This window comes from Anser brachyrhynchus (genome assembly GCF_964034855.1).
Source record: "Anser brachyrhynchus genome assembly, chromosome: 22".
Lineage (NCBI taxonomy): Eukaryota > Metazoa > Chordata > Aves > Anseriformes > Anatidae > Anser > Anser brachyrhynchus.
This window is the reverse complement of record NC_137715.1, coordinates 1,668,356-1,807,285: the sequence shown is the minus strand read 5'-3', so window position 1 is coordinate 1,807,285 and position 138,930 is coordinate 1,668,356. Positions and strand designations below refer to the sequence as shown.

Sequence of the window (138,930 nt, the reverse complement as noted above, 5' to 3'; positions counted from 1 at the left end):
TGCCCCCCGTGCTGGGTCCGTACACCACCGTGGGTCTGCCCCCAAGATCCTGAGCGAACCCACAGTCATAGTAATTGGGACGCAAGGAGTCCCCGGTTTTGTATTTGGAGAAGAGTGAGTTGACAAAATAAGAGCTCATCTTAATTTAAATAATAATATTTGTTCGGAGGAGGAAAAAAAAAAAAAAAAAAAAAAGAAGTAGCCAACCAAACCTGACCACGGAATCTATCAGCAAAAAAAGAAAGCGCTAAGATGCTAAGCAACGACAGTTTGTGTTTTCCAGGAATATAAAAGGAGGATATAATCAAAACTCTAAGCCTGCATGATATTGAATTCTTTCCTCCCCCCCACCCCTAAAAAAAAAAAAAAAAATCGCCACTTAAAGAGTTCTCGCTTTACATTTCCAAGAAGAGATGCCAGTTCATAAACAGTTTTCAGTGATTTACTTCAGCGCAAATGAGTTGTTTCATATTTTGCAGTGTCTTTTCATGATCATTTGCATCTATTACCAAAACCTCATCCTATTGGCTTCTCCTTACTCCACACGGACTCTGCACTGCATGATTGTGAAAGGAAGAGTGTGAGAGAATAAAGAAGGAAAAGCAAGCGAGGGGGGGAGAGAGAGAGAGAGAGGGAGCAAGAGAGAGGGAGAGGGAGCGAGAGAGAGAGGGAGAAGGAGGTGGGGTGAATATACGGATTAAATATGTTTAACTACCTACATTAATGAGATATCTCTCGCCTCACAACAAATCACATACCTAGACCACCCAAAAGATTGATTTTTTGGGGAGTGCTGGAAAATTAAAGAGGAGCGCTCTCAGTCGTTAATTTCAAAATTTTAACGAGGCAGTTTTAGCCTTTTTAAATGTCAGGGTCGCTTTGGAAAACTGTAAAAGAACACGATTTAATTGCTACCAGTTTTAAAAGGTCCTATAAATGTAATTGGTATTTTAATACAAGTTATCAAATCATACAGCTTCTTACCCTAAACATATTTTAAAACAAACGAGGTAGTCATATTTAACATTTTAATGATCAATTTCCTTATTATTGATAAAGGTTTAACTATCACATGAAGGGAATTGCATTTGTAATAGCCCCAAAAAAGGCTGTAAACTGTTTAACAAACTATAAAATGCCATAAAGCCGGGGATGTTGTTGTTGTTTATACCGCACTACATAAAAGCTGTTAGGATTTTACGAGTTCTTTCCTCTACTGCTATAAAACAGAGGTTTCGATTGGACCCGTCCGCATTACAGCGAGATGTTGAGGTGTCAATATTGAATTAAAACGATTATAGTTTTTCATATATAACATTGACTTTTTGAATCTCTCTTCTAGCCCCCTCCCAGCCTCCTCCCCGGTGCCCAGCTCACACAGAGGACTTGTTCAAGATGTGTTTGGGGATGATTACAAACTAAAAGTATTGTTTCGCTTATCACATCCAGAACAGAACCTTTATGGTCAGTAAGTGATGGCTGCTTCCCTACCTCACCCCGTTCTCAATAACTTTTTTTTTTCATGATACTTATGAAAACTAGGGAGAAAAGGGGGATGGGATAAGTGAGATGAAAGAGAGGCTTTCTATTTTATTGACATTTGTTAAGAACGAAGTAAACTTACCCCTAAGATGCCAACGCTGCGATTTTCCACAATCTAAACACACAGGGGGTAGATTTTGAAATTCATTTATCGCAGTCAGCAAATATTACAGAGACGTATTTCAGCTAATAACGACACCAAACCCTCCCAACTTAAATGCTGTCCCAGCGTGCCTAACACCCACGACGCCTCTCCAATCCCCTCGCATTGCCATCTCTATTTTCCAATCCTTCAACCTTCAGTAGGAGTTAAAGACACTGTTCTAAACATTTCTTTTTATTTTCCATTTTCCCCAGGTAGATTTCTGCTGAAATCCGTTGCATCCGTCTGCGCAGTATTGACACAGAAAGGTGAATAAAGCACGTTTTTACTCCTGCCTGCCTTAAGCTGAAGGACAATTTTCAACTGTCCACAACATGAAAAAGAGTAAAAGTCCTTGCTTTGTTGGGCTTTGGTAAAAAGCACTTGCATTGGCAGGGGGAATAGGCAAGGAATTAAGGTAGACAAAAAGACAGGGAGAGAGAAAGAAAGAAAGAAAACAAAGATAATAACGGAATAAAACTTTAAAACCACCCTTAGAGAAATAATTTAAGTAAATACGTTTCGTTTATTTTGTGTAGGGATAATTTCAGCCGAGTCTAAGAGCCTTTTCAAGTAATTATTGTGGTTGAAGTACTTGCAGTGGTATAATTAAGGCTTTTCCCCCCTAAAAGACAAGTTAACATTTTATTTTTCTCAACACTTTTATTGTCGATTGAGCAGATTTTGGTTTCATCATTGAACATAAAAACCTAGAAATGGTGCACATAAGTAAACAGAACTAAACAGCGTGGTGTGTGGATGCTCGATGCTAGAATTTTCAAGAAAGCAAAACAATGAATTGACTAAAGGATTTTTAGAAAATAATTTATGTTCTTCTATGGGTGTTTACAGGCGTACTCACATCCACTGAAGTTTATAAAATAAAAAATAACAGCCGTTCCCATTCATATATGGAGCCTGAGAAGGCTTGAGGGAAGTTGCTCTTGGAAGTTCACATTTTATCAAGTGCAGTAGAATTTTATGGTCATGAAGTGATGGTAACTCATCAATGCACTAGAAATCAATAGCTGATCTTAAATCTTTCATATACTGTACTCAGATTCCCGAGGAAAGGAAAATGTTTCTATTATAAGAAAAAACAAGTGCGCATGTATGTGCATGTGGGGGTGTGTGTGTGAAAGAAGATAATTTATAAATACCCAGTGGAGGAAAGATTTATTGAGAATTGACAAGAAAGAAAGAAAGAAAGAAAGAAAGAAAGAAAGAAAGAAAGAAAGAAAGAAAGAGAGAGAAAGAGAGAGGGAGGGAGGGAGGGAGGAAGGAACTCCAAACCTTCTGTTAGGTAAACCTTAACTTTTCACTACTCTGCATTTTAATGAATGCACAAGGGTAGTATTTCTCTTATATTTTTTTTTTCATCTGTATCTGTTTACATTTGTATTTCATTTTACAGGGTTTAAATAGAGTCTTGAGATGTTTAAACTTTGACTCTTTAAACATCATGTCAAATCGCTTGGGCAATGATTCCTATTCTGTTGTGTGCATAGTCTTAATTTGTTACATTCTTCACCAGAATGCTGCATATCGGGAAATGGGCATATTTTCTTGTGTATCTTCGGAGGAGATTGTATTCAGAAAATGCATTGTTATAATAATTTGAATGAAAATGTTGAGATATTTGCCATCTTTTCTTTCTGTGCTAGTTGTAGCTGAATATAAGGATTGCAACGTCTGAATAATTATTGTCTTGCAATTATGAAGAAAAAAACGTTCCCAGAAGAAGTGAACTAATAGAGTTAAAATTTTACATTTTTTGCTGGTACAGCATCCTTGGAGCATTTATACGCATAACAAAACGTGGTAAGTTCACAGCAATTTAGATTAATTTACTATATAGTAGCATTTTGAAGCCTATTAATGAAGACAAGAAACAGCGGCAGTTCTACCAAAAGGAGGAGGAAGTATATAAAAAAGCTCAAAATCTAAAAAGCATATCCCATTTTTAGGTGATGGCTAAGAAAGCTAAAACATATAAAATAAAATAAAGAGCCGAGAAAGCGCAAACCATCCTAACGGCCAAGTTAAATAGCCAAGGAGAAATATCCTGATTTTGTATGTGCCTCTTTCTCCCCGAAATCTTTGAGCCACTCTCTTTTCCAGCGCTGCAAACGTAAATCTTTGGTTTGAGATAATAAAGCTGTCCCCCCACCTCCATCCAAACTCGCAGAAAACAAAATGATGATTTTTTCCTCCCTTTTAAGAACATTTACAATAGATGCGTGTCCCAACTCTCACTGCATCCCAGCACAGAGCCACGAGATTAACACCCCCCCTTTTCTTTAAACCTCACATAATTTACCCTCGAGGAGAAAAAAAAATAGATGTAACCTATAAAATCGGAAAAATAGCTATAATTAACCCTATATTTTATGCCTCGGGATTATTCATGCCCGCAGCGAACAGCCCGGCCTCTGCCGCTAATCCAATCAAGGTGTTCCGCGGAGCCCCGCGGCGGCGCGCGGGAGCCGCGCGTCTCTCGTGGAGCAATGGCGCCACCGCGCGGCCCTTGGCGGCACCGCAGCCCCGCGGCGCTTCCCCCTCCAGGCCCGCGGAGAGGGGCCCGCGAGGGCCCGGGGCACCGCGACCGCGAAGGGCGGTGAGGAGCGAAAAGAGCGAGAAGGAGGAGAGCTGACTTCTTCCTCTGCACCGCTCAGCTCTGAAAGCGCTCTCTGCGATGCGAAAGCCCCACCATCCAGTCACTCTACTAGCAATAAAAGAGACAAAATGGGGTTGCTTTTGAAAACCTCTATTGTTTCAAATTCCGAGACTAAACAATTGGTCATTCTGCTCTGGAGGGGGAAGGCCGGAGCTGTAAACCGATAAAGAGCTTCCCAAGCCCAGACGTCTCGCCAGAACTTAGTGTGAGTGTGGGGGTGCATCTGTGTGGTGGTGGTGTTATTGTGTGCACGGCTCAGCATTCTGGCAGCCTGGAATTGCTTTAAAGGAAAAAATAATAATAATAAAAAAATTGAACAACTACAACAAAGGGTATAATCCAGAGTGCTGGATTTTCACAGAAACTGCAAGAGAAGAATAAATTAGCAAAAGTCCCTCCCTACCTTTTATTCCCTCCCCCCCCCTTCTTATTTTTTAACCTACCCCCTCCAATAGGGAAAATAAAAAGGAGTGAACTTTGTATGTGACTGAAGCAGAAAGAAGAGCTTTTACACGTTGGGTTTCCCCACATTCCCAAGTCGTTGTAGTAATTTAGGAGTTCCTGAAAGTTTTCTTGCACTGTTTGCTTTACAGCCGTTTAGTTCCTTAACCTTCAGAAATTTATACCCTATAAAGTTTTATAGCGGTCATATTCTTTTATTGCAGCACACTGCACTGAATTTTCCTTTTTTTATGACAAGTTACTTCCCTTTCTCTCTCTTCCCTCAATAAGCTCTAAGTATCTTTTTTCTTCTTTTGTTTTCTTTTCAGAGCTTCCTCAAAGAAAGGATTTTTTAAAGAAGTGAAATATTGCCCTTTAGAGCGCCCATTATGTTAAAAGTTAGTGGAAAAAAGATTCTTGGTTATGTTTCTCAATACCTGCTTCCTGTAGGATTGAGCAGGTCTCAGTTTTTGTTTGTATATTTGTTGATGTAATAGGTTTTGTTTGTTTGTTTGTCTGTCGTTGTTGTTTTTAATATATAGATGGAAACACTTTCCAGGCGTTTGTATTTATTCTCAAGCAATAAAGTATCAAAAGAATTTAGAGACGAAATTACAGTAACCGCTAATTGAGTCCTTGAAAAAAGGAACCGCGTGTCAAATCCGAGGTGATGCCAAGCAGGGAAGGCAGGGTGGGGTTTCTCACTGTTTGTTTTGGTTTTCTAATTTTCCTTTAGCAAAGTTTTCATAGGGAAGTAGAAGTATAAACCAGAGAGAAAGTAAAATAAAGCCTACCCACTGTGCACTTCTACTTCTGGTCCCCTAAGGCTGGTGCAAGAATGCAAAAATTAAAACCTGAAAAAAGAACAAACAAACAAGCAAGCAACGGTGAATGCAATCAGAGATTAACGATCTCTGACTTAAAGAAAAAAATTAAAAAGATTTAGAAACGCATCAAATCTGCAAAAGACCGAGTAAGCACTTGCTACACTGGAAAGGAATTATTTCCATTTGTCTCTGGACATACTTTTAACCTAAGCAAAAATTGATTCTTATAATACATTTAACGAGACACTAAAGAACGCAGAAAAACACAATGAAAATATTTATGAAATTTTAGACGAAGCAGTATAACACAATGACATATAGGTACTGTTGTTCTAAAATCGATTTTTATTCTGGAGCATTAAACATCTGTAGAAAATACATCCAGGCTGATGCTACAGAAGACAGTTTTTTCCAACATTTTAAAAGTAAGTATATTTCCTAATAAAACGAACTAACATTTTAAATTCTATTTTAAAAGAACCTTATGTTGTTGTTTTAAAAATATCTGCTCTTTACCACAACTCTAAAGAAAGTGAAAAACGTTTCTAAATTCTAGTGTCCGATGGGTTGCAAACATCAATTAAGTCATGGGTACACTTCTCAAAAATATAGTAATGTGTATTTAGTGAACTGCATGCTCAGTTCCAAATGTGAGGAATATATCAACCTAGCAAGAAGCAGATTAAAAAGTTCATTCACCCTTGAGAAGAATCAAATAAAACTGAAATAATTACGTAGTTAAACACACATAATCATCTTCTTCAACATAGTATCTTTTATTTTTTTAGTATATATATATAAATTTGGATTTAAAGAAATGATCCTGCCGTCAGAACTTTTTTTTTTTTCCAGCTCAGAATATCTGCAGCAGCTTTTTTCTTAATTTAGTTTTGAGGAAGGAGAATAGATATTTTGACACAGGGTGAAGTTTAGTTAAATTTATCTTTCTCTGGCAACGTAATAGTTAAATTTTGAAGCCCCCTAAGTTTTGAAGCCCCAAAGGAGCTACTAAATGATGGAAAGCTTCAAATGGGAAAGTTTAGGCATTAAAACAAACTTTCTGAGGAATGGTCTTACACACTGGTTTCTGGTGGAGTGAAAGATTTTTTTTCCCTTTCATAAGGAATTGAATTGGTGTAAATTTCGGTGCACCGAGGTGCAGCTACTTGTTTCTTATCTCTGGATCATGGAAAGAAGAAACAAACAAACAAAATAAAACAGGAACACTTGGGAAAAAAAAAAAAAAACACGGAAAAAACGCAGATCTTCCTATCACTTCCTCCCAGGGCAATCTCTGCTCACATCAGATAAAAGTGGTCTCAAAAACTAATGCTAAGGATACCCAAGTTAGTAGCTTATGAAATCAGATTTGCACTGATTCGTTCACATATACAACAGAAATAGATGTGTCTTCTCTTCCCCACCCATCCACCCAATTAAAACAAGCTACCTTGCACTTGCATTGTTCCTAGAAAGCCTCCTGGCAGCTAAATATACAAATTTGCACACGAAGAAAAAAAAAAAAGAGGTTTATTTCGGTATTTTCCATCAACTAACAACTGAAGAACTCTTTGTATACTTAAAAGCCACAATAGAAACAGAAAACGAGCTTCAACATTCACAGAAACACAACCACAAACACATTTTACAATAGCCACCATGTAATCAACTCGTACTAACCCACCCGCCACCCACTCCCTCCCCCCTTCCCAAAACAAAGTTAAGTCTTACAGAGATAAAGGAAAACCAGTCCCGCACGGGCGGTTCAGAGAAACCTCCAGCGGATCTGTCAGATGAGAAACCAGCTCCGTCCGGCATGACATGAGACCTCGTTTGTAAACAATTAGGGTCTATATTTGTTACACTGGATGCTCTTCGGGAAAAGGGTGGCTGAGCGCCGAGCCGCGGAGCCGCCGCAGCCCCCGGTGCCACCCGCGGGCCGGGGCTCCCTCCCCGGGGAGGCGGCGGCCCCGGGGCCGGCCAGGCGCAGGGCCCCGAAGTGAACGGGGTCGCAGTGGGAAAACATGCCGTGAGCTCGCTTCACCACGGAGCAGGCGAAAAAAACACAACACCGGAGTATTAAAAGCATCTCGGCAAACAGGAGGGGGAAGAAATACACACACTCTATGGTTGGCACTTTATCTCTGCAACAGCCTACTGCTTTAGGAAAAGTCAATTCACAATAAATTATAAATATGCTAGCACTAAGAACACAACCTTTCCCTCTCTTACAGCTCTACTAAGGTAGTTTTTTAACTAGAAAATCCCATTCTTCCTGTCCTCTAAAAGTTAGGAATAAGTTGGCAGGGGTTCTTCCGCCCCCTTTTCTCCTAAATAATTTACAATGCGGCTCTGAGAGTGCCCCCCACACGCACTCTCGTCTCCTTCCCCGTCTTTCTCCTCTTCCAAGTGACTCAATATAAAGCTACCAGATGAGGATGTTTGCCTGTAAAGATCCTACTAAACTTCCAGGTCAAAGTCACATATCTGCCATGGCAAGACTGAAATAAAAATCCCGCATAATAACGCCAACCGAAAAAACAAAACAAAACAAAACAAAAAAAAAACAAAAAAAAAGAAAGAAAATGAAAAAGAAATAAAGAAACCCAGCGCAGCTGGGAGTTGGGCTGTCACTGACCGACTTGCCCAGTATAAAGTTGACGAATTGAAAATGATTTGTTGGGTGCAATTAAACGCAAGTCTTACGAATGTGTCTGTCTTGCAGTAGTTTAATTAAATCGTCTGGTTCCTTGGCCACCTCAACGTTTGTGTGCCTGTGTGTTTGTGTGCCTGGGTGCACCGGGGTGCTGTGAGTATTATAGAGAATCTTTGTCCTTACGTGGATAAAGAAACACAGCGTGGTTTGGTGGGAGCTTGGACCAGATCTGTTTGTGGCCAGTTTTGTTTGCCGTCTTGCCTTCCATGGAGAAAATGCAAGCAGAGAAAGCTGCTGCTCAGACAGGAGCCTGTATCTATGTAACGCTGTAGGGAGAAGAAAAAAAAATGATAATAGAGAAAGACAACAAGAAAATAGAAACAAAACCTAGCATGTGTCTCCAAAGAGGAGCTGCAGTTTTTGCTAAGTTGCCTCATACGTGACAACACTAGGAAGATAAAAATAATAAGCAACATCTCGCATGCAACGATGGAGATGGGAAATGGGAAGGTTTTGCCGCTGTTTGGGTTATTTATATGTTAGCACTACAGTTCGGGTGCGCGGCCGCAGAGGCTGGGGAAGGAGGGAGGGGTGCTGCTTTTCTGGTTTTCACTCTTTGCCCTGTTCCTTGTTCATTTTCTTCATTTTCATCCTTCGGTTCTGAAACCAGATTTTGACTTGTCTCTCACTCAGGTTGAGGAGTCTGGCCACTTCATGTCTACGGTCCCTCGTCAGGTACATATTGAATAAAAACTCCTTCTCTAGTTCCAGGGTCTGGTATTTCGTGTAAGGGCATCGCTTTTTTCTGGAGGAACGGGCGTGAAGCCAGCTGGCAGCTGGGTTGGCTGAAAGAAAAGCAGCAAGATCAATACGATGCAGCTTGAGTGTTTCTCAGAAGGTTTTAATCATGCCATCAAATATTAAGATTATACATACGGATATGCACGCCCGAGTGAAAAATGCTCGCTGAGATATGAGCTGGCAGCAGAGGCCCTATGATAATAGTACAGCATCATCAGGGCGAACAAACCCGCGCAGATGTGGGGGGTGCCCCGGTCCCGAAAAGCTGCCGCGCCTGTCCCCTGCGCCTCCGCGGGTGGGGGTCTGGGCTGCAGGCAAGGAGCAGCAGCGAGTTAGACTTCCCCGCGTGTCTGTGTGCACATACATGTCTGCGCACACATGCTCACTTGCACACACGTGCTTGCGCACACGTATGTTTGGGTGCGCACGTGTCTTCTGTACCCAGTAGCAGAGCTCCCGTCGACTTTTCTCCAGGTCTATCCGCACCAGAAAACACCCACATGTATGCACTTACAGATTTGCATAATGCCTATCTGCGCGTTCCATATGCTGTACTCAGAGAAACCAATGCAAAAATTATATATAGAATTCAGATGTGTTTTCCCACGTGTCTCCAGATGCACTCCTACAGACACAGCGTGCAGGCAAATAATATTGAGACGATGCCTGAAAAAAAAACTTTCATAAATTCTGCCTGTTTTGCTGTGTGGCAAGAAATGGTCTCGATACCATAAAAATCCTTTGAGGGCTGGCCGGACTCTCCTGCTGGAGATCTGGACAGTGTTATGCAGAGACACGGACATTTGCAGGGCTGCTTCGAAGGGGAGAAATGCAGCCAAAAATAAATAACAGACTGCCCGTCACTCTCGCGTATGGGAGAAGTTACGTGGGAATCCTTTGCAAAAAGCACATTTCAGGAATAAGCCTAATCAAGCCGGGGTGGGGTGGGGTGGGGTGCGGGGTGGTAGGGGGGGGACGGGACACAACATTTTAGAAATGAGTCCCACAGACAGTACTTGGGGAAGGTGCTATGGGAAGGTTGCACACAAAGGTGAAGTCCTTTTGGAATAAACAATAGAGCATTTAGTAATCACATGCAAATTTTAGAGGACCGCTGGGTAACTGAATACTGGAAAAGCAAAATGAAGGTTTATAGACAGACCACGTATTTCTATTTTATTTCCTTTACGTTCTCTGAAATTATGACTGAAGCCATAAACCTTTACACCAATTAAATGGACCATTATAAATATATACATACACACACACGCGCACCATCAGAACATTTCCTCTTTGTAAAATTAAATATATTGAATATTTTTTTAAAATAATCCGGTTAATCTTCCACTGTAAGTACTGCCTCTTACAAATTTGCACGGCTATTTCCTTAATGTAATTGACTTAATCTAATATGCAGAATTAAATATTAAAGAGGAAGAAAGCTGTTAATAATTGATACTGTTAATCCTGCTACCCATCCTTTAATGGCAATGGAGGGCTGTGCTTCATAACAGATATTTATTTGGTTTGATTTTATTTTTTTGGTTATATCTTGGATCGTTAAAATATATGATATTTTAAATGCGAGTATTGTTTTATCTACCTACTGTATACACGTGCCTAAACTGGCAAGAGAATGAGTAGAAGTTCTGGCACATGCCTTCTTTAAAATCTGGCAAATAAATTAACAGATCCCGGTGCCATATACAGTGTAGAGATTCATTATTGTGAAATACTTTCAAAAATTGAAATAGTCAGGGAAATTGGTGGGAGTACTTTCTGCAAAACAGCTCCGTCTTCCCGCCCTGGCAGGCTCTCAACATTACCCCAAATTAAACTATTATTTAAAACAAAATATGCATCGTAACCACATGCCATAGAAACCACACAGCATCCTCTTAGAGTGGGTCCCTGCACTTACTTATAACATAATAACATTTTCTTGGACAAGATTTTTATATATTCAATTTCAGGGACATTGAGCACAGAACCTGGATATTTAATTCTTTCAAATCATTCACCTCACGGTCGCAGTTTGTTCTGGATCTCTGCCCAATACAATAGAACAGGACTTTCTTTTTCGCGCGCGTGTAAGTGTGTGTGCGTGCGCGTGCATGGTGCAAGTTAAATGATAGGAAAAAAATGTCACCATAACATCCTGGACACGGAGGAAAGGAAATCACGAGGCTCGAGAATATACTGTATTTTTAATTCTATGGTTGCAATGGCAATCTCTGTTGCTCTTGCATGTTGGTGGGAAAAAAAAATAAGTTAATTCAGGAGGAAAAAGAATGACTGTGACAGTATGTCCTGCATGCACTCTGCAGAGTTATACCCTCTGCGGGGGCTGTTTCTCTGCCATTTCCAGCCGGGAAGTTTATACAACTTCGGCTTTCATTGCAAAATATTTACCGTGGCGGTGAAGCCAAGTTTCTCTCTCTCTCACCTCCAACACAAGCTTTCGCTCACTTTTACCTTTCAGATGGAAACTAGGTACTAACCGAAACTGCATGAGGTGAAGATACTGATTCTTTTTTACTTAAATGCCTTTGCATAATTTTAATAATAATAATAATAACAACAACAATAATAATAATAGCATTAATTATAGTAGTATTAAGTACTTTCAAGGAGAAAGCTTTTCTTTTCTGTATTTTAGATAAAAAAAAACACTAATCAGGTCACTGAAAAAACGTATGCAGAATTTTAACTGTTCCCCTATCTGGCTACCTTACAAATAAAGAACTAATTAATCTGGAGGCACCCCCCCCCCTTTTTTTTTAACTATGAGGGTGCATGGCTGTGAAATATTCATACCCTGAACCGTAACACTTAATAAACAATTAAATATAAACAAGCAACCCCCCCAAAGAAAACAACAACCAAACAACAACAACAAAACACACACTGAAACCCACCGCCACCACCACCACCAAACACGAAACAATATGAGGAGGGGAGCCTTTCCCTGAATCTGCCGAGGTAAATCAGAGCAACGGGCACGGAAAAGACCTCGCTGCTGTTTACTTCCCTCACGTGAACTTTTCCTCCGTAATTTTCTCTCTTTCCCCCCTTGTTCTCCCCCGATCGCCACCCTCCACTCCCCTTTCCTTATCTTTCCCCCCGACATTTATTTTCTCCCCCTTTTTTTCCCCTCCACACGCAGACCCCGCACGAATTTGCTCCCGCTTACAAAAGTGATCTCTGCAGCCGGAGTCAGCGCTCTGTAGGAAAGAGGATGATTTGATCCAGCTTTTGTCCGCTCTGGACTCTGTTTTGCTCAGAGACGATGCTCATTTTTATTTTGATTTTTATTTATCTGCAGAGACAATGCCACCCCTCTCCCCTCCCCACCTCTCCCCTTATGTTGGCATCAGCAATCTGAGAGTTTTCTTTAAGCCCTGATTTTAAACTTTATGCAGCATTGTCCCATTTTATTGCACCTCCTCCAGCTTTTATACTGTTTACTTCCTCACTTTTATAACTTACTTTGATCTGTTCTGTCTTTGTCTTCGCTTCCTTCACAAACTTTATTGTCCTCGAAGCTGGGCCTTTGATTGGAAACGATCCCTTCCCTTCCAGCAGAAGTTTCTAAATTGTACTCCTGTGTTCCCTGTTTATGGACATCCCCGGGACGGCCCAGCAGCGGCTCTGCCTTAACAGATCCCTGCCCGGGGAGGTTCTCTGCTCTGGGCACTGGATCCAGCCAGCTCCGTAGATACCTGCTATCAGATGGGACGCTTTGATGTTGAATATATGGATGGTAGACGGCAGGAAGGGTACCAGAAGAATGTGGATTCAAAGGAGTCCAGGAGGCGCTGAAAACTGGAGGTTTTGGCTGAAAACTACAAGAGGGGAATTCTAGATGTTCATTATGCCCAGCTTGCCTGGAACTTGTATATTGCCCAGATGAAAATTTGGCTGAAGGCGAGTCTTCACTTTCATGACTTATAATAGAGTCGACATAATAATTGCTAAGAGTCCCAGAAATGGACATTCTCAGACATCATACAAAGCACGGTTCAATGAAGGGAAAAAAATATATAGGACAGATCTAGATTTGTACTCTACCCCCTTCTCGAACTTCCTAGCCAACAAAGTACAGTTGGGCTGCTGTGTTGTGAGCTCCCAGCAAAATGATTGGTCAAACTTTTTTCGTGTGCCTGATAAAGCGTCAGTCTCAGCGTAAATCAATCGAAGCCAAGGGGGCTGCGCTGCGCTGTCATCCGCCCTTGCATTCCATATCAAGGATGGATTGTTTTATGTTTATGCAATGCTGCAAAACGTCAGTAGTTTAGAAAAGCCACGAAACAGGCAGCGCTGGGGCTAATAGCTAAAATCCCTTCATAGATTTGCTCCTGAAACATTGTGTGGGGGTCCGGGAGGGGGGAAGGATTTTTTTTTTTTACTATTATTTTTTTTTAAAGAAAGATGCTGATGTACTCACTTTGCCTTTAATAACCATCATGGGGGAATAGAGATAAACGCTATTCTTTGCCACTCGTCTCCAGAGTATGACAGCAAAAAGCCAGAGACTACATACAGACCACCACACACCCGGTGATTTCGTACACATGCATGTATGTATGTGTCCATTACAGGCATATATACATAAATACTGATATATACGCATTTTTTGAAAAGAAAAAAACAGATGTAAGTAGTAAGAGTAGTGGGGACGATGTTATAACTAATTAACCCTCTGGCATTGGAAAATGGATTATTAACATGGTCAAATAATGTGGTTTAATATGAAATTTATAATGTCACTGGTACGCACATGACATTACTACTTTGACCATCAAGCTGAGGAGACACAACCTCCTGTATACCTCCAAAGCTTGTCTTAGACTGAATGCTTTTATATATATATACTATCTAAAAAATATCTCCATATATGAGTACATGTTCACGTATTTTGCGGCATAATATCAGTATTGCTTTGCTTGGATTAAAATAGTTTACTATGTTGCTGAAACCGTAAGCCTTCATTTAACTTTACAAGGCTAGTAAAATACAGCGTGCCACTGACACTGCTTTGTTACAGAATGCCTTAAAATTGTGATGGTTAAATAGTTTAATAAAACTTACATTAGCTTTCTTTGATTTTTATAGTCTTGAATTTATTGCCTGTGGAAAAGAAAGCGGGTAAAAAGGAATCCCTCGCATTTTCAGTCACGGTACACCCGCCCCCCCCCTCCCCTTTCACACCTCACATAGCTGCATGTATGTGCCTTGTGTGTGCGTGTCAACCCCCCACCCCGGCCTCGTGCATTTTCCGAGTGTTTTCAAAAATACTTTTTCTTTTCCTTCCTTCGTTCCTTCCTTCGTTCCTTCCTTCGTTCCTTCCTTCGTTCCTTCCTTCGTTCCTTCCTTCGTTCCTTCGTTCGTTCCTTCCTTCCTTCCTTCCTTTCCTCCTTTCTGCCTGCCTTTCTGCCTTCCTGCCTTCCTGCCTTCTCTCTTTCTTTTTCTTTCTTTCTTTCCTTCTTTCCTTCTTTTTCTTTCTTTCTTTCTTTCTTTCTTTCTTTCTTTCTTTCTTTCTTTCTTTCTTTCTTTCTTTCTCTTTCTTTCTTTCTTTCTTTCTCTCTCTCTCTCTCGCTTTCTTTCTCTCTTTCTCCTTCCTTCCTTCCTTCCTTCCTTCCTTCCTTCCTTCCTTCCTTCCTTCCTTCCTTCCTTCCTTCCTTCCTTCCTTCCTTCCTTCCTTCCTTCCTTCCTTCCTTCCTTCCTTCCTTCCTTCCTTCCTTCCTTCCTTCCTTCCCTTTCTTTCTCTCTCTCTCTCTCTCTCTCTCTCTCTCTCTCTTTTTTTTTTTTTTTGGCCGGCACCGACGTAAGTGATTGACAGGGGACTATAGTGCAGTGCGGCTCCGATCCTGTCTGATGCAGGGTAACAGGGTCAGTTTTACGAAGTTATTATGACAAATGCATTTATTGCAAGATGATCTGATGGCGTCGTAAATGTTGGTTAAGGAAAAGGTGCACTGTATGATCAGGGCAAAAGTGTTTCTCTGGACTTCAGCTGTAACAGTCTGGATCAATTCGTTTCCTTTAATCTATTACCCCTCCGTCCTTCTTCTTCTCACCCCAAAACAGAAGGATATTTAATGTGAAGGGCAAAGAGATTTCTAGCAATGATAAATCATCGCGAGTCGTTCCTGAAGTATATAGGGATGTAAGTCTGTATTAGCAGGCTAATAATAACATTGGGATGTGTTAATAGCCACCTGAAACCAAGGATAAAATTTATTACGCAGCTCTCTCTCTATGATATTGTGTGTGCATGTGCGTACATGACTCCCGATGTCCGCATCTATACAAAACGTATGTATGAAATTGCTATCAGAGGTGTTTTACTGATACAGGAAGATCATAGAGACGCTTGAATACCGACACCCAAACTGTTAGATTTTCGTTTATTCCTATAAGCGGTGCTTTTCCATGAGTATGTGCCCTGCAGCGTGATGGAAGGACACATTTCCCCATGTTCAGAACCAGAGATCCTCTAACAGAGGCGCTATTAAGAAGCTGTTCATTTTAATTAAAATAATAAAAATAAAAATCAAGGGGATCAGGATGATGGGCAAGAAGAGCCGGAGCCTAATGCCGGAGGTCAGATTTATTTTTAATTTTTGCACCAATCAAAGTAGGAAGAGCACCCCAGCCAGAGCAAAATTCTCTCTGTTCTTGAGAAAAAGATCCAGTCTCCAGTCTCCAGTCTCCAGCCAAGGTGAGGTTTGAGGACTGGTTGGGGAGCCCTTTCCAGCCCCTGGTCTAAGATCTTGCAAAGACCTCCGTGAGTAAATGTGACCAGGTGAGTACTCCCCACTGGCTTGCAAACTTTCTTCTCCTTTTCGCGGGAGTAAATCCAAAGTAACTCCACTTCATACCCTTTGCGTTTAAACTAGTAAAAGCAGAGGAATTCTTGCCAGTGAACAGAGTGGGGCAGGACCGCTGCTTTTCTTCAGTGTTCATCTCAGAAAAGACGGTTGTGTAGAGCGACGGGTGGAATTCCTGCTTTTTCCAACTTTTCTGTCGTATTTGTTCTTCTCTTTAACTTCTTTATGACTTAGGGAGTTTTTAAATTTCAAGGTCGCGTGTTATCAGACACGAAATGCGAGCTGATTGCCCATGTTGTCATATTTCTCGGCTCTATTGCTTTTCAGTGTTTGTTAATTTGTTTGTTTTTAATCAACACATTTTACAACAGATTCGGAGGGATTCTGAAAATGTTATGAGAGCTTGGAAAAGGAAAAGGCTGATTTAAGTGTGTTGTGGAGATTAAACTCTCTTGGCTCATGGAAAAGTGTTTATACAACTGATGGATAAACAGCCGTGTTGTTATCAGTGTGTTGAATAAGTTTAGACAAAAATATTGAACGTTAATTGAAGCAAAACACCTGTTCTCTGTCTGCTAGATAGATTGGCTATGTCTTACCTGTAATAAATATATTCTTGTAAAAAATCCTGGTGCGCCTCCTATAAATAATGATGAACTGTGTCAGCATGTGAGTATATAATTTTCTGTAGTATATAAATTCAAACCGAAAAGACTCTTATGAGTATGGCTGTGAGGCAGAAACTAAGGGCTTTCAGATCCCTAGTGGATGGAAACCTCACAAGAAGATCTGCAAAATCCATTTGCTTTTGGTCCTCTGGAGGTTTCCGTTTGTTCAGTAGTTTATTTTTTATGCATATCCCCATAGCTCATCTCTTTGCAGCCTTTTCTGAATGGGGCTTAAGGCAAGCTACCATTTTATTCCAGATCTGCCCGCTTACAGAGACCAAGTCGTGTGGTGCTGTCTGTTTCGGTGGTGTTACGTAGACATTTATACTTTAAAGCCCGAAATAGAGCCCATCAGAAATTGCATGAAAAGCTCTTTTGTTTGCAAAAAAACTTAGAGAAGGAAGAGCCAAAGAGAAAGTGACCTCCGAGCAGAATCTAAAAGTCAGCTGCAGGGATGAATCTTTGAGCAAGAGGATACAGGATATGAGTTTTGCTCGTTTTGCATCGTAGCTGACTTAATTTTAGATATGCGATTGTTGAGAGTTAGTAAAGGGAAGTGGGACTGGAAATAGTTACTAAAAAAGTCTGAAGTGGAAACTTTTTCCTGCTTTCAGAATAAGCACCAAGTGTATTTGGCTGTGAGGAGAAATTTGAAGTATTGTCAGCTTGCAATGGAAAGCCAAAGGCTTCTGAACTCAGATGCTGCTTATAAATAATCTTTATTGTTTGTAGAGAGAAGGAATAATTTCCAAATAGTGCTTCCCTTTGAAATACACAGCTGCAAAAATTCTTCCTTAACAAACAGCTCTTTGGCTTGCCATTTCTACGCTGAAAACTACCAAATATAAAATACATTCAAAATATGCAGATTTTAAGTCTGTTCAGCTGCCATTATTTACTGATGTATAAGTTTTGGCATAATAAATATATATATATATATATAAGATAATTTATTTCTTGCCTGAAATATATTTAGGCACTTTTTAAAGACTGTTGTTCTCATTAATGAGAACTGGCACCTTCTTCCAGATATTTTTGCCTCTTTATCACTGATATGAAGAAGGAGGAGGAGACTGGGGGCTGCAGAGCTTTCTCCTGCACTGAAGACAGGACAGAACTAGGGGGGTTCTATTAGAATCTTAAGACTCAGAGGCCAACGTGTCATCAGTGTGTAACGTGCGTTACTTTCGGCAGTGCTTTCACTATGCTTTTCAGTTTAGTTTTTGAAGTCGATAAGGATAAGCTAGAGAGGATAAAAGCTGAGCGTGAACTTCATGGCTATAGAGAGTCTGGAGACCAGATTCAGAGGTTACCCAGCTTTCAAAGGGATGAGCGTTTATTTTAGGCCATAAAAACATTCAGTAATAATAATATTAATAATAATAACAACAACAACCTTTTAAAGCCAGGAAACATAAATAAAAACTCAGCATAAAGCAAATAATTTATGTATGATACTTTTACATGGGTCTAAGAGAAATAAACTTTAGTCACATACCCTTCCAAACTCACGAGAGTGCAACAAAAAATCTCTCTTGAAGAGTAAAACCTCTGGAAAAAAAAAAAAAAAAGTGAAATAAGTTTCTGTAGCCTAAAAGCAGAAAGATCTACCTTTGCCATTTCCTGTGCAGGCTCTCAGTTTGAATGCTGCCGTCTGTTAAAAATCCGTAAAGGGAGCGTGTGTGTGCGGGGGGGGGGGGGGGGGGCGTCGAGAGGGGGGGAGGAATTCCTTGTCTGAAGAGAAGCAAAAACAAGTTACACATGTTGGAAATTTTCCAAGAACCAAAAGTACACTCTGGCTAAAACACCATTTCAAATGAGGTTTGTAATCTCAGCAGTTAATAAAGCATTTAGATCCCCTGTAAAGCAAAAGCGTATGTGCATTTGAAACGGCATTTGAAAGGGGAAGGTGGAGGAAAGTTAAAATAAAGTTTGATTGTTGTTCGGGAACCCACTTTCTGGCTACTAGACTAACTCCCCCCCGCCTCCCTCATTGAAATAATATTCAACCCCCATAAAATAGCTGGACGCCTGCCTCGCTCCTGCTGCCGCAGGTTTTACACCCCGGGAGCTGCTGGTGCAACTGCTGCTCATTCCCCTTCCCTGAGACCGGGATCTACTTTGGGGTCACCACGATATAACTGGAGCCCCCCGAAAAATCTTCCAAACCGCATTCATCTGGAAGGAAGGGAAGTAACAGCCCATCGGGGTGAGATATCTGCCGCTCCTACCCCAGGCGGGGGAGGAGGGTGTGAAAGTAGAAGTACAGGTACAAGAACTAAGTACTCATGGAAGAGTTCCAGTAAAATCCGTACCTTGAGCCTCAGGAAAATAAAAGGTGGAGCTTCTTATAGATAGGCTCTTTTCACTACAGTTTTGCCCCTAATTAAAACTCATCCTGAGTCGGGTAATATCAGACAGACTGGACCTTGGCAGGAGAGCAACTTGGGGGAAATTTGTTACATTAACCACAGTTGCTCGTTGTCTCTTAGAGCAGAAGTGCGTACCATGTCTCAAAAGAGACAATTAATACGCGGAGGATTTTTTAGCTATCCCCACACAGCTCCTTCTCCAGGTAAGGTCGTTCTTATCTTTCTAATTCGGAAAAGAGAAACAAACCGCTCCAGAGGTAGCCGTGCCTGTGGGACAAGCGGGACCAGCCTATCTCACCCTCCTCTCCCTAGTCCTTTCCCAAAGCCTGGGGAAATGAGTCCCAGTTCCCGATTTCAGGCAGTAATACAGACCCCCCTGGGCCTGATTCTGGTCTGTCCCAGCTCTGTGTCCCCATTCTCCTCCCTGGCCCTTGCTTCCTGTATTTACGTGGGTAGGAGGGAGATCAAAATCAGAAGCCCAGACATTTACAAGGCAGGTTAGTGGTTGCCTGTGGGGACATTATTACCGAATAGTTTATGATTAACTTTCCCAGATTGTCCTTTTCCGTTTAAGGGCTTTGAGTCAGGGCACAAGTAGCACGTTGTTTCCAAGGAAGGAGTCACAGGGCTGGTGAATTAGGTAGAAAACTCCGAGCTATTTTACGCTGTTTGACTTTCCCTCTCCTCCCCTTGGAGTGGCTGTTTGTTTAATAGGAGAGATAGGCAATATGCGCGCTACAATCACCAGCTTCGGGAATAAGCACACACCGGACTACAACCTATACAATTTTTTGTTTGTTTGTTTTCGTTGTGTTTTAACACTCCGAATGGGAAAAAAAAAAAAAAAAGAGAGAAAAAAAAATTCCCAAGTAATCCATCGGCCACGGAATGTAGCAGCAGATGGTGGTTTAGATCCTGGATACCGTTTCAGAGTTTAATTCTTCAAACCTCGAAGGGACATGCAGTCGCAAGCTTATTTAGCCGTGGCCTAGACCATGCTAAACTTGTTTTTATGGATATTTTAAACACCAATGCAGGGAAAATTGCTTCCACGAGCTGAGTGGTAACACACACACCACTCTACGAGCTTCCAGTTTGTAGAAAGTAGATGGGTCCAAAAGGAATGGGTAGACTTCAACCACACAAGCTGACACATAAAGCTCTCTGCGCTCCCTCTTTCTCACATTCACACTGATTTTGTTTGTTTGCTCGTTCGTTTGGAATAAAATACAATAAAATTAGCGTATTCCCACATACAACACTTTGAAATACGGGAGAAGGATGTGGAAAAAGTGTCTGTGGACATTTCTGATACCATCTGAACCCTTTCATTAAGTGAACTTCGCAGGCGTGCTTCTAGCTTAAGTCTAAAGATGGTGCATTTGGGGCCCGGAGATGAGCTTTCAGAGCGCTGAGCGCTCAGCTGTGTGCAGCTGACACGCGCCTGTGCACGGGTGCACGCCTACAGACTGCGCCTTTATACACTTAGTCTCTGAAGACGTAGGCATGTTTCCTACGAGATGCAGGAGCTCCTCAGAGACCAAATAGGACAATGAATTCGATATCCAACAAGTATGGCTAAGTCGGGTGTTTTTACCTCAATAGGAGAAGCCATAGAGACCTGCTCGCTGTCCTGATACCTATAGCATTGCCAGTGAAATGACAAATGTGAAGCCCTGCGGAGATGTGCAGCGGGGCCTTTAATAAACTTATCTTGTCAACTGGGACAATTAAACTCATCAACTGGTCACAGTTCTTCGGCGTTCCCTAATCCCACATTTTACCCTTTACACAGTGGTGTAGATCACAGCTACTAAAATAAGAAGCACTAAAATTACTTTACAACTCTGTGTATATTTTACGTATTTTGTATGTATATGTTTTATTCGACGGCCACACGTCATTGCACAGAGAGGCTTGATAACACAAGACTGCTTGCTTCTGAGGAGAGGGATTTGGGCCTCTGAGCGGCGCCGCAGCCTAGTTAGACCTTTAGTAAGCTCTTTATTATTTGGGCCATGACTGCGCTGTCCCGCAAAAGGTCCCCGAAACGGGGATTCAAACAAAGAAACTAGCACCCCTGCCCGGCGGTGCCCGGTGCTGGGGCCCGGCAGCGGCGTGGTCTGCACCAGGGGCGGGGGGCGGCGGCTCCGCGCCCGGGGCCGCTGCGCTCCGGTCCGGGACGGGGGGATAAGGCCGGCCCCCGCCCTGCACGGCTGCCCTCAGCAAACACACCGAGGAGGATAACTGGAGTAAATCAGGTAGTTCGATGTTCTTGTGTTTAAAACTAAAAGCCCAACAACATGAAACTACCTAATTCACAGAGCAGTTCTAGTTCATTCTTGGGTCAAAGGCTAAAATTACCAAGAAAGGCGCCTGGGCGGCCATTTTGTTTGACATCATCTGCAATCTGAACTTTTATAATAGAAAACAGTTGCTAGGAAACAAAAGCAACAAAAGGATCTTTTCAAAGACGAAATAAAACCCCTACGATTTCACGAAATAACTATTCAAATGATTTCCTATGTACAGTGTCTACAGCAGATCCCTCCTGCAGGACTTTACAAATAGTTTACAAATAGACCAGAGGAAACAGTAAAATGCTATTGACTTTGAGAAACAAGCGATTATCGAGGCTATAAAAAAAGACTAAAAATTCCCAAAGTTCTTCCCCCACCTCCTTTGGAAATCTACTTTAGAGGATCCTTTCCGATTTCAAGCTGATTCATCAAGACTTCATATTAAAACACTATTATGATAATATTATTATTTTTTAATCTAAAATCATTAACGTTTGGAAAACTTTCCACAGGGAAGAAAATGAAGTCAAAGCCGTGAGTTCCGGAATAATAATAATAATAATAATAATAATAATAATAATAATAATAATAATAATAATAATAATGCTATTAATTCATATTCTCATCCCATGAATGCATGTATAAGGTGATTCATTTAAAGAAAAAAGAAGCCAAGGACATATAAATCAAGTAAAATGAGAAAAAGCGTCATTGAGACTATTTTATAGGTGCAAATAACAACTCCGAGAAACTTAATTTGTTCTTTCCTCCCTCCGACGTGCACCATGTGCTGGAAGAACAAGTTATAGAGTAATGACTTGGTGGTGATAGAAAGAAGAATTAAAGCCAAGGAGAGGAGATAGAAGGCGTGCAGGCCCCGAGGGCCTTGCTGAGCTCCGAGCAACCTCCGCGGTGGAATTTTGGCAGAAATAACAAAAGTTTTCGTTCGGCAAAAATGGAACAAACATCCCCAGATTATCAGGTTAGGTCCCTTCGTGTCACAAACACATACACACACACTTATTTAAATATATAAAATAAAGTCAAAGTCTTACCTTGTAAAATCGTGTTTTGTCCTCAAGTGAATTAAATAACTAAATGGAAGACAATAAGACAGCCGTCCCGAAAGTGCATGTTTAGTGAAGTTTAAAAGTTCATTGAAGAAGCAAATTCACCGAGTTCAAGAGATACACGCAGGAGCCAGAAACTTGTCTATAACTTAACTTCATTTCATTTGAAAAGCCTTTAAAAGACTGGATAGGACGGTATATAAATCTATTGTACCGGAAATACAATAAAACTTAGCCATGTTGTTGAACTTCAAACAGTTTACACCACATCGGGCGGGGAGCAGAAAGACAGGGCAGAATGAGAAAACAAACAAACAAGCCCACAAAGAACAACCACCCCCAGGAAAAACAAACAAACAAACAAACATTTAAAAGATAATAGAAAGGGGAAAAAAAGTCTTCTGGGCGAGAATGTTGTGCAGCTTGGGTTTTTACTTTTATGTTGTTAGGTTAGAGGTCTCTAAATGCTCGAGGGGAGAAAAGATCGTCTGATTCCGTGTCTTCGTAAAGGGTACAGCTTGAAATGAATATAGATTTTTCTGTTACTTCACAAATCATCGTTTTTCTCTTTCTCACCATTCTGGTACACAAATATACACAGGTTCAAGTTTTAATCAAACTTGTGGAGGGAATGCATTTTAAGTTTACTCTTAAAGTTCAGTTATATTTACCTATTAATTTAGGAACCTATAGTACTACGTTCCTGTGGTCTGTAGATATGATGTTTCCAGGGACGTATACGTACAGTCTAGTATACTTACATGTATCACATCTACAATATGTTTACAATTTGTTGAATATTTTCTATTTCCTGCAAAGATGATTTAAAAACCTCACTAGGACACATTGCTGCACTTTTTATGCCAATAGAATCTGTAAACCAAAAGTTGTAGTCACACTTGAACTCGTACTACTAAAAGCTCTACTAAAAGCTCTTTCTTTCAGACAAATCAAGCAGGAGGAATGTATATATATAACAGAGCTTTCACTGTTGCAACTTGAAAAGGAAATGAAGCCCTCCCCCAGCTGCAAATGGAAAACATAAATAAGGAAAGCCACTCAAGTTAAACATGAAAAACAAAACTGCATGTGCCATTTAATTTCACGATTATGTTTAAAATAAATAACAATTGGTTTAAAAAAATGGAAGGAAGAAAAAGGAAAAAAAAGTAGGTGATGTATTAGCTTTAATTCTTTGGCTGGAATAATATTTTAAGGTAATGAGATCTTTTTTCCCCTTCTGGACGATGCTAAAGTTTAAAAGACATTTTAAATTTAGACGTCAGCGGCAAGTTAGAGCTCTTAGACAGTAAATGGATGTCTTAGCTATAAGATAACTTCTGCTTGTCAGGGGAATAAGTGCTAAAATAATTAATAGGCTGGAATAGGGGGATTTCAAGTGTTTGCATGAGCATATATCAGTAAATATATATATGTGTACGTATCCATTACACACACATACACCGTTACATGATAGAAAAATCTATTAAAGATTATCTAAGTGAAATGGCACTGAATCTCAAGATATCATTAAGGGATTCTTTGTGACTTACTTAGGTGCTCACAAAGCAGTATTTTTATTAAAATGAGGTTATAGTAGCTGTTTTTCACAGTTTCTATTCATCAGCATTAGCCTTTGGGGGTAGTTGGTGTCTGCTCCTTAGGAATCATACAGATATTCCCAAGAAGAGCACGTTACAAACGGGAGGAGCTTGTCGCAGTTACAGGAAAAAGATTAAAAAATTGGCCTTAATCCCTCCTTCTGTCCTCCCTCTCCACCTCACTGGACTGCATGTGAATGGGAAACAGCTCGGTGTGGGCTCTTTCTCTCTTTCTTCTAGCTATCCATTGGACCAAAAGATACAAAGCAATGCGAGGAAAACTGCACTGTGATATTTCTTAACTACCCATTGAAAAAAAAAAAAAAGAGAGAGAGAGAGAGAGAGAGATAATGCTTGAATCATTATAACTCCAGTAAAAAGCATAAACCATAAGCAATAAATAATAATTATTAAAAAGTTATCTCCCGTCCGCTGACTGAGGCTGTATTTAACCACTTGTCCACGGCAGAAACTGGCCGGGACTGGCGGCCACCCTCGCTGGGAGTTTCGCCGCTCCTGGCGGCAGCGGAGCCGGCGCCTCGGTGGCCTCGGGGCGGCGCTCGCTGGCCGGGATCAGCCCGAGAGCCGCGCTGCCCCCGGCCCCGCCGCCCTCCGCGCCAGCCAGCTGCCAGCTAGAGGTGCAGCCTTTGTTTCCTCTGACAAATAGAACACAAACGTTTTCACTTTATTTCTTCTTTCTTTCTTTACTTCCTTCCCTCCCTCCCTCCCTTTCTCTCTCTCTCTGCGAAAGAAAGGAAAAGCAAAGAGGTAAAGAGAGAAAAGATTTTTTGGGATAAAAATTAGTCATTCTGCCTTAAGGAAGGCTGCATTAAAGTCGTTTCTCTGAAGCCCACTCCCCGCGGCATGTTCCCAGGTGGGGGCAGAAGCCACCTGGGAGCCAGGTTTACGCCGGTAATTCCGGGGCGGGGTGGGAGTGCGCGGGGCATCCAGGGTGCCACGGCCTCTAGCCAAGGTGACCGGCAGGGAGCCAACGGCGAGGAGCTGGTACGAGGAGTGCAGCGATCCTCCCCCCACCACCCTGCGGCGGCCCCGTGATGTCGAGGGGACAGAAGTCCTGGGTCCTGCTCCGAAGTGAGGTGCGAGACTGAGCCGTGGGCCGCCTAAAACACGGCCAAAAACTGCACCAGAGCAGCTCTGTTTGTGCGGTTCTCCTCGCCGGGGTACGCGGGCTCAGCAATCTGCTCCGATGGGGAGAAGTCAAGTCCCGAGGGCGGCACCTCCCCGGATGCTTGCTGCGGAAAACTTTCCCTCCGGGCAAGGGAGACGCGAGGTGGGGTGAAGTGGGAGCCCCTCGGCCCGACCGCCGGCCCTCCCCGTCGGGACTGGGCTGGAGGTTTTGCTTTTTCGTTCTGTTTTTTCCCCTCCCGATATCGGTGTGAGTGGCCGTCCAGGCTCTTCCTGAGATCAAGGAGAGACGGAGACCCTGATTTTATAGACTAAACCCTCAATCAGACGGAGTCATTAGTCCAGGAAAACAACAACAACAACAAAAACAAGGACTGGCTCAGGCGTGCCCCTGCAGTGCCCCGGGAGCGCCTTCCCCTCTGTCTCTCGGCACCCACTTCCTGTGGAATTAAGGAAAGCAAACTATGCAAAGTCCCGGAAATAAAAGCAGAATCCGGGCAAGATAATGTCCCCTTCACTGCTGGAAAACTCCAATTAATAGGAACAAAAAGATAGAGTGAGCTCGGTCACACCTATCTCAATAACTTTCTTTTCAGGGCGAACTGGAATTGTAGGCTGTGTAGAGAAGCAAAACGATAACACATCTCATCAGCGAGCAAAGACGTGAGCATTTTCCCCAAATTCTCGAACTTAATTTAGGGTGTCTGGAGATGCCGAAGCTGCCTTTGCAGGTTCACGGTTGAACTCGGCCCCATTCCAGGTGTTCTGCCCCCGCCGCGGATTCACAGCCCGGCCCGGCTGCAGGGTCCCGGACCCAAAACGGCATCGTTACCCTGGGACGGGGAACGGCAGGGGTGCTTCACTTTAAAAAAATAATAATTTTATTAGTGTCCACAGATACGGCAAACCTTCTAAGTTAATCAAATGAGACCTTAATTCACAATAGAAGCTATGGGCGGAGTGGTTAAGGGCAGAACCCTAATAAGTAATCTAGCAGCAGGTACAAGAGTCAGAAACTTTACGCTGGCTGTCAACACATAAAATATTTTGAACAAGCCTAGAGTCAGATACGAAACCTATCGGTAAAGCGAATTTAATTTTCTGACATCAAACCTCTCGCTTTACCAAGTTCTTATTGGTCCAACAATTCATGCGATAATTTATTTAAAAAAATATTCCCATTTTTTAATTGCTATATGTCGGGGTATTTAGAATTATGTTTAATTATGCTTATTTATGTTTTAAAAATTAAAGAGCAATCTTGATAAAAAATATCTAGAAAGGAACAACAGAAATATATCCAGCACTGGGTGCTCCCTTCAATAAAATACTGCACTTCTTCCTATTCTATCCATTTGTTATGAAATGTAATTAAGCCCGGTTACCTTCAATTATTTACGTAAGCCCTCTGTCCCGGAGACTTAAAGAGATTTCTTCTCTGGTTTCCAACATTGTTATTAGAAATCCGTAAAGCAGGGAAGGGACAGAAAATTAAATTTAAAGGTACCTCATTGCGGCACAACTGCTTTCCTACCTCTACATCGCTGCGGACGGACACAAGTTTATGCACACGGAGAGAAATACATGGCAGCATAAAAGGCTGAGTCCTCCTCAGCAAGTGGACTTGGCAATCTTGTCGAAACGAACTTTAAATTTCAAGTCTAGCAAGCAGCCTTCCCTCCCATCCAAACGCTAGGCTCTAAGAATCATCAGAGGAAAAAAAAAAAAAAAGTGGAAGGAGAAAGGACAACGGTGAAAATAGAAGAGTCATGCGAAGAAGCTGTGGGTTGCATTACTGTTATTATATTTTAACTAGGTAGGCACTAGGCGAGGCAACCACTAATTTGGGGGATTTATTCCAGAAGATTTTCCCAGCCTTGCACCAAGTGCGATTTCTCTGCGGTGTGCTTGGAGCTGCGACGCGGTTGCCTTTCATTTACAATCCGTTCCCCGAGTCGATGGCGCAGGTTAGTGGTTTTAGCCATATACATAAACAAATAAATTGTGCTGCTGATGAAGAGTCGGAACCGTGACAAATAATAGTCAAAACTCCCAACAGAGATACAGACGCGTGGAGAAGGGGGATTACAAACAAAGCAGTTTTGCGTCTGATCTTTGTTTTAAAAGAGAGCCTGAACTTTTAGAAGACGGAGAATTGATTTATCATTAAAAACAAAGAAAAGGGAAAATAAGCAAACGGGCTGCTCGCCCGTCCAGAGAGCCGTGTAACAGTTTTCTATCCGGACTTCTGTAGTTGATGAGGAGGATAAAGTATTCTCGGGAATCTACGTGTGGGAAAGTGTAAAAAGACCAACACGTTACGAAAAACACATCCCTCCCCAGTCTCCCGGAGAGGTCGAATCCAGCAATGACTTACCTGTTCAATTATTTTACTCTGTGCCTTCTCTTTTTACTTTTTTTTTTTTAAAGTGTCCCCCCCGCCTCCCCGGAAAAAACAAAACAAAACAAAAACATATACGGGGAATGAATAAATAAAGGCAGCCCCTCTCCTTCGCAGAGGCATCCTTCCACCACTTGTTACAACCTAGCAAACCTTCCCCAGCTCCTGCTATTTTTAAAAATTTTTTATTTTTTTTCAGTTCTTTCCTAGAGACTCCTTCTGGTTGAACGTGAGTCTGGGTTGTGAGCGAGGGTGCTGTAAATTAATTTTTAACTAAAAGGCCATTGTGTTAACGAAGGTAAAAAAAAGCACTCTCCCTCCCCCTGTTTAGCAGTCTAGACGAAACCATTCTAGTCTGACGGCAAACTGCCGGCTTTGCCTGTTCATCGTTAATTCCTGATTGTTTGCCTTCGTCCGCTATAAAACCTAGGGAGGGGAGTTTAATTTTTATTTATTAGTTCTACCCACCTTGGATTTCTTGTGATGTTTTAGCATCTTTAGACCTGTCTAAAGATGGAGCTTCCTGCCGCAAAAGGACATCTTCTTTTTTACTTTCCCCCGGTCCACAATCAGGGTCCAGCACAACGGGCACCTCAAAATCCCCACTTGCAGCGTGCGACCCAGCGGGTGCGAAGCCACCTTCCCAAAGACAGCCGCCTGCAGCTGGGGAACGTGCTCAAGCGGCTCCTGGGAACCTGCGGGCTCGGTGGGGAAAGCACGGTGCGGGGAACCACAGTCCCGGCTGATTTGCACCCCAAGGAAGGTGCAAGGGGAGGAACACACGCACACGCACACACACACGAACACGCACACACAAACACACACACACACGCGCACACACCCCTCTTTGCAATGAGGAGCCTTGAGCGGAGGGTAGAATGCAGAGGAGGAAGACGCAGCTGCCAGCACGGCTAGGGGAGCGGGCTCTGGCTTTGCAAAAAGGTATTTTAGGATAAAGTGGAGGGAAGAAGGGGGCAAGTCTCTGGCGATTGACTTATCTGTTAAAAAATGCGTGTGCAAGAGGCTTCCGGAGGGCTCACCAATCCGAGGCGGACGAGACTGCTAAGACCATCCCCTGGTGTCAATTTTAATGGGAAACTTCACTGGTTTGCAGGGGGTGGATATGTATTTTTTAATTTGAGGACATGCGGCCGCAGCTAACGCCGACTTTCCTTTCGCTCCTCCCCACTCACTCGATTCCGACGCAGCTTGCTGACACCTCTATTTCCAGCCTCCCCATTTTTGGGGTGGCGGCTATTCTGAGAAAGGTCTTGCGGAGATGAAGCGGAAGCCTGTGGTTGTGCCAAAGCACAAAAACCTATCCTGAAAAACAGAGAGGAGAAAAAGTCCTTTTGCGAAAGTTGACCCCCAGCTGAGTGCACTCAACGCGGCGTTTGCAAGCCGGCCTCGAAGCTTTTGCCGTAGAGGAGGGCTCAGCTCGGTCCCCACAGGCTCAAAGGACAAATCCTCACCTCCCTGCAGTGTACTGTGCTTGCAGGCTGCACACATCTACGTGCGGTGGAGGAGGGAGAGGGGAATATTGAATATTAAATATTAAATGCAAAAAGACCGTAGCACTCTCAGGGAAGGAAAGATCACCTAGCCTCCGGGCTGGGGCTTCTCCCTCCCTTCTTGTGGCACGGGGCACCCGAAGGCCGGGAGACGCCGGGAAGGGTCCCCCCGCCCCACCTCACCCTTCCCAAACCGCGCCGCTCGCGGAAAAATCGCGGCCCGCGGCTCTGCACGGACACAGGGTGGGGGGGTGGGGGGAACAGCCCTCGCCCCTGTTCTCCCGCCTGTGCCCTACATGCTACGACTTAGCCTTTTTTTTTTTTTTTTTTTTTTTCCTCGCCCCTTTCGGCAGGAATTCAGGGTCTTGGTGGGTGTCTGGATGAGGACCCTAAGCCTTCCTAGCCGGGGCTGGGGGACTCCGTCCAATTTTGGGGTTTGCTTTAGGGCTTGTCCAACACACAGGGGAAACCCAGATTGCCTTGGAGGGCCGTGCCCCGTCTGCTCCCTCTCTCTTCAGTAAGGATTTATACACGGGATTAAATGCCTGGCCACACAAGGCAATTTAACAATCACAGTGAATTAATTTTGACTCTGTCTTTAAGAAAAATGATGCTTTGTGGCACAATCCTCTGCAGAGCTGTAATTGCAAAGAAAAAAATCCTAACCACAACAGCAGGTTTCCGATGGTTGAAGGCACCGTTTCCAAAACGACGCGGACTGGGAGCATGAAGAAAAGGGAAAAAATGGTTCCTCGTTAGAATCTATTTATCCAATTCCTTCACTTGCAACACACCTTCTCTTCTGGAATTAAGCCTGCGGGGACAGGGTGTTGGTGGAAACCTATTAAAGCTCATGCTGGGAGGAGATACTTTACAGTCACATTTGGTTCTGAATTAACAACATGATCTCAAAAATAAAACTATGCTGATTCTAGTAGCTAGTAATGGGCAATTCTTTCAAAAAGAGTTATGGAAGGGGAGGGATTTTACAGATTTTGGAAATTACAAATATAAACCAAAACCTCATATAGGAAAAAAAAGCTCCGAAAACCAAAACCAACCTCTGCTTTAAAACAACCAAAACGAAGGGCATTTTGGAAACACTTGGAGCCCCAGAAGGATATCTGACCCTTTTTCAGTGGTCTCCAACACTAGTGCTCCCCTCCAGCAGTCAGGACTGACCTGGAGCAGTGTGCAGGACTCAGCTCCCCAGAGTTATCTGAGCTGCAGCTGTGAGCTATGGAGTTGTGGTGTTTTTCCCCATTTCAGCATCTTTCTACCTCCCATCTCCTCTTCCAAACAGTTTTGCACTTGTGCTCTCAATGGGCCTTTGCACTGCACAGGGAATGTAGCCAAAAGTCCTTCACAAAAATGAAAAAAAAATAAAAATCAGACCTCCTCCAGGGTCTGATTCTGCACTGTGGTCCCTTGGGGATGCCCTTTTCCATTCACACTCTACCCTCTCCTTTCCCCAGGGATCAAAGTCCAGAACTGCTTTGCACATTGACTGTACAGTCCAAAGTGTCAGCCAGTGGTGCTTTCAGCCATCTGGGAGACAAAAGAAGAGTGGCCAAGAGAACTGACCACTACAATCCCCACCTTACTGCCAGGCTCTCTGCAGCCTTGACCCTACTCCCCACACTTGCTCACTTGTCCTCAATGTCCCTCCATAACTGTGAGTCACTGGGGAATTGGGGAGGGGAAAAAAAAAAAAAGGAGAAATGGGCACAGAACCTTTAAAGGAAATGTCAGTGGTTGAGGTTTCAGGGTGTCTCAGCTAGAAGAAATGATTTTCCTTTTCTTTTTTTTTAAAACAAAAATTGGTAGTTTGTCAGAAATGAGTGACAGAAAAGGATACTATAGGCTGCAGGGGACACCACTACCATACCCTCCCCTTGCTGATGGCTTTCCAGGCCTTAGGATTTAGGAAATGTATTTTGCTTTAGTTTTTTTGTGCTTAAATCCTGCAGCAAAGAGTGTGTAGGGCTTTGGAGCACCTGCTGCCAAGGGCAGAGGAAACACAGGGAATTTTGCCACATCATGTAATCACATAGTAAACAACCCCAAACTACTACCTCTCGATGTTTGCTGCCAGCAGGTACTAATGTGCTTTGCCACTGGCACTGGAGACGACCAACCCTGGGATGAGCACCTCTGGTCCTGTCCAGCCAGACCCCGAGAAGTGCGGGGCTCCTCTGCATTCCCCGCCACAGCCCTTTTGCCCACAGTCCAAAAAATAAACCTTTCTTGTAAAAGTCTTTTTACAGTGCCTGAGCCTGAACACTACCAGGTAACAACTTTTTACAACCTGACTCCCAGGACACAGTTTCATTTCATTCCTTAACTTAACCCGTGTTCCCCCTCTCTCCAGGTTACATTTCCCAGCAAGAGATCCCTCCAGATTTAGCATGAATTTAAGCAGTCAAACCTTGCAATGAGAGCTGGTTCACGACTTGACCTTAAAACACAGGATTTTCAAACTGTTTGGAGCTGAATTCTGATTCCAGTCAGAGGCATTGTTGGCTTCTGAAACATCCATGGGATGTCCATGTTGGGGAGAGCCTTTCCACCTCTGGCAGCTCCAGTCTCTGCAGGAAGGCAATGGGGCTTCTTTGTCCTGATCATTTCCCATCCCTGGGACATGGAAAGGGCTGCTCAGCTCCCCTGTAGGCCATCATCCACACAGAAAAATCCCAGCCCAACACCAGCCTGAAGTAGCTGCAGAAACTCCATAGATATATCGGTTTGCTGTTCCTGCTGCTTTTCTTTCTAATTAATCACATATTTTGGAGTTCAAAGAGGGAGGTTGGTGGAGAAAGAAGGAGGTGAAATAATGGGAAATAACTGGAAATCCAGGCAAAGAAAAAGCACAAGAGCAAATCCATGACTTAACTTCCCTTGGAAGGGGATGGATGTAAGCACTCCTCTCCCTCTTGCTCCCCTGGCCTCTCAGGTTTATGGTTCTCCTTTGTGCAGTTTCAGTGTCTCACATCTTTGAAAAAATAGCCTCCTCTTCTCCAGTCTCTCTGAAGGTTTGGAACCCAAATAGGGCCAAAAAAATTACTTCTCCATCTCCATGATTGTCCCTGGTGATTGGGCTGGTCTTGCCCCTTAATTTGCCAGTTTTCTTTAGAAGAATAATTTATTTATTTATTTATTTATTTTTTAAAAAAAGGCCCCAAAATCACATGGTAAGTCACAAGAACAAAGTGAGGCCGTGGATCCCAGTAAAAGATCCCAGTGTCTTTTCCCTCTGACAGAGCAAAGGCAAGTTGTAGCACCATTCTGAAACTATTTAGCTCACATCCATGGGTGATGTGGACCTTTTAAGGTCTCTTCTCCCTACCCCACCCCCAGAGTCACTACCCCTCATAAATTTGGAGAGAGAGAGATCCTCCTGTTGACTAGAGAGTTGTTATTCTTGGGATTAGAGATGTCTGACCTTGAAGGTCACAGGTCACGGTCCTTGAATAAGGAGCAGGAGTGCAAGGTTGGGATTGAAATTTGAGGTGCGTCTGCTGGAGATCACAGGGAAAAGTCTTCCAAACAAAGAAGAATGCCTCAGTCAGGGTGAGAAAGGACAAATTCCCCAAGAATTATGACCTCCTTCTGGATGGTTGCATACCTGCAGACTGCCCAAAGGATGCACAATGGCTGAAACAGGGGATAAAGGAGAGGAGAAAGGAGGGGAAAGATTGCTGGAGCTTGAAGACCCACATTATTTATTATTATTTATATTCTGGGCAGTCCCAGAGGCCCTGATGTTGGCAGTTTTATGGAGATAGGTGCTGTGGGAAGCAAGAGAAGGAACATCCCCTCATCATGGCAGCCTGGAGGTGGAAGGTTAGGAGCAAGGAGTCTGCACATCTTTGCAGGAAGGGAAGAAAGGAAGAGATCCCGCCAAGGTCAAGGAAGTAACAGAGGGGTACTGAAGAAGACGACATCTCTAATCTGTGCCTAACACAACTATGAAAGCTTCCCTCTGTGAGATCCTGCAGAGCTCTGGGGAGTCAATCACAGCTGCATGCCTCATTTTCTCCACAGAAATAACAATAAGAGAAGCAAAGAGCACTTCCAGACTTATTTCAGGGTACCAGTTGATTACAGAAACCTATTTTCTCTAGTGGAATTCATATCCAAATGAAGAAAGCAACATATTTGCTAGTTCAGAGCCATCTGGCTTGTGCCCATGGATGCTGCAGACAGGAGCCTGTGCTTGTCGACTCCTCGGTACCTGTGCACAGGCAGTGCCTCTGCTCTCTTCAGGGGATGAGGGGACATGGGCAGTGTGAGCAGCATCATGGCACAGTCCTGCTGAATGTCTCTACATCCCACCAAAACCAGACTGCACTGCAGGTGCCATGCACCACCATAAACATGTCCCTTTGGCTGTTAAACATGGTGTTCATGTCCACATACAAATACACAGAGGTGAAATCCATTGACGCTGAGAGGAAGTAAGAATGCAGGAAAGTGTTTGAAGGTCCAGGACCTTCAACATCACCTCAGCCCACTGTACTGAAGCCCCAAATTTGAACAGACTCAGCTCCAGATCCTTGTCTGGTGTCACTATAGTCTAGAAGACCTTGCGGTCTAAATTGGCCTAGCTGTATTCCATTATTTTTTAAAGAGAGCAAATGTCTCTGTGTCATTCATGCAAACCACACACGGAAAGCTCTTCAGTAAAACTACACAGGCCAGGTCCTGCTGTGATGCTTAAGCTCATAGAGCCTTTCCCCTTTCCGGCCCAGGGGTAGGGAAGGGAGGCAGGGAGGGCGGGGGTCGGGGCCGGGAGCAGAGCCCCCGCCCCCGGGAACGGCCCCGAGCGACGCTAGGGGGAGCCACGGGCTCAATTAATTAGCTGGCGCGAATTAGCTGAGGAGGAGAAAAACATTGGACCTAGGAGAGAAAGTGAGAATTGGGTTACTTGTGTTTTTAGGGAAGGGGGGGTTCAATCTGCATTTATGCCAAGTTACATCAAAAAGTGTAGCAGCAAGACACCACTAGAGCGAAATGCAGCAAGGTAACGGCTCTGTGCATTTGTGATTCGAGGTAATTTGGGCTCTAATTGATTTAAACGGCTGTCAGTCCCATTCTGTCTTCAGTCTAGATATGTATTCTTCACTTTGTAGCAGTTGAGAGAAAACAGAAGGGATCAATCTGTCTCCAAAAAGCCTTTCTTTTTTTTTTTTTTTTTAATGCGGGTATAGATTTTTCAAGTGCCTCTGTAGGAAGGGGAAATGTAAGGAATAAATGTGAAAGAGTGAAACATCTCCTGTCTTTGTGAGCCACGAGCTTATGAACAGGGAGGCCAGAGCAGAGCTGCTCCAGGGAGGTTCCCAGGCCTGATCCAGTCCCCAGGCCCCACTCAGGCCACCATGGCATGGTGAATGGGAACTGTGTGTAGGATGAGATCTGGCTGGAGTTTTAGCAAAATTGAACCAAAAGGGAGCTCAGCAGAAACCAGGTCATAAAAGCTGCTGTTGGGATTATTTATTATCATTTTAATCTTATTAGCATCCCATCCAGTGGCTCTTTGGAGAATAAAACACTGATGTTATGTATTTATCTTGACAGAAGCCAACCAACCTTAATAAAAATGAAGCACTCAGTAAAGAAAAAAAAAAGCAGGGGGGGGGAAGAGGGGGATCAAGCCTTCTGAAGTTTTATATTGACTTTTTAATTAACTAATATTGTTGGAGGGGAGGGGGACGATTAGGAAGTAGCAGAGATTCTGTAAAAGGTTTCCTTTATCTGATGTCCTGAGTATAAACAATATTGCTGTTAATTTAAAACCAAGTCTGCCTATCTTTATGACTTCACTGCACTCACATTAGCTCTATCTTTATACAGTGTCATGGTTGCAAATAGATTGGGTTGAAAACTTCCCCTATTTCCACTTTAAAGTGACTTCTAATCTTTCCCTTTAGTGGTGTTCATTCAACTTCACAAGTGTTAGAATCACCATTAGGCAGAGAAATGGACCTTCTCGCCTGCTTATCTAAATAGCAACATTACAAAAAACAAACAAACAGCACCACCACCACTACCACCACCACCACCCCCAATCCCCATTTCCTATTAGGCCAACTCTGGGACTCTAGAGGGCAGATGAAATAGATGTAGGCTTCCTTTTTATGAGTCTTAAATGCATAAAGGATGTATGCTTTGCATTTCTGTCTCACCGCCTGGTGAAAGCCTCCAAGCACCTTGGAAACTTCCTGGCTCACATGATGCAAGAGGAGTGGCAGTAGATGCTGAAAATGGGGACAGAGAAAGACCTGGGAACACAACCACAGAGACAAAAGAGTCCACACAACCCAGACTGACAGCCAGGGCATGGTGGCATGCCACTGGGATGGATTTTCACAGTGCTATAGATTCCAGTTAGAAAAACACTGAGGACAAGTGGACAAAAAAGTACTGGGAAGCGCCATGTGCTTTGTGGTAGGCCATGGTCATGTCCATATGTCTGTCTGGCATTCCACAGGTGGGTGAAGGGGGTGAGCCAAGGTCACAATATTACCTGTCATTAGTGGGAAAGTGGCTGGCCATTACCTAGAAACAGGTCTTACAAAAGCTGTGCAACCCAGCAGCATTGATGCTGCTAGGTAGAACAAGATTTGTCACGTGCTGGCTGAGAGAGTTGTTGAGCCTCACATCCTGCTTCCAGCAGAGCTTGGGAGTAGACAAGTAGGGAAAAAGAAGTATGCATGGAGTGCAGCTTTGCAGCTTTGTCCCAGCCTCTGACAATCAACAGGGTAAGAAACTTTTTAACTTGGTGTCTCTGCCTGGACTGTTGTGGTTGAAAGCCAAAGGTAGATATGTCCTTCAACTGGATCCCTTTTTGACTCTTGTTTACACATTTGGCTTCTGCAGCTTCCTGTAGCAGTGAGTTCCTCAGTGTATGTGAGTTCCACAGTATGTGAGAAACAACTTGTCCATCCCCGGAAACAGTGAAAAAATATTCCCCCGAACTCTTCCTTTTGCCTTCCAGGCTGGGACAGATCTCTATCATCCTCTGTCTTGGCTATCCCTCTATCCTTGGCAGCTTAGTCCCCAATGGATGGTGTGGTTACCCACATTTTTTGTGGCATTAATCTTACTTTACAGGACAGCTTGCCCTGGCAGAAGCAAATTGTCCCGGAGGTCTGGCGGGTGCATGGGTTACAGCCTAAAGGGAAGGATTCCAAGGTCGTGGTATTCGACTTCCTCCTATCATCCAGGAGGGGGCAATCCCTGGCTAGAACTGAAATGAAAAACACCAGTTAAAAAGAGATACTTCAGAGCATTTTTCCTCTTTCGCTGCTCCTTCCAAGGAAAAGCTCAAATTACTGTGATGGAGGAAGGCTGTAAAATGGAAACACAGATGGGGGATCTTACAGGGATTGTGAGTTTCAGTAGCCCATGTTTCTTTACGTAGTGGTATTCATTATTACAAACTGGCTCTAATTTAAAGGAAAAAGCAGAGTTAACAATAAAGCGTGTTTTCTTTCAAATCAGTCAAAACTTTGTGCTGAATGATCCAATCATGAGCATAATTCACCGTTTATTTTCATTAGGCTTGTGGTTAATTAATCTTCTTTGATTTTCTACCTTTTTAAAGACTCAGACAGAAGATGCAGGTATATCTTTGGTGAAACAAGCAGATTTTTATAGACTTTCTCTCAACCTCCACCAAATATTTTATTTCTGCCACAGATACAGTTTTATTTATGCAATACACGCTCACACTAGCAAATACATTCTTGTTCTGCCCTGTGGAGACAGGCTGGTGAGCAACACACTGGCAATATTTATTCCAAGGTATATTCTATAACATTGTGTGAAATAGATCAAATAACTCAGCCTCTTCTCTGCCTCTGTTTCCTCATCTGCAAAATAAGGATCACAAAACTGGAAAATTTTGCAAAATTCCATATGCAGAATCTATGAATTAAAAAAAAAAAAAGTTCATATCTCCTCCTCCCTAAGACAACAGTGAAGATCCAAGCTGATATTTGAAATGTGCTTTATTATGAGTGCCACAGGTGTTACGTATATTTCAGTGAAACTACTTTTGAGAATGATTATAATTTTGCACTCGAATGTGTCTAGGACCTAGCAGAAGGGGAAGATGGGGAGGGGAAAGGGTTTCAAGATGCTTCTGAGTAAAAAAAGCACCCATTTGAGGAGAGCTGCTAAACACTTCAGTGACTTCCCAACTGCTTCCTGGGGGAAGGTGTGGAAAACCTAATGTATGAGCATTGGAACAAAAGTAGGCATCCCACTGGGCCACTTCATCCTGGTGAGGGTGTGTGGTCATGAACGGAATGGGTGCTCAGAGAAAGAATATCTGAAATATCTGGAAAAGAAATGAACAAAGCCTATTAAAAAAGTCCTTTGTCCATTCTGTCTCTTGCTAACTGTTAACTACATAAAGAAAGCAGAAATGAAGGGGAAAAAAATCAACACAAACCACTGAAGTCTGGGAGAACTGGAATGTGGAGCTTTTTGGCACAAGCTGAGCAGGAGAAGTTTCCAGAAGAAACAACATGAGTGAGAGGATTATTGCAAAAGGCCAGAGTGTCAAGTCTGTGCTGTGAGTTAAAAGGAGCCCATAAAATCCACTCATGAGAAGTGAAGCCAGAACAAGGTCTGGAGTTAACTCCTTAAAGTCTACAAAACAGTTGATAACCATCAGGAGTGACTTCCTTTCTGTGAGGTGCAGAGTCTGGGCAAAGTCCCCTCTTAGCCATCACCCAGAAAGCTATAAAGAAGAAAAAGGCAGATCAAGCAGCTTGATGAGTGTTTTATGCAATACAATAAATTGTTTTTCCAGATCAGCTTTTTAATTTAAACTTCCATTTCATAGCCATTTTTAATGATTCTTTCAAAAATAAAGAATCGTAACAATATAATCCAGTTATATTGTAACAATACAATCCATACACATCTCATTTTGCCATCATTGTTAACAAAAATTATTGCACTCCAGTAGCTGTGTGAAGCCAGACCCTACCATGGACTGTCAAAGTGATAACAAAGTAGGAAAAAATAAATTCCAATAGCTTTATAACTTTTTTTTTTCCATCCAAACACTTTCCAAACACTGAGCAGTGAATGCCTGTTACACATCAATTTCTCCTCCTCTCTATAAATTTAATGAGTCCTTAAAGATATTTGAAGACTCACTAGTCTAAAGAAGTAAAGTAGAAAGAGAAATTTCAGACCATTGTCTAAATAACATATGAAAGTGGCTGCAAGACTAGTGTGTGTCATGTTCGTCACTTTCATGGTGGACAGGACATGAAATAATGGTTTAGATCACAACCAAGAAGATTTATATTACATGTTTTCAAAGATTTTTTATTTGCAAGTAACAGAAAGCATGGATTTGGAGTCTAAAGGCAACGTGAGATCTCTGGCAGTGGGAGGATACATGTCATGGTAATAACAAGGTAAAATTGTAGGAGACCATGTAGAAGGCTGAGAGTGGAAATAAGACCTTAGGCAGAGTGTACAAGTCTCATTCTCACAGTTCTCACCTTCTTCTTTCCTTGCAGAGTGCCTTTTCTTTGCAGAGTGCCTCTGATCGTGCAGACCAGGAGCAGCTGATGAGTATGCTACAGACCAGCCCTGGCCTGTCCCCACTTCCCCTTCTGTTTCTGTCCTTTGGACATCCCTGTTTGGATCACTGGTGTTACTAGACATTTTGGGAGCAAGAAGAAATAATATGGCAAATTTTTGAAAAGATTTTGGGTGCTGCCCTTGAATGGCAGGTGCTCAGCACCTTCTGAAAATCAATTTACTTAATGCTGATACCTAAACCAGAAAGAAATAGTAATTTAAATTAATTTTACTGTTACTTTTGTCTCATAACAACAGAAATGACTGGTGTTTAACACACACAAGAATAAATATCATGTCTCCATCTCATAGGGCAGAGCTTAAAGGGGCAATCAAACTGAGATGCATTGGAAAGGCAGAAACAAGCGTAACACAGAAGCAAAGGCAAACTAATGAAAGTCAGAATGAATTTATGAGGCACCTTAATGAAACACGTGGTTATGTTGAAGATGAATCCATGGCATTTACTCTTTTAAGTCTGCATGTAGTATGGAACTCACATGATTTGAAAGGTAATAAATTTCATGGCAAATGGATATGATTATATTTGCACAGAGAAAGCCTTTGCCCAAAGCAAGTGGGTGTGGTTAGTGAAAGATTCAATTAGGCTATTTAATGCTAGTTGCACAACTGTTTTGTTCAAAGACTTGTACTATGTTCTGTCAAAGGTTACACCCCTGAAATGGTAACAAAAATGAATTAAAGTTGAGCAGCTTTGCTCTGCCCAGCAGATGGGTCTTGTTCTTTTGAAGAGCGATATCACAGAGAAAATTATAAGCAAATCAAGTCCAATTTCATATGCATTGTGACAGAACATATATAATGAATGTTACTTTTTACTTAATCACCCAGAAAATGCTCAGACAATACACAGTCTCAAAACTTGACATGGAACCACTGAGCAGTGTCAGAAGTTATTAGCATTTATTAGCTGTCCTGCAGGAACACCTGTGCCTAGATGCAGCTCAGAAACCCCACCTCACTGTTAGGCAAACACAAAGCAATACTCCACCCTGGTGTCAACAGGAATTTACAGTCTTGGCATCCCAGGCAGCCTTCCCAAGCAAGCTGTGCAGCTCAGCTGCTGTCCAGGGCAGTGCTTGAACCCAGGGCCTGCAGCACCGTGGAGAGCTCCACACCCTATGGGGCAGCCCTGCCTCCGCCGGCCTGGAGGATCGCTCATCCTGGTGGGAGACGACTGGGAGTTAGGTAGATGTCTCAAAGCCTCGTTCTGTTTGGACATGGCCAGCCACAGATTTTCTGTGACAGCACAGATGGGTCTGGATATGCACAGCTCCACCTACACCATCAAGGTTCTTTTCCAATCCAATGCTCTTATCAAAGGAAGGAAGGGAGTCCACAGTGACGGTCTGACCCTCCTTTCCATGGCAGGCGATGAACAGTAATGATGGATATGATCAGATGTATTGGCTGTGAGTCCTCATCAGTCCACAACTGGGAAGGGTCCTCCATGCTCTGTGTGCAGCCAGCTTTGCTATTCACTTTCCTGAAGCAACATGGGCATTAAATAACTCCAGTTATTTGGGTTGGTGCTTTGCTTTTGTTTCCTGCATTTATTAATTAGTAGTAGTGCATGAGGTCACTATGCAACAAGACAGGAGCACCACCACGTAAATTAAGAAAGTAAAATAACACAAACAGCTTGGGTTACAGAAGTAAAATGTAAAAAATAAAGCAACAATATAAACTGAACTCGCTTGCCTTAAGTGATGTTTTGATGTACTGAAAGAATGACTTTTAATTCTTCTTGCAGGGTTGGGAAAGTCTAGAAAATAAGTGGTTAAAAAAAAAAAAAAAAAGTAACACAATGCTGCTGCATTTGTGCTTCCTAGAAGCTGATCAGATTCGTCTGCAAATAGACAGAATGAGGGAGCTGTTGCTTGGAGAGACCATGCGTTAGGGGCACAAGCAGCTCTGCTTCCTTGTGTTGTGCCTAGAATATAGTTTCTTGCAACCAAGATATGAATGATTGCAAGTGTCTTTGCGAGCCAAACACATGCACAAGGAAAATTACAAAATAAACTATGGTTTTACTTGGGGAAGAAATGACCTTCTTTGTTTTATTTTGTTTTCCACAGATATAATGCCAGCTTTCTCCAAAATGGGAATTGAGGATGATGCAAAGTGGCAACATAAGATATTACAGCATAATTTCAGATCTGCTTCACATTTCACTTACCATCCTCACTTTTCCATGTGAAACTTGGGGCTGCAGGACCTTTCTTACTATGAGTTACACCTTCCTATTGTTTTTTAACTGCGTGCGCCCCATTACCTTTACTTCAGTCAGACAGCTGGCAAAGGAAAGCCTTACACACATGGAATCAGTATGGATAATTTAATTCACACTGTGGGAAGTGTAACTGCAAATAGAGACAAGTAATTATCTGTAGCCTAAAAACTCTGTATCTAAGAAGAGTTTGATTTCTGATTCTGGAAGGAAAAGAGTGATTATGTGGGAATTAGTGCAACGTTTTCTACAGAGTGAGTACGATTATTTTCATGGAAATATTTTCAAGGCTGAAACATAGGAGTGTTTTGTGAAATTGTTACCCCTGTGAGAAGGACACATCTCTGAGCTTCCTTTGAAATGCCTCCTTATTATTTGTTATGTGTGCACGTAAAAAACAAAAAGAAAAAAAAAGAAAAGTACCCAACGAAAATTAAAATGAAAAGAACAGAAATTGAGAGGAGTGGCTTTTGTTTGTTTGTTTGTTTGTTTGTTTGTTTGTTTTTATAGAGGATTTGCAACCGTGCACAAGAAGCAACCAGCAATGTGACGAAGCCACGCCGCTGCTTCCCGCTTCAGCCTACAGACAATTTTGGGATACAGATTTGAAGGGTGTGTGAACAAAATGGCAGGATGGCAGGTGGGGCTTTAAGTTGTGTTTTTCTGGGACGGGGGTTATGCATTACACAGTTGCCGTTTTCAGAAATAAAATTTAAACTGGCTCAATTTGCGAGTTTCGCTTTTATAATAAATCAGGGATTTTGCTGAAACTTTTTTTTTTGCCTTTATTCCTTTATTTTTTTGGAAAAGAAAATGAAATCGTGTGATTTCTGTGCTTCTAAACGTCCACCGGGCTGTTTAGGAGGTGGGAGAAGACACCGTCTCCCAGCCCCGTGTGCTGAGTGACCTCCCCCCAGCGCGCCGAGAGATCCAAGACAAACGCTCGTATTTACGGCCGTGACTTTTATCGGCTCCAGAGAGGGAAACTACCGGGAGAAAAACGACGGGCTGGGGAAGACCTCGAGCTCCGTCTCGTTTATCGCCGTCTGCCGTCCGTGCTGCTGGAGGAAAAGCCAGAAAGAAAACCGGGCAGCCCGGTCCGGAGGACCCCAGCCCACCAGCCGGCACAGATTACACATTGCGCCTGCACCCAAACCTTTCCCGTTCATTCCTGGCCGGCTGCTGCCCTCAACCGCTTCTCCGAGGCTTTTTCAGGTCTTTTTGCCGGGGCCGCCGCTGCCCCCTCGCCCGCCAGCCCTGGCTCGGCCGTCGGACAAGGCACAGGCCGGGGACCGCACCCACGGTGCTCGGGCACGAGCCATATTTCCTTTATTAATCGGTCATATTCGGCACCCCCCCCCTCTTCCTCCCCCTCTTCCTCCCCCGGCCAAAGCCCCCCCGGCTTCGCCTTTCCGCGCTCTCCGGCCGCGGCGGTGGCGGCGGGGGAGCTGCTTGCGATCCTTTGGAAACCGAAATACCGGGCAGATTTACTGCAAAACGCTGCGGCGGCCTCTCCGGAAGGGGCTTGAATCTGGGAATGTCGCTTAGCCAGAGGTTTTCGCCAAAAAACGGTGCTCTTGTTCAGGCGGCGATAAATTTCCCCTGTGGCACGCAGCAAATTGAGCCGCGGCGGGGGGGAGGAGGGGGTCCGGGTTCGCGATGGGAAGGGCTCGCTTCTGCCGCCGGTTGTTTCTCGGCAGCTTTGTCCCTGCGGGTGGGACCCCGGCTCCCCCTGGAGCACACACACACACCCCGGCAGAAGGGTTGCCCCGGTGCTGTCAAGCCCCCACTTCTGTCAGTCCCTGCACACACGGGCTCTCTGACGGGGAAAGGATCCTGATTTATACCCAGAGCATTACTGGATTGAATTACGCTTCCTGAGAGCACCACCGGCCTGGGAGGAGGCACCAGACTTTGGAGTGGGTTTGGGTGAACTCGGCCCAGCTCTACCCCTCCCCTTGGGGCTCTGCCGTGCCCGAGGCCCTTCTGCTCTCAATGGGCGATGAAGGGCTTGATGGTGAAGCGAGCAGCAAGTGTGAGAAGTGTCCCAGAGCGGTAGAGACTTATAGGAGTGTGAGGGGAGAGAACAGAGAACTGGTGTCCACAAATTCTTGAGAGAATTTTGATATCCACTTATTCTCCCACCTGCATCTGACATTGTAGCAAAGGAAAAAAAAAAAAAAAAAAGAAAAGAGAGAGAGAGAGAAATGCCTCCTGTCCACACAGCATCTTTTCAGACTTTTTTATGAACTCTGCTGTCAGACAAGCTGGAGGACCCCACAGGTTTGCCAGAGTTCGCTGTGTTTCTGGCCTGCTGCTGGCAGCCAAGATAGACACTGGGCAGATTTGGGAGGTTCTCTTTGCAACTTAGACTATAAATGATATTGGCCCTTATATAGCTGAGTTCCATGGAGATCTCTGAGTATTTTACAATGGCTGTAAGAACTGGGAATAAATTTAGAGATCATGGTAAAGCCCAAAGTACAACTCAAATCTCTCAAGTACCCAGGATAGTACCCCAACCACTGGCCTCTTGGGTCTTCAGAAATACATTAATTCTTTTCAAGCAAAAGCTGTAAACCAAATGCAAACCAAATCTTGGGATACATCTTTTAAGAACACTCAGCCTTAGGGTTTGAATTCACGCTGAGAACAAAGACAGACTACATTTATTTTTGTCTTTGAGGAATCTCAGATCCTTTTCTTCTAAAACTTGGGTGGGGAAGGGGAAAGAACAAGCTTGATTTTGGGAAATATTTTGAAAAAAAAATTCACTTCAAGTCCAAAAACTCCAACTATTACATTAAGGAGATTTCTTAGCTCACCTACTTTACCTCTCTGTGAAGTTTAAAGATACATAACATAGAGGAAGGTGCTGGCAGTGGTGGGTTGTGACCAAATACCAAAAAAGAAACAGTGTGTTTCCATTTCTGCTCTGTACATCTCACATTGTTTCATGCTTTTGTGTAACCCTAGGTTTAGTGGAATGTGTCTGAATGACGGTTGAGCACAGATGTAGGAAAAGACTGCCAAAAGCACTCCAAGAAAGGACATGGGATTGGCAATGAATAGAGCCGCATTAGCAGGAATGGAGCCTATGAGCCCTGGAATCTCACTGCAGATTTCACATCCTTTACGGACTGATGATGATGGGGAGCTTGGGAGAAAGACAGGAAATGGGGTGGCTGGTGTCCCAACATCAGCATCTCAGACATAAGCTCATCATTAGATTTGGCAACAAAAGCAGAGCAAGTGAGAAAACAGAAGTGAAAAATCTGAGGATAGCTCAATGGTTTGAGTTAAAAAATACCATCTCCACAGATTTACAATGACGGGGGCTTTGCTCAGTGCATGGACAACACCATGCGGATGGGCTAGGACTACTGTGAGTCCCAGATGCCAGTTGTTCAAAATGCAGCCAAGTTCAGACTGAAGGGGTAAAGCAGAATAAACTTAAGTGTAAGGTAAAGTGCTCTTACACTTCACAGTGAGCTATCCAGACTTAGGGACTAATAGGGCATGAAGAATGATTTATTAATCCTGATTTGCCATTTCCACTTGGAAGCAGGACTGTGCATTCCTGTAGGAACGAGCTTTGTCCTTTTTTCATTTGTACTGAACTGAGTCATTGTAGAGGGTAAGCTTATTTGGTAATGAGAACAAAGTGATAAGACTGAGATCAGAATCTTTTTGATTGCCATCAAAAACAAGTACTAATTTCCCTGAGGTTCCTCTGAAAGTCCCCACAAAGATTCCCACCCTGGGGGACTCATCAACACCCTCATCACCTGGTAATGGAGCAGAGGGCAGCAGTGTTCTTGGATCCAGCCATGCCCAGTCCATCTGGACAGGCAAGTGTCTAGGTCTGTTCTCAGGTGCCATGGCCAGGCTTACGCTTCCCCCTAGAAGTGCAATAGGCTGTTTGTGAGAGCAGGATGCACATAAATGACCCTAGCCTTGGATCACCTGGACAGACTGCAGACAGAGCCGTAAGGTATCATAAAGACTAAGGTGTGTGATTTTTATGTAAACATTTGTTTAGATGCCAGTTCTGTGGTCTGTTCAAGAGACTCTGTACCTGTGGCATGTTTGCTGCTGTGTACAAACTTTCATGTTTCTTTGAAAACCCTTTTAAGTTACAAGTTATTCAGGATTAAGGAGAAAGGGTTTCATGAAAACTGGAACAGAAAAACAGGAGGCCTTACCAGAGATGGTAACATACTTTAACCAAGGATTGCCATAAAATCACTACTGACCTTCCTTTGCTTGCAAAAACCTTATGTCTGAGGAGCTGCAACACCACAGTGTTTGCTTCCCTGTTTACACAAAAGCACTTTCTCTTTTAACTGTCATTCCTCCTCTCATGGAGAGGAAGGGACCAGGGCTGGGCAAGCATGCTGCTGTGAAATATTGGAGGCTGGAAATTTACTTCCTTGGGTTTTGGAAAAATATGCTGAAGCTATGTCAGTGCTAAATTCTGATGCTTGACTTCTTGGAGTGGGAAATAAGAACAAAATAATTGTTCAGAGCTTTATAATTAAGAATCAGATCTTTTTCAGGAAAATATTTTGAAATCTGGGATAAGCTGACAAAGAAAAGAAAAATGTCAGTATTTGAAACGTTTAAGAAATATGGAGATGTTAAGTACCGTTTTAAAATTGACTATTATAAAATCTAAGCGTAGATGGATGGATGTTGCAAGCAGGGTGATCCTTCAAATGACAGGAAACTCACCCTAACCTGCCATGTAATTCAAGAGAAGAATTTTAACAAGAAGCACCTGCCTGTCTCTTCTAACTCAGCACTGGCCTTTATGGCTTAACACACATTGTTAAATTTAATCAAGCACATCAGTTTACATATTGTTTCTAATGATTAAATTCCCTGTCACTGTGTTTTTTTTGTTTTGTTTTGTTTTGTTTTGGTTTTACATATAGGTGAAGGTACTGGTGGTGCATTGAATTCCAAAAAAATATCCATAAGCCAAAAACGTTCAGGCTGTTTGCATGCTGTGTTCTCAATCAGTAACTTGTATACTCTCAGCAAAAGCATCCAAGATTTCACACAGATGCTTTAGGAATACTGTAGACCTGAAAACATGGGCCAGTAAATGCGTTTGACCCAACAGCTGATCTGCACTTTGTGTTTGCTTGACACCAGTAGAAGCAATAGCCCAGCAAATGGTCCCAGTGGCTAGCCCTGCTCAACTGCCTGTTCCACTGGAGCCAGTACACTGTGGATTGCAACCTGTTTGCTGTGAAACCCTTCAGGTTCAGAGGGGGGGAAGTTAGTGTTGGAGGGAGGAGGGGCAGGAAGGACAGTTACTGCTTGGAAACCCCCAGCAGAAAAAGATCTTGTACCACACAGCATGTCTGAGGGCGCTGGACTTGCTGCTAGTGTACTGTACAGACTGGCTCACAGGCAGTAGGTTCCAGCATGTTCTAAATACATCAGACTCCTTGACCTTCATGGAGTTCATCCTGTCTTATGTTCCTTTGTTCCATGTTTCTGAACATCCCAAAACCATGATCAAATTCCTCATCTTATACCAAGACAAATTTTCTTGGTGAATAAAAATACGAAGTTATGAAATTCCACCTCTTTCTCAACTGTCTGGCTCTGTCTCATCTTCACAGGTCTGTGGGGATTGTTTCTGGGTGCACATATGGAAAAACACATGGGCATATGCTACTTTGGCTACTGCAGGTCACTAATCTCTTGTCCATCTGAAAGACATTGCCTTAACAGGCCACAGCTTGCACAGGACAGATGGAGAGAAGAGAGACAGAAATTAATTGTAGGAGAAAACCTCTGTTGCCTGAAAGAAGCACCTCTGTTTGCACTGAAAGAAGCGCCAACTCCATCCTCAGTGGAGCTGCAGCGTTATTAGGTCAGTGTTTCAGCAATGTAAACCAAGAGATGTTGTGGACTGACAAATAGGAGAAGCTATCATAATTTTCATGCTGCAAAAAGGCTCTACTTCTTTGCTTGAAAATGTGCATGAAATGATGTTCCCAGTCTCCTCTGCACTAAACCTGGAGAGGTTGCTTTGAACTTAAACCGATGCAGGAGACTGCAGAATTTTGCTGGTGAACTTCTGCAAAATAGCTGTTTTTTTCACATCAACATAAGCCTGGAGATTAAAGAGAGAGCTGGAGGGACATGTTGCACCAAGGCCACATGACAGAAGGAAAGGTTCACCCTTGACCTCATCAAGGCCAAATGAGTTTTACCTCTCACAACTCCTGGCTTTTTAGTGCATATTTAGACCTTCTAACTTGGACAAAGGCTGGGCTGCTCAGAAATTTCATCCCAAACTGAGGTGCAATCTAGACTGACTGGAAATGGTAGGTGAGTAATAGTGACTCAGTCATGCAGTGTCTGCAGATCTCTGTCATGCCCTGTTCTGGTTGCACATATTGCTCTCAAAATGTCCCCCATTTTAAAGAACTTCCATTGCTGAAAGCTGTTGCTTCCAGAGCTCATCACTGAATGAGCCCCAGTGCTTTCAAACCTTTCTCAGTACAGGAAGAATGGTATTTAGCATAATTTAACGACGTTTCACTTCTCATCTCTCCTGTTTCATGTAATAAAGTGCTGAAAAACAAAATGTGTTGTTTTTTGTTTTGTCTTTGGCATTATTACTCTTTCTCTATTTTTTTCTTAGGAAAATATGCAATGCTTTTGTTTCTGATGAACTTCATAAAAAGTGGGTTCTGGGCTTAGTGTGCAGATGTGAGTGTTTATGCAGGTACCTGAACCAGAGACTGCTGAAGTCAAAGGAAATTTAAAGCACTTCACTAATTGTTGGGGGTTGGGCAGGATGAAGGCATATAGCTATTTTAGTGGATTAAAGACAACTTTTTTCAGTAGCAAATTTCTTCCAGGTAGCCTTTTCCTACTGGAATTTTCCAAGCCAGAAATGCTTTTCTCCTCTCTTTTGCCTGCCAACAGCACTTCAGGTAAGCAATGACTGTCCTAGCAGCCTTGGTTATTTGCAGCCACATCTACCATGACAATTGCAGCTGCATGGGTGCTAGAGGACAATGCTAGAAGCCCCATGTCCCACAAGGTGCTTGAAAGCTGCCTAGTCTTAAGCATGATTAATCTCCTGCATTTCATTTACCTGATGATAATGTAACAGATCCTTTCATTTGGTTGCTTTTGTTGCTTTATGAAACTGAATATAAGCACAACCGGGATTTTCTTTCCCTTCTCCGTGCAAAACAACAACAAAATCTGTAGTGTCATACTAACTGATGCACTGATTTCTACAGATTTTTCTTCATTAGTTATTACCCTTCTTGTGGCTGTTAAGAAAGGTTTTCGTTCTTGCTAATAAAAATAAAAGCAAATGGGCATTCTCATAACAATTAATAAATAATAATAAATAATAATAATCATCACAATAATAAAATCTCTGCTAGCCTTGGAACTTAAAGATTAAAATCAACCAAACGAAAACCTACATATAATGGACAAAGCTGTTGAGCTGCAAATTGTTCAAAGGGACGGGAGACACGTGCAAGGTGAGCGCAGACACAACTAGGGCTCTACTCTTTCTGTGTAAAATTCTGCTTCAAAAGTGATTTTTTCCAGCCTCGGGGCCGCAGCCGCTCCCGGCGAGCTGGGATCCCACGTTCCCGTGAGATCGGAGAAAACGTTTGCGGTGCGAAAAGAATAAATCGGGCTTCTTGCCCTCGGCTCTCCGCCGGGCTCGGGTTTCTCCTCCCGCCCTGCAGGACGACCGAGAGCAGCAGAATCGCCTCTTTCTTGCGCTGCGGTCCCGCCTGCACCCAAACCGGCGGCGCTCCGGTGAAGGCGGGGGTGCAGCCTGAGCGCGGAGCGGCCGCAGGCGCGGAGCCGCCTTCCCGAGCGCGGTGCTTCCCTCGCGCTCTTCCGCGGACATGCGGCGAAATGCAAAGGGGCAGCGGAGACAAGGTTTCCTGCTTGTTCATCTCTCGCCCTTTACAGCAAAAAATGTGTTTGGCCATCATGCTGCGGAGCTGGCAGAAATAAAGAAAAGATTGTGCTTCAAAGGAGTCAAAAAGAGCCCCCTTTTCTCCTCTTTTTTATTGCAACAGAAAATCGTACATGGATCTATAATGCATATATTTCACAGTCCTGAAGTGTACATTAACATTCAGCACACGGCTCTCTTCGGTGGGAATGAAATGGTTTTGAGTGCTATTTAACAAAAAACAATTCAAAAACCATGACTATATTGAATTTCAGCTTGAAAAATCGAAATATTTCTCACTTGGAAGCCGGCTTCTGTACATTAGAGCAAGAACTCTAACGAGAAGAGAGGTTCAGTAGCTGTTTAGGAAATATTTTATCGCAGTGGCTCTTTCACAGTGGCGTGAGACTAATCATTGGTGAGTTTGCTTGCAGACAATAAACCTGTTTCATCTTATTTTCTTTTATATAAGGCAATTGTCATCTAACAGAGAAGGATAAAGCTGATTCCGGTATAAATTTAATAATATTTTGCTTTTGTACAGAGTGTAACGATATAATTTATCTAAAAGACATTTCCTGACACTGCTTTGTAATAAAGAGTTTTATCTTATTTTTATTGGGTGTAACTACAATGAAAAATTTCCTGTTTTGTGTACAGGTGTAAAACTGCATGATGGTGTACAGCGGCACACTCACTAGGAAGTCACATCGTCTTCGTGTTTGAAAAACAGTATAAAATAGGAAAGAGAGACAAGAGAGATGGGGGAAGAAAGAGAGACTCAGAAATCCCGGAGATTCCTTTTATATTGTATTTTATTTTTGGACTCAGATTAGGAAAGAAAAGGAGTCAGGATATAAAAAATGCACCTTTGATTCTGTCATGAGGTTTAGATAGGATTCTGTTATGAGCTGCATAAAGGAGAAGCAGGGAAATGCACAGAGCAGTCTGAGGTCCTTGTTAATGACATCTCATCAAGATGCTTGTAAGACCCAAGAATGTTTACAACGTGGGCTCAAGTTCAATGACAAAATCCTTTGAAGGGGAAAAAAAAAAAGGCCAGACACTTTGTGCAATGGGAATGAACTTGAACAAAAGAAAGGAGTCAAAGGCTGGGGGAAAGAGGAGGAGGCATGAAGGAAGGACTTGGAAGATGTTTCCCCACTATTTCTATCTTTTGCTTGTTCATGGGTGTATCTGTGTTACATTTTAATTTGACTGAAAAAAAAAAAAAAAAAGAAAAAGAAAAAGAGGGAAGGAGAAAGGGAAGGGGAAGCAGAAGGATGCCATACTCGCAGACCCTGCAGAACCGGGCCCGGCACACCTCACCTGCTGAGAAGCACCTTGGGGCGGGCGGCCGGTGGGTGAGGGCGCTTCTCCAACAACCGTGTTTTAAAAGCAGCGCTCTTACTAAAACCATACCTGAGGCCCCCGCCCACCCTGGACCTCCTAGGGCTGCTCTGCCCCGGTTTTGGGGTTGCTCTGCCCCAGGTTTTCTGATTTTCAAGTTCAATGGCAAAGGGAGGGGGCCGGGAGCCTTCACCTGGCCCCGGCAGCGGCTCCTTCCCGGAGTTTTACGAGAATGTCAGGACTTTCTTGCCTTTTGCTGAGGCCGCCGCGTAAAGGTTTTACAGCTCTCCCCGAGACTTCCCTCCTCCCCTTCCCATCTGCATTTTCCGCCTCGGATTCGGGGCCGGAGCGGAGGACGGGGATGGGGGGGGAGTCACGTCTCCCACTCTCAGCCCAGTTCTCCAGGAGGAGGGGGAGGCAGCAATCCTAACGGGGCTGGAGGTGTCTGGGGTCCACCCACCACGTTTCCAGACGTTCCAGTGCACGTTTTGGGACATCAGTGAAAGACCCCAGCTGTAAAAAAGAATGGGAAAAAGAAACATGTCTGTAAAATGATTAACCCTTAACTTGCAATAGAGGGGCACTTTAAGAGGATAAGCCATTTCCAAACCCTGGAGTAGACCTGGTTTCTTTTGAAGTCACTCGCAGGTACAGGCCGTTGGAGATCACAGACGGATTTCTTTTTTGTTTTATCGTATTATTTGTTTTTCTTTGGGGAATATCCGAGGGACTTCTTATCGGCTAAAGCCGCTTCTGTACGGCCCCTACAGAGGCATGGAAATCAGGGCTAGAGATTCATTACCGGTCATACAGGCTTAAAGAAAAAGATACTTTTGAGATTCTCGTCGACCGGCACGTTCAGGAAAGCAGAACAAACCCTTCGAGACGCTTTCCAGAGTGGCGGGAACGGAGGGTGCAGCCGCGAGTCGGTGAACCTCCGACCCTCCTTCCCAGCCAGAAACTGGAAAACAAAATTAAAAAAAAAAAAAGAAAAAAAAAATGCCCCAACTGGTTCAAAACAGAGCAATTCGGAGCAGAATCTGGATGGGGAAGAGCGAAGTGTAGTCGGTCCCCGCACGACAGCGCCTGCGCCCCTGTCCGAAGCCCGAGGAGCGTTACAGCCGAGCGCGGAAGCCTTCGTGTCTCCGCGGCGTTCCCCGCACGTTTCCGCGCCCGTTTTGCTCCCGTTTTGCTCCTTTTTCACCTTTGTTTTGCGGGGCCGGGGCCGGGGCCGGGCTGCCCCGCGCGCCATTGGCTCCCCCGCCTCGCTCCCCGTGACGTCACGGCGGAGGGGCGCCCGCCCGTGTCCGCCCCCCCCCCCCAGCGGGGCTCGGGGCGAAAACACCGCGGGGGGACGCGCAAAGACGGGGAGAGCGCGGCCGGCCCCAGCCCGCTCCCTGCCGGGCACCTGGCGGGAGCCTGCGCCTGCCCCTGCCCGCAATAGTTAATACACGTGTCATTGGAAACGGGCGAAATCGCTGCCTAAAATAGCCATTAATTAGGGCACGCTGCGGCTCAATGCTCCGAATCTGTGAAAGAAAAGGCAGGAAAAATTAAAAAAATAAAAATAAACGCGGGTCGTGGTAACGGTGTTTTGAAGTTTATTCATCCTTTCAGAGGCTGTTTTGGGGTTTACAAGCAGACTTAAACACAACGCTGCTGCGGGGACTCTCCAAGGCAACACTCTGCTGCCTTTAAACACCGAGATATTGAACGGATTCTGTACGTGGTTTGCAATCGTGCACCGAGCCCTTCCCCGAAGCCGTAACATACAAGTGCAGAGAAGAGAGCATGTTTGAGTACTTCCACCCTATTTATGCTGTTGTAAACGATCACAAAGTTTCTTAATATTAAACAATATTATTCAGTAATATACGAAGGTTATCTCAGACATGCTATGAAACGTATAGCTATAATTCTGCATTATTAAGAGAAGGAAAATGTGGATACAAATATACGTATATATGCACAAACGAAACCGTCTATGAAATTATACGAATTGCATTTACCTGTATCAAAATATATTCACGAACATACATGTAAGTGTATGTATATATGTGCGTATACAAACACGTATATATATTCATATCCACACAGCTGGTTACTATATTGCATGTATATACGTGCATACGTTTGGGTATCTGGGTATATATAAACACACGAACACCGATATCATATACGATAAAAGGTAAAATAATGCATAATCCTATATATGTGCATACCTATATGTATATTTTATATATAACAGCACAAAACGTATTACGTGCCTTCATAAATGTATGTCTATGTGTACATGTTGTACACATGTACTGTGCATTCACGCAAAACCGCACGTTTATACCAATAAAAAAAAAATCACGTGTGTTTCTATGTAACACACCTGGAGTATACACACACATTTTGATACTTCTGCCTGCAATTAAGGAAATTTTATTTTTACGCTCTAAGTACAGCTTTTCTTCTCTAAAGACCAAATTCCTTGTGAAACCCCCCACCCCTCCGCCTCGGTCAGCCCGCTCCTGCACGGAGGCGAGACAGAAGTTGCGTGTTTGGGGTTAATTAAAGCAATTATTATTTTTTTTTTAACGCTCTGAGGATGCAGTTCAAACAAAAGCGGTGGGAGACGGAGAGCACGATGTCTAGAGCGACGTTGTAAGACGAGAGGGCCCTCTGCGTGCAGACCGGGCAGGAACGTTGCATCTTCTTAAGCTGCCCTCGTTGGAGGCTGGGTTTAACTCCTCGGGAACAGAGCCGAGCGGTGCCCCGCGCCCCGAGCTGCACCGGGCGGCGGGGGTGGTGCGGCCCGCCCCGGGCGCCGCTCGCTCTCGCCGCTGAAGGAGCCGGAGTCCCCTTGCAGACTGGGACTCTTCGGGGCTGCGGTGCGGGGTGGCCGTGTCCTCACGGAGTGCTGCTGCTTTTGATTTTGGCGACGACTTTCTTCTCTTTCACCCGCCTGTTCTGGAACCAGATGGTAATCTGTCTCTCTGTGAGGTTGGTGGCAGCGGAGATCTTCCTCCTTTTGTCACGGGTGATGAATTTGCTGCTGGCGTACTCCTTCTCCAGCTCCTTCAGCTGCCCCTTGCTGTAGGGGACCCTCTTCTTGCGTCCCCGGCGGAAGGAGCACCCGTCGGAGGGTAGCTGCGTGGTGGCGTCTGGGCGCAGGGAGAGACGGGTCTGAGTGATGCCAGGGCCCGGGGGGTTGGTGGGCGGGCATCCCCACCCCTTCACCCCCGCACCCCTCTCCCGCCGGCTTTTCCTCACAGCAGCAGCACCTTTTCCCTGCCTCCCCATTTCTTCCCTCGAGCCTTCCTGTCTCCTGACAATTTCTTTCCTAATGGAAGTCAGCTTTTTTCTTCGCTAAATGTATTCATATCTGACTGTTTTTTGGGGGAGGGGGAAGGGGACACGACTCCACGTAACAGCAACCGACGTGAGAGAGCTGATTCGACGTGCACTGGTTCAATGCGTACTCGCTCCGCGGGTTCAGCGCGTAACGCGGGGCCGGTGAACGGCCGAGCAGGGCCGGGGCAAGTTCACTCCCGCCGCCGTGGCATGGGCAGCGGACGTGGGGCATGGGCACGGCCCCCCTGTTCTCAGGACCACGTACACCCAGCCTTTAAACCAGCTCCGTCCCGTTGCTTGCGGACTGCGGCTGGCCCCCAACTACCCGGATCGTTCCTGAACCTGGGATGTGTCACCGATTGCCTCCGTTCTGAGAGGGCGATGAGTTGCAAAGAGCAGTGTTAATCTAAATTGCTGGTTTCGGAGCCTGCGTACCGACTACGGTGAAATGGCTCACGAACAAGCTTTCCTGGAGCTGCAGTAGCAGCTCCCCAGGAGGTTATTGGAAGCTGTGATCCCAACTACCCGCACGCACGGCGAGCACCCCACACCTCCCCTCTCCCAGCCCCTCCGCAGCTCCAGCCCAGGGACTTTACCTGCAAAGGCGGATTTCAGGAGGTACCCGGCCTGGCCCTGCTCTTTGGGGCAGCACATCTGGCCGCTCCAGCTGCCGCCCAGAGCCCACGGCTGGTGGTAACCGTCCACGGGCAGCAGCGTCTCATGCCGTGCCTCCCCGGGGCCGCCCAGCCCCGGCACCACCGACACGTCCAGGTACCCGGCGACGGGCTGGTAGGGGGCCCCGTAGCTGGGGTAGAAGGCGAACTCCGCGGGGCGGCTCTGGAAGTCCTCGCTGCTCGCGGGGGGGTCCAGGTACTTCTCGGGGGTGAAGGGGCCCTGGGCCGGGCCACTTTTGAGGGCGCTGCGGGCGACGCGGCAGGAGTAGTAGCCGCTGCCGAAGTATCCGTAGGGCAGCGGGGCGGAGGCGGCGGGGCCCGGCGGGGCGGCGGGGCCCGGCGGGGCGGCCAGGCACGGCTTGGCCGGCTCCTCCGCCGGGTAGCTGGGGTTCATCCCGGGGGGAGGCGAAGGGCCGCCGAGAGCCGGGGCGGGGAGCAGGCCCCTGCCTTGGCCGCCTGCGAAGCCCCCGGCTGCCAGGAGCCCCTCGAGGCCCGAGGGGGCGCGGGGCTCCGGAGGCTGCATGCGGGGCGGCGCGGGGGATGGGGCATGGGGAGAAGCTGCTCGACAGCACCCGGGCGCTGTCCGAGGGGGGTCCCCGGATCTTTTTAAAAGGCTGTGAGCTGCCGAGAGCTGCCTTTCCCCGCCGGGCTGTCCTGACGCAATGGCCAGGGCCTGCCTCATTGGCTGCTGCTCGGGGGGAAAAGGACGGAGAAGGAAGGAAAAAAAAAAAAAACAAAAAAACCACCTCCCCCAACCCCTCCAGTCCTAATAAACCCTGGCTGCAGAAATAGCGAAAATACTTTTATTGCAATAGAAGGAGGAGGGAGGACCCCCCCCCCAAGCACGTGACAGGTGGGTACACAGGAGGTGCCTCTTGCATCATGTCCCCCCCCCAAAAAAAAGTAGAGGGACGAATTAAGTGTGTGTGGGGGGGGAGAGGGAGGATCGAAAACAGTGAGAGGCACTGCCGTGGGACAAGGCTTCCCCTCTGCCCCTGCCTTGCTCTCCACTCATGCTCAGGGATTGTGTCCCATCATCACAAATATCACATATGCACCCCAATCTTCCCCCCCCCCCCAAAAAAAAAAGAGGAAAAAAAAAAGAGGAAAGAAAAATAACTGCAAAGAGTGGAAAAAAAACCCAAACCTCCTTGCACACAGCTATTGCCTCTTTGCACAGTGCTGGCGTGGAACTGGGCCTGGTCTGCAGGTCAGTATGGATCCCAGCTAAGTAGCTCAAAGGGAAAGAGTTTTGAAAAGAGGGTGGAGAAATAATACAGAGACCCCTTTGGGCCCCAGAGTAACAGGCAGGTGGAGAGACAGGCAGAAGAGGTAAAGACAGATGGATGTAGAGGTAGGGGATTACATCAGCATGGAAAAGTTTGGAGTAAATACGGTGAGGCCTGTGCATAAGTGCTTATTAATAAATCTTTTGGGTACATGCATTTTTCATCACCTGTACACACAGTACAAACACACACAGCCTCATTTCTCCCTCCTGTTTCTGTTTTTCTCCCAAAGGCCTTTGTCTGGTGGAAACTTTCACCACAGTTACTCAAATAACAGTTGAGTTCATGCCATGTTTCTGCATCGTTTCCTTCTTGCAAAGAGATCAACTCAAGAAATCGAGATTTTCTCCTTGCTTATTAACAAATTATAGAAAAACTGCTCCTTCTGTCATGTCTTTAGGCCACCAAATCATGATCCTTCTTCCCGAAGGAGCTGCATCAGCCTTTCACACGCAGAGACAGAAAAAAGTCAGGAAATAGGGATTGTGATGCTGGGCCAGGCATATGGGAGCGTTACCTTGCCCGAAATGCCTCCCCGGGGGGACCCCCCCCAGGCTTGTGGGAGGTAAATCCCGCGCCGTGTCCGTTTCGGAGCCACTTGGCAGTGCCCAAATGGACACGATGGAAAAACACCGGCTTGACAAAGCCCCTGGCTTGTGTCTTGTGGCTTCCTACCTGTGTATGTGTCTGGGGAGGCTGGGTGAGGGGCGTTCAGCCTGCCGGGGCCGGGCTGCGGCCCCGGGGGCAGCACCCGCCGAGCCGAGGGGTAGGACTGGCTCGATCACCTCCAACCCGACGCGGAAAAGCCCCGTTCGCTGCGGCAGGCTGCCTCCCCCTCCCATACCGCTCCTTTCAGCTCTGGAGATCTGCGAGGGGGGTTGTCCCGGTCTGTTTCGTCGAGATCCGCTCCCGCACCGCTTCCTTGCCCGCCGCGTTTCGCAGGAAAACAGCTGAACCACAGCGCAAAGCTGAGCCCCCAGTCTCGGCTCCTCGTTCGGCCCTTCTTTCTCTCTTTTGTTAAAAATCTCGGAGTCTTGCTGAATCCGATGATTTTCTTTTCCAGAAGAAAAAAAGAATCGGAGGAAAGAAAAGAAAAAAAAAAGTCCTGTCTTTTTAGCCTTCACCTTTCCTATTTCAGAGCTTCTTCCCTTTCTGTAGTTTAACGACTGCACTCCTTCTTTGACGCTCTTTTTATGCTCTGCTCCTGCCCTCTCCCCGTTTGCTTTGAGCCAGCGCTCACAACTCGGGCGCTGGGACAAGGCGGCCGCGACGGTCGGCCAAGTGTTTGTCGACGGGGCCGCAGCTCCCCCGCGTCTCGCGGTGCTCCTTCGCAGAAAGGTCGGGTTTAATCCGGAGGTCAAGGCCAAGTTGAAAGTTAAGGGCCTGTTTACTTCGGGGGCTTCTCTGCGGCGGGAGCTGCGGCCGCCGTCGGGGCTGCTCCGTGGGTCCCGGCGGCTGCGAGGAACGGACCCGCGGCGGCTTTGCGGGGAGGAACCTCCGAGGTGGCCCGGACTGAGCCTGAAGGGGGATCCGCGGACAAAGCGACTGGCTGCAGATTTTCCTGCTAGTTTGTCATTTTATTTATCTTTATTTATTGTTTATTCAAAGCGCGGAAGGAAAAGGAGTGGGATCCACCAGCAGAAGCACCCAGGCAGCCCAACGCGCACAGACACCCTCATTAACAGAGGGAAAGGAAACGCTGATTTTCGGAAATGTGATTTCACTCCGCTTCACGGAAACCCTCGAGCAGGCTGGTGCGCGGCGGTTCGCGGCCGGCGGACCCCGCCGCGCTGCTCCGGCAGCAGCAGCCTCGCCTCTGCCTTCCGCGGGTGCAGCGACCGCAGGAGCAGCGTCGGAGAGGACTTTGCCTTTCCACCTGGCTCCCCGAGAATTTGCACTTGGGCTAATTTATTTATCGGCATTACCTATTTTCGAATTTTTGTCATACCGCGTGCTTCTGAGATCTCGATTCCCTTCAGCTATTCTTCTTTATAACATGTTGCAAAAATTTTGAGGCCGCTTTGCCGTGGAAATAGTTTAGTGCGGCTTCCAAACTGATAATAACCTTTCTGTCCTTCGACGATTTTACGCTGAAAATTCAGTGTGATATTTTATGTCACAATAAAGCAAGAGGAACGTTATTATTTTAAAAGAAAAGAGTGATTTCTTTTACCAGTTCCTCTCTTCTCGTGACAATCGTGCTTAAAATTATTAAAAACGCTTATTAGTTTGCAACTATTCTGCTATTTTATTCTCGATAGGATCCATTTAATATTTATGTCATCTGGAATCCGAAAAGCTTTGAAATAACTCTTAACTGGCTGTAAATTTTTTAAGCAATTGAATTTGAAGTCGTTGTTACAAAATACGAGGGAAAAAAATCAAAACCAACCCTAACCCCCAAGCAGTTTGAAAGGGAAAAATTGGAACTACTTAAAGACTTAACGTTTGGAAATAATCAATTGTTGGAAAATTGAATTCTGGGTCTGGAAGGGAGCCCAGCTCTTTGGTTTCTGATTTTGGCAATATTTCTGGGAAGAAAAATCAAATAAAGGCAAACATTTTGATCTTTTTTTTTTTTTTTTTTTTTTTTTCCCTTCACCGCCGGCCACTCCTTTCCCACCCCACAGGCATCCCCGGAAGCCCAGTGGTGGTAGGTGCGAATAGTTCTCTCCCTGGTGACTGGAGGGCCAGAATCTGCACTTTATAGCACATTTCTCTTGGGTCCTTTGAACAAATCAGCTGGCATGGGAACAGAGAGCATGGCCTGACTCCTCTTTGCTTCTTTTATCCCTGTATATTGTTGCCACTCCACGCTGAAGCCCTGGCCGAGCCCCCAGTGCCACAATCACTGCAGCACATTTTTGCACACACACCCTTTTTGGGGTGAAATGTGAGGTGACTTCAAACTCGTGGCGTTTTGTTTAATCCGGTTCTCCCCATCCCTGAACCCTCCAGGTCTCTTCTCCCCTCCCCAGCCTTGACTGGTGGCTTCTTCCATGCCTCTTATTTTCCCTTTGAGGAACCCGGAAGGCTGAGTGCTGATGTGCACCACTTGTGTCTTGCTCTTGGACTGTCAAACCTGAAATCTCCAGTTTGGGTCCATACTTCCCTTTTGCCAAAATGTGAAAATGAAACCCTGGGCTGTTCCCTGAAAACTGCAGCTGTCAGTGCCCCAAACCCTGACGTTCCCTCAGAAAATGCCCCCCTTCCAACTTCTCCCTGTCCATCTCCTGCATCCTGTCCTGCAGCCCTGGCCTCTCCCACACCAAGCTCCTCAGGCTGGGAGGCTGAAACCTCAGAGGGGGCCAACTCTGTACTCCTCCTTCCACCATGAGGGGAAGAAGCATAGATGGAGTCCACAATGACTTTTCCTGCAGGGTGGAAGCCCGAGGAAAGTGGAGGGGATGTGTCCTGGGTGCAGCTTATGAGGCAAATGCTCCTGCCCTGGAGCAGAGATACAAAATATAAATGTGCATCTGCTGCTGCAAATAGAGATGTCTGCACATCCTCAACCTGGAAACAGCCTCATAAACATTCCCGCATGTCCCTGTTTGTGTCAGCTCTATGTACAATCCAGCTCTTCAAGTGCACTTCCTTTAAATATGGCAAGATGTGCATCTCTGCAAACCCCTTCCACATACCCCTATATGTGTGTACATGTACGTGCATCATGCACTGTGGCTGTGCATCCTGTTGAGTGTCCCACCCAGATGGAGCAACCCTTTAGCCTGAGCATGTGTCCCTGCTTGGCATCGAGCCCAGCAATGTGCACCCACCACTGCATGCGCCACAGCCCTGCTCACGTAGGGCCTTGCCCCAGGGACTAACTTGGTGTTCCCCAAGTCCCTGCTCAGCTAAAGCAATCTATTTCAGCTGTTGTGGGATAAAAGGGGAATTATTTTGTGCATGGTGTTTAAGCCTTGCTTCTGATGTTCAATTCATTAGGAACTGTCATATTCCTTTGCACTGGTCTCTGCTCTCTACTGCTGATGGGAGCCTGCAGCAGGGTGTGGGTTCTGCAGGCAGCCTGCAAAGGGGCACAGCTTGATGACATGCATAGAAGGGCTCACAATAAGGCAAATTTTGGGTAGAATCAGGAGTAGGTTGAGACTTGTTCTAAAAAATGTGCCTGAGACTGGGATCCCCCTGAGGAAGGTGAACCTAGGTGGTTATCCAGACAGGTCAGGAGCAGCTCTCCCACACCAGGCATGCTGCTGCCAGGGCAGCCTGGAGGCGGGAACCAGAGTAATCCCCTTCCCTATAGGCAAGTTTGTTCACATGCTGAGGAAGGCTGTGGGGCAGCAGTAGGGCTCTGACTGCAGAGATCTGTCCAAACTTACGGCAGCTGTTGAAGCTCTTTATGCCTCTGATTCCCAGGTGGGACCATGCCTCCTCTCTAGCCAGGCTCCACTGCAATTGATCACTTTCAATTCTAACTTCTCTGATAATTCAGAGATTTCTTCCTAGGACAGAAAGCTAGACATGGGACCTTTGTGTTTTGGACCAAGCCACCAACATGGTCATCTCCACCAATGGGTAAGCTCTAACTCATGTGCCAGGTGTGATTCATGTCCTACATTCAGGAAAGTCTTACTGAGTTCAGTAGGATGACCATAAATCAAGCAAGATGGGTGATGGCTGCTTCAGCCCCAGGCTGGATACAGAGGTGCACAGACAAGCAGGATGGTGACTGAGGTCCTCAGACCCTGCAGTGCCCATAGCAATGGGTATTATGCTTCCTGCTATTCATGGCAAAACTATCCAGGCCTGTGGGACTATGGGCTTCAGAGCAGACAAAATACTGAGGATCTGAACCAGTGTACCTCCTCAGGGCAGTCACACTGGAAATGCCACATGGAGATGTCCAGGGCACAACATTGCTGGCTGTGCAGTACGGGTTGTGGCACTTCACAGTCAGTGGAAATCTGGGATAATATTTTTTGTTTTGGCTGAACTGTGTATGCTTTTTACCTGCACTGCTAGGAGAGATTTGTATATATCCAAAAAGTGGCCAGGTGATTGACTCAGGTTTACTCTGCCTTCCTGAGTTAGGTGGCAGATCGATAGTGCCTAAGGAGAGTTACCTATAAGCACAGGGGTGGGTTCATTGTCCCCTGGCTAGAGCAGAAACCATAACAAGTTTTTTGGGAGACATTTGTGATTAGTATACATTATTATAGCCACAGGGAAACGGGTTCTTGCATTGCCCTCACCGCTGCCACTGCCACTGCCAGGCCAGATCTGGGGAGGTCTCTCCTGCCTTCCCTACCCACCCTGAGAACTCTAGGGGTGGAGATTCAGACACATGCATTGCGGCATAGGGTGATTCCCAACGAGAACAGATGACTGCAGCATGGAAAGACACCAGCCATCATGACTGGACTGGCTCCACTGCATCCTGGGCTGCAGCTTTGCGGGCAACACGGAGCGATGTCCCCAGTCCCAGTGGCTTTTACTGTAATTTTTACTTATTCAGCAGTTTAAGGATTGAGAGCAGGGTCTCCTCCCCTGTCTCCACCTCAGCTCTTGAGTTTAGTTCGATATCATGTGTGAAGTGGGAGTAGCGATAGGGAAGGACCAAGACTACAACGTGAGACGCGCATCGCTGCATACACTTTGAGGCCAGGCTGGGTCTGCAGAGCTCCCCTTCCCCATGCTGCTCTGATGTCCCTCGCCTCTCCCGCCCACCTTGCTGGGGGAGGCGGAGAGCCCCGCGGTTAAACCAGACGGGGCGGGCGGCGAAGCCTCCCCGCCCGAGTAAGCCAGGCGGCGGCCGCGCTTCACCCCGGGGTCCCCTTCCCACCCTCTCGCCCGCTCGCCCCTCGTGTCTCTCAGCTCTCCGCAGGGTCCCCGGCCCGACCCCGGCCCCCAGCGTGGCCCTGAGCACCGACCCTGCCCCGGCTCTGCCCGCGGGACGCCCGGGTGCCGGAGGGAGCGGGGAGGTTTCAGAGGCCGCCCTCGGCCCCCGCTCCGCCCCCGCCCTCACCGGCTGGGCGGCCCGGCCCGGCCGCTGCCTCCAGCGGGGAGCAGGCGGGGAGCAGGCGGGAGGAGCGGCCGGGGGAAGAGCCAAAGCCGCCTCCTGCCCCGGGCTGTGGCCGCGGCTCCGGGGGTCCGGGACCTAGCGAGCTTCAGCCCTAAATGAAAGCCGAAATCCAAAGCCAGCTCCTGGCATTTTCAGCGACGAGTTCACTCGGACGAGGCTTCAGATGCTGCCGCTTAAACGCCGTGACACGTCCCGGCTGCTAGGACTATTCAGCTGATGTCCGATTAGTTTGGTATGGAGAATCAGTGCGCTGCTGTGAGTCAATTAAGCACCCAAATGATACTTGCCAGAATGGCGGAAAATATAACGCCAAGTATCAACCGATGTGTTAGTGAATTATTTCTTTACAACTAGTGCCAGGCTACGTTAAGTTCCATGCTTGAATACAATGGAGGGATTATTGGTTTACAAGCCGTACAGGGTCGGATGCTTTATATTACGCATTGCAGAAACGCAATTCTATCCTTTTCCGAAGGGCAAAACGCAAGGAGATCTCATTACCTGATACCGATGTTTGAAATCACTTTTCTTCCCGTCTTTTCTATCTTGGGAGAGGTGACGGGGGCTCCTGTCCCTAGTCCTGCTAGCTGTTGGCACGAGCAGAGATTTCTCAGGCAACTCTGGCCGTTTGAACTCAGTTCTAAGCCCCACAGGTTTCAGCGCACAACGAGGGAAGCTGGATCAGAAGCTCAGGTCAGAACGGCAGAAGAAGCAGTTCCTGTCCATTAAGATAATAGTTGCTTTAGGATTGCAGACATCACTCTGGGAAGTTTACCGCAGTGGCAGTCAATTAAAAAAAATAAATAATAAAATTAGTTGACTCTTCCTATCTACGTGTCTTACTCAGCTAAAGAAATCCGATCACTGAATTAGTCAATGGTGGTACAGGAACACACATCTCTATTGCCGCAGAGCAGGATAAAGGTTTTAATAATCACTGCTCTTAACGTCCTCCTGATAAATAAGGACGGTGGCAGAACAGCAAGGACGTTACACAGTTCAGACCTCGCGTCAACATAAGCATCAATGCCGGAGACTTTTTAACTCGTTTTTCCAAAAAGCAAGGAAATTCTTTGCATTTTTCTTTCGCTGTTTCCCTGCAGAATCACATCTATGCGAGTTCTGTGGCAAACTGGCCGGAACAAGTGTTACCACGGCCAACTCTCCACAGATTTTATTTTTCCAGACCCAGAGTTGACTGAGTGATAGGACACCGGACTGTCTCACGCCGCGTCCCTGAGACCCCGTGAGCCCGTTCCCCACCCGGATTCCTCTTCCCGCACTTGCTGCTTTATCCCCTTGGTTGGGACACAGAGCACTGAGCGTCCCACGGGGGCAGAGACCACTGCATTCCTCTCTGACCAATGGAGATATAACAATTAAGACTCTCCAGTTAAAATAAAGACCCAATATCCCTTAACGAGCTTTCCTGGGAGGTTTGTGCAACTTAATAAACATTAACATCAAATATTAAATTAGTATGAAGTGTTAATATTGACACAGTAATGGCAGTATTGATAAATACTAAAATATTAATGCATTTTATGTATTATTATTATCATTGCTAACAAGACATCACCTAGAAGATATTTTTATTTAATACCTGTATCTCATACGTGTACACCCGAAGTGGGTGTAAAGGTGTCGCGAGGGCAGCACAGCCCTGCGTGGCCCCAAAGTGCTGTGTGCGGCGGGGTGCGCGGCTGCGGCGAGGTGCCTTTGCCGACTTCAGAAAGAAAGCAAATTATTAGATTCACAAATATGTATCTTCTCTATCAGTTAACAGAGCGGATAGGAAAGGTTTCTTTCTGTCTCTTCCCTTAGTTTATTCCTGCTTGCCAAACCGGAAAGAAAACCACCACAACCACCACCACCAACAAAAACACCAAAGCACCAACAACAAAAACACCCCAAACCAACAAAATCAAATCAAATAAAAACAAACCAAAACAAAAAACAATAAAGTATCGAGATAACACTGCAAAGCAGAGAAATCATTCTAAAATCGGTTAAGAAATGTTTTTACTTTTTTTTTTCACTTGCTCCCTGTGTTGCCCGAATTACACTAATTCCCCCCGAATGAGAGAGAAGGCTTCCCTTCCTTTCTCCCTCTCTGTAATATTTTAGCGCTACCTGGGTTTTTTTTTTTGTTTGTTTGTTTTCTTTTTCAGTTGTCTGGGGAAAAATGATGTTTTTTCTTCTCTCATTTTGGTGCCACCAACTTTGAGGCTCCCCTGAGCACCTGGCAGCCCCCGCTGCACTTCGAAGGGGGCACCTCCCCGCCCCGGAGTCCTCTCTCGAAGGGGGAAGGTATCCTCAAAGGCAGGGAAGGCAGCACACATTTAACTGCCGCTAATAACTAACTCCTCTCTCGTGGGCTGTTAAAGGGATCGAGTTCCCTTCTGCGAAGGTAAATGCTTTGTTTTGTGTTAATTATTTGGGTTATTAAAAATAAGAAGAAATTGAAGATGCCCCTTTATTCTGAGCGGAGCGGGGGAGAACTACCGTCGGACGGGGAAATTGCCTTCTCGCTATTTTCTCGCTGCCCGAGGAAGCCAGAGAAACAGATTTGTCACCGGCAGCTAACAACCCTTTTCCACCCAGAAAAGTCAGGTCGTGGCTTTCTACCACGCGGAGATCACCGATCGAGCAGGACCTGGGCGCCAGGGGAAAAAGGGGAGGATTTGGGTGACTTTGGGGTGGATTTGGAATCTGGCCGTCTCCAGGACGACATCACAGTCCTGGCGAGGAGCAGGGCAGGGTGTCCAAACCCATCCCTCGCCTCCGACTTGGGAGGGAGCCCAGGAGAGCTCCAGTCTTCCCCCGGGCAGCCCTTTCCCTGCTTCCCCCGGGGGCTCCGGGGTTCGGGAGGTTCCCACAAGGTGCCAAAGTAGCCATTCACTTAAGGAGAGGATGGTTTGTGAACTACTCAGATGGGAGCACCTCCACATCTAACTTGTGTTTTATTTTGGTTTCATTTTCTTTCCTTTTTCTTCTTCCCAGTAATTTTACCATGTAGAAAACTATGGGGGTCCGGGTCCTTGAGATCCCGGGAGGTGAAGAAAGGGGATACCCTTCGGCCTGGTAGGAAGAACTCAAAACTTTCCCCATTGAACCATTCATGTCCTCAAGAAACCTTAATGGAAATGGAATAACGCATTTTTCAGCAACCTTTCCCAACCCGATTTATATCCGTTCACATTTTAATTTCGAGGTAGTCTCTACAGCTTCTTGTCCTTCAGCAAGGAAAATCAATTTTATTTCCTATTTATCAAACAGTCAAGATGTAAAAATTGAAGCAGGTTAAAGCACAATAAACATTAAAAAGTTAAAACATATGCATGCACGATATTAAAAAAGTTTTACACAAACTGGACATTTTTTCTACTGTTTATATCTGTCTGAACCAAAGGTACTTTTCCTTGTTTCCACTGACCAATACATTTCTCTTACCCAGAAGCATATCTCAGTGTCTTTGTGCTAGGTGCTTATGTGCTGTCTGGAGTTGTCTACACAGTGTGATTCTTGCTCAAAAATTCCTCATTTTCAGAATTCTGATTTTTTAGCTTGCATGATATTCTTAAAAGACTGGACATTGAAAAACCCAGAGCACAGATTTTCAAAGAAGCTGTAGTTTTAATATGCTCAGCTCTGAACATGCAGTCATGCATACCCAAGCTGCCATCCACCTCCCTTCAGTGATATCCCGCAGCCTCCCTGGGGAACATGTCTTGGACCATTTCGGTGGTCTCCAGCTATGTTCTTCGTTCTCATGTTAGTCCAGTCCTTGCTGCTGATAAATGCAATCAGGGAATAACTTTGATTTATGAAGCATAGCATGGGGGGAAGAAAAAAATATAAAAAAAAGATTCACAAAGCCAGAGTTATTCACTGCCACAATAGAAAGTTCTTCAAAAAAATGTTTAATTCATTCCCTTTGTCAAATTTCCTTCCAACGTTGCCCAGAACAGTTTCTTTATAGCAGAAGTAGACGATGAGCATACAGTTGAGAACACGCAGTAGGAGACTGTACCTCGCTAGTCATTTTCTTCCCATTTCCAAGATAGCATAGACTTTTCAATACCTGTGCCTAAATCATTTTATATTTGCCAGATGGAGAGGCAGATCTGAGTTTTCTCCTTGTGTAGCGTGTACACCACATCAGAGTACTCTTCTGACAGCTGGCAATTAATGTTGCCTTCCCACTGTCATTACGTACAACTTCTCCTGCTGACTAGTCACGTACTACAAAATATCAGGCAGAGCGGGATCATTTTATGAATGCCAGGACCAATAAATGCTGCTTTTTGGTACTCAGTGGTTGTTAGCAATGTTACCACCCGTACGACTTAATGAAATAATATATTTCTGTATCCAGGCCCCAACTATTAAAAACGGTGTGATATTGCCATCAGTGGCTTCACAGTTCATTCACTATTAAACTTGTCAGAAACACTATAGATTGTTGCACAAGAAAATAGATTAAGATGTAAATACTGTTTCCTCATGACTGGTTTACTGTAATAATTTCTTCTCTTGAGTTCACATATTTTTACTAAAAGTAGAAAAAATATAAAATACTGAAATATAAAAAATATATAATTTACTTAAAATTATATAAGTATACTTAAATATACTTAAAACATATAAAATACTTCTTCCTCATACCATAATATTGGTATCCAGACAAAGGGTTTTTATCTGTATTACCTCACCTTGGCCCCTACACTTCTTGGGTATAATATCCCAGGGATTTTAGACCTTGGCTGACACAATGCCTTTTCTGGCTATGCTGCAGGGAAGGAAATCTAGAACAGTTTCATCAGAAAAGAGTCAGAGCACTCCACAAGCTACATCCCTCCCTGTCTCTGCTAGAATATAAATCTTCAGTTATACGTTGTAATGAAACAAGCCATCCCATATGCGCTGGAACTAATTAAACCTGAATCACATGTTCCCAGCACGGGAGATGTGCCTTGAGAACAGCACAGCTCATTCATGAACACAAGCGGAGACTAGCACCTTCTTACACAGGCTAGTAGCTGGAATTACACGCCCCTGAAAAATGCTGAGCAAATGTTTTGGCTCCTGGCCTGTGTTAAGCCTCTCTTATTCTGCTTTTGTTCCTAATTATACTTGTTCTAAAGCTGGTCTGGGTTTGTCTTCTGGTGATACACATACTTCCTTTTGTTAGGTGGGCGTATCCCACCCTAAACCTGCAGTAGGTTATCCATATTGCTTGTGCTGGACTGCAGCAACTTACAGTTTGGGGTCTGGCACCAGGCAGGGCAAGTCCCATGTTGATAGGACTGTATGAAAGTTGTATTAACTGATTAGCCTCTAGTAGGATGGAGGAGGACTGACCTGCAGCAGCTTAGCCTTGGCAGACCAGATGTCTAAGAAGATCTCTGAACTCAACCTGAATGGACAAAAATACCTTTAATGCACCAGTTCTTTCTGGGAAGCAGGAAAAATGGATGCTGAGGCTTGTTATGCCACTAGCTTTTGAACTGAGGCCACCAGAGGACAAATATTATCCACGCTAGCAGAAAAGCAATATGAATAGAAACTGATGCAATTTTCACATGCAGATAATCACTTTAATCTCATTTTGCATGATTGTATTATTGTAAAGGGATTATACAGTATTGAAACTACAGCTATCCTCTAGCCTACATCATTTCTCAGAAGCCTTTAGTTGACAGAATTGCTGTATATAATAGTTATAGCTTATGATCATTTTACTTTGCCCATATGTTATTGATAGAACTCATCAGCCAGATGATGTTCTAAAAGCATACTGATAAACTGAAAACTGCATGCATACAAAATGTGACAGTGAAAAATAATAAACCTGTTACAGTGAGTGATCATAACAAAGCAATAGTTACATACAGTGAGACATGAAAGCCTTCAAGAAAGAGAAATTTACTGGGATTGTTTCCAGAATGTACAATTGAAAGTGGGCAGAGCAACAGAAGCTTAGTTTATCTCAGCAAGAAGTCAATAAATACCAGAGAAATCAAGGAGATGCTATTTGATATTTTTATACATTAGGATATCCTAGCTATACAACTCATTTACATCTCAGTTCCTGAGGACAAGTGGCACCAAAGGAGGGGTGAGAACCTCTCTGTGCTTTATAATCGATGAAGCTGCCAGCCTATTCTTGTGAGAGTATTCCTTCAGCAATACCCTTTTCCCTATCTTTCCTGCAACTCCTCTTTGCTATCTCCCATTTCACAGGAATTAAAATAAAAAATATCAGCTTCCTTCTTTTGCAAATTTGATATTTAAGTGTGAAGCACGCAAAAGACAGCACCATCCTGCTTCACCCCCTCTCCTTCCCCCCTGTGAATGAGTAGCAGCAAAGTTGCTCATGTACAAGTGCAGATATTGTAAAATACTACTTCACAGCCAAACGAAGTGAAGGCAACTGAACCTGTACTTGCCCTTAGCTGAAGGGCAGTGTCAAAACTTCATTTTCTTTTTGATTAATCATCAGATTAAGTAATTTAAAGGGAAGGAAAGTGATTCTGCTGAGTGACACTAATTTCAGTCTGATCCATTTTACAGTGTTGTAAAAACAATTATGTGCCTGGCACCCTCCAGAACATTGAACACTGTTCAATAACCATCAGATCTACTGAGATGAAACTGATACAGCTTGTTAGAGCATAAACTTATTGAAAATGTGCTTTGCAGCCAGATCAAGTGGACAGTAGCTTATTTTTGTAATATGAGCTTGGCTGGTTTTCCACAGAGTGAAAAGGTGCAGTTGCCAGTCTCTTTTGATCAGATATTTAAAGGATTATAATTCTCATTTAGGCATTTAATTGAAGCAATCTCACTTTTCAGAAATATTCACAACCCGGAGGACTATTTCTAAGGGGCTTTCAGAGGACTAAGCTTTCGTAACAGCTTGGACAGATTTTTAAGCATTTAGCAGTTATGTAGAAATGAGAAATGGCCATTTCCCATTTAAACTCTTGAATAACAAGTACGTTTCCAATGCACCTGCTCTCAAGGATATGCCATTCTGTCCTAACTCATTGGTCTGCGTCCTGCATGGCACACTGAAGGTCTTTCAGAAATCCAGTTCTTCTGATAGTAACTGCTTTGATTTGCAGTTTCCTGACTACATTTACAAATCTGGCCATTTTAATACCTAACTGATACCACTGTTGAAGCAAAAAGGAAAGAATTAGTTCTGTACCCCTTTTCTTTTTTCACAGTGGCACAAGACAATGAAGAACCATACAGCTTGCAAACAGCCTTTTGTAGACACAGAACCTCTTATATTTGAAATAGATGACTTAGAAAAATAACTGTGTGGAGCTCATTTTTCCAGAATTAAAAGGCAAGAGCTGACTGAGGGACTGAATGTATCCTACAACACCATGGAGGTTCATTATCAACTCTGAATTGGTCAGAACAAGGCTGTAGAAATGAATGTTATGGGATCTCTCATTGCCTAAGAGTCAGAAAGAGCTAAAACCACTAAGGGGTATCTTTGCTATCTGATCCAAGCCTGTGCTGTTAATAGCTGAAGCAGGAACCAAAACCAGGTTATTATCTACTCCATATTGGAGAGGATAAGAGACTTGGTTCTGTTCCTCACTCAGTGGATTACAGAAAAAGTTAGAGGTCCAACAACACAGATGAGCACCTCTGCCAACTTGCATCAAAATCAGTGCCTCAGTTTCCCTACCCACAATACTGTCATAGCCATATTCTCCCAACCTATTGGTGATACTTTGTATAGACAGTGTTTCTAATATGCCCTACTTTATTTCTGCATGGACATTTGGTTCCAGAACTGAAGGATACGAGGAAGAGATACTAATTGCCTTGATCGCTGCTCCTCAAGCCTGTTTTACATAGCTGTTGTTCAGAATGCCTTTAGTTATTATGTTGAATTAGTGCTCCTCCCTTCTCCTTTACACTTAAACTTTCTTCCAGTGTTTAGAAGGTTTCTGGAAAAAAACAAAATTTATCCTTCCACCTTTTCTGTAGGCAGATCTCCTTTCAACTGAAAAATCCCTCTATCTTCTACTACATGGGCACAAGACAGTGGATCATTGCACCAAGAACCCAGCTACTACAAAAATGCTGGGAGGCAACTCATGATCACTTTCCAGGCTTATACAACCACATACCTCTCTTCCCACAGTGAACTGATTAAATATGTACAAAGTATGTGGTAGTTTCCAATACATTGTACTCTATTTTTATATTGGAAGTAGACCAGTCTTGGGATGGGTAGCCTAATTTCTAATAAAACTTCTATTAAAATATATTAAAAGATTAATATTTTATAGGCATCTTGCGTTAGAATGGTCCTCCTTGAAACGCAGACTCACCTGTCTCACAAAGCCAAATATCTTGCATAGGCTAAATTCATTCTTGATGAAATGGAGAGTATCCACTCAGTCTATGTTACAAAGTTGGCTACTATTAAAAAATTAAAAAAGTGAGGATGAGACACTGATTACCTTTTAATTTTGTTTCATGTTAGAATTCTGCAAGGCAGAGCTAATGCTGAGGTTCTAATTCCTTCCCCAGTCAGCTGCTCGTTCCCCACATTCCCTCAATGACTACCCACTGCAAATAAAAACAATTGAACAGGGAACAACTTAACAGTGTCTGTAGCTACATCTAAAGGAGATCTGCAAAGTGCTATTGTTAAAAATTACAACCAAAAAAATAAAAAGCCCAGGTCATTTTTTCAGTATTTTTATAACATCATTCCACAGATGAATTTTGTAGCATGAGTACTGAACACCAAACTGATATAATTAACAGAGCAGGAAGCTCTGGACACAGGGATTAAGATCAGGTAGAATGAGACACTGGGTTATATTTGTTCAGTTGCTAGTAGAAGAAACACGAAGCCATAGCCTTAAGTCTTTCTTTTATTAGGGCAGATGTTGTTAAGTACTTTGGACAAGGACGGTGCTTCCTCATCTGCTAAAAAGTGTGCATAAAATAAAATAATTAATGATAAAACCGATTTGCTTGTTCTTGACCGACCACAAATATTTGCAACTTACAAGTGAGACAGAATGACAGATCTATGCATAACTTCAACAGACCTGTGTGTTATCTAATAAGCATTACTTACATTTCCTATCTTTAAGCCCCAGCGGCAGCCATTCCATTACTCATCCACTCACCTTACCGCAGTTTTCTGGATAACCAGAGGATCTGTAGTGAGTATTAATACGAATAATCAACATTTTTGTTAATACATAGTAAATGAATGTATATTTACTGAAATTGAGCTTGAAAAAGAAATTACCCTATCAAATGAAGCAATTTGTGAGATATATGAGGTCTTTTTGCCTCTAATCAGATGAAAACTAGGCCAAGGAAGGGCATACTTATAAGTAGTTGAGTGCTCTCTTAACAGAGTTAAGTGCAAAATGAACAACTCCCAATGGAACAATATAAACAAGCCCTTCCAAACCCCCATACTTACAGGATGACAGTTGTTCTTCATTTTGGCCTCTATCCTTTACTCTTTGTGAGACTGAGAAGTGAAACCCTAATATACCACATTACTGTATTTGGTTTTATATTCTTTAGTCTTATGAAGAATAATAGACGTGCGTATTCTTTTTATACATATCTTGCCTTGTAAATAGATTTATTTATTTTTTAATATCTTCACCACAGACTGAAGCTTTAAACAACCTAACTCAAATTCTGGAAACAGTAAAGCCAGGACCAGCCATGCACATGCGTGATCATTTGTCAGTGAAATAAATTAAAGATAGCTCAGCTATCACCACACAATGGGGTTCCTAAATTAGGTTGCTCCTCCATGCTATAAACCTCCATGCAGAGAAGTACTTCTTTATCATTTTAGTGGTACTTGCTTATCATCTTGAATTGCCTATGTACTATTGCTCATAAAGACATTGGAGTTTGAGAATGACTACTCCATTTTACTACTGTAAGACTGCAGAACAGATACATGCTTTGGAAGTGGACTAAAATCATTTGATGAAAGTCAAAAAATCCATCCCTGCTGGCTTGTGACACTTCTCCCATGGATTCTATTAAACCTGTGCTTTGCGCTACTGAATAACTTGCATATGAACACAATCCATTCCTGGTTTCAACTTACTGTAATACACAAAGCTGAATTTTAGACAGACATAATTTGCTTGATGAGCTATTCAGTTGCCGGTGATTTAAGGACAGCAAACTCTCAGAGAAGAGCATGGAAGATTGCTGGATGCAATACATTTCATCCATCCTGTTTTAACTTCCCTAGTTTGCTTAAGTTCAGATGCTACATTATATTTGTCCTGTACTGCCTCCAATGACATGATGGTCAAAAAAAAACCCATCAGAAGTTAGCACCTTCTTTGTCAAGGTTTTCCCTTCTAACTATAGCTTCTACCAAGTCAATGCATCATTTCTGAGACAGTTATCGTATGCTGAATATTGCTGATTAATCATCTCATGCGCAAATCAAAGTGGTTCCCCCTTAGCAGTGTTCAATCCTTCATTCCTAAACAATTTTTACGTTAAAATTAGGAATCGTTTGCTCTTTTGACAGTTTGCCTTAGCATCTGTAAATAGTCTTCTAAGGATACAATACTGAACCAGAGGAAGAAAAATCACCTGCTAACTCACATTGCTCCTACAGTCTGAAGTCAAACCTAGCAAGAGATCAGGACCACTGAAATGTACCAGTCTTCACTGAATGCACTTCACTCCTGGATGGCTAGTGCCTATTATTTGCAGAATACTTCTGGAAGGTGATAGTTCTTGGCCAGATAGATATTACCACATAGTTTCTCCTTCTCCTCTTTTTTTTGTCTTCAAATTTATTTGTGGCTTCCACTGTTTGTAACTTAGCGCACACAATACCATTTTTTGCATCAAATAACTAGTATGCTGCTGTCACAAGCCATTTAGCATTTTCATAAGGAGATTAATGTTTTAGAGGACCAGGAAAAACAAAACAAAACACAACAAAACAAAACACTGTGAATATAGTCCTCTGAGTGTTTTTCACTTGCTAATCTGACTTCCTCATGTGCCTGTCTCAAACAGCATATAAATTAAATTCATATGTAGTTTGAAGTTTACCTAGAACACGGTAGGTATATTGTATTAGAAAGTTAGATATTTTATAGGTGACAGTTGCATGGAGCCATGTTGGGGGATGTACTATGCTTGTCTGTCCCCGTGTCTATGGGTCTGAGGTAACAGGAAAACTGTAGTTTTTCTGTTGGTTTCACCAAGGACTTTTGAACAAGTCACTTGAGCTGAAAAAGATGCCTTCTTATCCAGCATGTTCTTTACATTCCTCAAATCAACAACAAAAAAAAGCAGTGAAACCATCTGTTTTTGTTTGTTTGTTTTTTTGTTTGTTTTATATATGGCAAAGAGGGAACTAACAAGTGACACACTCAGTTTGAAATTATGGCCTGAGATTGAACGTAGAGTTGATGTCAATCTAGTATTTGCTAGGTGTAGAAGAGGAGGAACTGGTATTAACTTACTGTCCTCTGAGAACCACAGGCTACACCCTCCATTAGCAGGTAAATCCCACATTGGGTAATGGCTAACTCTGAAATACTTCTGTATGCAAAGAACTTGAGTGAAGCTGTCCACAACGGTGAGGACTCCTGCAGGCAAGAAATGTTCTATGCATGTGTCCTGGAGCACAATTCAAGCTGTTTTCACACTGATTCAGTGTAGTCTATCCCCCCCTGCCGGTCACCCATGAGCCATTCTTCTCTGGGAACTCTGCAGGAGATCCTACAGAGGATAACCAGAACAATTCGAAACTGGTGTTAAAACAGAGACTAATGACAGCAACCAACAGGCTGAAAAAGAGACCAGTTAATACATGAACATATTTCAGCAGCAAGTAGACACTTTTATCAGGGTTCTTACCTCAAGCAATTAGGGCTTGAATTTTTGAATCAAGATAACATCAAACCTCTGTATTTCAAATAGACCACTACCCCAATGTAATTAGGGAGGCAGATGCGATAGTTGTGTTTCATAATAGAATGTGCTGATCTCAATGTTTTAACAGTAGTATCTGCTAATATCTGGCCACATTTGGTAGGTATCACAGCCACGTTTCTGCATAGAGTTATTAAAAGTGGACAGTTTCCTAGAAATGGTGAAACACTGGAAACTTTGCTAACACAAATACAGCTGAACTGGTGTATTTCTACCCCAATATTGCAATAGATCAATCTGTATACAGCTTCTTTATACCACTAAAACCGCATTCATGCCTTGAAACTTCAATTGCACAAACTATTACTGAGTTACAGCAATCTCTTTTCCTAGTGCAGAAAAGACTTTTGGGAAGCACTGAGTTGGACTCAATGATTTTTTTGGGCCCTTCCAACTTGGGATATTCTAAGACTATAATTCTAAGGCAAATGGAAAGAAGAAACCTATACTCCTGGATTGTCTTACAACTGTTAAGCCTCACAAAATCACAGCACTGCAGCTGAGAAGCTAGTACTGTTAAGAGTTTTGCTGCTATGAACAGATAACATTTAAATTTTACTAGCAAAGGATGAGATGTTAAGCAGAACTAGACAGATGCAAGGGATCTCACTACTTAGAAAGAAGGAAACAGAAGGAACATTTCAAGAGAAATGTGTGCAACAGGAAAAATATGATGTCTAGGTAAACTAATGTAAAACTGCCTATCACAGCAAACAATGATAATAAATACACCGAAGATGTGAAGATGTAGAGCTGTTGCTGCACAATGATCTAGAATTACAAGCAAAGTTTGGAGCAATATCTCATTAGACAAATCCATATAGCTAGGTAAGCATTTAGTCTCAAGAGAAAAACTGAAACAAATCCAGTGTTGCTGTCAAGCCTGAGTCCTAACTCCCCTTTGCAAAGTTTTCCTCCCTGCTTTCGGTGTCCAATTCTGTAACTCTTCTGAGTTTCTTCACTTGATTAATTCAACAGCAAAAAATATGCTGCATTGGGGAAACACAAAGAAATACTCTGAAGACCTAAATCAAGCATATGAATATGTGCCAGAAAAAGTAAATAATACCCTCTCTGAGAGTAGCTTAGAAACGTTTTCTCCTTTTTACTTCTTACCACCAGTGTCGTCTTCTTTAGCAGAATTAACACTGTTCTTGTTAATGGAATAATTTGTCAGATGCGAGCAAACATTATCTGTAAATGAATGAACAAGATACAGGGTTAGAAAGGTATTAGCCTCCTCCCTTCTTCTCTACATGATCCTGATCACACTAGGTAATATACAAAGCATCTTAATTAAGCACAGAAGATTTAATGGCACTGAGTATGATCAGCTCTATACTGATCCCATTACTCTAAAGAACACAATAAATGAGGCTCAACAGCTTCAATTTCACTACACTGCAATCTCATCAGCATTCCAATTCCATAACTTCTAAGAAATCAGCGGTTTCAATTGAAGATAACCCTCTTCCTCAGTCAGGTCCCGTTCTAAAATTACTTACTAGTAGAGTTAATTCTGTGTTAGAATGATCCAGAACTACATACCAGAACCTTTTCCAGCCATCAACTAAACCATGACTTCTTTTTATAAAGAAGAAAAAGAAAATATCTTATCATGTAGGCAATTTTTTTTTCCTTCCAGAGTTTAATTTCTTATTACTACCTTTTTTTCCCCACAATAATATTTCATAAAAAAAAGTACCAAAATTATGCAAAAGGTCAATTAGATATGTATTTATAGAAGTATTAATAGGCCTAAAACTTGTATTCAGCATGGATCTGGATAATATAACACATGCTGTATTCTACTAGAGAATCTGCTCAAATATTTCATGCATAATTTTATTTATGGTACTCAGATGCTACAAAGCCAAGTTACTAGCATTTATAAAGTGCTTGGATATTCTCAAGAGAATGATATTTTGGAGTCAAACCATTATGGTTTCTCTGTATTTCTGGTTGCAATGTATTGAACTGTCATTAACTTCTGCTAATAGGCTTGTTTACTTATGAAGCTATTATGCAAAGGGTCAGAGAATGCTGAAACAGCAAAATGTGTAAGGTATTATAGGCAAATTATAGGCAAACATCCTCAGAGTTTCACAGGACGTCACCAGCACGTAAATCTTCAGATCAAACTTATATCTACCAATCATAAAAGTCTGGGAAGGAGAACATGAAACCAATATGCTTCTAAACTTGCTTGAAACACATGAACAACACTGGTAACTCATTAAGCACTGGAACAGAGGTTATAAGCCTAGTTAAATGTCTCCACTGAACTCTTTCCTATTTCAGATATGCTTCCAGCATGGTCTAGCCCTGCTAATACAGAGCTAGGAAAGATATTGTAAATGTCTATTACTGGGGCTTATGCCCCTAACGCTGACCAGACTAGAGCTTGGGTCTGCACCACAGCAAGTGTTCTCACCTGATTTAAAGCCTTAGCTATTCTTCATGCAACTCACTATGTGTTTGAAATTCACTTCAAGCATGAATGTTTGAAGGAATGAAACACTAACAACATAAAAGGAGCCTATGGGTCAGTCTAGCCAATCTCCTGCTCAAGAGGATCTGATTTCCTACTTTATTTTTCAACAAGCCAGAGGCTCCACTTGCCCTCCCTTCTATTGCTTTTTTCAGATTTCCATAGAGTTTCATTCTTTCCTTGATACACTCCCTAAAAAACAGCAATAAAGTCAATGCAAAGTCAAGCAAATTTAGCCCTTAAAATAAAGTGCGTCTAAATGTGAACAATAAACCAGAGTAAATTAAGGTTCTTCCTCTAAAATTATTAGAAGTCCAAACAACTAGAGGCTTCCTGAGGTTTGCATATTAGACTTCATTAGGAACATGACTTAAAGTATCAATTAAAAACACTTTGGTGAGAGAATGCTAGGAACTGCACAACAGGGCTTAACCAGACTCATGAAAAATGAGTATTGCTTAAGTGCTCATTCACTCATGAGGGATAAACTTTTCCCTGTCCAATTTGTCTATCCTGAATAGCCTGAATTCTTGTCAAGGTGATTCCATCTCAAAATATTAGAGGCCATTTCTGAACAAGAGTTTACGCAGTAACATGTAAAGTAGACATTTTTCTTTTGACAGTGATGAATTCTTTTGACAGTGATGAATCTGAAGAAAATGACCAGTGAATGCTATTGATGGCTGACTGACCACATCAAAGCAAGGCTAAACTGGATATTAAAACAGTAGCTCAGTGACAGAACAGCAATCTTGAAACATGGAATGGAGCGGTTACCCTTGAGATGTAGACCTGGCAGATCCTATCCTGCCCAGGTTTTGTCCTTCTCAGTTTTGGTGATGAAGATGCTTCTCCAGTGACAGCCAAAGTCCAGTTTGCAGATATAAGTCTGTGTTTCCTTGCTATGCTATTGGCCTGCAAATTGTCGTAACTATGAGGAGGGAAACAGAATAGACTCTTTAAAAGTTATGAAATAATTGCATTAAAGCTGCTTTCTAAGGTAGACTTTCTAGACCTAGTTTTTCAATCTTTTGCAACTTACTGTAACAGCAAAATAGGACTGTAAGGCACTTATAATGGTGAAGAATCAGGACAACCTTCCCTCCGCTCTCCACACTTAGAAAAGTTTTAAGTGACAATTGGTTATTTTTCCGTATTTATTTCCCAGTAGTTTAACATAAACAGAACTATGTGCTCTCCTCTAGCACAGAATATTAATCTTTGTCTAGTTCAGGAAAGGTTTCTACTGTTATGCTGGAAGTTCACAGAATCATAGAATAGCTTGGGTTGGAAGGGACCTTAAAGACCATCTAGTTCCAATCCTCCTGCCATGAACAGGGATGCCACCCACTAGATCAGGTTGCCCAGGGCCCCATCCAGCCTAGTCTTGAACAATTCCAGGGATGGGGAATCCACAACTTCTCTGGGCAACCTGTTCCAGTGCCTCACCACCCTCCGAGTGATGAATTCCCTCCTAACATCTAATCTAAATCACCCCTCTTTTAGTTTAAAACCATTCCCCCTTGTCCTATCGTCTGCCTTATCAAAAAGTTGCTCTCCATCTTTTTATAAGTAGTATATATACTTTCTATATACTACTACTTTCTATATATACTTTCTATATACTACTTTATAAGTAGTATACAACTTTCCTTTTAAGTATTGAAAAAGCTGCAATGAGGTCACGGCAGAGGCTTCTCTTTTTCAGGATGAACATCCCCAGCTCTCTCACCCTTTCTTCATAGGACTCCTATGAAGTTTCTTCATAGGAGCTCTAAGAAGTTTATTAAGATAGCACTTAATAAAATGCAAATAAGAAATTAAATCAGACAGGAAAAAATAACTGTGCCAAGAAAGTCAGGCTTTAGAATTTACTCTGCAGAAAGACACCAGCTTTACCACCCTGCTCTTGTTCCTAGCCAGGAACTCTTTTCTACAGATCTCACTGCTTCCATGAAAGCAGCTAATTTTCTGGGTAAAGAAACAAGGAAAAACCAAACCAAACCAACCAACCAAACAAAAATAAAACAACAAACAACAATAAAAACACAAAACCCACCTGTATCTTGATCGTGGTTTTTTTTTTTCACAGTCAGAAAGGGACCATCATACATATAAAAAACACACTATCCAGCTCGCGTTCATAAAGACTTGATTAGACTTGATTTTTCATTTCCATTAACCAATCTGTTGAGATGGTATAGCCTGTCCAGTATGCTGTCCACTCCTCATTATCTGTTGCTCCCCAAAAGCCATACCATCTAGCAGCTCCATGCACTACATCACAAAGCAGAAGCAGTTTCAAGAGAATGAATATTTGCAATTTCAGACTTTGTCTTCTGAGGGAGATGTATCATCACCTTTCAGTTAGACCTCGGCAATAAATCAAGGTGGATTGCTTCTGTTTGTTGTGGATGTATTATTTACTAACTGCCTGTTTTAGATGTCAATCTGAGCAATTAGTCATAAATGACTACCAAGACAATTTCTTGCTGTTTCAGAAGCTTCATAGTAGCCAGCAATAACTGCTAGAACAAACAGTTCCATTGATATTCCTGGTGAGTGGTGAAAAACAAAGATTCCTGGAATATGAGCCTGAATAATGCTTTATTTGAATTGGGAACGGAGCCATTTGTAGTGCTTCTTCATGTTCTGCACGCAAGGCATGAGTCCAGAAAGTGCTGGCATGAACTCACAGGCGTATTAAGTTTTGACTTCTTGCCTAGCTTCAGTCATTATGAGAGAAATATGTATAATGCTCACAAGCTACTCCTTTAAAAAGATTAAACATTAGGGACAGCGAACACTTGCAAAGACCAAGTGTTAGAACAACAGAGGACACTCTGGGGGCAATAAAGAAATATTTGGCTAATGACTGGTTGTGTATGGCTGCAGCGAACTGCATCAGGAGGGGAATTTTGAGACACTGCCAAACTCCGCAAAGCCAGACACGGAAGCTTTTGACATGCAACATTCCACACGGCATTTTAAAACCATGCCGCGACCCCCGCACAAACGTCGGCTCGCTTCTCCTTCAGGAATCGGCCGCACCGCGACTGCTGCGGCCTCAGCTCGAGGCGGCAGGCGCGCCCCCCGACACCGCCCCTCGGGACCGGCGCCCAGCCCGGCAGCCCCGAGAGCCCACCGGGCTCGTCCATGGGGCCCTGCCCCGCCCCCCGCGCCCAGCCGCGTAGCTGCGGTGCGCGGGGATCGGTCCAGCGCCAACGGGACGCCCCGACCGGCAGCGTACTGCCAGGAGCGCCCTTACGAGGGCCGCTGCTCCCCGAATCCACCGCCATCAGGCTCGGAGGCGCCGAGAGGTGCTGGCACCTGTCGTGGCCCGCAGGCGGCCGGGCCGGGCCGGGCCGGGCCGTGCGGGTGCCCGCGGGGCCTCCTGCGGCCCCACCCGGCCCGCCTCGGCAGACGGCCTCACTTGGCGGGGCGGAGCCGGAACCCGCCCTATCCCTCACCCTAACGCCTTCTGATTGGGCAAATCGACGAGCATACCCCCTTCGCCCCGCCCCTTTATTAACATATTGCCGCTCCATTGGGCCGAGCGACCGGGAATGTCTGTGATTGGATACACGTAGCAATGGAGAAGAAAACGAAACGACGCGCTGGCGTCACTGGCATGCGCTAGGGCTGCCCATGCGCATTCCGGCGCCCCCAACTCCCACCCTCGAACGAACGGCCCGGTAACTGACCCCCTTCTTTTGAACGGCCACAGCCAATCACAGCTGCGACGACGGGGCGTATTTGCATATTCATGAGGCGCCGGGGCGCGAAGGGGCGTCTGGGAGGGGCGGTCGGTTGCCGCCCGAGGGCGGTGGGGGGGCGGGGCGGGGCGGTTGGGCGGGTGGTTGCGGCGCCTCAGGGCCGGGCGCGGGCAGGGTTTCTGAGGCGGCCCCGCTCCAACCGCTGCTGCGGGCAGGCCGCGTGGGGAGGGCTGCACCTCTGGTCCGCTTTGTGACCGCTGGGGGGAGGCCGGAGGAGAGGAGTGAGGGGAAGCGAGTGTCTTGCGAGGCCCAGGCCAGCTCCGTGTAACGGGAGGGTATCAGAGCCCTTGGCAGAACTAAAACGTTGGTGCTCGAGTAGCAGCGGGCGTGCTGCCCTGCCGCGAGGGCAGGGTGCTCCTGTCCGTGAGGCAGCGGTGCTTCCAGAGAGCAGCCGCGCGTCTGCCCGCCGGGACGGCACCTCAGGACGCGGTTCTAAACAAGTTGGCAGGCTGATCCGCGCCAGCTCTGTCAGCGCTACCCTAGGTCTGCGTAAGTGGCAGCGCAGACTTGGGTTACGTATTTAAACAGGCGCAAAAGTCATCCGAAATAAGCAATATTGAAACAAAATTGCCAGCTTTGGGAAGGCGAAATTAGATGCTGAAGTCTGTTGGTGCTGCTGACACGACGGGTAGCACCGTCTACATCCAGAATTTGCAGTTGTTATTGTTAATTCTGTTGCCGTGGAAACAGACGGAGAGTGCTAAAAATGGAGCAGGTTGTTCTAAGCTAATTGTTAGACACAAAAAAACTTGGATTCCGTTTTTTTTCTTTTTTCTTTTTTTCAGATACTGATTCCTTTAAACTAACCTTCTCCATTTCCATGGCAGCCAGCAGCAGATTTACTAGAATTCATTTTAAATTTTACAATCCTGGTATATGTCATAAGGTTAAGAGTTTTCCAACATCTTCTATCGAGTTAAAGATCCAGTGAGCTCCTTAGATTTATTTGAGCAATCTGTAGCATACCCAATAAGATACATCCAGGTGATATATTGGTATATAGCTTCTGCATTAAAGCAGTGTGTTTTTCTCTTCTGCTGCTTATAAACACAAATGTGAGAGCCTTTATTGCTAGAGAAATTTTCATTCAGGATCTCACAGTGATGCATCAGATCTATATTCTGTCTCCTACTGGGCCACATGTTTTAGGATAAAATGCAAGAATCTCATGTTTAGGCGTTGTCTTAGACAAGTGCACTGAGAAATATAATTTAATATATCTTTCAAAGTTAATGTATTTTCCAAAATATATGCTAGCAGTATAACCCTGAGTATTCTTATTAAAATTATTCTTTTAGGAACAGAGGGGTGTTCTAGTAGGTAGCTTGCAAGAAAGTTTGAGTGTCACCATTTTGACTGGTTCATTAAAAAACAAACAAAAACAAGCACCCACAATACAGGTAATTAAAATTATTTTATAATAACAGAGAAGGAACTTCTTGAAGGTGTGAAAACCACGGAGCTGCCTCAAAGAAGATGCTGATATTCTCTGGATGATTTAGTGAAGAGCCCTTCATCCAAACCTTTCCAACATTTTGTATCATATCTATCCTACCAATCACACTCTTTAAGGAAGGATTGTCAAATTTAATGATTTCATTAAGACAAACATGGATTCATATATACTGCTACAACCATGTAATACCTTTAGGGATTAAAAATCCATATCGCTCTCTCAGCTGTACTGTCTAACATGCAGTACCTGCCCTCAAAAATATGTTAATAACTGTTAATAAAAATGGAATTAACTACACTATGATGCTTACAGAAATGCAACTTACTATTACAGAAGCAGTTTTAGTGTAAAAAAAAAATGTTCAGAATCTTCAGACACCATCTTTTTGTCTTTTTCTTTGTCACTATTTGTTTCTGGTTGCATTTAGATGCCATAATCATGACCAAGGCCCCACAGGAATACACACTATAAAAGCACATGCAATATTCTAGTCTCATCCTGTTACTGGGGAAGGGATGCAGGCAGGGTATGAGACATACAGATATAAGTGCCCCGGGGCTTGAGTTATCAACTCACTCTCAAAGCAGCTGCTCCCACTGGCAAATCTCTTATGGCTCAGCAGAGGAGAAGTACAGGCTGATGAACCCCACCAGGTTTTTCAGACTGGGAAAACCATTGGGAAGGGTTAAAAACTCCCTGGGGTCTGAGGGACATCAATCCCTTTTGACAGGCATCCATTTTTTTCTCCATCCTGGCTCACTTCTTGTGCTGTGCAGCCTTTCTCAAAATGAATGTTAAATCTAGTGAGGGAGAGGGGGATTATGCCACAAATTTTCTGTGAGACTGGCCAAATTCCTTCATGTCTACGTAGCTGTTTCCCCATCTATTACACAGAGTCAATATTTAATTGTGTTATATATATATATATGTATATAAGACCTACTTCTTCATTGCTTGGGTGGTTCATAGAGTCATAGAGTCATAGTAATGTGAAAGGAGCTATATTTTATAGTAATTAATTTAGCATCTGTGTTGTTGATGGCTTTACTGTATTTTAGGCTCTCAGTGCCAGACTAGTAATTATATAAGACTGTAAGCCTTGGGTACTCTGAAGCTAGTGGAAGCTTTGTCATCAATTTCATTTTTTTATTTCTGTTACGTGGTAAGCCAAGGTGCAAACCTACATTTAAGCATAAAGTGACCTTGCTTACAAATTTTAGTAAGTTCTGGAGCCTGAGAGGAGAGAGTCCACATGATCTCTTAAACAGGGCACCATGCAGTCCCATCTACTTTTCAAGTGGGATGGGCACCAAGTACTCTTGATCCAAGCCAATCATATTATATCCCATGATATCATATAGTCAGCAGAGAATGGATGAGTGAGCTCAAGCTCCTTCCTAGAAAACTTTAGTGTTATATGCAGCAGGGTGCTACGATCTCTGCACACAGCTAAGCTATATTTCAGGGTAGATGAAATATGGGTCAAGGGACATTGTATTAACCCAGTTTCTGGCCAGGTGCAGTGAATCACAGAAACATTGCTGTTTGGATCAGGATGCAGTGTTAAATTTTCCCTGAAGGCAGTTTGGTCTGGCTAGGAAGGTTAAAAGTTTCATCTTGAGAAGAGTTCTCTTTTACTAACAGCAAGAGATTGTCCACACAGTATCACTGCAGTAGCCCTACTGCTTAAATTGTGATGAAAAAATAATAAAGCCCTCTATTTGCTGAGATTTACTACTTCACACACCAACAGAGCAAAATGTAAACTGCAACACAACCATCTTTATTCCACAAGCATCTCTGGTTCTGTTATTTCCCTTCTCAAGTCCCCCTGGATGAATAGCCCTTCCCCCTCACAATGCTGAATAGGCCAGGTGACTCCAAAACCGGCCACCCAGCAGATGCTTCCGCAGTACCAACTGTTCTGAATCCCCCATCCCATCTCCAGCTTTTTTTTTTTTCCCTCCTTCCCCTGTGTCCTACCAATCTAGGCTGCCTGGCACATGCTGCAAGCTGCAGTCCCACTGGAGCGATATTGTGATGGAAATGAGGGAGGGGATCCAGGCAGAACTGCACAGATTTACAGCACTCTAAGGGTTTCCATTAAAAACCTTGACAACTTGTTATTTATGAGTAGACGAACAGCTCTTCTAATACCCAGGGCCTAGACCCCGTTCACTTCAATAATGCTGGTTTGGAATAAATGAGCCAGAGGATGGAAACCAGTTCTGTTAGTATAATGGAGGTGGCTAATAGCTGTTTAGAGAAAACAACTGATGTAATTCTGGGACCCAGCCCTTTCACCAACAAAACTATAAAGGTTCGATTCTTCAGTGCGTTTCACATAGTGATTTAATTCAGTACAAAGAGGGTCATAAACAGTAGTGTTCTGATTTCATGCCATTATATACCCACTTTGCACTGTCTATTTGTGCTAGTGCAGTGGAGAAAAAGGGACTCGTTGTACAAGCAAGTATGTCTCAGTTTGGATCTCCACAGCAAAACAAAGATAAATAAATTTCTCCTTACAAAACAATATAAGCAAAAAAAGAGCTCTGCATAAGTATAATATCTTCATTTTTCATCCTCACAGGGACACGTGAGCATTTCCTTTGCCAGATTTTTCTGAGTTGCCCTGTCTAAACCAGTATGGCAGTCTACCGGTGTCATTTTTAAACCATGTTTTTTTAACCATGATTACGTCCTTTATTCTCTTCCCTTTTCCGTCGTTGACTTGACAAATACAGAAGCAGTGCCACGTACTAAGCAGTACAGGCCCGATCCCTGAAATAAGGACTTTGATGATCAAAACACTTTAAATCCTAGGACGTGCATTATGCTGCTGTAAAGAATTACCCATCTCTTCTGCTGAGTCTTAAAATCAGACAAGTTGGTTAACAAGTGCAACCACTCAATTGCTGGCTTGGACACTGCTTTCCTTTTTCTCTATTGTTCACCTGTGTCTTGTCTATTTACATTCATTTTGTTGGGAATCTTTTTATTTCCTTTCTGTTTTCTCTGCTTTACGTGACAGCCTCAATAAGGTGAAGTGAAGCACCAGCAGTGCTCCCAGACTGTGTTCTTGCAGCACTGCCAGATGGACTGTGCTCCGTGCTTCCTGTGTTCTCCCGCACCCTGAATCTCAGCACTGTGATTTCAGGGGAGAAGGATAATGCTGAAGGGCCAACTTGTTCTGCAGGAAGAGGGGGGGAAGACATGGACAAATGAAGAGGAAACAGGAGGAGAAAGGGCAGAGGTAAGAGGCTGCTAAAGAGAGAAAGTGGCTGTAAGATTGTGAATATCACTTTGTGAAAGGAACAGAGACAGCAGCCAGTTATCTTAGCAGCCTTTCAGATACTCTGTCAAGGCTGAAAGACTTTGAGACTCTGGAATCTGTAACTGTCTCCCTTGTGGCCAGTCTATTTTTTCTGCAGTGAAAATAACTTCCCAGGCAAACAATGGCCTTTCCTATGGAAAGAACTGACATCAGTTAGTATGTGATACCCTCTGTGGCCATAGTTGGGATCCACAGCATGCCTTTGCAGCTTGAAGATGTTATCATCTGGTTTGTATTTTACACACAAAAATACCTATCAAGTGAAAAATGATTTTACATGGAGAGAGATATTCAAAATGTACTCTATGTGAGTGGGAGAGAGAAAGCCCAAGGGAAGAACCAACTTCTTGTAAAACATAGCCAAAAGATCTGACAAAAAGCAAGGGAGAACCAAGCAAAGCAAGATGAACATCTGAGTGGGTTTGCCTAGCTGGGGGAACAGAACACACTATGCTGCGCTGGGGCAGTGACTGCTCACAGAAACCAAACCTAAGCTGGACCAAACTGATAAGCCCTGTAAAGGTATAAGGAAGTAGTAGAATTTATGTCCTCAGGCATTTGGTCCACAAAGTATAGCTCCTTCCTTCTAGATACATTTATAATAAATGCCCATTCAGATTCTGTGTGAGTTTGGGTATAAATTATGCCAAACCCCTACTGTCCCTTTTGAAAATTTATTTCAATGTCCTTATGCGCGATTTATATCAACGTAAATTGGAACTCATCCAAAGTATAACTATATCTAATTATCAGCCATTTGAGCTACTTCTGTATTAAACTATCAAACTGAGGTAGGATTGAAGCCTCTTATGATTCCAAATGCTAAATACAGCCATATCATAAATAAAACTGTAAAATACAAGCAAAATGAAGATTTACTTAGAAAATATATAATGTAATTTGTGCTTATGGGTAAATTGGTTCCTGGCTGCCCAGAATAGGGAAGGTATGACCTGCATCAGGCTGAAGTATATGTCTTTGGAGTCTGAATCTGCATTATTATTACAGAAAACAAATGACATACCTTAAAACACTTTAAAAATTCAGCATCCTCAGGAGATTTATTGCAGTCTGACCCCCTCTGCTGGCGACATGCTTGCTGTCAGTGTACCATAACCTGCACTTCAAAACAGGCTCTGTGATTTGTAGAGATGATAGGTGCTGGCAAGCAGAAAATGATAGGTACCAGCATAAAAGGGATGGAGACTTGGCAGTTCAGGGGCACTGACACTTGGCACTGATAGTTCAAGGACACAGACAGCATTGTGACATAACTCTAACCCCAAATGATTGGGTTTGGCTTTAGGATTTGAGCCAGTTCCAGCAGAAGTGTAGAAAGGCAATAGGTCTGGTAACTGGTATTAGGGTGAACTATCAGGGTTTTAATGAAGACTGCTTTTGTGACTCTCCACATTTGATTTGATTCTGTCAAGATGTAAAGCAGTAAAAGACAAATGTAATTCGAAATGAGGACACAGAGAAAAAAGTTGGAGGGGGGATTTTCTTGAAAAACAATGGGACATTTCCTGAGGAAACAGGTGTTCAGTTAAAAATTGGCCTTATTATGACATAATATTTGTCAAAATTGGGAAAAATGTCAGGAATGTTGATATATACTATAGCAACCAACAATGTCAAAATATACACAATACCAAGTATATGCACAATATTAAAAAAAAATTTTAGTGTCCAGAGTGAGCGTTTTTTCAGCTTTTTCTTTTACTCTAGGGAAAAAATAAATGTTGATACACTGGATGTCCCTATGACATAGCAGAAATTCAGCCAGCTCTAGGCTTTTAGATCAGCAGTACTTGGAACTGATATGAACAAACAGATCCCATACAGCTCATTCTACTTTCCGGGTTTGTTCATGTTACCTCATACTTCTTTGGCTTTCTTGATATATTCCCATGCTGTGAGGAACCAGTGAGGATCAGCCATTTAAATATGTCTTGTTAAACAGAAGCAGACCCACTAACCACAGAGATGCTATGTTACATGCTAAAAAATATTCAGAGGTGTGCTTGAGTACTTTGTTCAAGAGAAGCTTCACAAAGTAATTGAAGACACCATCAATTTCCCCAATTTATTTAAGAAAAATAGACAGTCATCTTTTTCAATGATTTTCTCAGTACAGTTTTTATTTTTAACAACTCCTATTATGTTACAATTTTTTTTAAAAAAATGCTTTCCAGTATAGTACATCTTAAAGACAGAAATACTCTATTTAAACCTAGGTTGATTAAAAAAATATGTATAAACAAAACAGTAAAACATTTTGAAGTCTTTCTTACTCTTAATAGTCTTAAAACTCTATGTAAACTTCTTAGGATTTTCTATTGCTTCAGATATTCAGCAGAAAATCCAGTCTAATACAGCTGGATAATAAAATTTCACCCATTTATGTTTGCACAGACTAAATAACTGTTAATCATAACTTGAAAATCCCAAAGCAGAAATAAAAATAGTAACTGGATAATCTATTCACAAAGTACTGTAATATTCCAAGGCACTTAGCAGTTTTGAATCAATGTTTTGGTTTCAGAATAAGCTCTTCTTTTTAAATCAATAAGGTTTAGAAACATAAAAGAGAAATAATCCAGATTCATCACTTCCTTTAAATGAGGATGCCCAGTTTCAAGACTAAGAGGCCATTTATCCTCACCACTGTTAAGAAAACTCAGCTACTGCTTTCCTATGGGCTCCATGCCATGCTGACCTTTCCTGTTTCAGAAATTTCAGGGTTCCTTCGTTATGAGATGGAGGCATGACAGTGTCAGAGCGATTGCACAAGCACAGTTTAAGTATATCACCACTTTAAGTCTGGTCATACAGAGAAAAGGGAAAACAGTGCATGCACCTTGTTCTACAAGCTATATTGCCTACTTTGCTGTAAGAAGAGCCCTAGACCTTTAGATCTAGAAACAGGTATTTAGTCTCTTTATAAATATATTTCACTTGTTTTATGACTGATGACAAAGTAAAATGTATTTTCATTTAGACTTTTTATTAGCAATTAAATCAGCATTCCAGAAGCTGAGCTGGACTGAAGGTGTGATCCTAAAAGACTCCACAATGTTTCTCGTCTTTGGTTAGCGATCACAGTGCTATACTGAAGAATAAAATTGTTATAATAGAGATATATCAGCCAAGTACAGAAAACTGTTACATTACATCTATTATTTGGCCCTACCTAGATGAACAGCTACATAGACAATCCTGTTATAAAGAACTGGTACCATATTCAACTACTTTACTTATGATAGGATTTGTGACTCATTTAAAAAGCACATATATTTGATCCAAGATGGAGGACTTAAGTTGATGACAATTCAATTTCAGGATATGGATATCTGACCCAATTATGCACATATTGCATGGAACAGAAAGCTCAGAATCACAGCACTAGTAGCATATGCAGTTTTGTCAGGTTGATCTTATTAGTATGAATCAAGTCTATAGAATACTTTTGCTCTATTCTATCCTGTGGCCTCTGCCACCTGTTCTACAGAACAGATAGGAATTCAGAATTATTCCAGGCCATGACAAAAAATATGGTCATCAAACACCTGCCGATTGGACTTTTCAAAGGTCTCATTGCAGAATGGGCACTCCAGAAGATGGCTCTGCACATGGGCCTCATAGTCACTTGCTTCAATATCTTCAGGAAATATGTCATCACACATGGGGCATTTCCTTATAGAATCCTGAAGTACAAAGGAAGTGCAAATAAAGACAGTTTAAGATTTGTATTCACATTCAAAGAGAAGAAAAAGAAAAGTTTATTAGTCAGACATTATCAGCTTTGGACAAGTCTTTCTGACTTGCAATACCCTCAAGTTTTCAAATGTCTCCAGGCTTCTGTAAATAGTACTTACAAGTCAAACTTCTACAAGGTATTCTAACTTTTCATCCTAAATAGCACATGTCCATGTCTACAATATGAAATAAGTCATTTAGCAGCTGAATGCTTCTCATTCTGACACCAGATGCTGCCAAAAATTGTTCCTTAAACATTAAGGTGAACAGAGCTTCCTTTCTCTTCCCTAACACCACCAACTGTTATTACAACAACTTAATCCTACAGGTTAAGCATACATGATTCCATTTTGTTGTCCACTTTATTACCAGGACTAAAATGGTACATAGACAATAGGCTACAGAGCTGAATTTGTAGCTCCTCATTTCAAATTGTTAATTTCTGTCTGTAAACCACTAATTCATGTCCATTCACATCCACTTTACTTACTGTTCTGGCAGCTCTTGACTCCAGGTTTGCTTCTGCAGCTGGAAAAGAAAGAAGTTCATTTAGCCACTACAAATGATTAACAGTGTAATGTGCTGATAAATAGTAATTCTTGAAACATGAGTATGTGGCCCTGGATCTAGACCTCTATACTTAGGACTATGAAAACTGGACATAAGCCACAGAACTAGCTGCCTCACAGATGAATAAACTATCTAACAGTTGTTTCTCTTCACAGAAGATGAACAGACAGCTGATCATTTAAATCAACTCTTAACACCCGGCAGCATTTTGCCAAGTCACCTGCACACATGCAAAACTATACAGAGGTACTGCTAAGAATTTATTTTCCACAGCAACCAATTCAAGAGGGAGTACAATTTGTTGAGAATTTTACTGCCACGGATTTGTGGTTTCAGACAGACTGCCAAGTACTCTTACCATAATATGGATTACCAAACACAAGGCATCCTGCTTCAGGAGCTGGAACTTGGGCCTGAGCTTGTGAAACAGCAGAGAAAGAAGAAACATCTCTAGCCTGAGAGAGATGCCTCAGATGGGTATCATTCTCTTCCCTCAGTTTCTGCAAAGGGACAGAAGGACAGAATGAATTTCCAGAACCTCAGAAGACCATTTCAGAGAGAAGTTATACTTTGCACTAACATAGATCCTCTTAGACCAGAATCAAAATTGCTCTTCCTTTAGATAGCTCAGTCTTAGTCCTGCTTGACAAAATGGGAAAGTGAGGTAAGGAAGTGCAAGGATCTATTCTGTGACCTGCTCAGAAAGGCAAACAGGATGACCACAATAGAATAATACACTTTAAAAGACAGAAGACTGAAGTCATGCAGATAATGGCAGAGTAAGGAACAACACCATAGAGTCATTTTCTAGACTGGATGAAAAAGCTATATTCATTTAAATGAGAAAGTCCATTCACTTCAGTGAAATAACAGGAGTTTTTGAAAATCCCCACACTATTATGGGTGAACTGGTCTTGTCTGCGGTGGGGCAAAAAGGTGGAAGTTTTCTTTCCTCTTAGGCTGTACAGAGGTAGCAGCAACAACATACTGTGAGAGTGAGCACATGGTCGCTCCTATGTGCACGCAGACAGCACGGCAGCCTTGTTTTAGGCGATGGTCCACGTACAGACACAGTTAGTGATCAGTGTGGTAGAAGGGCTAATGGAACTGGACATTAGACTTAAGATATTTGTGTCATATTCAATGCAGGAGAAAGGTGAGGGAGCTGTGCCAAGTTCTCACCTGTTTTTCCTCATCAGATTCACTCTTTTTTGCTTGCAAAATCTGAAACAAATGCCTCTGCTCTTCAAGTTCTTTCATTAAGTCTCTGTTTTGTTGCTATAAAGGAAGAGGATTATTTGGTAAATTGTGGAAAACTGGCAAACAAAACCATGACAGCTCCAATCATTGTTCACATATACAGGCAGCCTCTAACTGCATTTATTACCAACAAATAAACCTTCACTTGCACCACGAGTCTTACCATTTCATAGTTTGTGACCTTGGATATCTCCGCATTACCAACCACTTAATGTCTGCATTTTCAGCACAACATGAGAGATGACATGTGACCTCGAAAGGGGACATATGACAGGTCAAACAAAGTGGTAGGTTGAAGAAAAGGAACTATGACTGCTGAAAAATCTACACTGGCAGATGAGAACTCTCCAAGTCTGCCAAATTCTCTGCTACTGTGAGACTTGCATTGACTGTGGATAGCTAGTACCTCCTTAGGAATCAGTGTTGTACCTAAGTCTTGATTTAAATCAGTAAATTAGATAAGCTAGAGTACTTAGGGATTCAGTAGTCATTCTCAAAGTATCACTCTAAAAATCCTGAACATTTGGCATCACAGTGGAGGTAATCACATAATCCATTTTAGGCATTTAACTTTCAATGTCAGAAACAGAGTAGAGCCTCCAAAAGTGTCCTGAGCAGCACAGACAGAGAGAAGCACCTTTAGAAGGTCACTCAGGGCAACAGGCTAAAGATGATGATGGGACAGCCTCAGACATCACCAGTGATGGTTCAGTAGAAAGAAAACGCCATCGCATGTTTCCCTTTTCTAACGTTCACAGTTCTTCATGTAGTGATTTTCAGTGCTGAGGTTTGTGGATTACTTGCCAAAGATCTGCAGAAGTTACCTAAGAAAAGCAAGCCTTTTGACCATAAACTTAAATATTACACATAAAGGCATCTGCAACATCCCAGGGAAATTCTGATGGTTCTGCAAATTGAAAAAGGGTGGACAACGGTGCTTTAAGTAAATGTCAGCTTCCCTACACAAATACCAGCAGATTCTATACAATACAGCAGAGCTCTATGCTCAGCTCTTTTGGAACCGTCTCCCCAACTTCACCCCCAAAAATGCTGGTCACCTGCTCATTCTGCAGACGAAGTGACAAGTTGGCCTCTGTCTCTTTCAAGTTCTCCAATCGATGTTCAAGCTCCTTCTTTTGCTCTTTCTGCACAGGAATCCCAGATTTTCAAAGGCAGAGTTGCAAAGGCAATGTCAAAGAAAAGAGGTGTCAGGTAAGGATGGGGGGCAGAGCATCAAACTATAGAATAGAAACTTTGTATTGTTTACAGCTTTTTGGGGGGCATTCTGACCATATTTCACTTTTTTATTTTATTGATTATTCAATGCCAAATCTATGACTGTAAAGATGAGACAGGGGCAAAAACATAAGCAGACAGGAGACCAGCAGGGTTGCTGCCTCTCACCAGTTACTAGTAGCTTCCTGTTGGATGCAAAATTAATGGCATATAGTCTAAGCAGATTTAGGATAACTTGTCTTGTTTACACATAAGTCCCAGTCCTGAAACAGTTTTGCATATTTGCAACAATTTCCAATCAGCCAAATATCAGTCCTGAGTTCCCACTTCCCTACCTCATCCCTTGAGCTGGCTCAAAAGAGATGAAGACGGAGACTGAATTTTCTTGCTAGAGAATCAGAATTACAAAATTTAGTTATACAGGTGTTTCTTCCAAAACCACAACGTGTGTGTGTGTACTATAAGAATTTGTCAGATGGTTTGTTCGCAGAACCACCTATGTGGATTCCCATGCCACCATGAAGACTTCTCTGTTTGTCATGGAATCTCCTAGACTTTTCATAAGATTGAGCAATATTTGTACCTGGTTACTGCCAAGTATACCTCTCAGCCTCTATTCCCTGGCTTCCCCAAGCACCTTGATATTTAGGGGAGGTTTTACCTGTTGAGTTATAGTCATGCATAACTGACAATTCTCTTCCTTTAAACTTTCAAGCTGCTCAGTCTTGTCATGGTCCATACGAACCAAGTTTTCCATTTCTTTCTCATAATTCAACACTTGAGACTAGGGAGAAAGAAGAATGGGCAGAAAGTGAAAATTTAATAGCTATGATTGAGACAGACAGGCCCCTTTTGCTGCACAAAGAAAATCACTAGAACCCGCAGCTACTTAATTTTTTTCCTGCAAACTTTTTTTCCATTAAAACCTTTGTAGAAAATTAGAATAGTTACATGGGGATATATCAGAGTTGATAAATCCATTAAAACTCAGTATTCACTCATATGTTCTTTGAGGAGCTTTCTACATTTTAAAATGTCACTTCTAGTCTGGGAATTCAGATAGTAAAGAGAAAAATAGTGGCTGTTTAGCCAGATGTTTAGCCTATTACTCTGAGTTTCCCATATCCCACATCTAACAAACAAGCTATTTTCATTTACCTTCTACCTTCACACACCTCCCAGATTTTGTCTTGTTTTTACCCAATATTGAACATAATTTTAGAAAATTTTTCAAAACAGAAGTGTTTTCTGCCTGGATCCTTACCTAGCAGGAGGTGAACAATGGTGTGATTTTGGTCAACTTAATGAGCATGCAAAGGGAACGTGTTTAGGGAGTAAAATCCTTATAATTTCTTTTAGCACATCCCACACGATCCTTCCTTCCATAATATAGCTTTCTTGAGGTTTCTTGGACATAAACCATATCAGAGCCTGACATTTTCCGAAAGAACCCACATAACCAGAAAAGAAACTTATACATCACATATTTGCTCAAGATTGCACAGCTCTCTGTCAGACAAACTAAGACCATCAGAGACAGTTCACAAAAGCAAAGGAGGGCAGCTATATGTTTTCTACCTGCAGCTGATCCATGTGATCCAGGGCTGTTTTCAATCTGGTTTCCAAGCGTACCTTTTCAGAGGTCACATTCTGAATTTGCTCTTTGAATCTACTCAGAACAAATCAAAACACACCATACTTTCACAAATGGAAATTTAATCCACAACGGTAAGGTGCTTAAATGAAATACTGTTTTAAGAGATGCTGTAAATACACTTACTGGTGCAGTTCTGCCTCTCTGCACTCATCCAGCTCTTTTAGATGTTTATTTTCCTTTTTCAGGGAATTCAGCTCCAGCTCCAGTTTTTCTGTGCTGCTCCTAAGAGACTCTAAACCATTCTGCAGCTCCTGAAAATCAAAGACAGGTCAATAGGAGGCAAAATGGGACCCAAGCAATAGTCCTGCTCTGAAGTGGAACTGCAAAATCCTTCTAATGCAACACTTGCAGGCAGCCCACCTTAAGGAGAAAAATCTCTCCTTTGCATCTTTCAGACCCTATTTTATTTATATTAAGTCCTGAGCAAAACTGAAGGAGGAAACAATAATGATGAAAGAACATTAGAAACAGGGCTGGCCTTGCAATTTTGGGACAGCCTACTGAACAGTTGTGAAAACTCCCTTTCCCATATGTTCCTGATCCCTTTTTCTTGTGAAGCCTCTTGTTCATCATTATCATTCTTATTGTAGTAGAGTTGTTGTAATATCTGGTAAATGATTAAAGAGATAATATGCGGAGAAACCTCCTTAATTTTTTCCTGGAAGCATACAGTGGAGCAAGACCTGACTCGGTCTCTCTTCATCTTTCAGACTTAAAGCTTCTGACTTAATATATATTAACTTTTGTTGTACCTGTGTCTTCTTGAGCTCTTCTTGCAGTTCCATGTTTTGTTTCTGGAGACTTGCGCAGGTTGCTTGCAGCTCCTCATTTTCTTTAAGCAAATTTTTGTTTTGTAGTTCAATCTCTTCCACTTCTCCCTGGCAAACAACAAATTTGTTTAGTCATCATGGAAACATCAAAAATCTATCTTCCGAAGAACACAGTATGAAGAGCTAAAAAAGATGAATTCTGCAAAAGGGAACATCATGTACCTCCTCAGGTTTTCATTATTAGTTCAGACGAGACTGCTACTTCACTATCCATAGTCTGTCCAAAGCTGACCATCAACACAGTCCTTGAATACCAAGCACACACTACCTCTGATCTTTTAAGATGCTCAATCTTAAAGCAGAGGCAGAAGTCTGCAAATTTTTTTGTAGCTTGTAAGATTAGGACCACAGACTGATTTTCTGTGTAGTAGTTAGTAAAAGGGCTGCACACAAGACACTGCAAAATAAGGGTGCTTGGCTTCACAACACCTCAATTATTGTCCATGTGTATGTTCTTACTCCCATCTAATGGAAGGCTGTTTCTATGAACATTACATTTCCACTAAAAAATATTCAAAATGCCCTGAAACACTATGTATTTAGTCACTCCCCATTAAGAAGAGCTCACAATCTAAGTAAACTAGTCTGATAAATGTCAGTTAGAGAAACAAAGGCTGCCCAAATTTGGGTGACAGATGAGTAGCAAAGCCAGGAATAGAATCCAGATCTGCTGAGTTCCAGCTCAGCATCCGATTTACTGGATCTCTCCAACTTAGCAATGAGCAGATGCCAATAAAAGCAAAGGCAGGAAAAAGCAGGGGAAGAGAGGACACATACCTGTGTGGTTACCACCAGGATATCATCCTCAGTCTCTGCTCTGAACTGGAAAGGAACACTGGCTCCACGGACCACACCATCCTGGTCGATGTAGCAGAACTGGTAGTATTCATCATCCTTCGGTAGGTAGTAAGCTTCAGACAAACACAACAATCCTGTCATATGCTTGTAATTACTCAAGTCTCTTAACTATATAGCACAGAAAGTCAGCACCTAAGAAAACAGACATCTTACTTCAATATTGTTCCTCCACCATTAGTAAGCCTTTGTGCCAGTGATAAGAACGCAAACAATATCACTCAGTCAGGATGGCAGAATCCAGTAGATTTGATTTTTTTGGCTGTAATTATGCGACTTGAAGTTTACTACAGCATGTTACTACACATTTTCTCAAATTCTAAATGTAATACTTATTAGTGGCAGTAGTGTGGGAGTTTGTGTGTATGTGCCTGTGTGTACACATACACATACATTCCCTGAGTGACCCAACCTCCCAACCCACCTTTGAACTGGATCTGTTGCTGCACAGCGGTATCACCATGGACATCACCGGGCAGAGGAGCCCACATGAATGTGTAATATTCCCGGGTTGTTTTCCATCCCACCTGCAATAACAAAATTCTTAAAAGGGATCACATAGTTCATGCTTATCCTATGGCAACTGGACTATATTTCCACATAGATCATTTAATGGTAGGACTTTTGTCTTGATATCCTGACTCCACAGAGTTGTGGTCTACGCATAAATCAAAGCTACTCGCTAGCATATGCCTTATTCTATGGTCTGTGTTAGGGAGGCGAGGGGAGCACTGAAGTAGGAAATGTGTTGGAAGGGATGGTGCCAACATGATCTTTAATGCAATTATTCTTCACTGATTCTGTGAATCACAGTCTGTTTAATTAGTCTTGAAGCTGATCAAGTAACAACGTGTCTGGCATTTTGTCTCAGGGCACAAGAAAAATGCTGTATTACACAAAGTTATTATTGAAAAAAAATCTCTTACCCTGTTCTACCAAAGCCCTAAGGCCTTTCTTAGGGATGAAGTATGAATTAAACGTCAAATTACTTGTTTCTGACAGCTGCTGCCTTCTCATACACGGCGTATCTGGTTACACAGTATTCACTTACCCGGAAGATGCCCACCCAGTCCTTCCCACGAGGAACTATGTTGTGTGTGAGAGTATAATAACAGATTACATCTCCTCCGGGAACATAAAACTTCTCCACATTGTTAAAGATGACCTGGGAGAAGTGGCAGTTGTCTAAGAGGACAGCGGAAGTGGGAGGTTCGTCCGAAGTCTCATCCATCATGGAAGCCTACAAGAGGAAAGCGTAATGTCATTATCTCATCTTTGGATGTTGCCAACATAGTTGTATCCATGAAGGATATGAAGAGGTACAGCTGATGAATGACATAGCTGTAAGGTCCTAACCCCCTGCAGACACACCAATGTTTCTCAGCAAGGCACCTGCACTCACTGGAGTCCCTGCTGTTGTGACGAGACTGCTCCTTACATCCATGGCAGGTTGCAGTTTCTCTTCAGCAGAGTGTAAGGCTGACCCCTGCTTCCTAGCCACAGTGTCTGATGCTCTGAAGCTGCCAATGTGACACAGCAGCCCCTCTCCTGCATGGGAGTCCATGAACCCGACCCTGTTGACCATCCTAAAGATCTGCTACTCAGGAGAGAGGCAGTGGTACCTTGTAGCAGCAAGAGCATGCGTGCCTACTGGTGTGATTCCCTGCTTGACAACCCAGCTGGAACACAAGCTGTCCCTACACGCAGCCTTACATCATGTTTTTAATGTGATTTGACACTCCAGACACATCTCCACTATATGTGGTTAATGTGGGGGTGCATCACCTCTTCTGAAACCTGGAGACTAGCATATTGTTTGAGAAAAACAGAGGTTTTGCTGCGTCAGTGAAGTGCTCCTGCGGATATCAGTAATACACAAAAATAGCAGCGTATGATCCATCATGCTAGGAGCTCCAACGTTTGTACACAGTCCCAGCCCTGACACACTTCATCTTCACTGTCTGACCACGGTGAGACACACCAGACATACTCATGCCGGTGATATGCAAACTCAACAGCCTTGCTGTTTTCTGCATTCAAATCCAACATGATGATTTGACCTCCAAATACAGCATCTTTCCTCTCAGCTTTTTTGCTCCAAGAAAAAGAGGCACCTTGCTAAGATCAGCTCTCATGGAAAAGCACAAACAGAGGAGGTCCTGGTTAGGCAGGTTCTTGTAGTTCTGTCTCACAAGCCTGTGTTATGAGGCTATAATAGCCTTGGTACTTGTGACTGTTACGGTGAAACTGCAAGATTCTCAGTATCAAAATGATTATGCTGCATGGCAACAGGGTCAACAAATAGCATTGAAGCTCATGCATGAGTTATCTACACAGAAAGCTTTTCAGTGCATTGTGACACTACAAATGTGTTACGCACGACAACATAAACATGCAGTGCGTGCATCTACTGGATCTATCCGAACTGCCAGATGCCTAGGCATGATTAGAAACAACACTAAATTACCCTCTTTGCCACTGTGTCTTGCAGGCAACCAGACTTCAGCCCCGGCAATCTGTCAAGAGACAGATCACTGCTGAGAAAACCCTGCCACCAATCCCTGGCAATTCAGTTCCAGAAATCCAAAGCAGAACCCTCTCAGCTGATCTTAGTGACAGTAGTAGCAAATAGGTATTGACATCAGAAATGACAGAAAGTTCATCTTGAAAAACTATCCTGCTGGAGGATTTAAGATCATCTCCAATCCATGAAACCCTTCATTTTTTGTCATGACCGAGGACATCATCTGTATTCTGTGCCAAAGAACAGCCTGAAAATCAGGCAGGAGTTTAGATGGGCATTGTGGGGTTGTGTTCAAAAAAGAAATGGTACCTGCGCAGCTGGAAAGAGCACTAATAACAGCACTGATATATCTTGCTTTGGGAGGATGGATAATTAATTCCTCCTGCCAGGAGCTGAAGGCCTTGAAATGAGTGTGCCTTGATCCTCCAGGGAATCCAGGAGTGCAGTTTAAGTTTTAGTTAGTAAAACATAGCAAATTATACATGCCTTACCTAAGCCTCAGTCTTTATTTGGCTGATGTCAACCTCTCCTACCTTGACGTGCCTTATGATGCAGTTCCCTAATGCCCTGGGACCTCCTGACAGCCAGCAGACCGAAAAGAAAAAAAATAGTAACCTAAGAATAGCTCCTTAGTAACTTCAGGATATGTGCCCTTGCTGCCGTAAGACTTCAATGTAACTTGCAAAGAAAATGAAGCGTCACAGCCTGGATGCAGCAAAACAATGCATTCTTCTGAAAACAAAGATGAAGAGTGTTGGTTTTGGTAAAAATAATTGTGAAAACAATCCCAATGGTCATACAGACTGTGTTGACAGCACACTGTGCAGCTCACTTCAAGGAAAAAACAGGAAGTAGGAAGAGATTTTATTAGCGTTCAAATTTTTGTTCTATGAACAGCTTTTAAGTCATCAGTACAGGAAGGAGAGGCCCTGTGAGGCTGCTGCTGCCCGAGGAGATAGTGAAAGCCGCACCTTCGGGGATGGTAACGCGCAGCAGGCAGTCCCAGCCCCCAGCCGAGGTAATGAGGTATCGTTACAGCACGCACGGAGGAGGGCACAGCATACGCTTCCTGTGATATTCACGGCCCAACTTCTCTCTGGGGGCTTTTTTTTAAATGTTGTTTTGTTTTCATTTTGCTGTTGTTGCTTTCTTCCTGTCATATACTACAGCGTTCTAAGAACGCCGAGAGCCGCGGATTCCCCCTTCCCGAGCGAGACCAACTTCCAGCCGCGGCTCGACACCGGGACACCGCGGCCCAGACGCGCCGCGCAGGCGGGTGCCCCGGGCCCGGTCCCCGTTAGCATCCCCGTGCGTGGGGTCCCAGCGGAGGCCGGGCAGCGGACCGGGGCGCTCCCCGCAGCCGGACCACCTCAGCTCCGCCGCCGGGAACCGAAAGCGAAAGCGCCGCCGCTTCGCAGCGAGCGAGCCCCGACCGCCCCCATCCTCCTGCCTGGCTCCGGGGGCAGCACACTGCGGGGCCGCGCGGCCTCCGCGTCCCCCCCCAGCTCACTCACCGAGACGCTCGGCCAGAAACCCCCGGGACGGCGAGGAGGAGGCGGAGGACAAGGACAAGGTGGAGTCCCCACACGCCGCCCCGCCCCGCGCACCGCCCAGGTGGCCCCGGCCGCGCTGCCGGGATGCGGAGTCCGGCGCTGGAGCGCCCCGAGCCCGGGGCCGCCCCCTGCAGGGGCCGGGGAGCGGCGGGGGCGCCGCTGAGGCCGTCACGGGCCGCGGGGCTCCGCCGAGAGCGCGCGGGCTCGGCACAGCGGGAGCCCGAAGTCCCGGTCACGGCCTGCGGCGGCCCCTCCGGCCGCTGCCCCCGGCGGCGGACGGGACCCCGGCGGCCCCGGGCGGCGCTGCCGCCCCCGCGAGCGCACGCGCTGTGCTCGCCCCGGCGGCCCCAGCCCCGAGGTTGGCGGTAGCGGCCGCCGGGCCCAGCACCGCCACTGTTCCGCGGCCGGGCGACGAGCCCCGGCCCCAAGCCCTCCCCGGGGCAGCGGCGCCGAGCGAGGCGCAGGCACTGCCCGGGGCGGCTGCAGCCGCAACGGGACAGACCCCAGCTACCCCACCGCCGCCTCAGCGGCTGCTGGGCGTTCAATAAGCGGCCCCGCGCGCCTGATGAGCTTCTGGGAGGGAGACTTCCACGCCGCCAGCCAATCAGGAAGCGCGCAGCGAAAACAGCTAGCCAATGGAGACACACGTAGCCACACTGCTCTCCCGCCCTGTCCCGCTGTCCCGGATGCTGGTGGGAGGGGCTTGCTTGGCCGCAGCCAATGGGGAGCACAAGTGTTGTCCCAGAATGCCGTGCGCAGCGCGCGGCGACAGCCAATGGACGTGGAGGACGCGCTGGGACACCGCAAGGTGAGCGGGGCGGGGGCGCGCGGTGCTCTCACAGCTGTCGCCAGCGGGAGCCGCGCAGGTGGGGCCGGGGCCGGGGCCGGGGCCGGGGTCGCGCCGCGCCGCGCCGCGCCCATCGCTGGGCGGCGGAGGACGCGGGCGGCTGTGGCTCCGCCGCTTTCCGCCGCTCCCCCCCGGGGCTCGGGCACCGGGCGCGCTCTCGGCAGGACTTTGGGCCCGGGAAGGCGAAGCCGCGGGTCCGCGAGGCGGCCGTGCGGGGCCCGGGGCGAGGGCTAACCGGGAGAGAGCGGCGAGGGGCTGGGGGAGGCGGGACGGGCGGCGGGGAGGCGGCTGCGGGGGCCGCGTTGTGCGGCGGCCCCGAGGCACTGCCGCAGCGCTTCGGTTGCCGGGTCGTCATTTGTGGTGCTGTTCTGTCTGTAACAGGTAAACCAACATGCGGACCCCCGTGGCGCTCCTCAGCTCTCCAGCTCTGGTACGTTGTCTTTGTTCAGAGCAGAATAACGATGCTTAGTGGGGATATGCAGCTGCGGAGGCTTTCCCCGTGGTGCCGAGCTCAGAATGCTGGTTTGGACAGCGCTAGCTGGGACGGCATCGTGTGGATTTGTTTTACTGTGCATTGGACGAGGAGGGGAAACAAGGTGACCTCTGGTGACCAGAGAGTGATACCTACGGCTTTAGGAGACACGCATTAGACTGCAAGCCTAAGATTTTCTTGAATTGTAAGATAACTGATTATCACATAGATACTCAGTCATCTTTTTGTCTCAAAGTGTGAACTAAGAATAAAACGTATGGAGTCGTAATAATGACTGAACTGTGCAGTAGCAGCAGTGATACTTGCTGTACTGCAGTGCATGGTCTGTGGCGGTATCGCTCATGTATTTCATCCAACTGGCTAAGCTAGAAATACTCTAAATTAGCACATACCTTGTTATGAGTCTTGTTTCATTCTTGAGATGTGTTTAAAAAAAACCAAGATTGTTCTTCATAAAATACCTGTTTTGAGAATTAGCGTGGACGCGTCCAACTATAGGCGTTAATTATCTGTGTTCTGCTTCAGTTCCGGTGCTGTTCCAGGGCTCTGGCCAGGCCAGTTCCAGTGTCTGTTTTCAGCAGGCCTGAGACTCAGACTGTACAGGTAAGACTCTTATGTGGTAAATCGACTCCTTTATCTCTGTGTTTGCAGTCTGGGGTACTTGATGGTTTCTCCTGAGGTGGAAGAGTAAGTTTGTATTTCAAGAGGATGGCTAGTAAGAACACTTACCACTGATCTGGGCTAGAAGCTGGCTTAGCAAGTTTGGCTGTTTCCTGCTCTCTTGAGTAGATGATAAATGGTGATTAAGAATTTTATTAAAGGAAGTTTTGTATTTATGATTAAGTGTCATTATTAACATGTTTCTTCTGTATTCTGCAGCCAGCTGGTGTTTCCTATTCACAGCTGTCCCGCCGCGAGTTCCAAACTAGTGTTGTCTCCAGGGATATTGACACTGCTGCTAAGTTCATTGGTGCAGGTGCTGCCACAGTTGGGGTGGCTGGTTCAGGAGCAGGTATTGGGACAGTGTTTGGCAGCTTGATCATTGGCTATGCCAGGTAAGTAAGGTGCCAGGCTGGCTTGAATTTATTCCCTTCTTATATCACTAAATTTGTTAGATGGATAGAGCTTTTCCTAGAATGTATGTTCAACTCTACATGTGTAGTGTGTATAAGCAGATACTGTGTTTAAGTGAAGCAGTCCTTTCTCATTCCAGCCATTGGCTGGCTGCCATAAATCTGGTTTGTGCTCCAGAATTTGTTGACTGTGTGGCATAATCCTGGCTTTTGGTGATATGGGGTCTGTTTTGTTTTCCACTCTCCGTGGATCTATTTTTTCTTTACTTTTTTTTTTCCCCCCTTGTGTACCATGCAGGAATCCATCTCTCAAGCAGCAGCTTTTCTCCTACGCCATCCTGGGTTTTGCCCTGTCTGAGGCCATGGGTCTCTTCTGTTTGATGGTGGCATTCCTTATCCTCTTTGCTATGTGACAACTTCTGGCCCTGGCTGTGGCTTTCATCACTTTGTCCTCTGCAGTTTGAGTCTGCTTCCATCAGAGTGTTCAAGGCTGATAATTAAAGAAAAGATTTCTCTAAATAAACTGGTGGCTTTATTTTTTTCTTATGTTCTGGTCCATCAATGGGGAAGATCCTGGGGGTCATTTTTGTATAAGTTGGGCAATGTCATATCCTAAGTATAGGGGTACCCACAGACAAATGTGAAATGGTGGTGAGAAGAAAGGACAATAATAAATGCGAAGACAGCCAGATAAGAGAGGATGTCCTTGAACAGCTCAAACAATGCATCATATCTATTCAGAAATCCCAAGAAGTTTTGCCCTAGTAAAGCAAATACTTATGTGAGCTGATAAAGCGTTGTTTTCTCCACATACTATTAATGAAAATGCTATATCCACTTTATTTTGCGAAGACAATATTGAAAAGGTGATGGGTGCAGATGAGTGTGCTTAGAATTGTAGTGTATTAAGGGCATTGGAAAAATTAAATAAACAGTAAATACACAAGGATTTACCGTATCATCTGAATTTTCTTTCACAAAGAAGAGCTGGTTTCAAGGTCACACTATTCATAGGCTTCTTCAAAGCATCAGTTTAAATAAAGGACCACAGCTGTGGTCTTCCCCAACAGTTCTATGCCTCAGTTGTTTTAGAGATTGGAGTGTACTAGGCAGAAATTCTAAAATCTAACCTGAATCTTGGACCTTGTGGTAAGTCAGCTGTGCCTTTAAGGAAGGTAGGAAGGTGACCATTTGGGAAGCTTGTCTGGTTATCTGCTTTAGGTAATTGAATTAATGCAGCTGCTGTGTATACTAAAGCCTCTGAAGCATGGTTGTGACCTCCTTGGGGGATGTGAGCGGGGTACAGTAACCGCTCTGTCTTCCTTTGTAAGAGCTGCTTACGCCCTGTGAGGGTAAGGGAGTGAGACAAGGATTTTGACTTGTGCTTAAGAACAAACAGACAAAAACTGTCCTTGAGACTACTTGGAGAAAAGTGGCTCTGAAACCAAAAAGAGCTCAGAGGAGACTCCCTGGCTGAAGAAGGAGAAAGATTCTACATAGTCAGATGGTCTGGCTGCTAGGGACAAATGTGTAGTTGTGCAAAGGAGAAGACTGTCCTCTGTGCCCTTTCTTCTACTCTAACTGAGCCTCAGATTTTGTCTTAACTATGCCAAGCAGCATCCCAGGCTGCAGTAGCAGGAACCCCTGTTGGCAGAGGGGGTGATACACGAGTTAACTTGTGGGTTTTTTTTTTCCATGTTTTCTTTAAAGAGAAGTCTTTGTAGTGCATTACAGACAGCTGCCACCTCTGAGACTGTGATCTAGGGAGAGACTGCTGCAGGGTTACTACAAGACTTCTCTAAATATCTGGGAAAGCTTATTTGTGCTTCCTGTGAAGCAGGAAGGCAAAATGACGTGATCAGTCGAGGTCTAGAATGAACTCAATGGCCAGGTCAGTAATATCATGCTTAGGAACCTTCAGTCTAAAACCTGGCTGTTAATAGCTGGCTGCAGCTATTAGCATGTCAGCCGCTTGCATTTATTGCCTCAAGAACGCAGGGCAGCGCTACCTGACCTTTTATTCTTCCTAATATGGGTCTTTTGTGCGTGTAACTGTGGTTAAATACGATTTATTTATTTGTTGTAGCTCTGGTACAGCAGCAGGGGTCTCGGAAGGGAAACGGGTCAGCGGGCAGGTGCCGCCCGGCGCTGCCGGAGGTGCGCGGGGCTGGCAGCGGGGCCTCCTGCGCCGCCTCCTCTCGGCGCCCGCAGACGGGCCGCGGACGGGGGCCGCGGGTGCTTCCTGGCAGGTCGTGGCGGGCGGCTCCGCCCCGGGGGGGGTCGGGAGCGGCCTGGGGCCGTGCTCAGCTTCCGCCCTGCTGGGGGCTCAGCCTGCCTCCGCGGGCTGAGGCGTGCGGGAAGCGAGGCTGCCGCCGAAGCCGCTTCTCTCCGGCCCCTCCCCGCGGAAAGCAAACGCAGCGGGCCCCCAGCTCGCGCCGCTGGCGGTGGGAGCTCGCGGCCTCCGGGGGCGGCGGGCCCGGGCTGCGCGGGGAGGCCGCCGCCGCCGCCGCCCGGTAGAGGGCGCGCTGCCCGCGCCGCTCCGCTCTGCCCTGCGGGGAGGAGGAGGCGTCTCCGCGGAAGGGCGCTCCGGCGCCAGAGGGAGGCTCTGTGGTGGCTCGGGGGAGCCTGCGCCGGTAGCGGGCGGGGGCCCGGGGGAGGTGACGCTCTGGCCGGTGAGCGGCGGAGGCGCGAGGGGGCGGCCCCTCCGGCCGGACGACTCGTTGGTGCCGAGTCCCGGAAGCGGCGTTCCCCGAGGCCGGGCGCGGAATGGCGGAGAGTCCGGCCGCCGAGGAGGCGGCCCCGGCCCCGGCCGCGGTGCTGGCGGCAGGCGGCGGCGGCGGCGCCTCGGCCGGCCCCGGCCCCGGCGGCGGCGCGGGGAGCCCCGGCGTCTTCATCCCTGCCGAGCTGTGGGCGGCCGCGGGCTTCGGCACTGCGCCGGCGAGCGCCGGCGTCGCCCCGGGGAGCGGCGGAGCCCCCATCGCCGCCGCGGCCGCAGCCGCGGGCGCCGCGCTCCTCACGCATTCCGCCTTCTGGGACCCCACGGTCAGCGGCGACTGGGACAGCGAGCGGCCCAGCCCGGCCTGCCTCCTGCGGATCAAACGGTGAGAGCCGCCCTGCCCGCCGGCCCCGGCAGCCGTGGCCCCGCGGCGCCCTGGGGGTGGTCCCGGCCCTCGCCCTCTGCCGGCCCAGCGGGGCGCCGTGGGACCCCCGCCCCCCGGAGCCGGGCCCCGTAACGCGGCGGAACCGCTGGGCTCGCGGCCGGTGCTCCCGGGCCGCCGGTAACTGTCCCCCGGGCCTCGCCGACCCCTCCCCGCTGGGCCCGGGGACAGGGCCCGGGGCTCGCCCTCTTGGGGCGTGGGGCAGCCCCTGGTCACCGCCGTGCTCGGGGGCTTTCCTGAGCGCAGGCCCCGGGCCTGTATTCGCCCAGGTGCTCGGGCGAGGACAGCTCTCGTGCCTCACCTGCCCTGGAGCCGCAGAACCCTGTACCTCCACCCAGGACAGCTTTCTTCTGCTGCTCTCGCTGGTGCTTGTGGCCGCTAAGCGCTGTGGCGCATTGCCCAAATCCTGCCCTCGGGATTACTGGCTGCTTCTTCAAGATGCTCTTCAATGGGGAGGGGAGCAGGCTTCTCTCGCAGTCCCCATCAGCAGTCAAGTGGAGTTTTGCAAGACGTTTATCCTAAACCTGCCAGTAGTGATCCTCTTTCCTGGTGGTGCCCACCTAGTTGTCTGCTCCCACTCTTTAAATAATCATCTAGTTAAATCTGGTGTGTTGATAGCCTTTGATATTATGAGCAACGTGGTCTTTTATTGTTAGAAATACTGGCAGTGTTTCAACAAGCTCTTCCTCTTCCTTCAGAGCAAGTATTGCTGCCTGCCAGGCTCTTGCTCATCCTTGTTCCGTTGCGTGTTCTAGAGCTTGTATAATGTCTTCCAAAGATGGCACCAGGTGTTTTGTCAGTTTCCGATCCAAATGCCAAAAACACTAACTTCATATTGTTAGGTAGGAAGGCAGAACTCTCCTGTTGCTCTCACACTTGTTTTTGTTCTTGCCCTAAACCTCTCTGAACTGTGGTTGCTTCCTGAACGGGAAGATCTAGTGATAGCTTGTCCTGGAGCTCGGTGCAGCTCTGATTATGGGGGGAACCTCTTGGCAATAAAAGCTGGTGGGTGTCATTCAGTCTATCTGTAAACTACACAGAACTGTATGGGATTTGTTATTTTTCAGTTCATTTAGTCCAGGAAAAACAAGGGCATTGTGATTAAGTTGCATGTATATACGCATCCTCATAATGCTTGAACCCGTTGTTTGATTAAAACCAAATTTGACAGAGCAGTTATATTCTCAAAGACAGTTGAGTCACTGTATGTTTGGGGAAAACAAGTGACTGGGTATACAAAAGATAGTCTGAGTGTGGAGAGGGAAAACATGGGGAGGGAAAGTTGACTGTTAAGCAACAAAATTCACCTAAGAGAAGTTTTATGTGCTTACCTTAGGAGAAGTTTATGGTTGAAGTTCTATATGCTGGAGTTGATCTGTGGTAAAACGCAAGGCAGCAGGTAGTCAAGGTGCTCGTGGTCTGATGCCTTGCTTATTGACTGATTGAGTGCTCCTTGTACTCTTGAACTGCCTCAGCTATTGTTTAGGATGAGTTAAGAGAGCTCAGCCAGAAAACAGACTAAAGAAAAAGAACATCTTTTACTTCGAGTTACAGGTTTCCGTCTTTAAAATCTGTCCCTTTGCATCTGTACACAGATTTGTCATCTAGAACATTCCGTGCATCAAGGGCTGATGAACGCCAAGGGAGATCCTGACTAATTTCTGTTTCCTTTGTTCAGAGATATCATGTCCATTTACAAGGAACCACCGCCAGGAATGTTTGTTGTGCCTGATCCCCATGACATGACCAAGGTAAGAGCAGATTTGGAACTGCTTCAGGTTCATGCTCTTCTGCATGTTGCTGTTGACAGCCGCTCTAAAGATTCTCCCAAGTAGAGTATTTCCATAGTATTTTGGGAGAAGTCAGGGTGAATCTTGTAAGAGCACAATGCACCTCCAGTTTTCTTGGTGATATTGAGATGGGCTGCATTTTAAATGGGAGGAGGCTATCCAGGAAACTGGCTTTGTGGAGAGAGAACACCGCAGGAATCTGAGAAGTTTCCACAGATAAAGCCAGCACTGTTTTGTGGCCCTATGAACTCTAGTGGAGTGCTGTTCCAGCTTGTTTTATTCTCCTGATGTTTGAAAACAATCAATAGAGCATCTCAAAGAAGAGATTTGCTCTGTGGAAAGCTGTCGGCCATGGGGGATTTCTTGAGGAGTTGGAAATGAGAAGCACCTATCAGTTGCAGACAGTGCTGGAGTATCTGTAACCCACCTGTGTAAGGTGGAGGTGTTTAACTGTTGTGAACTGGTAATGGGATTTGTCTCTGGGCCCAGATCCCATCCTGCTGTGGAGCTGCCTGCCTGGTTCTCACAGGTACCAGGGTCTCGTGCAAGTCTGACCTGCACAGCCACTTCCACCAGATTGCCTCTAGTGCACTTACGCCCTAGGGGCAGGCATGTCTATGGCCTCTCCTGCCCCAGTTCTTCCCCTCCTGGCTGCCTGGCTCTAGGGGGTTTCCAGAACTGGGAATTTCCAATTAAGTCTGAGGGAGTGCAGTGATCTGGGAGGGTGAGGTTGCTCAAACAGTGTTCGTAATCCAGTGCATTCCTTGGCTGGTGCTACCCTTTCTCCAGCCAATGTCACCTCATCTGGCTGTGCTGGTTTCTGAGAAAGTTGTGTGTGTGTGCATGTGGGGTTGCTTTTGGTTTCTCTGTTGTGCACTTCTCCCACCCCCCCGACAAACTTGGTAGTCCCCTGATTCCCCCAGTGTAAGCACCTCCTGGCTTAGGGCTCTTGGATTTTTGGAGATAGCACAAAGGGAGGGTCTTTGCACAGACAACAGCTACCTCAGGCGTTTAGCTGTAGTTCTGGCTTCCCTTGGCTTGGAAGCCGCAAGTACCAAAATGCCCTTCAGTGGAAATGCAGGTTTGTAGAACACCAGCCTTGGGGCTTTTAACTAAAATCCTAGGCTAAGTAAGATGGTCATTTAAGGAAGATTGCTTGGATCACTTTGGGAGGATGCAAAGGGAGAAAACTTCCGTAATAGCCCAGTGGGAGAAGATTTCCTGGTACACTATTGAGATTTTTGAGGGTAATTAGCATGGCAAGGATAGGGTCTTAACTTCAGATCCTGGCAGAGGATTTAACTGGTTACAATACGACCAAATCAGCACAAGACCATAAAATTGAGGAATGTTCCAGTTTTGGCAGAAATTCTGACGTTTTCTTTCTAAAATTAGCTATATTTTTTTTCATATTTGAAATCTTTTTTTGTCTTTTTTTTAAGCAGAGCTTACCAGCTGAACTGTGATCCGTTCTGGTTTGAGCTGTGTAGAGATGTATGGGAGGCAGCTGTTGTGGACTCCGGCCAAACCTCACGTTAGAAACTTGCTTTGCACATTGAGTGTGGCAGAGGGGAGAGAAGTGCACAGCAGTGGCTCCCTCTAATGAGGGAAGGAGGGAGGGTTAAGTATGGCCTGTGTATGGTGTGTGCTTGTGGAAGATGCTGCATCCATACTGCTGCCTGGGTGGAGGTTTCTTGCCTTCCGTTGGCTTTGTTGAGGATTTGAGGGTGCTGCAGTTTTGAAGTGGTGCGCAAGATGGGCTTTTGTTTTCCAGATTCATGCATTGATCACAGGCCCATTTGACACGCCTTATGAAGGGGGTTTCTTCTTGTTCCTGTTTCGCTGTCCTCCAGATTATCCTATCCACCCACCAAGGGTCAAACTGATGACAACAGGAAATAACACAGTGAGGTTTAACCCCAACTTCTACCGCAATGGGAAAGTCTGCCTGAGTATTCTAGGGTAAGAAGAGACTTTGGCTGTTTTGGTGGGAAACCAGGAGGTAGCTGCAGGTAGTATTCTGCCTCATGCATCTTTCTCAATGCACTGTGCCCTGATCTTGCCCCAGATGTGTTTGATGCACATTTATGCTTCTGTAAAATCATGTGCTAGAACAGAGTCATGAAGCAGCACAAATTCCTCTGAAATAAGAGTCTAATTTGTCTTTAAAAGAGCCTGAGAATGGAGAAAGGGAAGCATGTAGTTCAGTGGACACTGCTACTTTTCTTCTTCCCCGTGCAAAGTCTTGGCCTGAGCACTGTGTTTCTTCTGCTCTTGCGCTTTGCAACCTGATCCTTAATGCTGTCTGAATGTAGGTTTTTGCGGTTTTAATTTCCTCTCTCCACGTGGGTTTAAAAATAAATAAATAAGATTAAAAGCCACTAAGAACTTCCTTGAGAGCCATTCGACTGCTCTGGGCTTCCACCTACATGTACGTGGGGCTGAGTGGTGGGTGTAATGATTTGCAAGCGCTGCTCCCATGCTGCCTGTTCAAACAGGCTCCACTGCTGCAAATGCTCGTTTCTCACCTACTTGATTTTTAAACATGTGAAAGTCCTGTTTGATTCAGTGGCTCTTAGGGCTCTACCAGAGGAACCGTGGCCATAGTGTGATATTCCTCATGCCAGCTGTGACAGTTTCATCTGCCAATAAAGAAAGATTTTTGCTGAGACTCTGGACTGGTGCAGCTGGGGTGTTAGTGTCCCTTTCCTTTGGCTGCAGACAGATACAGGCAGCTAGGTGTCGAAGGGGCAGTGGTAGCTTGAATTGCTGTAGGAGTTTTATCAAACAAAATCTCAGCATTGATGCAGTTTATAACGTTGCCTTTGCTGGGATTGTTTCTGCAGTTCTCTGCATGTGCCCCTTAAACGAAAGCTGGTCCAAGTAGCTGATACTTGTCAGCTGGTAGTTAATGGTCCAGGGCTGGGTGAGAGACACAGTGTGTTGGGAAACATCTCACTGTATGAGGTTTCTGATCCAATAAGCTGGATGCCGCATGCCTGTGAGGCACTAAGGTGTGTCGGGCACATCCGTACCTCGGGGGTCTGAAGGCCCAGCAACTTCCATGCAAGCTGCATTGTTGCTCATGCAGTGTAGCCCTGTCTTGAAGAGTGAATAAAGAGTCTCAGCCTTGGCAGAAATGGGAAGCTGTGAATGAAAGGATTTAGGAAGAGCATATATGGGTCAGTACATCCTTGTTCAGCTCAGAGGGAGACGAGTCTGTATCTGGAACCAGGATATTAAGGGCAAGCAGCAGAACAGCTTTTCCTGATCATGTTTGTCTATGCAGAGTTTTTTGCTACCTTGTATGTATTAAACAGGTACCTCGTTCTTACAGCAGAGCATCCATTAGTGTTTTTGGTGGCAGACTTTGTGCTGAATGTCTGCATTACAAACTGCAAAAGTGATGGTCTTGTTCAAGTCTTCAGAGTTAGATTTCAGTTCTTAAGAGTTGCAGGTTTTGATTTATTGTAGTGCTGGTAGGATATGTTGCTTCAGGGTGCTGTGCGAGATGATAGCCATAGCTTTAAAGTGCCCTGTAAGGTGTTTGGAAATGTTACTTTTGCTCAGCTCACATGTGGTGCCCTATGTATGTTGGCAGCAAAGTTCACCAGCCTCCTGCAAGATAGCATACTCATCTGGTTGAGAGAATAAACTACCTTCAACCTGAAAACTTTCTTAGTGTCCAGTGCTTTGTATATCAGTAGCAGCTGTTGCTTTTCCTGTCATATTTCTGTAAGCTATAGAGGTAGTTTCACAAGCTTTCTGATCTTTGGTAGTTGGAGGGATGGTGGTCACTTGGCTGGTCCTGCGTTGTTAATTGATGCTCTTCTGTTTTGATGCCTCAGCACTTGGACCGGGCCTGCATGGAGCCCAGCACAGAGTATCTCTTCAGTCCTCATCTCCATCCAATCTCTGATGACTGAGAACCCCTATCACAATGAACCCGGCTTTGAGCAGGTGAGACCTGAAGGTGGATCATCTCTGGTTCTGCAGCTGTCTGTCTCTTCACTCTACACCTTGCTTCTGGTGGCAAATTCTGCTCTGGAAATGGGGGAGAAAACCAGGTTATATCACGTGGCTCCTTTCCAGTTTGTTTTGCCTCTGGTCAGATCTTGAGGAGAAGTTGCAACCCAGCTCTGGACTGGAGGCTGCTTAGCTCTTGTATGTGTTAAGTAACCGAAGAACAAGAGGCATTCAAGAAGTGGCTGAGGAGATGGGATGGCTTTTCATTTCTCTGCTACGTGTCTCCTAATACAGCTTCCTTGAGATATAATGTCATGCAGGAAACAAACTGCTCAGGTTTTTATGTCTCCAGCATCCAAGAGAGGCAGGTTGCTGTGCTAACTTTATCGGCTGTCTGTCTCCACAGCTGTGTGAGTCCAAGGCTCTTTAGATATGGGAAATCTTGCCAGCTTTTCATTTGCAGTGTAAGTGAGCTCAGTGTACACAAAACAGACAATGCTGTAGTGGGTTCTTGCCTTAGTGAAATTCATCGGGCCCATGAGAGAGATACAAAGAATCATTCCAGTCACATGGACTTACTGGACCAAATTCTGTTTCCAGGAGAGGCACCCCGGGGACAGCAAGAACTATAATGAGTGTATTCGGCATGAGACCATCCGAGTAGCAGTATGTGACATGCTGGAAGGAAAGTGTCCCTGTCCTGAGCCACTACGGTATGGAAAAGAGGCAGGGAGGGAACATAAGAAAGTGGGTGTGGGGAAGCAGGTTAAAGTTCTCTGGTTGCCCTTCCTGAGCGCTGCTACAGGAAAGAGCAAGTGTTTAACTCATCCTGGTCCAGTGAAGAGCGGTTTTGTTTCTTTTGAAATGGATGGCTGCATCTATGTGGTGCCCGGGAGCTGTACATTGACAAAGGCTGTGTTACTGTGCACAGTGGCTGCATCCTCTGATTTGTTTGAGGATAAATGTGCCTTCTCTTAGAGAAAAAAAAAATGAAAATCTGAGGGAGAGAAAAGCAAAGCTGTTGTGGAACCACATGCAGAATCTGTTCAGCTACAGTAGCAGTGCTGTATTTTGTTTTGTTCTGTGTCCTGCCTCGCTGTATCCAGTTAGTTGTCTGGGATGCCCTGTGTCGGTTGAGCTGTGCTGATTACATGGACTGCTGCTTAGTAGGATGGTGCAACCCTGGATGATGTGACCATTGTAACACTGTCATTTTCTGTTGACTGTTTGCTCTGATTGTGTTCAGGAGTGTAATGGAGAAATCCTTCATGGAATACTACGACTTTTATGAAGGGGTGTGCAAAGAGAGACTTTATCTCCAAGGTCAGACAATGCAGGTGGGTGGCAGACAATTTTCTTGTTGATTCAAAATTTTGATTCAAAATACCTAAAGTCACTTGTAGTTAGTGACAGACAATTGCAATGGGTAATGTGCAACAACTAAATGTGTGTGGGGTGGGTTTGGACCTTTTTCTATCAACTGTACATTTCAACTTTGAATTAACCATGGAACTTGAGACCTGAGACATTCCTGTGAATAAAAAGCTACCTCTCCCAAGTCCAGCATAGGCACACAGTGTTTTCAAGGCTGTTAGATTTCTTTCGGTGCTGAACCTGGGTCACTCTCAAGGCAAGTGGGTCGTGCTTTGAGCAGTGGAATCAGTACAGTTTGCTTTCATGTGGATTTGGGGTTAAGGAGGGAAGGCACATGTAGGTTATCCAGTGCTGGTGGCAACTGAACTCTATTGCAGTGTTCCCCTGTTGAGACACTGGTGGGATTTCTTTTTCTGAGGTGTCATTGCTCATACAGTAGATAACTTTTCTCTGACACTCCTTGTTCTCTCAGATGAGGTTGAAAGTGGCTGGCTGGCTGAGACAAAAGTTCCTGGAGGAGGAAGGAGTGGGGGAACAGTGACAATATGGCAGACACATATAGACAGGTTGAACAAAGAAGCTTATTTCTGCGGGGAAGTACATTTTAAAGAATAGGTTGCCAAGTTATTTGCCTATGAACACGTACGTCTTCCTCCCTCATCAGGCACCTCTTGTTTGACTCATTGAGAAATTACATTGTTAAGAAAAGATAGAGGTGATTGGTTTAATGATCTAGTGTGTCTAAAGATCCTTCTTTCCTGTAAGTACCATCACTGACCGTTTAATTCATAAAATGAAAGCACTCCTAAAATAGGAGAGTTCATGTTTGAAGTGAGAAATTCCCATAAGGAAGATCTGTGACAGACATACCTACAGAGAGTGCTGTACAGAGAGGCTGCAGTTTGTTGAGGGTAGAGGATTGTCAGGTGTGGCCAACTCTTCTTTATTCTTCAAGGATCCAGGGCTCAGTTGCTTTCTCCATGGGTTTATGAAGAACACTGTGACTTGGAACTGTGTTGTGCTCAGTTCCCAGAGGTAGTGACTGCCTTGGTCTGTTTTCTGCTTGCTTGTAAATAGTAGTACAGGAAGTATGAACACAACATGCTGGAGAGATGCCATTGTTGTCTTCGTTACCCTATTTTAAAAATAAAGTCACTCCGTGTTCAGTGTCAGTTTAGTACTTGCCAAATGTGCTGCCTGGTTAACTCTGGAGCTGCATGTTGGCTTGCACCAAAGAACTGCATCAGGTGGGACAGGGTAAATTCCACCACCACCTTATATAGCCCTGACAACGTGCCTTTAACCAGGAATAGGGTTAAAAGCAAAAAGTATTAAAGCAGCTGGGTGCCTTGATTTAAAATGACAATAGAAGTGCTTTAATTTGGAAAGGGTCTGTAGCACTAATATAAAGTGTGGTCAGGTCTTTGGCCTCTGGATTTTAGAGGCTTTCATTTGTAATATTTTCCTGCCTCCTGGAAGTGAGCATGAGACCTGATCTTTGAAGTAGATATGGTTTCAGAAAGGGTGAATTGTGCCTGAGTGATCTGATGTCCTACAGTGAAATCACTGCATTGGTGGGTAAGGAAGAGTTAATGAGGTAATCTACTTTGACTTCTGTAAGGCTTTGACATGGTCCCACACAACATCCTTGTCTCTCAGTTGGAGAGATGGATTTGATGGATGATGTATTCACTGGATAAGGAATTGGCTGGATGGCTGCATACAGAGTTACAGTCAGCAGCTCAATGTCCGGATGGAGACCAGTGATAAGTGGTGGATCTCAGGGCTCCATATTGGTACTGGTACTGTTAAATATCGTTATCAATGACAGTGTGACTGAGTGCACCCTCAGCGAGTTTGCAGGTAACATAAGGGAAGCTGAGTGGCGCAGTTCACATGCTGGAGGAGAGGGATACCATCTAGAGGGACTTTGACAGGCTTGAGAGGTGGACCCATGTGAATCTCATAAAGTTCAACAAGGCAACGTGCATGGGTTGAGGCAATCACTAGTATCAGTACAGACTGGGTGATGATAAATGAATTGAGCAGCCCAGTGGAGAAGGACTTGGGGATATTGGTGGATGAAAAATTGTACGTGAGCTGGCAATGTGTGCCTGCAGGCCAGAAAGCCAATTGTATCCTGAGCTACATAAAAAGAAGTGTGGCCAGCAGGTTGAGGGAACTGATTCTCCCCCTCTACTCTGCTCTCATGAGACCGCACCTGGAGTACTACATTCAGCTCTGGGGCCCTCAGCAGAAGAAAAACATGGACTTGTTAGAGCAGATCCAGAGGAGAGCCACAAAAAAAATCAGAGGGCTGGAACACTTCTCCCATGAAGAAAGGCTGAGTTGGGGTTGTTTAGCTTTGAGAAGTCTCAGGGGAGACCACATTGTGACCTTTTAATACTTGAGGGGTTATAAGCAAGATGTAGAGAGACTTTTCACCAGCGCTTGTAGTGGTAGGACAAGGGGTAATGGTTTTAAAATAAAAGAGGGTAGATTTAGATTAGGCATAAGGAAGAAATTCTTTACTAAGAGGGTGGTGAGGCACTGGAACACATTGTCCGGAGACGTTGTGGGTGCTCCATCCTTGGAAGTGTTCAAGACCAGGTTGGATGGTCTAATGAAAAATGTTGCTGCCCATGGCAGGGAGGTTGGAACTAGGTGATCTTTAAAAGTAACTTCCAATCCAAACCATTTTATGATTCTATGAAATAGTTTACTTCTTCAAGCCTGCTAGGAGAAATTCACTTCATATCTGCTTGGCCTTCTATCTGTCTTTGAAGTTTGCTTGGGTTTGTAAGGTTTCCCAGAAGACTCCAAACAGAAAATACCTGCAGTCCTCAACCTCTACCATGACCCTGTTTAGAGGCCCCTTGGTCATATGACAGGATTTAACCTTTAACTATTTGTTTGTTGCCCAGTTACTGTACAGCTTTCTTAATTCTACTTCTTGCCAGAATGATAAAGGTCTATACTGATATATTTATCTATGGCTTCCTTCCAGGATCCTTTTGGTGAAAAACGAGGCCACTTTGACTATCAATCCCTATTAGTCCGTTTGCAAGGAATTCGGCAGAAGGTGCAAGAGAAACATCAGCAGGAGAATACAGAAATAGACTCTGAGAGCAGCTCCTCTGAGACAGAGACAGACACTCAAAGTTGCTCCAAAGCTTAGAGCTGCGTTACCAATGGAGAGGCCAAGCTGTGGGAATGTTGTCTTCACACTAGAGTACCCCTGACAGACTCAACAACCAAACCAATGCCAGAGTGGAGAAAACTACAGGATGTCTTCTTCTGTCTCCTTTTACTGCTCTGGTGGATAATGCTGAATGAGAAGACTTCGTGCTAGACAAAGCCAAGCTTGTGACAGGCTACTCTTAAAAGGTACTTACTCTGATACAAAGCCGGAGCATGTGGCATCAGGTTATTTTTTGAAAATATCTACACTGGTTATTTTTTTGTCTCCATTTGATTAAAGAATGAGATCTAGACTGCGACTCCTCTTTACAGCTTTTCTGTTCCTAGACAGTGAGCCCTTCCCTGGGGCCATGCTGAATACAGAGCTGTAGCGGTGGGAGCGCTCTGTTGAGTCTGGGGTGTGACAGGGCCCAGGCACTACGTGCCTGGATGAAACCTTCTTCTGCAGGTTGGGAGAGATGGAGCCTCTTTGCTCTGTTGAGCCCATCTACCTAATGTCTTTCTTCTAGATGCTGTTCTAGACAGACCAAAGATAAAGAGCAGTGGTGGAATCTGGGCTCCTTTCTGAAGGCTTTACACAAGCCCTGGGTGACTTTGTCCACTGAGACTTTAGGCACAAAGGGTAGGATGAAAAGTGGAAACTGCAAGAATCCATAAATTGAGTGCAGATGTGTTCATCCTGGTGTTTTGGGGAAGGGAGAGTGAGAAAAACATTGGTTCAGAGATGGGGGGGGGTCACTAAAAATAAGTCTAGTTTGTCTATATCTTTAAGGTTTTGATTTGAATTTAGTATTCTAGAAATATTTTATTCTGGCTGCTCTGACGGAGCTGTTCCTTAACTGAAGTACTTCTCACTTTCCACCTCTCTAGTCAGTGTAATATTTTATTCTCCTCCGTCGTTCTTTACTACCACCTCACTCCCCACTGCTACCTTGATCCATCAGATTGAAATGCTAGAATAAGGGGCAACTCTAGATAAGGAAGCCACTGTTTCTGGGTGGAGCTTTTCAGAGGTGTACACCTAGTTACTGACTGAAATTCCTTTGCCAAACTTGGCTGAGTGCAAGCTAGACAAGTGTTGTAAAGTTAACACTTCAGTGCTTTGAATGTTTTAGACAGCAGCTTTTTACTGTGAGGGGCAAGCCTGTCAGAGAAGTATCTGCTAGCTGCGAGTACAGTTACATGAAAGATGTATTCAGTGCAACTTGGGTGGAGAAGAAATAAAAAGTGTCTTCAGATAAAAGATCCTGGTGATGATTTGATTGCAGCAGTAAAATGTTTCATTGATAAATAGCTTAATCTACTTGTTTTCATAGGAGCTTTGATAGAAAGCAAAGTTGCACATTGTCCTAGGCTCTTTCCTTAATCACCTTCCACCAGTGTGGCTCTGTTTCAGACTCCCAGTGGTGGTGAGAGAATGTCCAATGGTCATCCTTGTGTTTTGTTTTTTAAAAAAAAAAAACACAATACAACCATAGAAGGAGGGGCCAGAAAACCCCTGCCATGCAATGTACAAAAAGGCAATGTCCCATACATCACTGAATTATTTAATTATTTTCTGTCTCCGATTTATATCAACTTGTGTAGAAGTCAGAAGCCTGCACACTGCTCCTTAAGCAGCTCTGAAAAGCTGAAAGGTGGAAACATTCCTGACCTGTAAGTGTGCCATTTAACAACTTGGGAACCTTTCCCTTTTAGCAAGCAACACCCCCTGGGTCTGTCATTGGTATGAGTCTGACTTAAACCCTGTCTTCCCTCAAGGGAAAGCTAAACTTACATAGGACTCACTCAACACATACACCAGGTGAGAGTAAATAAAGCTGTGTTCACCTTGAAATAAGGTCTCAGGAGGCAGCAGGATCTCCTGGGAAGTCATGAGCTGTATGCTACTCTTCCGCCTCTGTAATTCCATTGTAAATGTCACGTTGTTTGTCACCATTCAGTAGCATTGTGGATAGAGCTGTGACTCGGCTGCCTTTTAAAGGCAGAGCTGGTTCTGAAATCTGTTTGTGATGCATGTGGCGTTACCATCCACTGATACAACAAAACAAGAAAATGCCTTATTGTGGACACTATTCACATAACTAGCATGTGGCTGTAAAAGAGAAGTATTAGTTTTATAGCTCTAATGTTGTCTGTCCTACCATTTCTGAATGTTTCCATTTCAAAGTGACAATCCTCAAATGACTGCTCTAGGCAGAGATGTTTTAGCAACAGATTTTTAGACCTAATTGAGTTGAAATATATGCACAAGAGTCACTCTAAGATACCTTGTTTATATACTATTGTACATAAGATTTTTTTTTGTGCAATAAAGTTTGTTTTGGCAGAATCTAGACTGTGGTACTCCTTAGTGAAACAAAGGCTCATTCACAGAGCAGAGGACTACAAAACAGTTTCTAAGATGCTTTGGAAATGTCACTGCTGGCTCTAAGATTCATTAGACAGTCACATATGCATCCTCTGAGACTGCAGTTGCAATAGCAGCTTATATATTTTTTCTCTTGCTGTGACAAGGTAATTAGTGTTTGTAACAGTAAGTGGTATTTCAATTCACAACAGAGGAGAAAATCCAAAGGTAAGCAAGTATGAATTAGTCCTATTAAACTTCTCAATCTAGACATTTTTTTTAAAAAAATTTATTTCAAATCCATTGTACCTGTGTTTTAGGTGATATGCAAGTAACCTCACAAGAAGAATTATATACACATATGGAACACTTAGAAGTCAAGGTATTGCCTCGTTAGCTTCCTCTGGAGTGATCTCCTGAGAGTACAGCTCTGTAAAGAGAGCAGGCAGCCAGTACTGAGGTTCTCCTGCTGCCTGCGTATCCAGCCAGGCCATTCCTTCCTTCAGCAAGTGTTCCTATTCAAACAGAGCAGAAACTGTGAGTAAAACTTAACTAAATGGCTGAGAAGCCATTCACAGGCCTCATCCCACATTTATTGTAGTGTAATGGAGTGTGTAGAACTCAAAATTTTTACTCATCTTGAGCAGGGAAAGATACAGTTTGGACATCCAGTCAAATCTACCCTCCATGTTTATGCAGGACCTGAGCTAACAAAATTCAAGTTTTAACCGAGACTAGTGAAGCCACAGGAATATCTACAACTCCTGAGACTCTGCTGTCTTTAACCTATGTTTAAGTAGTACGTACCCTGCCTCAGGTCTATCACCTGTGCATGCTATGGTAACATCCTCACCATAGTGTACGCAGCTGTGCTGCAGGAACAGCCACTCCACCCTGTCACTGACCTCCACTGTGCACAAGAGACCTTCATACGTACCAGTATTTGCTTTGCACGTTCCATCTCCCATTTCAGACTGGACCTGATCTCATTGACTGTTACATAGCCCTTTTTCTGCAATGAGAGAGAAAAATACTGTGTGCTTATAATCAATATTTAAGTCCATAGTTTAGCTGCACATGGACAATTTTGCCTACAGGTCTGATCTAATCGTAGCACAAGTTCTAGATTCACATTCATGCTGGAATTTGCACTTCCTACAACCTGCTTTCCCTGTCATGGAAGTAATAAGATTCTTTCAGGGTGGTTGTACTTTAAAATCACTTGGATCAATACCTCTGCCAGCTGCAAGACGACTGTGTGATCCATGTTCAGTTCAGCTGGTACAGACTGGACCAGATATGTTCCACCAACAGGGATAATCCCAAAGCCATTTCCCAAGACCTTCAGTTTCTTGATTGCACGAAGGAGATCATCCCTGAAGAGCAAGGGTTAATACAAAGCTTTAAACCAAGAGAGCCTCTCTCAAACTGCATCCTCAATTCTGTAAATGAGAAGAAGCTATAAGCTATAGCAAGTGGCTACTTGCTGCAATTTCAGGTAATCAACAGCCAATAATTTCTTTTAGTGTGCACATCTTTGCCCCTTTACAGAAGTGCAGATTTTCATTAGAGACATTTGTAGTATCTAAGCTGCAAGTGCTATATTTAAGATTCAGCCCAACTTACTAATTATGGTGAGTTGTGTCCTAACATTGATTTCTGTAAGGGCACGTATTGGTCCCTTCCTTATAGCTCAGACCACAGCAGCTTCAGCAGACTGTGACAGTAAGAGAGCTGGATTTGCAGGGAACTAATCCTCTCCAGCTCAAGACAACAGTTCTTCATGCTTTAGTGCTCACTCCTGCTTTTTGAAATATTTAAGTCATTAACTACAGAGCATGTGTAAGTGGCTCAATTGCTAGAATTTGGAGTCCAATTAACAGCAGCAAATTCAAGCCTAGCTGAGATCAGTCACCCTCTTTTCTTCCACAAATGCTACTTGATTCTACCCTCCTGTAATATCCAGACACTCACTGGCTTACTTCCTGAGCAAACTTCCCTCTTCCCTTCAGCACTTGTTGATGAAGTTCTTCTAGTGTTATCAGACCTAGGAGTTAACAAAAGGGGACAGGAAAACATTACTGCACAGAAAGAAAACTACTCCAGCACAAGTAGTAAAGGCTCCTTTGTGTGTTTACCACTGAATCACTCCTGCCCTACATTATACAAGTGGATTCTTCATTGTTCCCCGTTTCAAGCCTTGGATGAGATAAGCATCTAGTCACTTCTGGTCCTACAATTAACATGCAGCACTCTGGTGTTGCCTTCTTCCACAGACTTACCAGACAGAGTTTCAATTAGCTTTGCTGTAGCCCACTCTTGGTCTCCGATTGCCCTTTTGGAGTGAAGAACACCCAGTATATTTTCATTAGGCACTTACCACTAGTAATCATAGAATCATTAAGGTGGGAAAAGACCTCCAAGATCACCTGGTCCAACCATCCCCCTACCACCAATGTCACCCACTAAATCATGTCCCTAAGCGCCAGGTCCAACCTTTCCTTGAACACCCCCAGGGACGGTGACTCCACCACCTCCCTGGGCAACTCGTCCCAATGCCTAGCCACTCTTTCAGAGAAGAAATGTCTCCTAATTTCCAGCCTCAGCCTCCCCTGGCACAACTTGAGGCCGTTCCCTCTAGTTCTATCATTAGTTATCTGCGAGAAGAGGCTGACCCCCAGCTCCCCACAACTTCCTTTCAGGTACTTGCAGAGAGCAATAAGGTCTTCCCGAGCCTCCTCTTCTGCAGACTAAACAACCCCAGTTCCCTCAGCCGCTCTTCATAAGACTTGTATCCAGGCCCTTCACCAGCTTCATAGCCCTTCTCTGGCCATGCTCCAGGGCCTCGATGTCCTTCTTGTAGTGAGGGGCCCAAAACTGAACACAGTACTCAGTACTCTGGTGCGGCCTCACCAGAGTCAAGTACAGGGGGACAATCACCTCCCGGGTCCCGACGGCCACGCTATTCCTGATAGAAGCCAGGATGCCGTTGGCCTTCTTGGCCACCTGGGCACACTGCCGGATCATGTTCAAGCAAGCGTCAACCAGCACCCCCAGGTCCTTTTCCTCTGCACAGCTTTCAAGCCACTCTGCCCCAAGCCTGTAGCACTGCATGGGGTTGTTGTGGCCAAAGTGCAGGACCCAGCACTTAGCCATTTTGAACCTCATCCCATCCTGTCCAGGTTCCTCTGCAGGGCCTCCCTCCCCTCCGACAGATCGACACTAACTCTTCTGGATATTGCTGTGATCCTTTAGAGACAGTCTTACTGCCAGTCTCAAAGCAGTAACTTACTGGTTTTGTACTCCTTCCAGATTGTCATTTATCACCGTCTCCCTTCCCACCGTACCAGGAATTACAGTTTTGTTACCTAGGGAAGGGCAGAGTTGGTTGATTTCTGTAGAAATCAATGAAGCTAGGTGACTACCAGTGGCACAGTGATAAAATGTTGTAGAAACAAAACAAGGGTTTTGAGGGGTACAAGGAAGACAGAACCATCAGCTCCATATTCTGTGAAATCTAGTAAAGAATGCTATGCTGAGTGATGCAACTCGTTTTCTACGTGGACAAGGTATACTCCCATTCTCCTAGAAAACAGACAGCGCGATCCTCACCTCCATTCCTGTGTTTCAGAGCCAGGCAAACTTCAATAATCTGCACACCCAATTCATAGTAAAAGTCTCCAACTCCCAGCATTTCTGACCAGAATCCTTTACCGGCTGTGAAGTGAGAAAGGGGAAAGTGATTGGACCACTGGCAAGAACATCTTCCTTAATAGTTACTGGTACGAAGCAGCCTGCTCACAAACCTCACTGTGAGGACTCATGCCTCAGTCAAGAGTCTCCATTTTGGTCATCTCCACCTCTTTTGCTACCCTTTAAAGTAAATAGCACCTACAGGCATATTACACCAATTCACAAACCCCAAGAATGAAAATACCATTAGCTTTCCTCAAGGACAACTTCCATCAGCTCCACTAAGAACTGTTTACAACAGAAGAACAGCAAAACAAATCTTTAGTCATTAACCCCTGGTGCCTGCTCCTCACATGCCAGAGGATCCACTCCAATTGTTGCACACATATCCTGGAACTGGACCCGGAACTCTGGGCTTTTACGGATCTCTTGCTTGTGTTTGCTGGCAAACTCCTCCAAGTTGGTTTTAAACATGTCCAGCTGCTTAGACATCTGGAAGAGAATTACAGAAAACTATTTCTGTCTGAACACTTATATAACACATTTTTTGGTGATCACAGACCCCACAATGCACTAAGTGGACACAGTCCTAAAGCAGTAGCCAAGATTCAGACATGCTGCTCACCCTGTACAAATGGCACCAGTGGACTCAAAAAGCAGGAAACAAGAAAAAAATGCTTGACAAATTCACACGTGTATGCTTTAACACTGAATATAAGCCAACATCAAACAAGAGTGGAGAGAAGACAAGGCTATTCTGAACCCATAGTTGGGCTCAGAAGGACGGCAACAGATATCCTGTGCCGTGCATGGCACAGAAACAACCCCACAGAACGGAGATGTTTCGGAGGCGACAGGAAGGGAGGCAGAACCCAAAGCAGGACGCAAAACGAAGCTCAGGTCTGAGGCTAGGCTCACCACAAGCCACGCCACGGCAGGGGCGATCTCCCACCTGGGCCAACTGGTCTTCGGCCAGGACCGTCCCTCGCTCCTTGTACTTTGCCTGCAGGAAGAAAACAGGGCGCTGGGGACGGCGCCGGGAAACGGGCGAACAAACCCCAGACCGGAGGAGGCGGCGCTCCTTAAGGACGCGTGAATCAGAAGGACCCGCGGCCCCGGGCAAGCGAGGAAGTTACCAGAGGGCACCCTGCGCTCCCGCCGGGGCCGCCCTCCGCGGACCGGCGCCCCGCACGCCCGTCCCGGCCGCGGGCCCCGCCGCCCCCTCACCTCCGCCAGCTTCTTCTTGGCGACGGCGCCCGCGCCCACGCCCCGCCGGTGCATGGCGGCCCCCCCGCCGGCCGCGCGCCCGCCGACGTCACCTCCCCGCGACGCGCGGCGCCGGCGCAGGGCGGGGGCGGGGCCTACACGGCGGGGCCTACACGGCCCCGCCTCGCGCAGGGGCCCGGGGCCGAGCGGGGGCTCGGGCCCCGCGGGTTCCCCCGGGCTGGGGCGGGGCCTCTGCTTACGCGGCCGGGGCCCCGCCGCGGGAGGAGCCCGGGGGGGTGGCCGGGCTCCCGGCGTGCGGGGAGCCGCTGTGGGGGGGTGCCCGCCCCGTGCGGGGGGGCGCTGGGAGGGGGCGGGCTCCTGCGGCCGGCGTTGTGCCGGGGCAGCCCTCGGGCAGGGCTCGTCCCTGCGCAGCCCGGGGTGAGCTTCGTCCCGCCCCCCCGCCGCTTGCCGGGTCTCCGGGCGGCGGCAGGCCCGGCCTCCCGGCAGCCTGCGGCCAGGCTCGTGCCGCGTTCCGGCTGCGGCAGCCGCAGGCCGGGTTCACCGACCCGCACAACGCAGCGCGTGTTGGGACCCTTACGAGCCCTGCTTTGAATGACGCCTTTTTTTTAAAAAGTAATTTAGTAACGTTTTATAGCCCATCCCCAAACGAAGCCTTAACTAAATCTTATTTCAGCTTCAGGCTAAAATCTTTATTTCTTACATTGGCAAAGTGGACAATATGCATAGAACAGAATGAGCATAGAACATCTTCCTCCGTAGTGAGTGCGTTGATAGAGTGGAGAGCTCCTTGAGATAGGGTCCTGGAGTTACACAGTCCTAATGAAGCAGGAGAGAAAAGCATAAATCCCTGTGGGACCACGCTTAACCCATTTTAATTTGGTTTCTACGTGAAACAAAGCATAAGTTATTGGCTTCTTTACCCACTAGTCCCCTCTGATACCTTGGAAATCCATTCTGATAGCAGGACAGACGTCTCAAAGTTAGTAAGCATCTAATAGCAAGTATCTACAGCTTTTGAGAAAAAATCAGCAACTGGTTAGAGGAGATAAATGCTTTTTTATTATTATTATTTTTTCCCCCTCTGCGGGAAAGGCTGCAGGATGAGCTCAAGAGTTAATTGTTTTCTCTGGCTTGCTTGCTTGCTGGCCACTTAGTTCACATTGTCTGACCAAGCTGCATGGAATTGGTTGTAGCACAGAGCTGCCTTTTATTTCCAGACTATTTGTGGCCAGTTCATCCTTTTTCATTCTTGTCTAACTCTTCCCATTAGCATAAATAGCTCTTCTCTCTGTTTTTTTTGTTTTGTTTTGTTTTTTAATAGATGGTGACTTTGTTTCTCTCAGCCTTCATTTTACTAGAGCCTCTAAGATGGGCTCTCCATTTCCTTGAGCCTTCTCAGGACCTTCCCCTGGACATTTTGCATCCCAATTTCTTGTTGTATTTCTTTCTGAATGTCTTTCATACTTAGGTATGTTGAGTAGAAAAAGAAAAGTATTTTCTGTAAGTGGTTAGATGAACATCTAATTTTCTCATAAAAATAGAGAAAAGAATTTACTAACCTGCCTTCTCTAGACAGTCATAACTTGAAATTTGCCCATCCCCCAGTTTATCATATCAATGATTTGAAGATTCTCTTGCAGAGCCAAACTCTGGCCAAAGCTCTTAACTGTCCAATGAAATTCAGCTGAGCTACACCATGTGAGCACTCAACAGCTATCAAAAGATGAGCATTGCATCAAGGACCTTTGGGGCAAAACCTTTGTACAGTGCTGGAATGGGATCTGAAGGGATGTTTTTAACAACAGGAACAGGTAGAACAACCACTCACGTTGGTCTGCAGAGGTCAATCGACATTAGCCATGTCAGAAACTCCTGGTTCAAAACATCCTTCAAATCTTCTGAACCTTCCAGAGAAGTAAAACTGCAAGAAATGTGCCATGCCATAAAGACAGAGGAAAGGAAACCACCCAAATGTGTATATAACAATCTTACTCCAATTGCATCGAGTTCACAGGCATATTTTATTTTCCTTGTCTTCTAATACCTTTGACTTAGTGCATTGCTTGCCATCTTGTCAATCCTATCAACTTTTCGCTTTTTCTTTCCCTGTTCTTGGGAAATGAGACTGTTCTGCAACATTATCAGTGACAGTGGGGAGGAACTGAGGGATGAGCTGATTTAAGGAAAGAAAGCCAGGAGGATTTCTTTCTCTCTTCCTGGGTTTCAGTTGAGCATGATTCAAATTAGACACCTCAGGCTCTTGTCTCAGTTCATCTTTCTTCTTTGTTCACCACTTCCTATCTCCACAGCCAAGAGGATGCATTTTCTTCTTTTCTTATTTTTCAGTACTGTGTAATTCTTAACTAAATTTATTTGTATATATATAAAAAACCTTTTAAATCTTAAAAGGGAGTCTTTCATCCCTCTATATTCTGAAACAGCCAAGTACAAATCTCTGCCTCCCAGCCTAGATCAAGGATTAGTTAACTAAAAAGATCTGAATCCATACGGCATTTTCTTCATCATCTTTTCCTCCAGGCAGCACTTAGATTTTTGACAAGGTTAGTCATTTGCTCCTTAACAGAAGTCCCTCTGCTGCCTCCTGGGCAGTGCAGTAGAGCCATGAACTAGGAGAGACAGTTTGAAGGAAAGGACACTATGCTCTTAGTAACTGTTTTTCTGTTCTGTAAAATAGAAGTGCCAGTGAAGAAGAGTGAATAAAGGTACATCTTGGTGGCTGGGGGGTGTTCCCCTAAGCATAGCAAAACAACAACACAACAACAAAAAATCAACAGAACCTAGTTTTGACATGATGCGATCCTGCTACAGAACACTGCTTTGATCTTGGTCAGTCTGGGATATCTAGCACTGAATATATCTGTCAGGCTTAGGAGATGAGAAGGAGCAGTCCTGTACCACCCCCCGCCCCTCCCATACCCCATGTCCTCTCTTAAACCCAGCAGGCATCAAAACAAAGGCAGAGTGAAGCAGGATCTATGCCCCAAGCCCACAAAGGGAAGCCTTTGTTTCTGAGGACTTTTTCACCCCACAAATTGTGGTTTTTATTTGCAATTAAGGAGATTAGGGGAAACACTGCATTTTTTTTTTTAAATATTATTAAATGAGGCTAATCAAGCTGATTAATCTCTAGCACCAAAGGTGTGTGTGTCATTCTCCCTCTCCTTCCCTCCCCCCCCAGTCCTATGTAAGAACAGGTTAGAAAAATATCTGTCAGGAGTAGTTTAGAGCAAGCTGATCCTGCCTTGTAGGAGAGGTCAGACTAAATGACCTTCTGAGATCCCACAAAGCCCTTGTTTCTTTGATTCTGCATTTTCAGTATGACTAGCAATTCTCAATGTCTGATTTTCTGGGTGCTTGGCCTTAACACCTCTGTGAACCATAACAGTGCTCATTTCCCCCACCCCTGGGTCATCCCCTGCACGTTTGTTTCTAAAGCAGTTTTCATGCAAAGGCTGTAAAAGACAACAAATGCCCCCAGATTCTTGTTCTGGGTGACTGTCCCATGACTCCCTGTAAGTTAGAGGTTTCATTCTCTTATCAAGAGACACTAGAATTGTGCCTGAAGGATGTGAGCCATGTGCAGTAAGTGCCTGTTTTCCTTCCTGACACAATTTTGGGACTAATCAGCAACAACCTGTTAGGTTTTGTAAAATCCCCTTCATGTTAAAGAAAGGAAATGTTTCCCTCATTTGTTGGCTTTTTTTTTTTTCTTTTTTTAATAGAAAGTGCCTGAGAACAGATTTTTGTTTGGACTCAAGTGTCTAACCTTCTTTTTGAACATTTGCGACATGAGGTAAGATTGGGGGGCGGTGAAACACGCTATTGACAGGCCATGGCTATGCTGACACAGCACAAAGCTGTGCAACACAGAGATGGCACTCTCAGCCAGATGGCTTGGGAAATGAAGGTACTAGCTGGAACAAGAGAGAGCACCGTATGGACTAAGTTACCTTCCTGAGAGGTACCTTTTAAGAACTAGATTGCATCGCCATCATTCCTGTAACCAGCGTAGATACATCTGAATAAGACTGCAAGTGTCTCCAGTGACATAGATCAAAAACAAACTGGGGAATTCCTTGAGTCACTCGGGCATCTCTCCTGCATAATTTCACATTTAGATCTCATGCTTTTCATAGTAAGAGCGTGTAGCAATGATACAATGGAATAACTGTTTTGTTTATTTTTGCCCTGTGAGACGATTTGATCAAATCAAAAACGTTTTGCAGGAATGTATCAGTTTCATCCCAATTTTCACTGGAAAGTTTTCTTTTGTTAGGGTTTTGAATAGAATGGAATGGTTTTATTAGGTCAAAGCACTTCAGTTTAACTTCTCCATTACTGTAGTGTTAGTATGTTGCAGGAATGGATGTGCTTCAGCCCTGTCGAAAGACAGCACTTTGACTTTTTTAAAAGTGCTGGGCTTTGATGAGGCTGTTCTGATACTTTGAAAGGGAAAAAAAAAATCAATCTTTTCTGTTTCTGAAGTGTGTATTTCGTGAGAAATTGTAAAGTTTTAGAAGCTTTTTTGTATTTGTTATTTTTGTCACTCATGAGACAATTGCAAAATATGGAATTCCCTTTTGAAAACAGAGGTCTTTTTGTTTTCCTGTGCTGACAGTGTTATCACCGATTTCTGCCCTAAAACATCCCTTCAAAAATTGAACACTTGGGGACCTCATCCCTCCCTTGGGGACCAGACTTCGTCCTTATTTCCTATTCTGCCAATCTCACCTCTGATTTTTCTTGTTTTTTAGAAGCCAAGCAAAGAAGTCTTTGGCTTCATGGTTGCGCAGGTCCAAGCTTTGGCCATTCACAGCTGATGCTTGTGGCTCAGCTTCTCTCTTGTATGTTTCAATGACGTTGCTGAAAAGGCAAAAATGGGAAGAAGGACATCAGCCTGAGATGCCACAAGAGGGTGCTGAAATGCTGCTTTTCCACAAAACCCAACTCCTTCCCACTCCATCTACCAAGCATACAGAGAAGAAGGCAGTGTTGGACAGAGAGGATAGTTGTGCTGTGTGCCGACAGACAAGAAACGCTTCAAGGACTTAAGGAAAAAAAAAAAAGGAAGAGAAAGTCCCCAGAGAATCACTGCTGCAGTCCAAGGAAAATATCCTCAGCTCTACATTATTCTGTAGCCAACAGTTGCCTGACAACAGCTGTCAGTTCAAATCATGGAAGCGTTGAAAGTCTATGTACTTACTCGCTTTTCTTCTCTCGCCTGGCTAGCAACCATTCCACAAAGTTCTTCTTCAGCATGTTATCCATTGTGCGGCTGTAATCACTTGCCAGGGTGGCCTCAGAGTAGCGTTTTTGCACTGGTCTGGCACTGGGAGTCCTTATACTTATGCTACAGTAAGAGTACAGATAGAGTGATTCTTGCTCAGACAAGAAGCAAGCACTATGCAGAATTTTGCTTGGGTTGCATGGGATTGCCCACGCATCCCCTAAGGTCAGCAAAGTTTTGTGATCACTTTTAATTCTTTTCTAGCACAGGTGATTGTTCCTGCATTGTAAAGTGAAGAGTTAACTAGAGAAGGAGCTAGCAATCTCCTCATCCATTTTTCTGGCTGCTAACACATTTGCAGCTCACATTTGACTTCTCAGGAGGAGATGAACTTGGGATATTTGCTGACGTCTGGAGTCAGAGTAGCTTTCCTGCCATAGCCTGACGGATATAGACTTTGACTAAGTGTTAAGACACTGAGTATACACAGATTCCCTTCTCTAGTGAGCTGCACACATAGGGCCAAGGGAACCTCTTCCTGTGTCCTCAAGAGCCTGAGGGGTGGACAGCAGGAGACGAGGTCCAGAACTTGAAGCCAGTGCTGGTCTGACAGTGTAGACGTACTTGGTGGCTAGCTAAGTTAGCAAAGGATATCAAGGCTGATCTTTTTTTAGTGTTATTATCTGGAATTGCAGCAGCTCTTGCTGCTCTGATAGGGTTTCTTTTAGATCTTCTCATGTGGTAGTTGGAAGTTTTGTGGCAGAAATCAGAGGAAGAGATGGAAAGTCTTTATGTACCTGCTTTATATAACTGGTCACATTTTCAGAAACTTTGAAATATCAAATGCCCCCTAGCCGTATTCATGGGAGACAATTACATTTTGTTTCTAGTTCCCAGCCAACCTTCACTTCCTGGTTGCCTTCCAGCTTGTTACTCCCAACCTGGAGCAATGTAGTTTTTAGGGAAAACTTGGGAGTTCTTGGCTCTGGCTCAAAGGCTTTAATTTGAGACCTCTCTTATCATTTGCTCATCTCTGTATGCTTTGCTGTCTTTCTATTATCCAAGAGCTACCTCAGGACTCATGTTCTCACCTATTTACCAAGATGCCAAGGGAAATAGTCTACTTGCCTCCAGTAGGAAGCTGGAAAAGGCTCAAAATACATTGTGGGTTTTCCAAAACACTTACCCTGAGACGTTCTCTTCCATCAAAACAAAGCTCAAAGAAGCAAAAAGCAGAGAAAGAACTTTCAAAGACATCATTTTCTTGGCTGATTTCTCTGTTCAAAAGCAGAGGGCAATCCAGATGCTTGGCCCCTGGGATACAAAAGTGACATGACAGTGAACCCAGGGAGATGGGCAATGGTTAGGCATGTGCCTGCACTTGTAAACATGTTTCTTTCCTTGTCCTTGGAACAGCTTTCTCCAACCTACAAAGCTCTCCTTTGCCATTCACAGTTAAGTTACTCTTTCAATAACAATGCTCCTTCACCACAGTGGCGTCTATTAACATCTGTTCCCTATACTTTTATTGCAACCATCAAATTAATTGTGATTTGCCCATTCGTGGAGGCGAGGACATTGTATTGTTCCACATTTACAAGCTGACCCTGTGGGTACCTCATTGTGCTTTAAGGGTCAATTCAATCTTAAGTGTGTGAATGAGAACGCACGTTGGATCAGGCAATTCAAGAGCAAACAGGAGTTACATCACATCCTGCTTATCCCATACTGCAGTTCTGCAGGATTTAGCAGCCTGATCTAATTCCTGGGAAACTTTCTGTAGGGATGGATAATGCCTTACGTCGGGACTGGTGCCAGAGTCAGTGAATATCTGTTATGAAAAATATCTCAGGATAGTGACGGAATTTGATCAATTCCAAGATTTATTAGTTTCAAGCTGTTCCTAGTCCTCATGTCCACAGTTCAGCTCAGTAGACCTTGGACATTTGAGCTCTTAATAACTATTCCAGCTCTGCAAACTCTGTACAAAAATGGTTTTGATCAAGGCTCACGGATGTATTTTATTGTCTCTCACCTCACTCTTTGTTATCAATATTTCTGGAATCTGCATTGTACTGGAGAACTACTGTTAACAGGAATAATATAGTAACAAAACCAAGTCTAGATCAGGACTTAGGTATCCCATCCTTCAAAAATTCATTCATACATTAGTGAAACTTTACTCATAAGTAGCAATTTGCATTCTTACAACTGCCCAATTATTATTTTGGAGAAAACAAGAATTTGTAAGTTTGGATGTTGTTCATAACTGAGGCTTTTTTGTTTGTTTGTTTCTGGAAAACTGTGACTTTTTTTACAAATGTTTTGGCCTATATATAGGCTGAATACTAAATGTGTTACATTATCTCAGAGATATCAAGTTGAGAGGAATACTTTTAAAAGCAAAGGTGTTATATATTGAACAGTGGCAAAACCCCTGAAATATTTACAGCTAAAGCAGTAAGAGGCAAATAGTTACAGAGTGTATTAATATGAAAAGTAGGTTTCGTTATACAGAAAGCCAAAGAGTATTTTAAATGAAAGTTGAGAAAAGTGTCATGATTAAATAAGCTTTCCCTCTTATTTGCTATTCATTACATATATCACTGTAGTTATGATGATGAATCTGAAAATAGTTAAGTCATCCAAGGATATTGTTCTGCTTAAGATAATTATTTATGAAAATAGGAGAGGACATATATTGTACCCTTAATTTTAAGAAAGGGTAGCACTTATTCTCTGCAGAATTTATCTAAGCAGCAAGGAAAAACAGTCTGCATTTTCGGAGATTGTAGAGAGACCATTCCTGAATTAATACAAGACCCCTTTGCCTGTATGATACTCAAATCAAGCTCAGTTAGTCTCGCCTGGAGTGTCATTTACTGCTAACTGTAACTGTCATTACACTGTTTTGATTTTACAATTTGATTCCTTCACAAAAGGAAGAGTAGTATCTACTTGTGGGATCTTTACTACATGAAGGTCTTCAAATCCCCTGTGCAATACCGTCTGCTTTGGAAGAAGAGTTATCCCTGTTTTATTCATAGCTAGAAGGATACAAAAAGCAGCCAAGAACCAATTTCTCATCATTTCCCTGTGTAGAATATGTTTAAAGGGGCAGATCCCAGCCTGAGACTTGCCATGTACTGAATCATCTAAAATAACAGTCTTTCCCTTTACAACACGGTGCGTACTGCTATAGTTCTTTTCCACCAAACCTATCAAGAAAATTGCTAGTCTTACACCACTTCAGGAAAAACTCAGCCAAAGGTACAGCTTGTTCCTACTCTGCTATAGATACTGCCTGACACTGTCAAGCACTGCTCACTCTCATCTTAGGAAAAAGAATAAAAAAAAATATAGACTGATATAGAGCTTCTTACCTTTCTACTCCACTGAGGCTGCTCAGAAGATTTCGACCAGTTCTAGTGCTCAGAGGAGATCCTTCAGAGCCTTTATAAACATTAGCAGTGTGGGACCAAACCCACTTCCATGAGGTAAACAGGAAATCAAGCACCTACTCAAAGTAGCTCAAGCCCACTTAGATCTGCTTCATTAGGTCCATTGACCTGCAGAGCAGGAAAATAACCTTTAAAAATATGTTTACATTAATGGTAATTACACATTAGTATATCGCAAAATCAAGAATGAATGTGTATTGTGGACATAATGCATATGGTATTGATCTAAACCTTAATTCCACATAACACCTCCTTCCCCAGCAAAAGTTTTATTAATATCCATCTCTTCTTTTGAGAAGCATGAGAATCATCTTAGAGAGATCCAGTTTGCTGCTTCTCTCTCTTAAAGTTCAAATAAATTCGCTAAAACCAAGAGCTTCGATTGTTATTTTTGTCATCATCAGCATTGAGTCTGGGCAACCTGACTGTGGTCTGCAACCTCCTTGTGCAAACCTAGATACTGAAAGCTGTATCTATCCCCCAGAATTTGCAATCTAAGAGGACAAAATTTGGGATGGATAGCAGCAGACAGGAAACTATTAGGAAATAGTGAGGCAGCGTTGGTTAACGAGATGAATGGTGGTGGCACAGCAGCAGCCTATATGGGATCAAGGATGGCAGCTAAGTTAGCCTGAAGCACAGCAACTATTTTGACTCCTGTCCTGAACAAGTGAAGAAGTGCTTTATTATGGTTCTGTAGCTGCTGGAGGTGTGTGTCAGTAAGGCAACTACTTCATCTTGCCCTTGTACAGCTGGATTTAGGAGAGCAGATGTACCCCTGATGTTAATTATACCATTAAAGTGTAAGGGGTTAAACCCCACTCCCACCAGTTCTGCTGTGATCGTATGCCCGGTAAGATGTTCTCTGTGGTGTCTGACCTGCCCTACCCAACCCAAGTCCTATTTGGGAGAAGACCTGGGCCTACTGCATTTTAGTATGTGAGTTCTGGTCAGGGGCTGCTCCATGGGTGTCCCAGCTGCTCCAGGATCCTTGTTGCACCCAGGTTTAATCTGTTGAAGGAACAGAGAAGGATTATCTTTGTGCTATTTTAACACACAAGCTAAGCTCTATTTGCATCTTTTCTGAAGCAGTGCCTGTGGCTGGTTGTGCTGACTTGTAAAACATAGTCCTGCCTGTGGCTTAGTTCCCCTAAGCTGCCTGAACTTTTACAGGAGGTTATCCAAGTTACAACCTTCCCCTCAGGTCTGCCAGCACTTGTTTATGGAGTTCAGCTGAGCTGCTTGGAGCAGTAACCCTACACACCTGGATATAGGAGGGATATGTGTGCCTATTCTCCTGGGCTTGGGCTGGCTTAGCTACATCATGGATTTGTGCATGAAAGCAGTAGACTTTCTTGTTGGGCTGCACAAGAAGCAGACCTTAGTGGAAATGTATATAATGTAATAATGGCAAAATTGAAGTATATCAATGATTTCAGTGTGGGAAAGGGTTTCACTGTGCTAGCACAGTGTCCATGATGTAACTTGTCCTGAACAAATGCAGAAATCCAGCATGATTGAGGTACATGTCTCTGTGTAAAGCTTCCTACTTTGAAATTCCTTCCTGAAACATACTTTTTCTGCCTTTTTTTTTTTTTAATTAAATAGAATCACAGAATATCCTAAGTTGGAAGGGATCCATGAGGAACATGGAGTCCAGTTCCTAGGTCCTCAAAAGACCACCCAAAAAATCAGACTATGTATCTGAGAGCATTGTCCAAACACTTCTTGAATTCTGTCAGGCTCGGTGCTGTGACAGCTTCCCTGTGGTAAAACTGAGAAATGTTGTTGAGAAATGCTGCTGTGACACACTATCAGGTATAGGTTTGCTTCAACCACCACCTGTCTTCCTACATCAGGAGTGCATAGAGTGCAGAATGAGCATGCATCCAGCTTACTGCAGCCCCCCTTGGCAGAGCAAAACTCTTGCTACTCTGTAGTTACACAACTCCCTGGCACAACCAGCCTCTTGGGCAAAAAGTCTTGCATCTCTATTACATTAAGATAAAGGATCAGAAGGATATTTTTAGGGTAGATTGAGATTTCAGTGCTATTAGGGAGTAATTATTACTTTCACAGGAACTACTTAACATTTGGTTTAATCCTTTAACTATTAGTACACACACATGCCAGAGTGTTCAAAAGCTTTTCACCCATGCAAAAGCGTCATGCCTACTGTACTAAATGATGCACTGTAATAGTTAAAAGTAACCAATTCACACTCCTATCATAGTTGCTAATCAATAAAGCGGAGTAGTTTAACCTGACATCTTTATTATGTGTATTCTAGGTACTTCACTCCTAGCCAACTTGGATATCTTGTTTCTCCAAAGTATAACCTATTTGTTTTCCTCTCATTAACTGCCTCTGTATGATGTGAAGTTAATAGAGTGAAATAAATATCCAGCAACATTAAATGTTGACCCACTGTTCACAGTTATGGTTATTTCAAGGCATCTGCTCATGATCCAGTTTGGACAGCAGCATCACTCTAAAGTTTCTCACAATCTTTCAGACAATAAATAAACCAAAACCAACCCAAACAAACAAACAAACAAAAAAAAACCAGGTACACAGATTCCTAAAGACAGACGGGCACTATCTGCATTTCAATATTCCATCAGCATGATATCCACTGATCAATATGTAAAAGGATGAACCTTTGCCTGCCAGTTCAGCTCTGAAAAGTGCAGGGGCAAGGACTGAACTGCGGGCATAGAAAAGGGCCATGTGCCCACATTTGCTTTTTTTCCAGTGTAACAGAGGGTCTAATTAAAGATGCAAACCTTGCTCCTCTCTAGCCTTAGCCCATTACAGCTATGATATGAGATAGCAATGCTATCCATAGCATTATCTGTGATCTGCTACATTCTCTAATAACAAGTTGTTTCATGAGCTTCAGCTGGATCTTGGCTTGGGACAAAGAGCACTTCAGATTAGGTTTCATCCAGCTGGGGCAGTTGTCTCCCTGCACATTAAGCAAGAGAGCTGGTGCTGCCCCATTTCACCATATTCTGCTGCAGAGCGCTTAGTGAGTGTGACTTAGTGAGACAGAGTTCTCCTCTTGTCTGTGGCAGACCTGGCTTGAAAAGTTGTTTCAGGAGTTTGGGAGTGTTGGGAAGGTCACAGCTGTGCTCCTGAAACAGTCCTGCTCTGCTTTGAGACACTGGAACATCTCAAGGGCAACTTTGATTACAAAGCATTTCAAATATTAGATGTCCCCATAATCATGGAAAATAGGTCTTGAAGTGACCTTAACAGGTCATCCATTCACTCCCCTGCTGCCAGATGGGGTCAGCTCTGTTTAAACCATTCTGAATGGATGAGAGTCTGATCTGTTCCCAAAAATTTTCAGAAATGGAAATACTGTGAACTTCCCAATAAATTTCTTGTAGTATTTAGCTGTAACCTCACCTTCAGTGGCACAATTTACACCTCTGTCTTTCCCCAGTGGATATGATGAGTAAGGTTTTCCCTTTCCCTCTGGAGTAGTGCTGTCTAGTTGCTGTCTTGTGTGGCACCAGTTAGGGGATCTCTTCTGACAGAGAAGGATTTCAGGTGTTGCATGTGACATGTGAAAATAAGACTTTCTGCTCCATTTTGTTTGCAAACATTAGGCTGATCTGAGATTCCTGGCTGTATCCAGCTATGATTGATCAGTATTAGCATCTGCTCTACTCCTCAAATCACAGGGAGAGAAAGGAAGAGAGGATTTTTAGTTGTTGTTTTTCCTCCACCCTCATCCTCTCACTGAAATCACAGACATTGGAACAGCTTTCAAACTCCGGTCCTCGTTCAGGACTGTTTCTGTTCTCAGCTTACCTTAGCTGCTGTCAAAGGAACAGAGGCTTGAGGCTTTTTTGGGGGGCTCATTTCTCTCCCTAAGATACCAGCTATGTTGTGCAGGGATGTAACTTCTACATGCTTTGTTTTTGCTCATCCTAATCCACCTTGGCAGACCACAAGGTCCTGAATATCAGCTTCTTTGTTCCAAGCCCTGATCCCACAGCACAGATCCATCTTTCCCCTCTCTCCTCCAAGGACTGCTTGGGCTCTCACTGCCTGCTCATAGCCTCGGCCAACATACATGGGTCCTTTATATCAGAAGTAGCAAAGACTTCTGCCCTATCCCAGGTGCCAGAATTCTGTCAGGAGACTCAGGTTAACCAAAATGCACCAAAGGCAGCTTCAGCTCTAGCTGAAGGCAGAGAGCATTTGTCTGGTTCCTCATCGCATCCCTGGTGCTTAAACCTATCCAACATTCTCATTTAGCTGCATATGGGACATGAGTGATGTTCTGGCTAGAGTTACAGCGGATCTTTCAAGCAATGAGCATTATTTCATCCTCTCTTCTGGGTTCAAACCTGCCTTCCCTTCCTGGGCTTACAGGAATAGATTTTTTTTTTTTAATTATTATTTATTTTTTTCACAATAGCAAAATACCAGGTATGTTTTTAAATGCCAGTACTCCCTATTAACTGAAAAACAAACAAACAAAAAACTAGGGCCTTTTAAAGCTTTTAGTGTTTTCTTGATTAATTCAGCTCACTGGCATGGTTGTCTCTGATCCTTCATGACTGCTTTTTATTTTTATTTTTTATTTTTTTAAAACAACAACCCCAAAACAACCAACCAACCACACCAAAGCAAAACCAACCAAACAAACAAAAACACCCAAAACCGGGAACCACAAAATATAGGAACTAGGTACTTCTACATGTCCCACTCTCCATCTATTTCTTTTTTTCTTGAATGCTTACTTTACACACCAGGAACAGGGAGCTACAGCACAGTAACTAGTGTAGCAAAAAGCCCATGTAACATCAGTGCATGACAGATTTATTTGGACCGCAAAGATGTCTCTAGAGAAAAATCCAAAGACTGCTCCTTTTACCACTGTGCAGCTGTGCACTGTCATTGCTTCAAATACGTGGAGAGGTGATCTGCACTTGCTATAATGTCAAAACTTACATGTGTCTTGTCCTTTTAGTTCTTTACCTTGTGGCAGCTATTCTAACATTAAACATATTTTACTCCATCTTTAAGCAAAGACAGAGCCAGAACTAAACGGCTGGAGAGACTAGAGCAGTGGAGCTGCAGGAAAGGAGAAGAAATAATCAGTCCTGATAAATCCCAAGTATATACCAGCAGGACAAGAAATTAGACAACACAGTCAATGGCAAGGCACCTGCCCAAGTGGCTGGTTCACTAGCATGAAATTATTTCCATCTTGTGCCTTTGCTACTCTCCTAACATCACCTTTCCAGCAGCCCAGCGGTACTGGTGCCCCGGCACAGGCGGTGGTGTATGGTTCAAGATTTAGATTGTGAAATGACCTATACTTGTGACCCACAACAGAAACTGTTGCTGCAGAGTTACCCACCTCCCGGGATAAACTTGTTTTGGGTCTGAGGAATTACACAAAAATGAAGTGGTATTAGTGGCTGAGCCTTTCATTGCCTCCTGGACTTCAGGGACTTTCAGAAAGTGAAAGGGTGAAGAGCAGTGAGTGCTGCAGTGCCCACCTTTCTTCAGGGGATTTAAATGGTGACTTGAAATTAAAGGACCCCCAAATTTGTACTCACGTAGCATAAATCTGATATAAATGTTTTTCTTTCAGACTGGAGGAAATTTGATACAAATGCCTACTGTTACCAAGAGGAAAATGTTTAATCTGTGCTCTATAAATGCTGTGAATGTTTGGAGGGGGGTTCAAAAGATCAGCTCCTTCTTGAAATAAGGTCAGGGGGAGTTCAGCAATGGCAGGATTCATCCCCCACAATGCTTTCTGAACTATGTGAGTTTTGTTTATCATTATACCAAGACAAAAACTTTCCTCCACCTTTCTAGCCATCAGTAGGAGAAATGTCTGCTCCAGCTATCTGTCCAACTGCTCACAGTGATTTTGAGGAAGAAAAAAACAAATGGACATGTTAGAGAGATCTGCTATAAAGAAGTGGTGGTATATTCAAAAGTAAAATTAAGGAGGGAAATGAAAAATTAAAGGGATTCTTTGAACAGAAAAATTTCAGGGTTCATTCCAATAAGCGTTTTATTTTCCTTGCATTTAGAGTTTACTACTTAGCCAAAAAAAGGGCTGCAAAATCAAAACTGAACCAAATCAGTTCCGTTGTGGAGAAAAAATACCTATGCAAAGCAAGTTTGTTTTAAGTTTGAACAATTCTCTGAATATTTGCAAGACCCAATGGAGAATTTAGGTTGCTGAGAGAGATGAGCACCCTGCGCTGAAGTGAACACAGAAGTAGCTAACAAACAGACGTAGAGAGTAGAAGAAAATAGTTATTTTGTTGTGGTTTTCTTTTTCTGTTTTAAAGGGACTCCATCTTTTAGTACCAGAACAAAAGGATTTTTCAGACTGTGAGTTGATTTTTTGGAGCCTGAGTTTATTGCAGCATTTACTTTGTTTTTAACTAAAGCACTAAAATGTTTAGGGAATATCCAGATCTTCAAACAAGTTGCAGGCTTAACCTATTGCATCTTCAGCACTGTTTCTTTTGAACCTCCCATCTGAATAGCCCTTCCAGAGAGGAGAGGGTGTTTCCCATTGCTCAGCACCTTCCTTGGGGCTGAGGACACTCTTCTGATCCTGAGCTTTAGCAAAACAACATTTGAATGTCAAGATTGTGTTTCAAATGCACAGAAGAAAATCAGGAGATTATTAATAATCTACTTCAAACCTTAATTTTGTTTTAAATTAAACTAATAGTTTCATAGTAAGTTTGATTCTTATCTAATTTGTCCACTCAAGTTTTAATCAACTGGATCAACTAGATCTTCTTAGATATGAGCTGCTTTTTCCAGTGAAGAATGTTTCCACATAACAAAAACTGAACAGAAGTTGGTTTAAACTGTGATTCCACTTAAGTAAAAGGAAATATTTCCAACTGCAACCCTCACACTTCTTACTCTGTCGAATTCTCACATACATTTTATGGACAGGCTTGCTCTATATTCGGATTATTTCTGTTAGCTGAGGTTTGTTTGAAACAGATTCTATGAAAATAAATTATTTTTTTCCCCTCTGTGACCTATGTGTTTTACTAAAAACTTTCAACCCATAAATATTTCATAGTAACTAATACATACATTCAAACTTTAGAAAATGAAGATTTTTCAAAGTTTCCAGGGTTTCCAAGTATATCTTTAATGTTGCCCAAATTAAACATTAGTGATATCACCAGAGATTAAAAACAAAACCAAACAAAACAAAACAACAAAATAACAACAATATTTTTTAAAACCAAATAAATGGCAGAAAAAATAACAATATATTCTGTTCTATTTTACCACTAATCTGTCATAAAGATTATTTCTATTTTAAATATTTTATGCCTCAGATCAACAACAATACCTCACCAGACTGCAGTAATTATTACCCTTGCATTTGAAACCCACATTTCATTGAAATCTTAGATGTATTATTTACCACCCAGTTTTAACCTTGTACCTTAAAAAAAATCCCAAAACTCCAAAGTGCCAACAGTGATTATTTGTGATTATTTGGACAGATAAATTGTAAAAACTGATTAAGAACATTTCTGCATGACTCAAAGATTTAAATCTTAAAGCAAACAACAAGAAAACAAAACCAAAAAATACCCCAAATCCAACAACTTTTGCCCAAATTAGAATTTATGTATAAAATCATAAGCAGCATTATGTTGATACTGAGTGTGGCTATACAATTTGAAAATGCTTGTAAACTTGCACAAAGGAATCAAGTACTCTGAGTGATTTTTACAACTGCAAGAAAATCCTGGGGGAGGAAAAAGGCCACACATGCTTTTAAAATTGCCTGTGCCTGGGTGAAAACTTGCTCAGCTCTTCCCTAGCTTCAGATATCCCACTGGATTTTCGGTGCAGTTCCTGATAGCATTTAAATCTGCAAGAGAAGAATGGTTTCCCTTTGGAGATGATTTTGCAGAGCTTGTTTTGCCCTATCTCAGCTGGGGCAGGGGTGAATGGAGTTTGGGTTGGAGGGCAGCCTTCTCCCTCATCTCCTGCCCAGGGATGAATGCAGCTCTATTACCCCCGAGCAGATCAATGATTTAGTCTCTGCTGTTTGCATTCTCTAAATACCTTGCATCTGGAATGCTCTACCAAGGGGAAGGAGTTTGACTGATAGCCTTCTTTTTTCAAATCTAAATTGAAGACTTCCTTCTTTGTTTGGATTTTTTTTTAAAGTTGGTTTCTTTCATTTCATTATTTGAAAGGATTATGT

General features: G+C 44.2%; 8 protein-coding genes and 5 long non-coding RNA genes across 35 annotated transcripts in view; 4 read left to right on the top strand and 9 right to left on the bottom strand.

Annotated features, from left to right (window-relative positions):
* HOXB8 (homeobox B8) overlaps positions 1-532 on the bottom strand; it is a 3,066-nt gene extending 2,534 nt beyond the window's left edge. Inside the window, 1 exon segment of the mRNA XM_080564694.1 lies at positions 1-532. This exon segment is cut by the window's left edge and continues 57 nt beyond it. Within this exon segment, the coding sequence (XP_080420820.1) occupies positions 1-139 (139 nt within the window). The 5' untranslated portion in view covers positions 140-532.
* A 164-nt stretch (positions 533-696) lies between these two features.
* LOC308181414 lies at positions 697-6,916 on the top strand. Of its 2 annotated transcripts, none has more exons than XR_013941456.1 (3): positions 697-1,464; positions 1,904-3,505; positions 5,132-6,916. It is a non-coding gene; the product is annotated as an uncharacterized lncRNA (long non-coding RNA). The 2 variants fall into 2 exon arrangements; XR_013941457.1 differs by having other exon boundaries at positions 1,900-3,505.
* On the bottom strand, positions 5,954-13,227 carry HOXB9 (homeobox B9). Its single transcript, XM_080564692.1, has 2 exons — positions 12,576-13,227; positions 5,954-9,130 (listed from the first exon to the last, which is right to left on the bottom strand). Exons 1-2 carry the CDS (start codon positions 13,081-13,083, stop codon positions 8,895-8,897), a joined length of 744 nt encoding a protein of 247 aa, XP_080420818.1. The 5' UTR covers positions 13,084-13,227; the 3' UTR covers positions 5,954-8,894.
* Positions 13,228-16,525: 3,298 nt separating this feature from the next.
* On the bottom strand, positions 16,526-29,226 carry LOC308181413. 3 transcript variants are annotated; one of them, XR_013941453.1, is made up of 4 exons: positions 27,946-29,226; positions 22,315-26,775; positions 18,086-18,138; positions 16,526-16,559 (listed from the first exon to the last, which is right to left on the bottom strand). It is a non-coding gene; the product is annotated as an uncharacterized lncRNA (long non-coding RNA). The 3 variants fall into 3 exon arrangements; XR_013941455.1 differs by lacking the exons at positions 16,526-16,559; positions 18,086-18,138 and having other exon boundaries at positions 21,718-25,938; positions 26,611-26,775; XR_013941454.1 differs by lacking the exons at positions 16,526-16,559; positions 18,086-18,138 and having other exon boundaries at positions 21,718-26,775.
* Positions 29,227-50,799: 21,573 nt separating this feature from the next.
* HOXB13 (homeobox B13) lies at positions 50,800-55,060 on the bottom strand. Of its 2 annotated transcripts, none has more exons than XM_080565391.1 (2): positions 54,097-55,060; positions 50,800-53,310 (listed from the first exon to the last, which is right to left on the bottom strand). In XM_080565391.1, the coding sequence occupies exons 1-2, from the start codon at positions 54,854-54,856 to the stop codon at positions 53,057-53,059; spliced, it is 1,014 nt and encodes a 337-aa protein (XP_080421517.1). In that variant the 5' UTR covers positions 54,857-55,060; the 3' UTR covers positions 50,800-53,056. The 2 variants fall into 2 exon arrangements, with proteins under 2 accessions (XP_080421517.1, XP_080421518.1); XM_080565392.1 differs by having other exon boundaries at positions 53,178-53,870.
* Positions 55,061-61,107: 6,047 nt separating this feature from the next.
* LOC308181606 lies at positions 61,108-63,231 on the bottom strand. The gene is made up of 2 exons (XR_013941519.1): positions 63,113-63,231; positions 61,108-62,227 (listed from the first exon to the last, which is right to left on the bottom strand). It is a non-coding gene; the product is annotated as an uncharacterized lncRNA (long non-coding RNA).
* A 14-nt stretch (positions 63,232-63,245) lies between these two features.
* On the bottom strand, positions 63,246-78,189 carry LOC308181604. Of its 4 annotated transcripts, none has more exons than XR_013941514.1 (3): positions 78,054-78,189; positions 76,772-76,925; positions 63,246-74,697 (listed from the first exon to the last, which is right to left on the bottom strand). It is a non-coding gene; the product is annotated as an uncharacterized lncRNA (long non-coding RNA). The 4 variants fall into 4 exon arrangements; XR_013941515.1 differs by lacking the exon at positions 78,054-78,189 and having other exon boundaries at positions 63,246-69,485; positions 69,873-74,697; positions 76,772-76,911; XR_013941516.1 differs by lacking the exon at positions 78,054-78,189 and having other exon boundaries at positions 63,246-66,064; positions 69,873-74,697; positions 76,772-76,911.
* Positions 78,190-79,580: 1,391 nt separating this feature from the next.
* Positions 79,581-89,243, top strand: LOC308181605. Its single transcript, XR_013941518.1, has 3 exons — positions 79,581-79,689; positions 84,261-84,482; positions 89,048-89,243. It is a non-coding gene; the product is annotated as an uncharacterized lncRNA (long non-coding RNA).
* CALCOCO2 (calcium binding and coiled-coil domain 2) lies at positions 86,676-98,900 on the bottom strand. 8 transcript variants are annotated; one of them, XM_080564998.1, is made up of 14 exons: positions 98,769-98,845; positions 97,870-97,933; positions 95,782-95,970; positions 95,155-95,257; positions 94,653-94,786; positions 93,798-93,923; positions 93,169-93,296; positions 92,967-93,057; positions 92,050-92,172; positions 91,211-91,297; positions 90,075-90,170; positions 89,251-89,392; positions 88,813-88,850; positions 86,676-88,270 (listed from the first exon to the last, which is right to left on the bottom strand). In XM_080564998.1, the coding sequence occupies exons 3-14, from the start codon at positions 95,962-95,964 to the stop codon at positions 88,094-88,096; spliced, it is 1,428 nt and encodes a 475-aa protein (XP_080421124.1). In that variant the 5' UTR covers positions 95,965-95,970; positions 97,870-97,933; positions 98,769-98,845; the 3' UTR covers positions 86,676-88,093. The 8 variants fall into 8 exon arrangements, with proteins under 8 accessions (XP_080421124.1, XP_080421122.1, XP_080421121.1 ...); XM_080564996.1 differs by lacking the exon at positions 97,870-97,933 and adding an exon at positions 97,746-97,831 and having other exon boundaries at positions 98,769-98,787; XM_080564995.1 differs by lacking the exon at positions 97,870-97,933 and having other exon boundaries at positions 98,769-98,900.
* Positions 98,901-99,506: 606 nt separating this feature from the next.
* Positions 99,507-101,743, top strand: ATP5MC1 (ATP synthase membrane subunit c locus 1). 2 transcript variants are annotated; one of them, XM_080565017.1, is made up of 5 exons: positions 99,507-99,615; positions 100,036-100,084; positions 100,673-100,750; positions 101,027-101,202; positions 101,519-101,743. In XM_080565017.1, exons 2-5 carry the CDS (start codon positions 100,046-100,048, stop codon positions 101,631-101,633), a joined length of 408 nt encoding a protein of 135 aa, XP_080421143.1. In that variant the 5' UTR covers positions 99,507-99,615; positions 100,036-100,045; the 3' UTR covers positions 101,634-101,743. The 2 variants fall into 2 exon arrangements, with proteins under 2 accessions (XP_080421143.1, XP_080421142.1); XM_080565016.1 differs by having other exon boundaries at positions 99,589-99,673.
* Positions 101,744-103,838: 2,095 nt separating this feature from the next.
* Positions 103,839-117,043, top strand: UBE2Z (ubiquitin conjugating enzyme E2 Z). The gene is made up of 7 exons (XM_080565001.1): positions 103,839-104,321; positions 106,057-106,129; positions 107,943-108,130; positions 110,017-110,128; positions 110,735-110,847; positions 111,381-111,471; positions 114,516-117,043. Exons 1-7 carry the CDS (start codon positions 103,987-103,989, stop codon positions 114,684-114,686), a joined length of 1,083 nt encoding a protein of 360 aa, XP_080421127.1. The 5' UTR covers positions 103,839-103,986; the 3' UTR covers positions 114,687-117,043.
* SNF8 (SNF8 subunit of ESCRT-II) lies at positions 116,163-122,122 on the bottom strand. Of its 5 annotated transcripts, none has more exons than XM_080565002.1 (8): positions 121,980-122,122; positions 121,705-121,755; positions 121,106-121,244; positions 120,672-120,776; positions 119,034-119,106; positions 118,294-118,435; positions 117,997-118,071; positions 116,163-117,574 (listed from the first exon to the last, which is right to left on the bottom strand). In XM_080565002.1, the coding sequence occupies exons 1-8, from the start codon at positions 122,031-122,033 to the stop codon at positions 117,437-117,439; spliced, it is 777 nt and encodes a 258-aa protein (XP_080421128.1). In that variant the 5' UTR covers positions 122,034-122,122; the 3' UTR covers positions 116,163-117,436. The 5 variants fall into 5 exon arrangements, with proteins under 5 accessions (XP_080421128.1, XP_080421131.1, XP_080421130.1 ...); XM_080565005.1 differs by having other exon boundaries at positions 121,106-121,245; positions 121,669-121,755; positions 121,980-122,025; XM_080565004.1 differs by lacking the exon at positions 121,980-122,122 and adding an exon at positions 121,889-121,962.
* Positions 122,123-122,597: 475 nt separating this feature from the next.
* On the bottom strand, positions 122,598-131,713 carry GIP (gastric inhibitory polypeptide). 4 transcript variants are annotated; one of them, XM_080565013.1, is made up of 7 exons: positions 130,920-131,713; positions 130,611-130,796; positions 128,414-128,541; positions 127,204-127,350; positions 126,732-126,863; positions 123,808-123,900; positions 122,598-122,795 (listed from the first exon to the last, which is right to left on the bottom strand). In XM_080565013.1, the coding sequence occupies exons 3-7, from the start codon at positions 128,485-128,487 to the stop codon at positions 122,786-122,788; spliced, it is 456 nt and encodes a 151-aa protein (XP_080421139.1). In that variant the 5' UTR covers positions 128,488-128,541; positions 130,611-130,796; positions 130,920-131,713; the 3' UTR covers positions 122,598-122,785. The 4 variants fall into 4 exon arrangements, with proteins under 4 accessions (XP_080421139.1, XP_080421140.1, XP_080421138.1 ...); XM_080565014.1 differs by having other exon boundaries at positions 131,110-131,713; XM_080565012.1 differs by having other exon boundaries at positions 130,611-131,713.
* Between the last annotated feature and the right edge of the window lie 7,217 nt (positions 131,714-138,930).

Excerpts from the sequence above, each read along its gene's own strand:
- HOXB9 (XM_080564692.1), bottom strand. The coding sequence starts at position 13,083 with ATGTCCATTTCTGGGACTCTTAGCAATTATTATGTCGACTCTATTATA. Across the intron at positions 9,131-12,575 it reads CAAAGACAGAACAGATCAAA|CCAACCCAGCTGCCAGCTGG; the intron begins GTAAGTTATAAA and ends CTTTTCTTTCAG.
- HOXB13 (XM_080565391.1), bottom strand. The coding sequence starts at position 54,856 with ATGAGGCAGGCCCTGGCCATTGCGTCAGGACAGCCCGGCGGGGAAAGG. Across the intron at positions 53,311-54,096 it reads CCTGAAATCCGCCTTTGCAG|ACGCCACCACGCAGCTACCC; the intron begins GTAAAGTCCCTG and ends CCCTGCGCCCAG.
- CALCOCO2 (XM_080564993.1), bottom strand. The coding sequence starts at position 98,414 with ATGACAGGAAGAAAGCAACAACAGCAAAATGAAAACAAAACAACATTT. Across the intron at positions 90,171-91,210 it reads TTCGTCTGCAGAATGAGCAG|CAACAAAACAGAGACTTAAT; the intron begins GTGACCAGCATT and ends CTTCCTTTATAG. Across the intron at positions 89,393-90,074 it reads AATCTGATGAGGAAAAACAG|AAACTGAGGGAAGAGAATGA; the intron begins GTGAGAACTTGG and ends GTCCCTTTGCAG.
- ATP5MC1 (XM_080565017.1), top strand. The coding sequence starts at position 100,046 with ATGCGGACCCCCGTGGCGCTCCTCAGCTCTCCAGCTCTG. Across the intron at positions 100,085-100,672 it reads TCCTCAGCTCTCCAGCTCTG|TTCCGGTGCTGTTCCAGGGC; the intron begins GTACGTTGTCTT and ends GTTCTGCTTCAG. Across the intron at positions 101,203-101,518 it reads TTGATCATTGGCTATGCCAG|GAATCCATCTCTCAAGCAGC; the intron begins GTAAGTAAGGTG and ends TGTACCATGCAG.
- UBE2Z (XM_080565001.1), top strand. The coding sequence starts at position 103,987 with ATGGCGGAGAGTCCGGCCGCCGAGGAGGCGGCCCCGGCCCCGGCCGCG. Across the intron at positions 104,322-106,056 it reads TGCCTCCTGCGGATCAAACG|AGATATCATGTCCATTTACA; the intron begins GTGAGAGCCGCC and ends TCCTTTGTTCAG. Across the intron at positions 110,848-111,380 it reads CCCTGTCCTGAGCCACTACG|GAGTGTAATGGAGAAATCCT; the intron begins GTATGGAAAAGA and ends GATTGTGTTCAG.
- SNF8 (XM_080565002.1), bottom strand. The coding sequence starts at position 122,033 with ATGCACCGGCGGGGCGTGGGCGCGGGCGCCGTCGCCAAGAAGAAGCTG. Across the intron at positions 120,777-121,105 it reads TGGAGTGGATCCTCTGGCAT|CCGGTAAAGGATTCTGGTCA; the intron begins GTGAGGAGCAGG and ends CTCACTTCACAG. Across the intron at positions 118,436-119,033 it reads TTTGCTCAGGAAGTAAGCCA|GGATGATCTCCTTCGTGCAA; the intron begins GTGAGTGTCTGG and ends CTTGCTCTTCAG.
- GIP (XM_080565012.1), bottom strand. The coding sequence starts at position 128,487 with ATGATGTCTTTGAAAGTTCTTTCTCTGCTTTTTGCTTCTTTGAGCTTT. Across the intron at positions 127,351-128,413 it reads ATGGAAGAGAACGTCTCAGG|CATAAGTATAAGGACTCCCA; the intron begins GTAAGTGTTTTG and ends CTCTTACTGTAG. Across the intron at positions 123,901-126,731 it reads AAAAACAAGAAAAATCAGAG|TTTTACTTCTCTGGAAGGTT; the intron begins GTGAGATTGGCA and ends CATTTCTTGCAG.